General features: G+C 44.3%; 1 protein-coding gene across 2 annotated transcripts; it reads right to left on the bottom strand.

Annotated features, from left to right (window-relative positions):
- Positions 1–41011: 41011 nt before the first annotated feature.
- USP12 (ubiquitin specific peptidase 12) lies at positions 41012–139842 on the bottom strand. Of its 2 annotated transcripts, none has more exons than XM_059720275.1 (9): positions 139643–139837; positions 94685–94765; positions 75394–75607; positions 67734–67963; positions 57822–57898; positions 57473–57556; positions 51272–51469; positions 48706–48784; positions 41012–43783 (listed from the first exon to the last, which is right to left on the bottom strand). In XM_059720275.1, exons 1-9 carry the CDS (start codon positions 139688–139690, stop codon positions 43682–43684), a joined length of 1113 nt encoding a protein of 370 aa, XP_059576258.1. In that variant the 5' UTR covers positions 139691–139837; the 3' UTR covers positions 41012–43681. The 2 variants fall into 2 exon arrangements, with proteins under 2 accessions (XP_059576258.1, XP_059576266.1); XM_059720283.1 differs by lacking the exon at positions 41012–43783 and adding an exon at positions 49823–49874 and having other exon boundaries at positions 139643–139842.
- Positions 139843–144179: the final 4337 nt, after the last annotated feature.

Below are 144179 nucleotides of genomic sequence, written 5' to 3'. Positions count from 1 at the left end.
GAGAATGGTCAGTCCCCAGGCTCTCAAGAGTGTCAAAGTTGATTGGCCAAGCATGGGGATACAGGGGGATGCAGGCACTTGTTGCTGACCTTTAGCCTTAGCAAATATCTCATATCAAATCACTTAGTCAATGAATTTTATTGCCTCTGCTTCACTAATTGTCTGTGATGGTTTATGATTCTCATAAATTTATTATTCTTCCAAAATAGACACCCAGTAATTTCAGGAAAAAGGTCTTGGTGTACATAGCTCCTTTGAGGACACTGTATTGGGAGTATTCACTGTGTGAAATTCAAGCTATGTTGATCAACTTGAAAGGAAGGGACTCCAAGCTCCAATTCATCCTTGCAGTTGGGAGTGGTCTTGCAAGGTAAGGCAAGAATCTCAGTTTCTACTTCACTCTTTGCCACTGACTGGCTGCATTACCTCAGACAAGCCCTTTCACCTTTCTCTGTCCTAGTTGCTCCATTTGTTAAGTTGCAAACAACTATTTTCCTCTATCAACCTTCCAGGGAGCTGTGAAGATCCATTTCAGGGTGCTTGGGCAGCCTTTAGAACATAGATTCATAGATTCATAGATTGTTAGACTGGAAGGGACCTCAGAAGATCACCAGGTCCAGCCCCTGTACCAAGCAGGAAAGATAACTGGGGGTCAGGTAACCCCAGTAAGGTGACTATCTAGTCTCCTCTTGAAGATTGCCAGGGTAGGTGACTGCACCACCTCTGGAGGGAGCTTATTCCACAGTCTGGACACCCTGACTGTGAGGAAGTTTTTCCTAATATTGAGCCTGAATTGATCTTCCAGGAGTTTGTGGCCATTACTCCTCATTTTCCTCTCGGGTGCCCTGGTGAACAGTTGCTCACTGAGCCCTTGATGTACTCCCATAGTGTAGCGGTAAGCTGCTACCAGGTCCCCTCTCAGCCTTCTTTTCCTCAGGCTGAAGAATCCCAGATCCCTCAGCCTTTCCTCATATGGCTTGCCTTTTAAGACTGATCATACAAGTAGCTCTTTTTTGGACTCTCTCAAGCGTGTCCATGTCCTTGTTAAAGAGTGGTGCCCAGAACTGGATGTAGTACTCCAGCTGTGATCTCACTGGTGCAGAGTAGAGTGGAAGAATCACTTCCTTGGTTTTGCTGGAGATGCATCGAATGATGCATGCCAGTGTATTATTTGCCCTACTGGCTACAGCATCGCACTGCTGGCTCATTATGACCATATTACTATGGTCTATTATTACCCCCAGGTCCCTTTCATTCATGGTGCTAGTCAGTTTGGTGCTGCCAAGCCCCTAGATGTGTTGGGGGTTGATCATCCTGAAGTGGAGCACTTTACATTTCTCAATGTTGAACTTCATCAGGTTCCAATCGGCCCAACTTGCTAGCCTGTCTAGATCCACCTGTATCTGTAGCCTATATTCAAGCGTGACCACGCTCACACATAACTTGGTGTCATCTGCAAACCTGGCCAGTGAACTCTTCACCCCCACATCTAAATCATTAATAAAGATGTTGAAAAGTACTGGACCAAGCACTGATCACTGGGATACTGCTGCCCACTTCTCACCAGGATGACATAGATCTGTTCACTACTGTTCTCTGGGTCCTATCCTGCAGCCAGTTTCTCACCCACCTGACTATCTCAGAGTTAAGCCCACACTCCTCCAATTTTCTCACAAGGACATCATGGGATACTAGATCAAAGGCCTTTTGGAAGTCTAAGTATACAATGTCAACTTGGAATAGTCCTCCTTGGGGTCCACCCCGAGCTTCCATTGTTTATAAGACTCTTTCTTCTTTCATAATGGGACTGTGATTTCCCTGTTTAGCCAAGAAGGCTTCCCAGACCTTCTGTTACCTTTTCTCTGAATGGGAATGGACTTCAAGGATCATGTCCTTAAGGAACTACCACTCTTCATGCACCTTTTGCCTTCAGTCCCTGGTCCCGCAGCACTTGCCCTACCAGTGACCTAAGCTTGTTGAAATTTGCACTTCTGAAGTCCAAGACTTCAATCTGGCTATCCAGTTTGTCAGCCTTATGTCAGACGGTGAACCTGATGGTTTCATTGTCACTGTTGCCCAGACTTCCCTCTATATTTAAGTTGGTCATGAAGTCATCTCCTTTGGCTAGGACCAAGTCTAGCAGAGAGACCCATGCACCTCCAGAGTCAGGAAGAGCTCCTTGACACAGGTCAGGAACTAACATGAAAGTTAGTGCACTCATGTGCCATATGACTAGAGGTGAGAAGTTTCTAGAGGGTTTGAACTCTCAACCTTGATGAAGTCATGACCTACTTTTAAGGTTTAGGCATGTGCAGTGTATAATGGTAGTGCAACTGTTTATCAATGTTGATATGTTATGATAATGTTGCTTATATTGAGTTGAAATAGTTTGAATTGATTGGTCCTTTTAAGTATTGCCCATATTTGTATTTGATTGGGTATTGTGAAAAGGGCGATGATTGGACCATTGGGTGAGTGACAGGTGGCATGATTAGAAGGCTATAAATCCTGTCTGGAGCAGCCAGCAGGGGCTCAGGCTCAACTTTGCTCTCACTCTGGCTGGACAGTTCTGACTCTGGGCTCCCAGGGAGTGGGAGTTCATTGACTGCAGGTTCCTTGCTGTGACCTGGTCATTGGGAAGCTACAGCTGGGTAAAGTATCACCCTTTCCCTCTTTGTGGTGCTAAGTACCTAAGCAGGGAAAAGCTAGAAATCCTCAGTGACTGTCAGAGGGTTTCTCCTGCTGACTAGACCTAGGGTGCTTTTGCTGCCATCTGTGGTTTCTGGGTTGTCTGTAAAGTTGTATAGCAGTTAACTGTGTAATGACTGGAGCTCATTGTAATCTGCAGTTGATTGGGTGTTTGACCAGGGACAATGGGTTTGGGATGTGCATCGAGTTATTGTCCCGTCAGGTGTATTTTATTGTGTTATGGCTTGGGTATTACAGGAATATTGCATCAGGTAGTTGTTGTGTGGGTTTTGTTGTGTAATACATCTTATATTGCTCAATCTACCTGTGTTGTAGTATGTAGCTCTTTCTAAGTCTAAGTGGGGTCAGGCAGTAGATCAACGCTCAGGGAAATTAACTTAATTTAATGCCCTGAACCTGACTGCCTGTGGGTCATAGAGAACTAACGACCCTCTGGATTAATTAGTTAATTGGCATCCCCACGGGTGGTCTTTCAACATGACTTAGTTATAAGAAATGAACAGTGCTAAATTAAAACAACCTCCAACCTAGGTAGTTGGACTAGATGATCTCCTGAGGTCCCTTCCAACCCTAATTTTCTATGATTCTATGACATGGCTTCTTCTCTGATTCTGTACTGACCCTGAGCCAGTAATGATTTCCTATCATGATCCCAATCCCTACTGCTGAGGCTTCTGGCATCTCCAGTCATGGGATAGTCCACATGGCAGAGCTGCTCCTAAAAGCTGGACTCCCCATCCTGAGGAAACTGCAAAGGTTTTTGAGAGAACCATATCTGTGGTAAATCAGGCATATGTTAAAACAGGCACTGCCACAAATCATTTCAATTTAACAAAGCAGCATTTTTCAACAAAAGACTTTTGATAGGGAACAGCTGCAAGCAGACCTGGATAGGTTGGACAAGCGGGCAGAAAACAACAGAATACAATTCAACAAGGAGAAATGCAAAGTACTGCACCTAGGGAGGAAAAATGTCCAGCATACCTACTGCCTAGGGAATGACCTGCTGGGTGGCACAGGAGTGGAAAGGGATCTTGGAGTCCTAGTGGACTCCAAGATGAACATGAGCCGGCAGTGTGACGAAGCCATCAGAAAAGCCAATGGCACTTTATCATGCATCAGCAGATGCATGACAAATAGGTCCAGGGAGGTGATACTTCCCCTCTATAGGGCGCTGGTCAGACCGCAGTTGGAGTACTGTGTGCAATTCTGGGTGCCACACTTCAAGAAGGATGCGGATAACCTGGAGAGGGTCCAGAGAAGGGCAACTCGTATGGTCAAGGGCCTGCAGACCAAGCCCTATGAGGAGAGACTAGAGAAACTGGACCTTTTCAGCCTCCGCAAGAGAAGGTTGAGAGGCAACCTTGTGGCTGCCTTTAAGTTCATCACGGGGGCACAGAAGGGAATTGGTGAGTATTTATTCACCAAGGCGCCCCCAGGGGTCACAAGAAACAATGGCCACAAGCTAGCAGAGAGCAGATTTAGATTGGACATTAGGAAGAACTTCTTCACAGTTCGAGTGGCCAAGGTCTGGAATGGGCTCCCAAGGGAGGTGGTGCTCTTCCCTACCCTGGGGGTCTTCAAGAGGAGGTTAGATGAGCATCTAGCTGGGGTCATCTAGACCCAGCACTCTTTCCTGCCTATGCAGGGGGTCGGACTCGATGATCTATTGAGGTCCCTTCCGACCCTAACATCTATGAATCTATGATACTCTCAATCAGCTCTAGCCCCAATTTTAATTGGGGCAAGTAGGTAGAGTGTAATACAAATAAATAACAATAAAAAGAAGTGTTGTCCTCACCCTGTCTTTAGCAATGTTAGAGAGACATAGTTAAACAATGTTAGTACCCTGGTCATTGACAATTCCATCATGTGTCTTACTGCAGGTTCCAGCCAGAGAGAGAAATTAAGGAAGGGTAGGTGCATTGCAACTAGGGCTTTGAAGATCAAGAGCAGTACCTTGGATTGGATCCAGTGCTACAGGAAGCCAGTATGGTGATCAGAGCATTAGGGCGATAGGTTTGCAGTGACTAGCATAGCTTGATAGGTGGCCTGTTACAAGCTGAATTAACTGGAACTTCTTCAAAGCTCCCTCTCACAATCCCACTATTTGCCCATGAAAATTGCTAGATTTAATTTTTGACACCAAAAACCAATGATACATTTCAACAGTATTAGATTCCCCCCTGCCCCAGAGCTTCTTGGAAAGCCCTAGTTTTTGAAGCTTGTAGCCCTTACTCAAACTTAATTATGTTTCTCTTCCATGGGACTCACTCCCCCCCGCCCCCCCCCCCCCCAAAAAAAATCCCTAAAGCAGAACTCACCATTAATGGGATTCTGGATACTGATCAAATATATAGCAAGACATTAATATGCAGTTCTAGGTCACCTTATCTTTCACTTTCTTGTCTTGAAAGACCTGATACAAGTGTAATTACTGGATTTAAATCAGGAGTGTCAAGCAGATGGCCCATAGGCTGGATCTGATTCATGGGTTCCTGTACTGATCCCACATGCAGGCCTAGGTGAATGGGCTGGATCCCCCAACATGAGTGTTGCAGGCAGCACAGGGAGTTGGTCTGGGGCACTGCATGAGGCCCCCAAGGTCCACTGTGCTGTGGGCAGCATGCACGCCATGCTAGTCCTAGGAGACACGTGCAAATAGAGTCCAGGGCCAGTGTGTGTTGCATGCAGTACATGAGGCCAGACCAGCTATATACACTGCACACTGCTTCCAGCGTGTGGACTGGACTTAGAGCTGCACACAGCCCAGGGGTTCCAGGTCACAGACTGCAGGCAGGGCTTCAGATTGGCCCCTGTACTCCCTGTAATGCTGGGTCTAGCCCCTGTATCATGGGCAGTGTGCACCTCATGCCAACCCTAGGGGCTGACATGAGCTTTATTCAGGGCACAGGCTAGGCCTGGTTTGGCAGTCACTTTGCAGGGGGCTGCTCTCAACTCAGGGCACAGATCAACTCAGGGACGTGCATCCGGTCCTGTAGGACCTGATGTGTTTGACACACTTGGCTTAAATTCTATTTGAAATGTGACATAAGTTAAAGGGATCCGGGTTTTCTGTTTCCCTTGGAAAAACAGAGAAAACCATGGATTTCCCCTTTTTATCAGAAAAAATGTGGATTTCTTCTTTTAGCAGAGAAACCCATGGATTCCCTGCTTTTGCAAAGAGCTCTGCAGGCTGGCTGAGCTCCAGCCTGCAAGAGCTGTTTGCAAACAGGGTGGGAAACTCCCAGCCCTGCCAGGAGGGGAAGGGAGTGGGGGAAGGTAGGACCTGAGGCTCTGTCAGCCATGGCTTGTTTCAGTTCAGCTCAGCCTCAATCTTTACTCCTGGAGCCTGTAAGGTAAGTGGGGCTTGCGGAGGGCTGGTGACCCCTCTGGCAGGGCTGGGGGGGTTGTGGATCATGGGTGGGGGAAACAGCAGGGCTGGGGAGGGAGCCAGGAGCTGGTGCCAGCCCCAGCCCTGCCCCACCTAAGCAGGCAGCAGCAGTAGGGGAGCCAGCTCCATGCTGCTTCTGCTGCAGTTTCCTGCTGTTGGGGGCAGGGAGCTGCAGACTTGGGTCCCTGGCTGGGGGAGGCATTGGGGGTAAGTGAGGGGCACCAGCAGGGCTAGGCAGGCTGCAGGGGGCTTTTAATTGTAATAACAGATTTGGGGGGTTTATCAGAGAATTTGTGATTTTTTTATCAGAGAAAACCAGGATCCCTGGACATAACACACAGTGATACTTGGTTATATGCATATACAAATAGATATGCATACCTGAAACTGCCATTTGATTCTTTCATAGAAAATTAGAAAATTAGGGTTGGAAGGGAGCTCAAGTCATCTAGTCCAACCCCTGCTCAGAGCAGGACCATTCCCAACTAGATCATTCTAGCCAGGGCATTGTCAAGATGAGCCTTAAAAACCTCCAAGGACAGAGACTCCACCATTTCTCTAGGTAACCCATTCCAGTGCTTCACCACCCTCTGAGTGAAAAAGTTTTTCCTAATATCCAACCCAAACCTCCCTTGGTGCAACTTGACATCATTGCTCCTTGTTCTGTCATCTGTCACCACTAAAACCAGTCTAATTCCATCCTTTTCAGAACCACCCTTCAGGTAGTTGATGGTTGCTACTATATACCCCCTCAGTCTTTTCTTCTCCAAACTAAATAAGCCTAGTTCCCCTTAGTCTTTCCTTAGAAGCAATGTGCCCCAGCCCCCTAATCATATAATTGCCCTCTGCTGGACTCTCTCCAACTTCATAGATTTCATAGATTTCATAGACCTTAGGGCTGGAAGGGACCTCGGAAGATCATCGAGTCCAGCCCCCTGCCCAAAGGGCAGGAAGTCAGCTGAGGTCATAGGATCCCAGCAAGATAAGCATCCAGTTTGCTCTTGAAGGTGTTCAATGTAGGCGCTTGAACCACCTCCAGTGGCAGGCTTTTCCAGACCTTGGGGGCTCAGACAGTAAAGAAATTCTTCCTTATGTCCAGCCTGAAATGGTCTTGTAGTAGTTTATGACCGTTCGACCTAGTCATCATCCCTTGGGGCGCTCTGGTGAACAAACGCTCCCCCAGATACTGGTGGTCACCCCGATAAACTTATAGGTGGCCATCAGATCACCCCTGAGCCTGCGCTTTTCCAGGCTAAAGAGCCCCATGGCTCTCAGCCTGTCATCAAAGGGTCTGCTTCCCTGACCTCTGATCATGTGTGTGGCTCTTCTCTGGACTCTCTCAAGCTTCTCCACATCCTTTTTGAATTGTGGAGCCCAAAACTGGACGCAGTACTCCAGCTGCGGCCTCACCAAGGCAAAGTACAAGGGGATAATGACGTCCCGGGATTTGCTTGAGAAGCATCTATGGATGCAAGCCAGCTTTTTGGTTGCGTTACTAGCCGCAGCATTGCACTGCAGGCTTGTGTTCATCTTGTGGTCAATGATGAACCCCAAGTCTCTTTCTTCCATAGTGCTAGCCAGAGTAGCACTGCCGAGCCTATAAGGATGCTGTGGGTTTTTCTTCCCAAGGTGGAGAACCTTGCATTTATCGGCGTTGAACACCATCAGATTCTCATCCGCCCACTTGCTGAGCCTGTCCAGGTCAGCCTGGATCACCCACCTGTCTTCTGGTGTGGATGCTTTGCCCCAAAGTTTGGTGGCATCGGCGAACTTGGCCAGTCCGCTTCTGACTCCAGTGTCCACATCATTAATGAAGATGTTGAACAATATGGGTCCAAGGACAGAGCCTTGGGGGACCCCACTGGTCACAGGACACCATGATGAGTGACTTCCATCAATTACTACCCTCTGGGTCTGACCACGGAGCCAATTTTCCAGCCAGTGGATCGTGGAGGACCCAAGGCGACAATTGGCCAGTTTCTCCAAGAGGTGATCATGGGATACCATATCAAAGGCTTTTTTGAAGTCAAGATATATGACATCAATCTCTTCTCCCTTGTCCAGGTGATAGGTCACCTGGTCATAGAAGGCAATGAGATTGGTCAAGCAAGACCTACCTGCGACAAACCCATGCTGGCTATCCCTTAAGATGTTGGCGTTGGCCAGTCCATTAAGGATGGCCTCTTTAATAAACTTTTCTAAGATCTTCCCCGGGATAGAAGTCAGGCTGATGGGCCTATAGTTAGCTGGATCCACTTTCCTCCCTTGTCCACATCCTTTCTGTAGTGGGGGACAAAAATGTACACAGTGCCCCAGATGTGTCTTCACCAGTGCAGAGTAGAGGGAAATAATCACTTCCCTCAATCTGCTGGCAATACTCTGACTAAATGAGCCCAGTTTACTGTTAGCCTTCTTGGCAACAAGTGGACACTGTTAACTCATATCCAGCTTATTGTCCATTTTAACCCCCAGGTCCTTTTCTGCAGAGCTACTGCTTAGCCAGCTGGTCCTAAACCTTTAGCGCGGCATGTGATTGTTACATCCTAAGTATAGGACTTTACACTTGTCCTTCTTGAACCTCATGAAATTTCTTTTGGCTCAATCCTCCAATTCGTCTAGATCACTCTGAATCTTAGCTCTACCTTCCATCACATCTACTACTCCCCCCAACTTGGTGTCATCTGCTTGGGGGAGTAGTAGATACTTTAGTTTCATTTATCTAGAAATATGACCAGCATATACTTAATCTCATCTGGTAAAATGTGCATTGTCTTTACATTAAATTATCATTTTAGATGTCTACGTTTGATCTCAATAACACCTCAGTTAACTTCACTGTTGTGCTGTATGGGCTAGTATTGGTCATTGCTTCACTGAGTATACAACCCTGAGTACATAGCTTGTATAGAGAGGTCTGTGGCCACCTTCACTCTGCCTCTAATTTTGTAACAGATCACCAGATGTGGCTTTATTATTGTGGCTCTCTGCAAATCAGTCTAGGACATATGTTAGGAGGAAGGAAAAATATCTACGTAGTATCCTCAGAGTATTTCACCACAGAAATTCTTCTGTTGGCCAGCCATTTTAAAGTTCAAAGTTAGGCTTGACTGGTGTAACCTGGTTGTACATGGTTGTGTACTCCCTTCTCCAGTTGAAGAAATATGCTAGCTGGGCAGGTGTGCTGTTTAGGAACAACTGCTGGCAGCATGCAGTTTCCTTTTTCCCCTATAGAGATCCAGCTAACACTCTATAACTTAACTATATACATTTATGAATATTATAATATAAATAAGAAAAAGATTAAAAGACTATTTCATATATATATATACAATAAGGATTATAGGCAATATTTACACAGTTCTATACCTCTCTCAGGATACAGTTAACTATTATACTAAAATTTTAAGCTAGTTTCAACAAGTGTTTTATAACCTTAAACTCTATCAAAATTTAAATCTACTTAGATATTAAATATAAATCTACAAATATATATATACTCTATCAAATACGTATCCTCAAAATATCAGATTAAATATTTCAATATAACCCAATAATTTTAGACTTTATCAACTTACACTTATAAAACATTAAATTTAAACCACACAATACCCAGTACCCACTCACAAAATATAAGGCGCAACACCTTTGAATATAATTGGCTCTTCTAAGAACCCCAAAGCCCATGCTATTCTGGAGCCTTGGCTGCTTTCCTGTGGCTGTGGGGGGTGGGAGAGGAGGGGGAATCTCCCCCAGTGACCTTCAGGCTTTCCCCAGCCCAGCCAAAATATCCTTTAACCCAAAATAATACTTCAAACTTGGGGAGTCCTGTACTTCTGGGCTTCCCCTTCAGTGTTTGCCTTCCCCCTCCCCTGTGGGAACTCACAACTCCGGGGAGTCAGGTGGATGGCCCTCGTCTCTCTCCCAGAGAGTTGCTGCCTCTCCTGCTGAGTCTCCAGCTGTCTCTGGATCCCTCTGGGCCCGCTGGCTGGCTGTGGCCCTGTGCACTGTGGTATGCACTGAGGGCTTTACTCTTCTGCTTGGGGTTGGGGCCCTGAGCCACCTTGCAGGGTTCCAGGGTCTCGGTTTTGACCAAGGTCCTCCATGTGAGGCTTCAGCTTTAGATGCCTAGCCTCGTGCCAGAGGTGTGGTAGTCCCCAGCCCCCCCATGCAGCTCCCAGAGCCTGGGTCCACTCCTGGATCCTCCATGCAGTGTCACCTACACTGAGTTTTCCTGGCCTTATGCCAGGGATTGGAGACCCAAGCTGCCTCATACAGCTCCAGGGCCTCTATCACACTTAGACCGCACCATGCATCATCCATGCACCGAGATCCTGGCTTCATGCCAGTGGATGTGGACCTGATCCACCTTGTATGGCTCCCAGGGTCCCTACTCCATGCACCAATTGTTCACCGTGCCCCTGGCCACATGCCAGGGGTGCAGACCTGAGCTGCCTCATACGGTTCCCAAAGTCTGACCCTGGGCACCGAACTGTGCACTGCCATCATGCTTGTTAGATGCGTGGCTGCGGACTGCACCACTCACTGCTTCCATCTGGTGAGGAGGTCTTCAGGCTTTTCAGTGCTACTACTTCCCCCCCCGGGCAGCTCTCCCCAGCTCCTCTTAATCCCACTCTCTTCCTCATCCCGTGACACAGTGTATCCGTGTGCCAGGCACACTGTTCTTTTATACCTTTTGGAGGCTCCACCCCCAGATTGCAAGAGGACCAATCAGGGTGAAGAGAAGTATAGTCCTTACCCAGGTCCAGGCTCTTTGCCTTGCCATGAGCAGGGGTGGGACAGCCTTTCCTCCACCACCACCCGATTGGTGGGAATGTCCCACCAATGGCTTGAAGCCCTTTCAAGCTGGCAAGCCGGGCTGCTACCGGCATGCCCATGACACTAGTAAGCCTCAAAAAATTATTGTATGTTGATATATAAATGCTATACAAACAGAGGAGGAGGCATATGTTCCATTGGTGGAAGAGGCCAGGCCAGGCATCCCAAGGTTTGGAGGACTGAGAACATTGCCAGCAAGAGGAAGTGATGGGTGGTGGTGATGACTGGACTCCCTTTTGCAGGTAATGGAGTCATTCATCTGCTGGCCTGACTTGCTATCTCAGGAGTTCTGCTGCTTGCCCAAAGCCCAGATTTGAGATGTCACAGAAGGATTACCAGGACTCATCTAGCCCTCTCACTGCTATTCCCTGCTGCTCACCCACATGGGCACCAATGATACTGCCAGGGTAGACTCTGAGAAGATCAAAAGTGACTACAGCGCTCTGGGTGTAAGGGTGAAGGGGATGGGGGCTCACATATTGTTCTCCTTGACCCCTCTAGTCAAGGGGAAGGGCCCAGGCAGGATCAGAGTCATGGAGATCAATCCATGACTGTGCAGATGGTGTCACCAGCAGAGCTTTGGCTTCTTTGACCATGGGATGTTGTTCCAAGAAGAAGGATTGCTAGGAAGAAATAGGATTCACCTGATGAAAAGAGGGAAGAACATCCCTGTAAAAAGGCTTATTCAACTAGAGAGAAAGGCTTTAAACTAAGTTTGCTGGGGGATGGAAACCAAAGCCTTGAGGTAAGAGGGGATGCAGGTGACTTGGAGGAAGCACAAGCAGGAGGGAACAGGGTTGGCCTTTTCATTCATCCTGAGAAAGTATGCCAATTGGCTAGTTACCTCAGGTGTCTGTTTATGAATGCACAGAGCCTAGGAAACAAGCAGGAAGAATTGGAAGTTCTTGAACAGTCACAGAACTAAGATGTGATTGGTGGGAGAGACTTGGTGAGATAGCTAGTGTGACTGAAGCACTGTCATGGATGGGTACAAAGTGTTCAGGAAGGACAGGGAAGGGAGAAGAAGAGGAGGAGTTGTGCTTTATGTAAAAGATATACGACTGCTCACAGCTCCAGTATGAAACTGGAGATAGGCATTTTGAAAGTCTCTGGGTTAGGGTCAGAAGGGATAAAGCAACAAAGGTGATGTTGTGATGGGGGTCTTCTATAGACCACCAGACCAGGAGAATAAAGTGGATGAGGCTTTCTTCAAACAGCTAGTGGAAGTTTCCCAATCACAGGCCCTGGTTCTCATGGGGAACTTCAATCACCTGATATCTGCTGGGAGGGCAATACAGCAGTGCACAGGCAATCCAGGAAGTTTTTGGAGAGTGTTGGGAACTACTTCCTGGAGCAAATATTGGAGAGGCCAACTAGAGGCCATGCTCTTCTTGACCTGCTGCTCAGAAACAGGGAAGAATTGGTAGGAGATGTTGTAATGGATGGCAATTTGGGCAGCAGTAACCATGAGATGATTGTGTGACCATGAGATGACCCTTTGGGAGGCCAGTATGAGAGGAAAGGAGTCCAGGATTAATGGCTGTACTTTGAAGGAAACTTACTGGGCATTGCCATCCAAATGTGCGGGAAGATTAGCGAATTGGCTAGCAAATATGGCAGAAGACCAGATTAGTTTAGCAGGGAACTCTTTAGTGAGCTAAAATACAAAAAGGAAGCTTACAAGAAGTTGAAACTTGGACAAATAACTAGGGAAGAGTATAAGAGTACTGTTTGGGCATGCAAGGATGAAATCAGGAAATCCATAGCACAATTGGAGTTGCAGCTAGCAAGCAATGTGAAGGGTAAGAAGAAGGGTTTCTACAAATATGTCAGTAACAAGAGGGAGGTCAGGGAAAGTGTGGGTCGCTACTGAATGGGGGAGGCAACCTACTGACAGATGATGTAGAAAAGGCTGAAGTGTTCAATGCCTTTTTCACCTAAGTCTTCACAAGCAAGGTCAGTTCCCAGACTACTGTACCTGGCAGCACAGTTTGGGAAGGAGGTGAGAAGCCTACATTGGTGAAAGAACAGGTTAGGGACTATTTAGAAAAGCTGGATGTGTACAAATCCATGGGGCCGGACATGTTGCATCCAAGGGTGCTGAATGAGTTGGCTGATGTGATTGCAGACCCACTTTCCATTATCTTTGATAACCTATGGCAATTGGGAGAGGTCCCAGAAGATTGTAAAATGACAAATATAATGTCCATCTTTAAGAAAGGGAAGAAGGAGGATCCAGGGAACTAGAGACTGGTCCCCCTCAACTGGTCCCTGGAAAAATCATCAAGTAGGTCCTCAAGGAATCCATTTCTAAGCACGTGCAGAAGAAGAAGGTGATTAAGAACAGTCAGCATGGATTCACCAAGGGCAAGTCATGCCTGACCAACCTGATTGCCTTCTATGATGAGATGACTGGCTCTGTGGATGTGGCAGGATGAGCGGATATGATATGCCTTGTTAAAGCCAAGGTATGATCTCCCACAACATTCTTGTAAGTAAACTAAGGAAGTAGGGGTTGGATGAATGGACTGTAAGATGGATAGAAAACTGGCTGGATCATCAGGCTCAATGGCTCGATGTCTAGTTGGCAGGTAGTATCAAGTAGAGTACCCCAGACTCAGAAGTCAGTCTTGTGGATAGTTTGGTTCAATCAATATGTTCAGCAGTGACTTGGAGGATGGGATGAAGCGCACCCTCAGCAAGTTTGCAGACAACACCAAGACCAGGAGAGTAGTTGGTACACTGAAGAGTAGGGCTAGGATTCAGAGAGACCTTGACAAATTGGAGGATTGGACCAAAAGAAATCTAATGAGGTTCACTAAGGAAAAGTGAAAAGTCCTGAACTTAGGATGGAACAGTCCCATGCACCAGTACAGGCTGGGGACTGACTGGCTAAGTAGTAGCTCTGCAGAAAGGGACCTAGGGGTTAAAGTGGACAATAAGCTGAATATGAGCCAACAGTGAGCCTTTGTTGCCAAGAAGGCTAACGGCATACTGGGCTGAATTAGTAGAAGCATTGCCAGCAGATCAAGAGAAGTGATTTTCCCCCTCTATTCGGCACTGGTTAGGCCACATCTGGTTTCTAGTTTTGGGGGCCCCCACTACAGAAAGGATGTGAACAAATTGGACGAAGTCCAGCAGAGGGCAAAAAAATGGTTAGGGCGCTGGGGCACATGACTTCTGACAGACTGAGGGAACTGGGCTTATTTAGTCTGAAGAAAAGAAGAATGGATCTAATAGCAGCCTTCAACTACCTGAAGGGTGGTTGTGAAGAATTATAGAAAATGAGGGTTGGAAGGGATCTCAGGAAGTCATCTAATCCTGCTCTCCCCAACACAAAACGTAAGGTGTTTGTTGTGGGAGACTCCCTCCTGAGGGGGACTGAGGGGGCAATCTGCCGCCCCGACCCCTTAGCCCGGGAAGTCTGCTGCTTCCCGGGGGCCCACATCCGGGATATTGTAGAGAGGATCCCAAAGCTCCTCCAGCCCACAGACCACTATCCCATGCTCCTTATTCATGTGGGCACCAATGACACAGCTCGGAGCGCTCCCAGCCGGGTCATGAGGCACTACAGGGATTTGGGAGTGGGGCTAAAGGGTCTGGGGGCACAAGTGGTGTTCTCATCGATCCTCCCAGTGTCAGGCTATGGGCTGAGGAGGGAGAGGAGGATCCATGTGGTCAACCAAAGACTGCAGCTCTGGTGTCATCGGGAAGGCTTTGGCTTCCATGACCACAGCCCGCTCTTTGGCAAGAGAGGCAGTGAGCTGCTGGGAAAAGATGGCCTCCACCTCTCTCCCCTAGGGAGGAGGCTCTTCTCAGCCAGACTGGCTGACCTGCTCCACCAGGCTTTAAACTAAGCCCGCTGGGGGACGGGGGGACTACCACCACTGCTGGCCCGCTGAGCTATCCTTGCAAAGCTAGCGGGTCAAGGCACTTAAGGGAGCCCACCCCTGCCCCAGCCCTGGTAAAATCTGTGGGCAAGGAAGGAGCCCCCCAGGGGACACTTGCCTGCCTGTACACAAATGCCAGGAGCTTGGGGAATAAGCAGGAGGAGCTCATCCTCCTGCTCAATGCAAATAATTATGATGTCATAGGGATAACGGAGACCTGGTAGGACTCCACCCATGACTGGACCACGGGTATAGAGGGTTATACCCTGTACAGGAGGGATCGTGTAGATAAAAGGGGCAGGGCTGTAGCTCTCTATGTTAAGGAAAGCTACACGTCCCTGCAAGCCGATATTGGCGACCAGGGTGGACAACTGGAGACCCTCTGGGTTAAAATCCAACTTTCATCAGTCCCATGGGACGCCCATGCCCGCTACGGGACAGGGAAGTCCGGGAGAGGGTGATCCCCTGCCCTCCATTAATGCTGATCTCGTGAAGGAACATCTTGAGAAGCTGGATACCTTCAAGTCAGCCGGCCCTGACAATCTACACCCTAGGGTACTCAAGGAGCTGGCGAGCATCATAGCCCAGCCTCTAGCATGGATCTTTGAAAACTCTTGGCGCTCTAGTGTAGTGCCCGAAGACTGGAAGAAGGCCAATGTGGTGCCTATCTTCAAGAAAGGGAGGAAAGTGGATCCAGCTAACTATAGGCCCATCAGCCTGACTTCTATCCCGGGGAAGATCTTAGAAAAGTTTATTAAAGAGGCCATCCTTAATGGACTGGCCGACACCAACTTCTTAAGGGATAGCCAGCACGGGTTTGTTGCGGATAGGTCTTGCTTGACCAATCTCATTTCCTTCTACGACCAGGTGACCTATCACCTGGACAAGGGAGAAGAGATTGATGTCATATATCTTGACTTCAAAAAAGCCTTTGATCTGGTATCCCATGATCACCTCTTGGAGAAACTGGCCAATTGTCGCCTTGGGTCCACCACGATCCACTGGCTGGAAAATTGGCTCCGTGGTCGGACCCAGAGGGTAATTGATGGAAGTCACTCATCGTGGTGTCCTGTGACCAGTGGGGTCCCCCAAGGCTCTGTCCTTGGACCCATATTGTTCAACATTTTCATTAATGATGTGGACATTGGAGTCAGAAGCGGACTGGCCAAGTTCGCCGATGCCACCAAACTTTGGGGCAAAGCATCCACACCAGAAGACAGGCGGGTGATCCAGGATGACCTTGACAGGCTCAGCAAGTGGGCAGACAAGAATCTGATGGTGTTCAACGCCGATAAATGCAAGGTTCTCCACCTTGGAAAGAAAAACCCACAGCATCCTTATAGGCTCGGCAGTGCTATGGTGGCTAGCACTATGGAAGAAAGAGACTTGGGGGTCATCATTGACCACAAGATGAACATGAGCCTGCAATGCGATGCTGTGGCTAGTAAAGCGACCAAAACGCTGGCTTGCATCCATAGATGCTTCTCAAGCAAATCCCAGGACGGCATTCTACCCCTTATACTCAGCCTTGGTGAGGCCGCAGCTGGAGTACTGCGTCCAATTTTGGGCTCCACAATTCAAAAAGGATGTGGAGAAGCTTGAGAGTCCAGAGAAGAGCCACGCACATGATCAGAGGTCAGGGAAGCAGACCCTATGATGACAGGCTGAGAGCCCTGGGGCTCTTTAGCCTGGAAAAGCACAGGCTCAGGGGTGATCTGATGGCCACCTATAAGTTTATCAGGGGTGACCACCAGTATCTGGGGGAACGTTTGTTCACCAGAGCGCCCCAAGGGATAACGACTAGGTCGAACGGTCATAAACTACTACAAGACCGTTTCAGGCTGGACATAAAGACGAATTTCTTTACTGTCCGAGCCCCCAAGGTCTGGAACAGCCTGCCACTGGAGGTGGTTCAAGCGCCTACGTTGAACACCTTCAAGAAAAAATTGGATGCTTATTTTGCTGGGATCCTATGACCCCAGCTGACTTCCTGCCCTTTGGGCAGGGGGCTGGACTAGATGATCTTCCGAGGTCCCTTCCAGCCCTAATGTCTATGAAATCTGTGAAATCTATGAAAACCCCTGCTAAAAGCAGGACCAACCCCCAAAATAGATCATCTCAGCCAAGGTTTTGTCTACCTGGGTCTTCAAAACCTCCAAGGATGGTGGACATTCCACATCCTCTCTGGGTAACCTGTTTCAGTGTTTTACTACCCACCTCGTAAGACTGTTCTTCGTTATATCTGACTTAAACTTCCCTTGCTGAAACTTGAGCCTATTGCTCCTTGTTCTGTCATCTGCCACAACTGAAAACAGTCTAGCTCCTTCTTCTTTGGAACCATCCTTCAGGTAGTTAAAGGCTGCTATCAAAATCCCTCTCAGTCTCCTCTTCTGCAGAGAAGACGATGGAGCTAGACTGTTCTTAGTGGTGGCAGATGATAGAACAACAAGCAATGATCTCAAGTTGCAGAAGGGGAAGTTTTGGTTAGATATTAGGAAAAGCTCTCTCACAAGGAGGGTAGTAAAGCACTGCAACAAGCTACCCAGAAAAATGGTGGAGTCTCCCTCCTTGGAGGTTTTTAAAACCTGGCTAGACAAAGCCTTGGCTGGTATGATATATGCGGTCCTGCTTTGAGTAGGGTACTGGACTAGATGACCTCCTGAGGTCCCTTCCAACCTTAATTTTCTAGATTCTGTGGTTCATATTCATGCAGAGATGTAACAAAGTAGCTGGACTCCTTGGGTAGCTGCGATGCATAAAGGCAGCGGCAACTTCTGGTTGTCACCATGACACTGGCACAATTGAATGGCAGCAGCAGCACCTGCTATTTTCCCATCCCCTCTCCCAGGTCAGTGCCTGGGGCAACTACCCTGCTCACCCAACTTTACTGAGCCTGTGTGCATGCTATTTTGCAAGCCTCACCTGGAGCACTGTGTCCAGTTTTGGGCCCCACACTTTAAGGAGGACATTTGGAAAGAATTCTGTGCAAGGGAAAAAATGATCAGGAGCCTCGGAGACCAGGCAGACTAGGAAAGGCTGAAATAATAGGGTTATTTAGCCTGGAAAAGAGAAGACTTGAGCAGGAATTTATAAGTCTTCAAATGCCTGAAGGTTGATTAGAGAAAGGATGGAGATGGATGGGCTTTTTTATGTATCCGTAGGGGACAGGACTAGGATCAATGGCATCAAGCTACAGCAGGCAAAATTTAGGTTGGAGATTAAGAAGAACTTTCTGGCAATGAGAGTGGTCAGGCACTGGAACAGGCTACGTAGAGAAGGTGTGGATTCTCCATCCTTGGAAACTTTTAAAAGCAGGTTAGACAGGCACCCAGCTGGGATGATTTGGTCTGGGATGATCCTGTCTTGAGCAAGGGGCTGGATTAGATTACTTTATTAGATCCCTTCCAGCCCTACTTTCCTATGATCCTATGAGAAGAAAAGGTACTTCCTTTAGGTGAAGTAGGTTATCATTGATAAGAAATGGAAGGTGAGACCCTAAATTCAGGTTATCATTTTACATAGTTATGAAAGCAAAATAAAAAACAGAACTTTTTATCAAAATAAGAACATTCCCTAATACTGTTAATGAAGTCCTAAAAACGTATTACCACAAATTTTATATTATACGATAAGAACATTTCTGTGGTAGTTTGTGTAAGGCTTTAATGGATGTATTAATCACAACTTCAGAGTTTGGCTGCAGTTTTTAAATCAGTCCTAAAATGGAATTTGCTTCCTTCAATTTATAAGGAAAACAAAATGTTTTTCCTAAGCTCCAGAACTCTCATCATTCCTGAAAGCATGTAAAAAGAATTCTCATTGACGATGCTCTCTGATTCCACTGAATATTTAAAAAGTTAATTAAAAACGAAGTTTTTTCTCTCTCTTTTCATGAGAGTGAGTTTGCTCTTGATCTTCTCATTTGTATTTTGGTATCAATGGAATTAGTCATCCTGAAGCCCACGCCAGCACAGATTTGTGTTTGAATCAGCTTTCTGGTTATGGCAAGCTTTGAATTTTCCTCAAGCTTTGGTCACTGCTAGTCTTAGTCTCTAATTAACCCAAGTAGTTTTGGAAACAACCAGAGGAAGGAAAAATGTTATCCTCTTAATCAGGGGTGCTTAACCTCCAGCTCACGGGTCACATATGGCCCAAAGGGCAATCGCATCCGGCCCATGGGCTTACCATGAGTCATGGAATTTGCAGTGGGGAAGCAGTGGCAAAGGCAACCCTGCGGTTTGGCACCAGGCCATGTCCCCTCCCTATAGCAGTGGCAGTGGCAACCCTGTGGTTTGGCACTGGGCCACGTCCCCTCCCTATAGCAGTTGGATCAGGGCTGGACCAACCCTTCTCTCTTCACCAGCCCTGGGCCAAGTCTTCTTCCCCTGTGTGGCTGGATTGGGGCTGAATTGCTCCTGACCCCTCTGCACAGCTAGATGGGGCCTGTTGCACCCACCCCAGGCACCAGATTGGGTCCACTAGCTGCATCCAGCCTGTGGATAGACCAGTCACTGCCCATCTGGCCTACCAGCCAAATAAGGTTGAACACTACTACTCTAAACCAAAAAAAAAGCCCACCTACAAGCTACTGAATGGAATCCCCTTACCTGGATTAACTTCTGTGAATTCTTTGTTCCTGTGAGTTTACTGCATGCTTGCTTGTCTATCTCTATATTGCCCCGCTTTCCTCACTTCCCCTTGTATTTTATGTTCTAATTTCTCTCTCCTTACACTCTGTTTTCTGTACGTCCTTTCACAGTGTCTGATAAAGTGAGCTCCAGCTCACAAAATCTTATGCTATGTATATATCTACTTTGGTTAGTCTATCAGGTGCAAATGTAACCTGCCTTCTATTGAGTGGAAGCCAGGAGTATCCCATGAAAATTTATCCTTCCATTCTCTATTTCATTTGGAATGTAAAACTAACCTGGTACCCTTGTGTTACATCAGCTAAAAGTGGTGTTAGCAGAGCTTCCTCTCGTGCGTGGATGACCTCTACCTGATTCAAGAAGTCTATGGGCCAACGAGAGGCAAAGCGCTGCACGACCTAGTACTGGCTACTGGGGATGACCTAGTCGGCGAACTAGTGATAGATGGGAAGCTGGGTGACAGCGACCACGAGCTGATCACCTTCATCATCCGCCGAAAAGCTGGCAAGTCAGTCAGCAACACGGAAGTCCTTGACTTCAGGAAAGCCGACTTTGACAAGCTCAGGAGGCTTGTCAGTGAGGCCCTAAGGGACTGTGACCACAGGGAGAGGGGAGTTCAAGAAGAGTGGTTGCTCCTTAAGGGAGCGATCCTCAATGCACAAACTAAGTCTATTCCATCTCGGAGGAAAGGCAGCAAGAGGGCACAGCAGCTTCCCTGGCTCTCCAGGGACCTAGCAGACCTCCTGAGGCTAAAAAGAAAGGCCTACAAAGGATGGAGAATGGGAGTTACCTCCAAGGAGGATTATTCTGTACTGGTCCGGTCCTGTAGGGAGCAGACCAGGAAAGCCAAGGCTGCAACTGAACTCCAGCTAGCTTTGAGCATCAAGGACAATAAAAAGTCCTTTCTCAGATATGTGGGGAGCCGGAGGAAAAGCAGGGGCAACATTGGACCCCTGCTGAACCAGATGGGGCAACTGACAACTGACGCCCAGGAAAAAACCAACCTATTAAATAGGTACTTTGCGTCGGTCTTTCATCAGCCCCATGGGACGCCCATGCCTGCTACAGGGCCGGGAAGTCTGGGTGAGGGTGATCCCCTGCCCTCCATTAATGCTGACTTTCTGAAGGAACATCTTGAGAAGCTGGATACCTTCAAGTCAGCCGGCCCTGACAATCTTCACCCCAGGGTACTCAAGGAGCTGGCGAGCATCATAGCCCAGCCTCTAGCGCGGATCTTTGAAAACTCTTGGCGCTCTGGTGTAGTGCCTGAAGACTGGAAGAGGGCCAATGTAGTGCCTATCTTCAAGAAAGGGAGGAAAGTGGATCCGGCTAACTATAGGCCCATCAGCCTGACTTCTATCCCGGGGAAGATCTTAGAAAAGTTTATTAAAGAGGCCATCCTTAATGGACTGGCCGACATCAACATCTTAAGGGATAGCCAGCACAGGTTTGTTGCGGGTAGGTCTTGCTTGACCAATCTCATTTCCTTCTATGACCAGGTGACCTATCACCTGGACAAGGGAGAAGAGATTGATGTCATATATCTTGACTTCAAAAAAGCCTTCGATCTGGTGTCCCATGATCACCTCTTGGAGAAACTGGCCAATTGTCGCCTTGGGTCCTCCACGATCCACTGGCTGGAAAATTGGCTCCGTGGTCAGACCCAGAGGGTAGTAATTGATGGAAGTCACTCATCGTGGTGTCCTGTGACCAGTGGGGTCCCCCAAGGTTCTGTCCTTGGACGCATACTGTTCAACATCTTCATTAATGATGTGGACACTGGAGTCAGAAGTGGGCTGGCCAAGTTCGCTGATGACACCAAACTTTGGGGCAAAGCATCCACACCAGAAGACAGGCGGGTGATCCAGGCTGACCTGGACAGGCTCAGCAAGAGGGTGGACGAGAATCTGATGGTGTTCAACGCCGATAAATGCAAGGTTCTCCACCTTGGGAAGAAAAACCCACAGCATCCTTATAGGCTCGGCAGTGCTATGCTGGCTAGTACTATGGAAGACAGAGACTTGGGGGTCATCATTGACCACAAGATGAACATGAGCCTGCAATGCGATGCTGTGGCTAGTAAAGCGACCAAAACACTGGCTTGCATCCATAGATGCTTCTCAAGCAAATCCCAGGATGTCATTCTCCCCTTGTACTTGGCCTTAGTGAGGCCGCAGCTGGAGTACTGCGTCCAGTTTTGGGCTCCACAATTCAAGAAGGATGTGGAGAGGCTTGAGACTGTCCATAGAAGAGCCACACGCATGATCAAAGGTCAGGGAAGCAGACCCTACGATGACAGGCTGAGAGCCATGGGGCTCTTTAGCCTGGAAAAGCACAGGCTCAGGGGTGATCTGATGGCCACCTATGTTTATCAGGGGTGACCACCAGTATCTGGGGGAACATTTGTTCACCAGAGCGCCCCAAGGGATGACGAGGTCGAATGGTCACAAACTACTACAAGATCGTTTCAGGCTGGACTTAAGGAAGAATTTCTTTACTGTCCGAGCCCCCAAGGTCTGGAACAGCCTGCCACCGGAGGTGGTTCAAGCGCCTTCATTGAACACCTTCAAGATGAAACTGGATGCTTATTTTGCTGGGATCCTATGACCCCAGCTGACTTCCTGCCCTTTGGGCAGGGGGCTGGACTCGATGATCTTCCGAGGTCCCTTCCAGCCCTAATGTCTATGAAATCTATGAAGCTATATGATGTGCTAGCTAAGGCTTAAGCCTCTTTCATGACTCATTTATAGAGACATTTCACATTATAGAGATATCAACACCTGCTACAACAAAACCATCAGAATTTAAGGATCTTATACATGTCTATCATAGAATGTGATATATCTTATCCAACGCACCAGATGTCTTCATAGAAATTATGTTGGTGAAACTAAACAACTATACTCTGGGATGAACTCTCACAGAAAAATGATAACGCACAGAAACATCCAGTTACCTGTGGATCTCAGAACAACCACTCCATTGCTGACCTCACAGTCCTTGTACTCAAGGAAAATCTACAAAACACCTTCAGAAGATGAGCCTGGGAACACACGTTCATAACAGCATGAGCTAAACATAGACAATGACTTCACAATTTAAATAGCAGTTCTTCCAACTTCTGTGGACTCCATAGGTAATAATGCCCCTTTTCCTTTTGAATGGTTTTGCTGTTTTACATAATTAGGGGTGCATCTACATGCTTTACTGTACAGTAGAGCTAATACTGCACAGTAAGAATCCATGTCTACATGTGTAGATACTTACTGCACAGTTATTGGATCTAACTGTGAATAAATTTGCTACCTGCAAATGTAAGTAGCACATTTACTTGAGATTACTTACTGTGCAGTAGTGCACATGTAGACTCCTGAATAGGAGCAAAGGTGCTCCCAGTCAGCCAGGCAGCAAGGGGCAAGAGATTGCTCCCTGTCTCGCAGGAGCTGCCTGCTGCCAGGGTGGGCCCTGCCACTGGAATCCAGGTGCGGACAATGCCCCACTGCCCTGGCAGCACAGAGCTCCCAGCCCCTACTCTGTGATCGTGGGCCGGGGCTGGGAGATTCTTATCTCCCAGTCCCAGCTCTGCCTTAACTTGTAGCCTGAGCCCTGAGGTCATGGGACCTGGGTTGGGAAATTAGCTCCCAGCCTTGTGCCCCATGATTGTGGGGCCAGGGCTGGGAGAAAAGAATCTTCCAGCACCAGCCCTGTGACCACAGTTGGTGCTGGGAGATAAAGATGAGAGAGACTTATCTCTCAACCCTGGCCCTGCCATCATGGAATAGGGGCTGGGAGCTCCCTGCTGCCAGGGCATGGGGACATTGTCCCAGGCCAGGCTCCAGTGACAGAGCCCGCCCCGGGCAGCAGGCAGCTTCTGAGGATAAGGAGACAGCTATGTCCTGGGGGATGTCTAGAGCTCCCCCTGACCATTTCAGGGGCTCATTGCAGGGGTGTAGGGAGTGAGAGCAGTCTGCTGCTAGGAGCAGCAAATCTGCTTCCATGTCTCTGCACGTGTAGACACATGCCCAGGAGAGTTTAGTCCCAGATTATTTGCACATGTAGAAGTGCCATAGTTTATCTGTTTGACAGCACTTCTTTTGTTTTGACGATACTTCTCTTTGCTCTTAGTTTACAGCCTTCATGTATCCTTCTAAGTGTCTGTTTTTATTTACATATGAAGTTAGTCACAGGCCACAGCTTTAGCTGAGGCTGTACCTACTTCTCTTCCAGACCTGAGGAAGGGCATTTTACGCCCAAAAATTTATCTAGCATCTCTCCTAATTACAGTTGACCCAATAGACGATATCACCAAAAAAACTTGGTTCTTGCATATTCTCTGGACTATCTATCACAGCTACAACACTTCAACCTGACTACCATATCTGTGGGTGCGTCTATATGTGTTCCCAACTATGCAGTTGTAATTGTGCAGTCATTTTGGACTTGCTTTAGCAAGACATCCATGTAGATATCCATGTAGACTTGCTTTAGCAAGTACTAAATGACTGTGCAGTAACCGCCGGTATTGTGTAGTCCCGGCACTGCCCGGGTCATATCTGACCCTACTGCGCAGTAGCAGCAAGCTACAGTAGCAGTGGTGTCACAGTTCATACCTGCCAACACTACATCTCCATGGCTCATTGCTATGGTGACATAGCATCTCATGTAGATATGCCCTGTATGTCCTTTTTTAGAAGGAAACTCCGGAGGGCGCTACTTTATTTGTCAACTGCTAATTTCTGAAGATTGTTCAACTAGAAGCAAGGGAAGTAAAGAAATTTAAAAAGAGAGAAAACTGGATTTGCTGTTAGGATGTGTTTAGTCTAATGGCTATAGCCACTCAGTAATGGCTTTCCAGGGTAGCTGACTATTCAAAGACATTTGTTCAATCTTCAATAGAGGTTCAAGAACTTACTGACCATGGTATCAGCCCTTAATTCCTAAGCCAATAGGAGCAGGGAGCACTCAGCACTTCTTGGATAGATTCAATGCTTTGGAGGGTTTCACCATTTTCATTTTTTGGCAGTATCCATTAGTTATGGATGATTCAAAAAGCTGCACAGAGAATCACTGAATATCGATTATTGTTGACTAACTGCATGGGTCCTTAATGTAGCCTAAGAGGTACTGACCCCATGTCTAGGTTAACGTTAGTTTGCAAGTACAGCAGAACCCAAATGATCTGTATGCAGGTGGCTCATAAACAGGTTATATTGCCAAATTAAGGACGAGTCATTCCGCTGATTGTTGCAGCTTTTATTTCAAATTGTGTCATTCTGCCGATGAACTGGAACTGTTTTTGGACCTTCACAGTTGTTTGCTACAGCTCTGACTGCCTCTGGCTATTTCACAAACACTCATTTTCATCGGGGAGTTCAGTTAGGAACCTAACTTGCAAAGTATTTAGGTTCTATCATATAAGCTGTTTCTATGTTTTCATTTCTTGAACAAATGAATTCTAACTTTCCATGCTAGAGCTCCAACGACTCATTGCCAAATGCTAAATCCAAGCATAAGCACATTCTTAATAACCGTATACAGGATGGTATAGTGAGGGATGGTTATGTGCCTAGACACTTTAGTGGTGGCCACATAATTAATGCTTTGTTGCATAACATGATAAATTCATTGGTGGAACAGATTTTTGTTTTTAAGTCAAATTTATGGTGTGAGAGCAGTTGATGATTGTCACTGCAGTATAATGGTAATATATTTCCACAGGGCGGATGATTAGAATTTTTTTTTAAAAGGTTTGGCCAAAATTTCATATATGTACCCAAACTCAGACTTTTCCATCTGTGCTTGGACACCTACTTTAAACTGACATTAATGTTTCCAAAGACACTGGGAACCTCAATCTCTCTTTGCTCTTAAAGGTTTTTTTCTATTCAAGGGTTTAGGTTGTAGCCGTGTTAGTCTAAGGACATAGGCAGACAAGGTTCCTTGGGTGAATTTGATATCTTTTATTAGACCAACCCAAATAGTTGGAGAATAGTTATTAAGCAAGCTTTCGGGTTCAAAAACCCTTCATCAGGCTAAGGAAGTTTCAGCAGTTGGTGTGTGCTCTTCCTGGATGGTTTTTCTATTCAACACATTTTAAAAAATTCCAATGATTTATCTAAGTGCACGAATACAGTTTTAGAAGTTTAACTTTACTGTGCAAAGCTTTTTCTTTTAACTTGAGAGAGATGCTACATATTTACAACATAACTTGCAGGACATGAATGCATCCATGTTTAGAGATAGCTGATAGTTTGCAAATGTTTGGCACATCTGCATTCAACATCTCTTGCTAGAAAATGTCCATGTTTGTGTCACTCTGAGTCACCTTAGAAATGTCTAAGACATTTAACCTTCAACCATTCCCATGGGATAATTTCATACTCCAGACGCATATTTTGTGCAGGAGCTAAAGTTAATTAATTCTAAAAAATTTTTGTTTTAGGACATTGTCACTAGCACTGCAGTGCACAATATCCCCAAAGAACAACCAGCTTACATGAATGGTTTACTCTCTGTGAATGAAAAACTTCCCAGGGTAACATGTTACCCCAGGCGTGAATGTGTTTTTTCTATACTGAGTAACAGCTTTCCCCAAGCCCATGTTAATGATAATGCAATTTCTGTATAAATTAATTGTTATTTCTGTATAAATGAATTGTTATAATGCAGTACTTCTATAAATGCAATTTTAGTGCAATTTCTGTATAAATGACAGGCCTAGATCTGTTTGGCCACTTTGGGTGGATGCATCTGAAAGGTCAGCATTCATTCACACTTCATTCATGTCCACTTCAGATATCTATGGTAACTAATGGATGGCAATCCTCCACTCCGCTTTTGCAGAAGATGTGGTAATCCCTTTTGCTAACTACTTTGTTTGCAAGGTCACCAAAACACCTCTGCCCTTTGCCAAAAAAACCCAACCCTTTTGTCACACCCAAATCCACCTCTCCTCTCTTTTCTCATGACAAAACTCTGCCTCACCTGCCCCTTTCATAACATACAAGATAATTTGCCCTGCATTTGTTGAAAGTGAGGACAAGGAGCAAGGGGACAACAGAGAAGAAATAGAACAACATCATACTGCAATACAGTGTACACTATGGAGTCCCCTTCAATGGTAAGGGCTTGACACCTCCATGCCCCTTTTACCTGCTCTTAATAAGCCCCTGCATGTGTGGTTTCCAAACAGCATCCACCCCCATTTGGCTTGCCTGCAAAGGGTGAATGCTGGTCTCTGGCTTCTGTGCCCAAGAGGAGAGGGTGCTACCTGCACTGCCATAGGCCAGGGTGGAATTGATTTTGTGACAGCATAGGTGGACAGGCTTGTCTTTGCTTGTTATTTATATGCATTCAGCAGTAATCATTTTTTTTCTTTTTTTCTGCAGTTCAGGATGAGAAGGCAGAACATATTCGTGCTGAAGCCTGTCTTGCACAGATAACCGGGGATGAAACAGAGCTGAAAGCCTACATTGGCCTCCTACTGCTGAGTGGTCTATACCACGGTGGTCATGAGGCACTGGAGGAGTTGTGGAAGCAACGTACCAGGCATCCTTGCTTCTGTGCCACCATGAGTTTAAAATGATTCTGTCAAATCACCAACTACCTGAGATTTGACACAAAAGTGACATGTGAGGAAAGGAGAGCTGTGGACAAGCTTGCTGCCTTCAGAGAAATTGGGACGCAATTTGTAGAGCAGCTCAGGAAATGGTATATTCTAGGAATACACCTGATGGTTGATGAGCAGCTCATTGCTTTCAGGGGTTGCTGTCCCCTCAGACAGTATATGCCCAGCAAGCCTGCCAAATATGGCTTGAAAATTTGGTGGTGCTGTGATGCAGCAACATCATTTCTCCTGTCTGGAGACATCTACCTGGGCAAGCAACTAAAAGCTCCACATCAAGGTAATCTTGGTACCCAGGTCATTGAAAAACTGGTTCATTCCTGGTACAAGATGGGAAGGAATACTGTGGGTGACAATTTCTTCACAATTACTGACCTCACAGAAAAACTGCTACAGTAGGACTTGACCTATGTGGGTACGACTTAGAAAAACAAAGGTGATATCCCAAAAGAAATGCAAGAAAATTGAAGAAGGGAAACTTTTTCATCCATTTTTGCTTTTGATGGGGAACTCACCCTAGTTTCCTATATTCCAAAGAAATCCAAAGTCGTGCTGTTGCTGTTAGGCATGCACATGACCTGTCAGTAGGTGGAGAGCAAAGAAAGCCAGACATCATTTATGACTACAATAAAAACAAGGGTGGGGTGGATAATCTTGACCACTTAGTCCATAAAACCACCTTCAGATTGAAAATCAACAGGTGGCCAATGACACTATTTTTCAATATACTGGATGTGGCAGCCTCATCATTTGGCAAGGCCAGAACACAAACTGGAAGCAAAGATCACATTTAAAAAGAGGGTGCTTTTTTTTTTTTTTTGCAGGAGCTTGGAAAACAGTTGATTGACAGACAAATAGAATGAAGAATGATGGATGCACATAATCTGTCTAAGTCTGTCAAATCTCGTCTGACTGCCTTAAATAACAAATTGCCACAACGCACCTCAGTAGAACCTGCTGCAAGCATGAGTGGATGTTGTACTTTTCGTCCAAGGATAGATGACTGCAAAACCTGGAAACGATGCAAAGATAGTAAGCAATTTGCTTGTGTGCACCACAGTACATCACTGCTGCTTTGTGAGGAATGCAACATTTAGTTAAAACAGTTAGGAAATGTTTTAGAAGTAATTGTTAGTTTGAAAACAGTGTGAACTGCAGACTTAGCAAATTTTTTATTCATGTTTTGAAACTCTAAAAAAAGTGTAAACTCTGTTCGTATCTCCATAATTCTCAACTTTACGGCCATTTCCCCTATCCAAACTTTTTTTTTTTTTTTTTTTAACAGAACAGGGAAATATGTCTTTGCCTCATTACTCATCACTTGATTTGAAAGATGAAGTTTGTAAATCTGATGTGCTATCTATTTGCTCTGAATTACCAAGTTCAGTATGAGGCTCAAGGAGAATTCTTGCTTCTTAAAGTAGGAACACTTGACTTTGTTCATCATCTTTGTTCATTTCCAGACTCAAGGAAATTGTATATAGTATAAGTCAAATCACACGATTTTGAGAAATGTGGGCAGCCAATAATATCACACAAATATCACAAGCTTTTCTATTTTAAAGGCACTGCTTAAATTGATTTAAATTAATTGGCTAGTTCCAGCTGGGACAGGGCAGCTTAGCTGTTTGTATCTCATCAAGGCTTGTTACTTTGTTTTCAGAAGTCTTCCAGATTCAGTCAAGCCCATTTTCTATGAACTATAGAGTGGCTCTCAGGCACCCTCTGAAAATTAGCATCTGTTACAGTTTACCTGAGATGCACCTTATGTCATAAAGTAACTAGTTATGTAGGGCAAGAAGAAGCCATATTTCTTCATTTCTCCAGAGAAGCTGCTAGAGAAACCGTCTAAAATGGCACATGTCAAAAGAATATTGCTATTAACTGAAACTAGGAAGTCCTCCTTAGTCTCAGGTACAAAAACAGAATCTTTTTGGCTGCAGAACAAGCAAAGCAACAATGGCTGAGCTAACCCTGTATGGACGTGGGGGAGGGAGGGCAGTAGTGAGTGGAGAATTTAGGGGCTGAATGTTTTTGAACTACAGGTATATTCTTCTTTTGTGTAATGATGAGAGGTTTATTACTGACTGCAGGGGCAGCCTTGAGAGGCCTGATGATTTCCTCCGGCCTCCAGCATGTTGCAGAGCCATGGATTTGACAGCCTGTGGACAAGAATTCCCTAAAAATTAAATTATTGCTGTCCACTGCTTTCCCATAGTAAAATAGTTTTAGTGTACTGTCATGTAGATGTTACCTTGCCTGTGGGGCTCCCTGCAAAGCTGCAACCCAACTCCAGATCCCTGGAGGTGCCCACAGCCTGGAACTGCCCGCCCTCCTGGAGCAAGGGAGGCTCCCCTCACACAAAGGCTCATAGTGCCCCTGGATCTTTGATTAGACACCACACAATTTACAACTATGTACACCTTATTTACAAAGGGTTAAAGAAAGGAAATTAATTAATACACAACTGTTAAACTGTCAGAACTTGTTCACACCCTGAGTCGATAGCGTTGTACATGGCATTAGGAAGAACTTCTTCACAGTTCGAGTGGCCAAGGTCTGGAACGGGCTCCCAAGGGAGGTGGTGCTCTCCTCTACCCTGGGGGTCTTCAAGAGGAGGTTAGAAGAGCATCTAGCTGGGGTCATCTAGACCCAGCACTCTTTCCTGCCTATGCAGGGGGTCGGACTCGATGATCTATTGTGGTCCCTTCCGACCCTAACATCTATGAATCTATGAATCTATGATGATGGCTTCAGATGATGTGTAGATGGGTAGCCTGGACCAAATGCCTGGGAAGGCAGAGCTGCTTCTGTGGCCCTCCTGCAGGAAGTGCGGGCAGGTCCTTGCTGTGAGGGTCTCACAAGGTGTGTCCCAGAGGTTGCTGTGCTGCAGGCAGGTGCTCCTTCACTGAAATTCCTGTAAAATAGGTTACCCTGCCCAGACCCTCATCCCCTAACACACCAGGAGCAGGGTCTAGCAATCTCCCCTGCCAACACCCCCACTTGCCAGACAGTCAACGTTCACCCCCTCCCTCAGGTCTTAACTCTCTCAGGGGCTCTACCCTATGTGAGGGGGGCTCACATCTCCTAGCTCTGCCTCCCACCAAGAGCTTAGGGCGAGCTGGATCAATCTCTCTCCAGTCCCCACTCCTGCCATTGCACCTCACGTCACACAGGGGTTGGAGAAGAGTCCTCCTCGCTGGGGGCTCTCCAGAAGGGCTAGGTGCTCCTCTGAGCAGCTGGGCAAGGCTCCCGGGGGAAAAGGAGCAAGAGAGGCACTGTGACTGGGCTTCCCAACCCTCCAGCTTGCTGCGCAGCCCTGGCTTTCCTCAGGCTCTCACAGCTCTGAGGAAGGGACACTGCGCCCAAGCTCTCCCTCAGCCTCTGAGCTTCTTTCACAGCTCTCCCTTTCCCCAAAATGCCTGCAAAGAGCAGGCTTCGTCTGCCCTTATCACATGATCTCTGGGGAGCCATTTCCCCCTTTCCAAACTGGCTAGCAGGCTGAATTCACCTTGGGACATTGTTCTCTCAGGTAAGGTGATTTTATTGCTCATTACATAGGAATTACCATACAATATGTACCTTTCTCCCAAAATCTGTCCTCCTTCTCTCAACTGAAGTGTGTTTTAAGCAGGGAAGATGTTTTCTTTGCTGAAAAAAGAGAATTCCTGGGGAAGCTGTGCATGCCACGCAGCTGCCAAGATAGCTGCCACTGTGTCCACACAGCAAAGGGAAAGGAGGGAGTCTTGTATTAAAACTCTCACCTATTGGCTGAGCATTGTAACTTGTACCCAAAGCAAAAAGTGAACTGCTGGTACTATATTGATGAGGCTTGGTGATGTGGAAAAAATACTTTATTTACAGGAACTTATGCAAAAAGCTATAGTCAAGCCTCAAATTACACAGTATTTTTTTGCACAGTTTCAGTTATGCACGGTCAGTTGTGACCCTTTATTTTTGTACACGGTATGGATTCACTTGTACACGGTGCAGCATGGTCAGGCAGCCAGAAGCACAGCCCGGCAGCTTGGAGAGCTGCATGCAGCTGGTAAGTCTGGAGAGGTGGAAGGGGAGGGGGGAAGAGAAGGGGCATGGATGGGGCAGATCAACGCCCCCATGATGAGGGAGAAGTGGGGCTGGGGCAGGGGCAGACGCTGCCCAGCCAGGGTGGGGTGGGCATGGGATGGAGCCGTGGCTCATTCGGGAGGTGCAGGGGGGGCAGCTCCCACTGCAGTGTGCACCCCAGGAGGACACAGGGGGGGCAGGGATATGCCCCCAGATCTGTGCAGGGTGGGGTGGGTGGGCTGCAGCTGTGGGCTGGACCCAGGGCTGTGCTGGGCTTTTCTCAGTGGAGGCTGGGCTTGGGGTGGGCAACGGCAGGGCTGGGAAAGGGCTATGGGAGGCGGGGGCTGCAGCCTCCCCAAATATCACTGTAGCCCCCTCCCAGCACCACCGCTGCCCACCCTGTACACAGCCCTGGCTCAGCCCCCATCTCCACCCACACACTAGGAAGAGCCAGGGTGGTGGCAGCACTGGAAGAGGACTACAGTGAAATTTGGGGCGATTGCAGGCCCTCCCCATAGGCCCCTCCCAGTGCTGCCATCACCTGCTCCAAGCCCAGGTCACATTGAGAAAAGCCCAGCACAGCATTTGCTCCAGCCTGCTGCTGCAGTCTGCCTGCTCGGCCCAGTGCAGATCCAGGGGCACATGCCACCTCCCCATGCCCTCCTGGGGTTCACTGGGCAGCATCTGCCCCTGCCCCATTCCTCCCTCACCACAGGTGGCATTAATCTGCACCCCCCTTGCCCCTTCCCTCCCCCCTCCCCTTCTACCACAATGGACTACCCAGCTGCACACAGCTCTCCGAGTTGCCAGGCTCTGCTCGCTGCCTGTGTGCTGTGCTGCATGCATGCATGGGCATTTATCGGCCAAATTATTGGCCATATGTGGAACCTAAGCCCTTGTTTCCCACTGTATTCTTTTACACAATTTCTATTTGCATGGTGTTTTTTCAAGAACATAACAACTGTGTAAATTGAGGTCCGACTGTACTTAATGATAAATGGCTAAGTCTTACTACTACCCTTTGTAAAGGTCTGGGGCCTAATCATGTGTGAGTTAGTGTCCAGGAAGTGTGGCAGGAAACCATCTGCCACACCAGGAAGTTCCTGATACTACACTTCTTGGATACTCTGTGTTCCCATGAGGACTTACTCTATGTCACAAAGTCAGCTGTGAGTCTGGAAAAAAATCTTTTTTCTTATGTTCTGCCTTCCCAACATGAGACACATATTTTACATATTTGCATTGTGTGCAAGAAAATACGGTATCATATGTTTTGCACTGCACTTTTTTTAGGGATCTAGACCAAGATGCACAAAGGTATTTAAACTCCCATTGATTTCAGTGGGTATCAGGCACTTAAATACTCTTCTCCCTTTGCAATATTAATTCAGCAAGTCCAAGCCCTGAGAGAACTAGATAGATAGTGTTGTCAGTTTTAATATTCACCTAAATAATGATGGACAGCAGGAAGTGCCCTCTATTTGCACCTCAGTACATTAGCTTGATGTCTGAATATGTCTGAGAAGTATTTCTGCTTACAGATATTATTCTTCATAGCATATTCTTCTTCCTGGAGTGAAGTTTACATGGCAGATTTTGGGGCTGGTGAACAGCTTACTTATCCAGGTATTATCAAGGCTCTGGTTTATGCATTCTTTCAACGACAGACTCGTGCTTCTGGACAGAAAAATTTTGACACCCATGCAGTGTTGTCATGTGGCAGCATAGACACTGAACCCTATTAGCTTCAGTTCCAGCGTCACGGTCTCACTTTACTTTTTCTCCTTATAGATCATGTACTGTAACGATTTCAAACGGCATTCCTGGGTCTAATGTTGCTTAACATGTTTATTAATGATTTGGATGATAGAATAAATAACATTCTGATAAAGTTTGTAAAGGACAAGAAACTGAGAGAGAGACAACAATTTGGGATAGAACTGAGAAGGATCTTGAAACAGTGGAAAGCTGAGCCAGAGACAAGAAGATGAAGTTGGATGAAGAAAAATGTGAGGTGCTACACCTAAGGAAGAACAGCACTGCTGAGAAGGATCTAGGGGTTTTGGTGGGTCAGACACAAAAACAACAAAAACAAAATAAAAGTTTGGACTCATGATCAGAAGTATAAATTATGAGATGATAGTGCCACTTAACTTGGTGCTGGTTAGGCCTCCTCGAGTACTGCATGTAGTTCAGAAATCCACATTTTAAGAATATGGAGAAGTTAAAGAGGGTTCAGAGTTGGAAACAAAAATGATAAACGGAGTGGAAGGCATCCTGATTTCAATGGAGTTAGTGGCATACCCACATCATCCAAGGATAACTTTTTTTTACCAAATACCTAAAGTGTGCAAGCCATTTTTTTAATGTTATTTATGATTTACAATTCACTTAATGTGAAGGGTCTGGATTATTCAGAACAGGGGAAAGCATTCCTGTCTGTCTGCAAGGCCCAGGATGATTCTTTCAGGGCACACCACAAAGTTAGTTGTTTCCTCTGCAAGGGCAGTATTTCCAAAATGAAGGTTGACTCGGGCAGTTATAATGACCTAAGTATACATACTCTTGTTATACCCTCGTTAGTTGTTTTCTTTTGAAAGTCTTCTGCTAAAAAAAAACCCTACTTAATTACTTCTGATGTAGCTTGGCTTTTACTTTTTTATGAAAGGGCGTAAATATTAGGATAGTCCATTCATGGGACATCTGTATACGTAATACATTAATGCAACAAAACAGACTGCCCACATCAGACAGCACGCGGCTCATTATTTTTGGAATATTGAAACAGTTGTGTCATCTCACTATAATTCACATTAATAAAATTGCAATATCCTAGCTAGTTTTATTTTTAAATATTTACCAAATTTGGCTAAAAACAGTCTTTTGCTAGCTTACATTCTTTATTACTTATGTAAAGCACATTACTCACTGAAGCATAAAATTATCAAGCACTATATTTAAATCTGAATACCCAAGCTCTAGTTAACTACTTGCTGGCCAAAAGCATATTATTTTTCAGAGAAACCTGGAACACTGAAAGGGAAGACAAAAGTCTAGAAGCTGCAGTTGCTTTAGTCTCATTTCTACCGGCTGACTTCACAGGAAGTATGAGACAAGCACATAGGTTTTTCTTGGTTTTCTAAGGTAAAGCAGCTTCCATAGGAGGGTTATTTGGCACTCCTAACTCAATCACAACTCATTAAATCTTGTTGCTGGTAAGGTTATAGTCAAGCACTGAGTACTAGGATAACATGGAGGTAATGTGTGAGAAGAAAAATTTCATTTTGGAACAGATCCTGCAACCCACATTCATAACAAGTAACAGTCATGGGAAGGGTCCTGGTAAGGCTAATGAGACTATAGACACATTGGGTAGCAATAAACCAAACCGACTGTGGAATCAGACTCTCCAGTGTCAAAATGCTTTGAGAAAGCTGATAACAGAGCAAGTATTTTCTTTCTGAAGCTGTCTCACAAAGGTGTTATGTTTGAATTATTTGTCTCATTTGCTAGTGAGCGGGTGACTGGAGTTATTGGGTCAGATTTCATTATTATATTTTTTTAACTAGAAAAGAAAAAAAAAAATCACATGGGACTCAGAGCCCAGATGACTGCAGGGTTCATGGATAAGGAAAGAACATTTTTATTTATTAAGTGAGAACATCTTAGATTATATCACAGACACACAAATAAACCTTTTATGTGAATCCACTTGTTAATCTGCAATATATTTTCTTTTGCCCATGGTTTTATTTCTCCTTAAAGTTTTTCAGGTACAGGACTAGTATGACATTAATCCACCTATAAATCACTGATTAGAACATCTGAAGTGCAATGTTCAGGCATGGTATCTCGGGAGTGCTTAACCTGTTGGAGCTGACCTCCAATAACAGCACCATATGAGAGTTTAATTAAACACCCAGTGGAATAAGGGCAGCATCTAGTGAGATTACAAGGTTTAATAAGATACATCTGTATGCTCAGAATCTCAGAGTAGCTGCCATGCATGTGTATTTTTCCTCAACAGGAGTCAAATATTGAAATGTATATCTGACAGCAAGAACCCTCCCAGGCATCCAAGTAAACTAGGTCACTTCTGGCAGTCTAATGCAAATATGTTGGGTATTAATTGAAACAATGTATTTTTCTCACAGTAACAGGAAAAATTATAAAAATGAAAACTGCGTTTCTAAGTACTGTCAGTTATTTAGGCCTGATTACCTGTAACAGAGTTACTCTTCATTGACCTTAAAATTATGGGGACGTACATCAGAAATATTTTAACTTAACTCATTTGATTGGAATATGGAAAAGGCAGTACTTTTATGCATATACCACTTCATTTTTTTGTTTAAATATCAAACATCAAACCTATATAAATGTTTTAAAATGGAAAATAAAGCCCTAATTGGTGTTGCCCAGTTTCTTTAGACCATGAAATCCTAATATGACAAGCTATTTTGAGCAAACCCTTAAATACATCTGCAAAATACCTGTTTTAATATGTCTAGTTTGTTGTCATATAATTGAAAATTACTTCACTGTAATTATTCTCTGAAGTTAGCATGCTACACAGATCCCATCTGTTGGACTGCATGACATATGAATCAAGAATGCCACTAGTAAGCCCTTTTCTTGGTCCCATTGATATCAATAGTTCTGTACAAAGAACAAGGAAAAAATGCCCTTAGTTTCTTCAGAGCTTTTGGAATCCCTTATGTAGGCAGCAGCCACAAGCTATTAGAGGGAAAGGAAGGCTATGTTGTACTGGCGCATAGGGGAAGGTTCTCCAGTAGAACAAGACAAGCCACCTCTGCAGTTTGTTTCAAAGTCATGCAATAATAGCTCCAAACAAGCCTGATCAAATGGTAGTTTATTTAGATGTAAATCGTAAAACAAGGATTTGGGATGTGCTGTGGAGGAATCATGGGCTTAGGCTGACAAAAAAACCCAAATAAAACTTTATTTGAAGAAGTGTATTTTATGGCCTACTTGCTCCAGATTCAAGCAAAAATTCTAACCCCATCACTTTTTTTTTTTCATAAAGAGGGAAATCTTCATTATCTTTGAAAACGGTGATGGGGTCTCTCAGGTATCACACAGAAAAAAGAAGCAGTTTATGTTTATCTGTTTGTATTTTATTGGTTGATTTAGCTCTCGTGTGTCTGCATCACTACTAAATGGGCTGTAGAATGAAGACTGTGGATTATGCAAAATCCTAATGGGAAAGGACAATTAAAAATACATAATCTGGTCTCTTTCTACTGAGAAGTTTCCTATATATAAAAAGTCTTTAACCTTGGAGACTATGGCCATTATATGCATTTAAAAAAAGCAACTTATCCAAAAGCCCAAAAGAGGAGAAGAGCAAAGCATAGACAAGGGAAAATATTATAAGACAATTTATAAAAATATAGATAAAAGTTAAGAACTCAAGTCAGATAACCACTGGGGGCATAGTGGGATATCCAAGCCTAGGAAGCCAATCTTGCCAAATAGGTAAACTGTATTTAGATTAAGCATGTATACTGTGCTCACAACATATATGTTTGTACCGTACTATGATTGTACTATACTGCCATTTTAGCATTGTAGAGAGGATGGATATAAATCTTCTTTGCAATTCATTTTTTTCCTTACAGATCTAATGAAGTAGAGGGGACCTGAGTATAGTAGGTGTATCATTGTTAACCTCTTTAATGGAATAAAAGAGGTGACAGTCAAGTGACAGTCCCAAAGTATGATCAATGAAGACATTTTGGCTTGATTTTCTGGCTCAGATTGGTGAAAATGTCAGCATCTGGAGATATTTGAACCTGTCTGAACTACATGGATAATTGAAAAACTAACACTAACAGGGCACCTCTACCCATTCAATTAATGTGAAGCAATAAACTCTGTAGCTATTTGCTCTGGAGTTTATTGCTCCTGGGCACACCATTTGAACGTGCACCTGGGACGCACCACGTTGAGCTGGGTTGGAACAGCCCTGGCTGGTAGGAGGCCCCAGCAGTCAACCTGTTAACCTGACACTGCTCCCCCCTACACCAGTATGATGTGGAGAAGCTGGCTGAGGCATGAGGTTGCTCCAGTGTGGGGCTAGCTGGCAGGCAGCCTTTGCACTGAAGCACCCTCATGCCCCAGTCAGCTGCATCAGTGTCTACATGTGTGCTTCTGTGAAATAAACTCTGCAACAGGATAGTGCTTGTATTTACAAGTACTTATATATACAAGAACTATCGGGCTGCAAAGTTAATTATTTTACTCCAGCCTAATTGCCCTGCATGTATAGATGCCAAGACATTTACTGCCAAGCTAATAAGTCAACTTCCAAGTAAATGTCTCATGTAGACGTACCCACAAAGATGCAGTTTATTTCCTTTAGCCAGATTTTAGCAAGTCAAGGTGTAGCCTAGCAGGACCTAGATACTGGAGCTCATATATTCTTTTAGGCTAATTATTACTACTACAAGGAACATCACATAATCTTGTTAATTTATGTAAATAATCTTGTACTACATACTGGTTAGATTTATTCTGATATTGTGCTCTAGGCTGCATCAAATTAACACACTGAAGTATGCATGAAAAAGTGTTAGACGTTAAATAGGTGACACCTCTTTTCTATTTAAAGTGTATTCCCTTCCAATTAACTGCTTGACTGCACAGAGATTTTTAAGTACACAACTCAACTCTTTAATAACGATGTGCAGAAAGCAAAGGCAAGGTGCCACCTTAGAAATAAACCTTTCAACTAGTACAGAGAGGCATAAGTTCCATAGGCAACAGACAATTGATGAAGTAGGCTATTGCCCATGAAAGCTTATGCCTGAACCAGTTGGTCTCTAAGGGCATTTATACATGTGCTCTGGAAGGCGGGGGTGGGGTGTGCTTTAATTAGAGCTGCTCCGTGAGCCACTCTACTGAAAGCGCCTGAAGCATCACATATATCAGCATCCCCATGCTGAAGAATGGCGGCGAGGGCTATTTAACTAAAGCTCATCGAATTAGCTTTAGTTAAAGCACCCCCATTGCCATTCTTCAGAGTGGGGACACTGATGCACATGACGCTGGAGTCTGCTGGAGTGCAGTAACTACCACACTCCAACAAACGTGACTGAGTCTACACCAACGTGTTGTAATTACAGCACATTGGAGCAGCCTCAATGTATATGCGTAGATGCCCTAACATGCTACCCTGCCCTGCCTGACTCTAGACTAAATGACTAGCCACCTCTCTCTAATGATGCTGTAAGGAAGATGCTGCAGTGAATGAAATGCATTGATTTTGAATGATCACTTAGTGGAAAGTTACTAATGCTTCACAAAACTGAACAGTTAAAAATCAGATTTTCTTTGTGTGGTGCAGTAAGTAGCGTTGATAATACAGTAGTTTTAAATTGCAGTATGAGGCAGTGGATCTGTTTTAGGTAGATTCTGTTGGGTTTTAAGTTCTATGCTTCTCAATATTTATGTGAAACTAGCCAATTGCCCATCAAGAATGAGGGGGGGAGTGGGCAGGGACAGAGACCTGTGTCCACCCCACTCTGTCTAGGTCCACTCCCCCTTCTCTCCTGCCACTTGGGGTCCAGGCCCACTCCCCCCTTCCCTGATGCAGCAGTGGGGGGAGGGGAAGAGCGGGCTCAGGCCTGACGTGGGGGCGTGTGGGAACAGGTGTGCTCCCCCTCCCCTCCCCACCTGCCACTTCAGGGCCAGCCTGCTCTCTCCAGCCTCCTGTCACCTGGTGGGGCGGAAGGGGGGTGAGACCAGCTGTGATGACCTCGTCGTCCCCCCCCCCCCCAGTCTCTGCTGTCATGGTGACGCTCCACCGTCCTGTCTCCTGTCCCAACGCTCTTGGAGTACTCCGATTGGCTGTTTCAGTCAGCCACTCGGACTGCGAATACAGCGTTATGGACAGACAGACAGACAAAAGCTTTTATAATATTAGAATTATTTTCCATTCTAGTAATGAAGATAATTTTGATAACTAACCAACAGCTATGAAAATGCAGTAAGTGTACAAGTATGCGTCTGATGCTCTTCCATGAATTCTGATGAGAGATTAACAATTTTGGTTATCATATAAGAAGATTCAGTTGTCTTTTTAAAATACCAGATATTACAAAGAATACCCGGAACGAAACTATATGCAGATGATCTACTTTGTGTTTAAGGACTGCTGCACAAACAGAATTTAACCACCTCTTACACATATGCAAACTTCTAAATGTCCCAGTCCAATGGGAGGTGGTCTTTTCCAGACTTTGACATGATTTTCAGAAGCAGAGGCTCTATATTGGGTTTAAACTTAGGAGCAAGTGTGTATAATTCAAAACACTTAAACACTGTGCTATATCATTTCTGAGTCCACATGACTCATATCCATGAAAGCATTCAGTGAATTGCTGCATATTAAGTGTTAGATTTCAATTCTATATTTGGTTGCCCACCCAAGTACAAACTTCACTTTTCCCCTTGGGTTAAAAAAAACCTTCTTGGGTAATTCAGGTCTGTATTCTACATCAAGATGCCTCATTATTTGAGTCCACAAAGGACAGTCAAGTTGCATGAAATCTTTTTTTTTTTCTTGCCTTTGCTTTCTTGAACATTCTAATGAATTTGGCAATTAGTTTATTGACAATACAAAGACTTTTTGTTTTATTTTCTAGTGGCCATGCATGCTCTTCTTTGTGGACTTTTCTTACACTTAAAAATTATGTTGTGGTGGAAGACATGTTGGTTAATATCGATATGTTAAAATCAGTATTGACATTTTTGCTTAACAATTATATCAATTGATCATCGTAACTCTTCATGTCCTCTGGGATGACAGCGAACAATGAATGCAGCATCCTGAGTTTTTTTTTCCTGGTAAAAAAAACTTACCTGGAGACCCCTGAACAGACATTCAAATACTGAGCCACTATACAGTCAGGGGGCCTCTGAGCACACATCTCAATGTTCTCTGTAGGGTGTGCTGCCCTGCAGTACAATGTGAGGATTGTGAAGGGGCTCTCTGCTCAGCTGGACCAATGAAGTCCAGCCCCAGTGACTCTCTTTCTCTCTAGACCTGTCGGAAAAAGGGGACCTGTCTGTACTAGGGGAAAGGGTAGAGAAGAGTTGGGCTGAAGCAAAGTATGCTAGGAAGCCAGAGCACTATGCTGTAGTTTCTCTCAGAAGGTAAGTCTACAGAAGTTCAGTCGCATGGGAGCCATTTAACCCTGGCTGTCCCTGGGTTATTTTCCTCTTGGAGCGGCCATTTTTGCTCTGGAAGAAAAAAAACCTGAATGCCTCTACACTTGTGGTTTCCATTCAGAAAGCAGCAACTTTCCCAGTGGAAAGTGAATGTCTGTTCATGTCCATGATGTCATTTTCCAGCATAATTAATCTACCCCTTACGTATCTTGCAAGCTCTCAAACATTTAGGTCTTGACAGCTCAACTACATGCTAAAACAGATCTTTCTTTTAGAGGTACAGTTCACCTTAAAGGTAGAACACTGAACCAGAAAACAGCTGTTAAAATAAAATGTCAGGTTTTTTTCTTGGTTTTCATCAGTTCCAATAATCTTTTCCTCTATTTCAGAAAAACAAGAGAACCATCTATGTCACAACCAATTAAGTGTAGTACCAATGCAAAGTAAAAAATCCTTTCCTTTTATAAAAGTACAGTTGAAAGTACAATTTTTAAGTGTTCCTTCTAAAAAAATCCTTCTCCTCCTCCTCTGTGGCTCCTAGCTGTTGCCTTAAAGCAGGAAATTCCAAACAAATATAGTTTAGAGAACAAGATAAATGACACCACAGGCCATGTAATTCAGCAGTAGGGATCTACACAGGATACAGTACTTACCTTTAGAGAACATACTTTATTTAATAGAAGTTTTTGCTCCAATATACAAAATAGGGGACCGCGGTCCCAATTAACATTTACATAGTTACACAGCAGTTATTTCCATGATTTACAACTGAAGAGTTTCCCCACACTTCGCAATGTAATTACAACCAAGACATAATCCTATAATGTTTTATATATATTTATCAGTTATTATTTGTACTTTCCTGTCTTTTATTTTCAAGTAAGCTGCAGTTTCTGATATGGATTTTATCAAGCAGTTACTTCTATTTTCAGCTGCACTAGAAGAAAAATGAAATATAACATTTGGAATACTCTCTCAAAAACCCTATACAAAATTAAAGTTAACATTTTATAAAAATAAGGTTGGCAGAGTAAAACAAAATACCTTGTGGTTATCAGCGAAACAAGAAAAATGCTTTAACTTTAGTCACTGTATAAAATATATAGCAACTAATCTTGGCTTTTAATTACAGACAGTTTTAAAAGTGTAAAATGACTAAACAAATATTTGTCAGTTAAAAAAAACAATGCAACATTTGTTTTACAATGCTTGTACCTTTATGCAAGGGACTTCATCTTCCTAGCACGCTATGGTCCAACTGATTTTCCCTCACCCTTTTTTCCACTGGAAAAACAACTGTAGATTTGAAAATAATTTGGTATAAGCCCTTAAGAAAGTAAAATCCATTACATTTCCCCCCCTCAGTATTTGTTAAGTTTTTCACTGCAATGCTGGTAGTTTTGTCAAGCTACATAATTTATATAAAAAATTCTAGCCAAGCCAAGGCTTTACAAACTTCATATTTTATAAAAACAATGTTTAACAATATGCCAAGATTTTTCTTCCACAATTGTTATAATATCCCAATTTACTTAGTGATCCTGTTAAAGATGAGTTCAACTGAATGAAAAGGTGAAGTCATTTCCTGAGCTAAAAGATACAGGTAAGTAAAAATGTTAGGTATAGCAGCAGACAAGAGACATTCTTTTAAAAGTTTTAACAGTATCAATAGAATAACAATAAAAATGCAATAAAGTAAAAATTAGCATCTGAATAGGGGTGAGACAGACAACCAAGGCCTGATTGCCATAAACTGGAATATGTGTTCCACCATTCTCCAGAAATTACATTCAGCCACTGTCAGACAACATACTAATGCATGGAAAAAGTGTCAAGTCACAATAGTCTACATATTTCTTACTACACAAAGTATTTTGTGGTGCCAAATTTAAATCTTAATGCTGATTTATAACCCTAAAGTAAGGTACATTTTTTAATTTGATAAAATGTTACTTCAAACAACTTTCAAAACCTTAAAATAATGAACTTATCTTTTTTTTTATATAATCAAGTCATTTATTACTCAAAAACATGTCATTTTTAGAGAATTTTCTGAGACAGGCACCCAGGTTTCTGGGAGTCAAAGTGGCTCAATTTTTTGAGGAGGGAAAGCTATTTTTAAAATGATTTACTTTCATCCACGTTTTCCTAACATTGTTTAGAAGTATGTACCATTAACATTATTATTAAAGAACTGTAAATACTGGTACACCGTCATTGCACCAACATTGTTGTGATAAGCAGCCCTGTAATCAGCATTCATTCAAACAACTACACAAAAGTTTGTTTTATCACTTGACTTTTTAAGAACGAAAATAAAGAACTTAATATTAGCAAATAATATTAAATATTTAGATACTAGGTCCTCCTGAAAGGTCCTCCTCTTGTCTTTATTCAAACTTTGAAGACATTTTAGGCATCATTTTTAGAATTTAAAATCATCTCTCAAATACACAAACACTTAAAAAAAAAATCAATCTAATTCAAAGTAATATATAAAATTATTTTCAAGACTTGTTAGAACCAAGGACAATACACGAGATCCTAGAAGTAACAGTAATTCATAAATAAAAATAAACTATTATTATAAAACCAATCTTTTCCCATAGGGAGATTCAGAACCATACATTTTGATTGATTGTTCCCGCCTTTATAAGTATATATTACTATATAGGAGCTTCTCAGGAGAAGCAAAACATTCTTGCCTCCCTGACACTAGTTTATGTTTTCAGCATATTGATTACGTTCAAGAAGGCAATTGTGTTAGGCCCAAATATCTCTCGTATTCATAAGAAAACCCAGTGGGAGGATAGGTGAGAAAGGGAAGGGGGTACCAGACATGCATTCTTTCAAAATTGAACACAAGCAAATTAATGTACAAAGATTCCTCCCCCTTTCACTGTAAGTCAGTATAAAATACTATACTTGTATTGCTCTTATTGCATTGCCAGATTTAGAGCCTGATCCAAATTCCAGAGAAGTCTTTCCAATGACTGTAACAGACCTTGAAGTAGGACCTTAAGAGAGAAATTCTGTTGTGATCTATCCGAAGGCTGCTCCTGCAAGAATGGCTGGTATCTCTCTTTTCATCTAATAGCTGTGGTAGATTGTGTAGTCAGCATGATACCTGAGCAAATAAAATTAATGTGATATGGAGGGTTTAAAAAGAAATCCAAACTCTTTGCTTCGTTGTGTGCAAACTGCGCTACTGCCCCTGGAGCTCCCTGCATTCCATTTTTAAAAATCAGTGCTTGCTCCATTCCACGATAGCCAGAGAAGAAATGAGGCATAACACCTTTCTCTCCACCACACGTTCCATTCAATCGCGAGACTGATAGAAGAGGATATAACCAGATTCAGAGTTCTTTGAGATGTCTGATGTCAACCCATAGAATTCTTCAATAGCTTGTGCATCAATTTTCTATATATAAACAAAACACAGATACTGTAATTTTTTTTAAAAGGAAGAGAAGCTACACCAAAATCTTTATATTCTATTAAGGCACATTCGGGAAAGCAGTGGGAAAAATGACTATTTGGTTTCATCTGCTAAATTCCTTCTGCACGTTACATAGATACAAGCACTAACATTCAAAAGATTGTGAGGTTTTTCTATTCCCAGATCTTTCCTCCACAGCAATCTCCTTCCTGCCCAGTTTAGGCTTCTATTTGTTTAATAGTAAGAAATGGAATGTGAATGTAATGTCTTTCTGAACACTGACTGGTAGGTGACTCATGCAGAAAGCCAATCTTTAAAAGGTAACACCAAGGCTAAGTGCAGGCATCCAGGGGGACTAGGGGGAGGTTAGATCACTTTAAAAACTGCCACCTGATATAAGGTCAGTCAGGATGGGGGCAGGGCTAGGGGTAGTTGGGAGGATGGGAAGGCAAATAGGCTTGGTAGGAGGGAATGAGGGATCCATGGGAGGTTGAGGGGGGAGCAAGAGGGAACTATAGGGGGACTGAAGGTACAGGTGGGACCCACAGGAGTGATGGGGGGCAGGCAGTGTCTGCGGGGAGATTGGGGGGGGGCAGGCACAATCTGCAGGAGTGATTAGAAGGGTAGGAGTGATCAGCAGTGGGGATGGCGGGGGGGCAGCACGATCTGCTGGGAGATGTGGCAGGCAGGCATGATCTGCGCGAGTGATAAGGGGGATGGGGGAGCAGATGATATCTGTGAAGGGTTGGGGGGGCAGGTGTAATCCATGGGAGCAATCATGGGGGTGGGCATGATCCACAGGGGGATGGGGGTGGGGCAGGCAGAGTCTGGAGGAGCTGGGGGGACAGGTGAGATCTGTCAGGGTGATCAGGGAGGCAGGTGCAAAATGCAGGGAATGTGGGGGGCTAGCTGGTCTGCAAGGGGAAAATAGTGAGGGTTTAAGGGGGGCTCTAAAAATAGCCCAGTGCCACAGGGAGGGGCAGGTAGGAAACATGCAACCTTGAGACTGGGGCCAGCGGCTGGGCTTTCTTAGTCCCTGGGGTGTGCATACAACTACTGAAGTTCAATGCACCAGTAACCTACATAGATTATATCTGTGTGTACATCAATCCAGATCTAGCCTAGACTGGGTTCTGCCATTTTTAGATTAGTCTGTGTGTGCAGACCTTCTGTACAGTTGCGGGTTTAGATTGACTTCTGATCGCTGAAACTGGGTGTAAGTGTAAGGTCTCAGTCTGGGCGAACTAAGACTGGGTGGCTATTTTTAATGCAATCTAACCTCCTCTTAACTCCTGGTGAATGTCTGCACTTAGCCCAAAATTTTCTTTTCTTTAGATACCTCAAACAGAACATGAATTTAGCATGTGCAGACATTCATTATCAGCAATAACCAGAATGCATGGAAGTGAACCAGGTTCCCAGCAGAACAAGGAGTGAGGAGAAAGTCAAACATGACCTGTTCATTAGTTAACAGGATCAGACTCCTAAGTATTGTATGAAGAGCCTCAAGATTACAATGAGTCTTGGAAGAGCCTCCTGGTGATATAGAGCAGGATGTGAAACAGCTTTTACTGGTAAACAACTGCCAGGTATTACTGTCTTTATGATTCTTTGCAAACATAGGATAAAACATAAGCAGAGTAAAAGCAATAGGGCAAGAGCGCTCTGAATTAGAACAAGTTACAGATACATTTTATAGAACAGAGCTGTGAAAAACAAATATCCTTTCCCGCAGATAGGTAGTTTTAAATCTAATCTTGGTCTCTGATGCAATAATGACTAACTGGACTATTTCCATTTTAACACATCCATAGGCTTTAAAAGCGTTATGCTACTTCAGGTCTAATATCAAACTCCTTGCTACTGCTTTGGCACTGTAAACTGCAGAAGAAACTCTGAAAAACACTCTTGCTCTGGTACTAGTGACAAGACCCCCGATGCTTAAGAAGTGCCACAAAACATGTCCGCATCATCTACCTTTTTCAGGGGGAAAGCAAACAACAAACCATATAGTGGTGTCTCAAAATTCACTGAGTATTTTGAGAGGGTACAGAGACCACTCATCTACATTCCTGACCTCCTATATAACTGGGAATCATCTTGTGCATCCAAGTTCCCTGAAGTGATTTTAATATCCTGAGGAAGACTTCAGTATTCTGACTGGTCTTAGAAACTGAAGGGGAAGACCAACCCCTGTACAGCGCTTTTAAGGGAGAAAGTGTTCTTCTCACAGGCCTTATAAGTACTCTGTGAACTATACAAATTCAGAAAAAGGATTTAGGCATAACTGTGGACTGAGCTCAAGAAAGACTTCTGTTCAGCATGAATACCAATTTGACATTGATTCCAGAAAGACATGCAAGCCTGTGGCAGATCACTTTAACCTCCCTGGACCTTCCATCACTGATCTCAGAGTAGCTGCCCTTAGATAGTAAAAATTTAAAAACCAACTTCAACAGGAAATTGTGGAACAAGAAATAATCCACATCTTGTATTATGTTAACTATGGTCTAAACCAAGACTATGGAATTTTATTCTGGATTATTTTGTATAACCCCTATGTTCCTTAATGGGCTAACTGCTTGTTTTTCTCTCTCCTACCCACCTTGCCTGTCCCAGCAATGTCCCCTCCTTTTTTCTTCCTCTTCCTTACCCTTTGTAATCTAATCACTAATTTCTATTTTAGAAACTCTGCATCCTGAAGTCCCTTTATCTGATGAAGTAAACTGTTGCTTAAGAAAGGTCATGCATCTCTTATTTAGTTAAGACTGTAAGATTCAAATCTACCCTTCCTTCTGCCCGATTTCAGATTAACACAGCTAGCTACCTCTCTCTGCTCTGTTCAATATGCAATTGCGGTGAAATAAAAACGATGAAGCAAGATGACAAGAATATAAAACACTGGAAGTTAATGGTATTATATAATCGCAATTACCTATCATCTGAACCCTATGTGTAGTACTAGTTTACTCAATCTTAACAAGGATACTGTAGAATCAAGAGAAGTTTTGGAAATTAGATGAGAATGATTAGGAACATAGGAAACCTGCCATAAAGGAGAAATACTGAAAAGACTGGACTTGTTTACTATAGAAGCAGACAAGTAAGATGGGACAAAGAACAATATGTTGAAGCTGGATGAAGAACTTCTATTGCTTGTGTCTCATAACACAAGAATAAAGGGATATCCAATATAACTGAAAAGTAGGAAAGTAAACAATAACAAAAGGAAATAAGTTTTCTGTACAACATCTAATTAGACTGAAGCATATGAGACCAGATGTCCTTGAGATCAAGAACTTAGCAGGATTCAAAGTGCTTGTGTGAACAGTATCTGGAATGTTAGTTAAATCTTAACAAGATTATTAGAAAGGGAAAAAAATCCCACCTTTGAGGAATTAAACCAACCTTCAACAATTATAGTTTAGGATACAACCTTCCTGAGGGGCAGATTATAACACACATTTGCCTACTGTGACATTCCTCATCCCTTTCGCTGAAGCTACTGGTCTTAGCAATGGTCAGTGACAAGATATTTGATTAGATAGGAATCCACAGTGTGTCAGCTATGCCTATAGTTGCACCAGCTTAAGATAATGCTAAACATGAGTGACAATAAACCTTTTTATATACATTTCTGTCTTTCATGTCCAATGGCCACAGGAGCCTCCTTTGAGATTGTTAGTAAACAGAAGGCAAAGTTAAGACAACCATATCCCAAAGAGACATTAAATAAGAGACATAAAAACAAATGAAAATGTAACAGGCCATTTTATCTGCCTGGAACATCCTGATACTGTAGAAGAAAGAGCTTGATAACAAGTGTTCAGTATTTAGATCAGAAGAGAATGGTAGACTCTGCTGATGGCATACTCCTGCTTTCCAAGTCTTGGATGCATCTGAAGTTGGCTCCAATTTTCTTTTTGCTCACCACTGGAAGGCCTTGCCTTTTCATAACCTGCTGTTTAAATGTCTTTCTAAGATAGGCAGCTTGCCAGTGCATCACTTTGGAGAACACAGGTTGAGTTTAGCTTTTCCCATAGCTTATTTGCAAGGCCTTGAGTAGTGTGACAGTAAACACGGGCCCAAAAGTTTCACAAGCTGTTTTCACATGGGCTTGGGAAAGGAGAGGTCTGAATCCTATGAAGAGCCCTTGGTAACTAAAGATTAGAATTAGGGAAGATAAAGTGAATTCCTCCTTAGAAAAAGCCTTGGACAAGTAAGGTCGTATTACTCCTTGACCTGGTATTGATGGTGTTGGAAGAAAAAGAAATGATAGAAGGATTAGCTATCCTATTTTCCCCTCTTTAAAAGTTGAATTAAACAGACACTGCAGATGCATTCACTTATGCATGTGGAGTAGCCACAACCTCAGAGAGGTGATTTAGTTTTGGAGGGTCTTCTCCCCCATTCTCTGGGAAAACTAAAGTTTACAGGTGACAGGATCACAAAAAGGCATCATGCTCAATCCGGATTAGAAAAAACTCAGGTTCTTTTTTGCATACATCTCATCTACCTTAGAGATTGAGAAATGCTGGGAAGAAGGCAGGCTGCCACAGAGATAAGTACAGTAATTTTTTGAATCTTCGGATCACACTTATCTGTATCTAGTCTGACTGCCTGTAACTTTCTGAGTTTTTTCTTTCTTTTTACCAAGAAAATCATGATTCTTATGGAAGGTAATCCAGAAATATATGCATCATGAAAAAACAGCATTACCTCCTCTGTGATACAAAATATTTTATCTACTGCCACATTTCCCTTCTCTTCTTGATCTAAAGTTCAATTCCCTGAATGTGGTAGCATTTAGAATTGTATTTGCATGATCAATGCACCATTATTTTTAATTCTTAAGAAATCACACATACAGAAAGAGAGAGATACAAGAATTACTCAATACTTACCTCTACAATATCATCATCAAAGAGCAGCCAAAAATCATGACTCTTCACTATTGCAATATAATGTCCCCTGTTAGGACCGCTGTGAAGGGAAAAAAATACATGCATAATATTAATAGCTCTTTCATTACATTTCTGCTTTTTCACAAAAAAAAATATAGCAATTATATTCCTCAATTTTTATTTACTTATTCCTGCCCCCCTGTTTGTTGTTACTAAGATCATTTACATGGAAACAAGATTTTGGACATCAGTACACCAAATACTGTACTAAACAAAGGATTATGACTTCAAGTGAGAAATGAATTGTACACATATAAATATAAATGTGAGTCTGTTTCCAGGTTAACATCTTCAGAAATATAAATAGAGACAAGAAATAAAGAAAATACTTTTGATTCTGAAAGGGGCAGAATAAATTTCTTACAAAATCAACTCTCCAAAACCAAATCTGATTCTGGTCTGAGGCTGGTACTTAGAAATTTCATTTCCAACAATATGGTAGTCAACGCCTTTATGTTCAAGGCAATTTACAGAAGACAGGTCTGGAAAAAAAATACACTAGTTCACTGGACACTAAAAAGCAGGGATTTACCACAGAAAGGCTACTTACAGACATTAAAAAAAACACAAAAAAACCCTCACTTCATTGGAAGCAGCAGCACATTAGTTTGACCTGGCTCCGCAGAGTCTGTATAGATCAGGCACTTCATTTCGGGCTTTTTGGTGCTTTTATCTAATAGCTGATCAATCAGCTATTAGATAAAAACACCAAAAAAGGCCCACTAAAGCGCCCAGTTTATACAGACACTGTGGAGCTGGGTCTAACTAATGCGCTACCTGTTTTGGGCATGTGCTGGGCTGGGTAAGGAAACATGCTGAGTTTAAAGCGCCATTTTATTTTATTTTTTTAACATCTGCAAGCAGCCACATTGACTACATTATAATCTACCAGATCCCCACTGATCTGTTTGCATTTCAAAGGTGATAATGACCTTCTTGAATGGTTTTTCTCTTCTGGTTATCATGTTATCCTTTCTACTGCATTTCTTCTGTCTGTTAACTATCTGCTACTATTTCTTATATCCTGTTTTTATTTACATTGGAGTTGTGTACAGACCTTTGTTCCATCTGTTATATAGCTCACGATGTGTCTGCTTTTTCTCAGAGACCTGAAAAAGGATACTTCATAACCGAAAGCTGGTTTATACCCCTCTCAACTATCACCCACCCGCAAAAATTCATCCTCAAGAATATAATTGTGAATATTTTTTTTAAATCCATAAAGATGGTGAGATTTAGAACAGAAGTTCCACCACTGATTTGCCGATCTGTGTCTAAAGAGAATGCTCTCCAAAATATTATCTGCATTAGCAGTGGCTTTGGACCATCCCAAATGAATGAGGTCTCACTTCAAAATCCATAACCTGAAAAGCCCCAACACAGTCAGACTCATAATGAGACACAACCTTAAGCATAAAAGTTTGTGTATGTGTTCTCAAGAAAATGTACTCCTCTGAAAACAGCTGAATTCAATTTTTGAGTATTTTTCCACATAAAAAAATATGAGAACTTTTCACAGCAACAAGCTGACTATGCAAACAAAAAGAGAAGCCACCTACAATAGTTCTACTCCAATATTTTGGACTGTGGTAGACATAGAAAACTTGAAAAATATCTTATATTTCAGTCAATTTGGCTTTGAGCTGAACTAAACCACTAGCACTTTGGCACAGTGCTCTCCCATTTGTCTTCTAGCAGCCATTTGTAAATCACAGTAACTTATGACAGGAAAGCTATGGGGCAGAGGACATTTAGAGAACTCTGCTGATTGTCCAACCAGGACAATAGTATTTTTTTTCTATTAGCAAAACAGCACAACCTAAGAACCAGATGGAACCTAGCAGGTGCCATTAAATACTTGAGTTGACTATTAAAATGGGTCTAGTATTGGCTGAATAATGGCACCCCAACCTGCAACCACAAGGTCTTACTATGTCAGGTGCATAAAATCGTCGTATTTTTCTTAGGGCCTCTCTGCTTCAAAAATAAAATAAATACCTCTCTCTTTATTTTAGGGATTGAATAAACTTAATAAATATTCATCAATTCACATTAAAAATGACACTCCTAGGTTAGACACAAAATGGGGGGTGACAAACCAGTCTATTTAGAAACAACTTTGTAAAATGTTTCAAGGGAAATTTGGTTATTCTCAGAGTCAAAAAGAGATACTAAGGAACTGCATACATTCTGCCACTCTTTTCTGTGCCACATACGATCATACGGAAGTAGGTTTAGAAAGGACCTCATAAAGTCAGCTAATTCACCCCTCTACTCAAGGCCAGATCATCCCAGCCAAGTATGTGTCCAATTCTGCTCTTGACAATATCTAGGGATGGCAATTCCAAAACATCTCTAGGTAGCCTGTTCCAATGCTTGGCCACCCTCACACTCACCCACATACTTTTTGAAATTTCACAGACCATTAACATTTAGTGATATTAGATTTGTTAACAAGGTTGAAAGTTTCATGCAAGAATACTGGTATCACAAACATCACTGTTACCTTCCACAATGAACAACCACAGCAACCAGGTCATACATCCTATCAGGATTGGTGGCATCTCCTGAGGTGTTAAATAGTCGAAGCTCTAATGGAAACACTACTCTATACGAGAGTTTTGTATATCGATGTAGTTGATCCATATATTTAAATCTTTTCAGATGGAGAGCTAGAATCATAGGCAGTTTTTTTACTTTCATCCTGAAACAAAACAAAATACATTAACTTAAGATTTCCGACCTGTCAACCTTTTAAATTAACGCTGACATAGAAAACCAGACTTCTGAAAATTGTTAACATATGTTCAAGCATTAAAGTCAGCTTCCCAAATGTTTACGTGACAGGTAGTTTGATATTTATCATGTCTGATAAAAACTGCAATGCTTAAGCAATAAAAACAAGCTGCTCTAAGTTAGAATTTAACTCTTAAAGTAAGAACTGCAAATGTGGGTTTGAAAGTAAGCTAGATGAAAGGCTGTGGAATCAATGCCTTCAGTTACAGATGCTGCAAGAGATGTGCAGCAGAGAAGTCAATCTTAAAATATATCTCTCCATATTTTTCCTAGATGGGATCCTAAATGCAATATCCAACTCTCGCTCTTTAGTGACACCTCTAAACACACCAAGTTGTTTTAGAGCTAACAAGGAATCCAACTGGAACAGGGACTTGTCCTCCAGATAAGTGGAGTCAACATGCTAATTTTCAAGTAAATGGCATTGTTTTACAAGCTATAATAATAGCACTGTTTTACAAGCTATAATTTTATACTTCCTAGGGACAAAAATGTCAATATATCTGTGTTTATCTGACCTCACCCCTTCCAAATAGGTTAACACTATGCTCTAGCAGAGTTAATTAGGAGGGAGTTACACAAGCCATAAATAGAAAATGTGAATCTAGATTCACTAAGTGCACAGTGCTCCTTTATCTTGTTTGAGACATTCAGAACATGAACATACACGATCTAAAGTTCACATCGACACTGTCTTCTACGATCTAAAGTGACTACAAAACTCCATCTACTAACTACAATTAGTCTCTTGGTGAGCAGAAACTTCCATTTACTATATGATGCAAAAAATTAAGTGGGCAAATTATCCTTTCCCTTCATCCAAACATCCATTTGTTTGTCTCATCCATTTTTTACATCTCGCCATAACCTTGGCTGTAAAGTTGGTTCAGCAATCATCTTTTTACTACTTGTTGGTAGAGTGCCTAACATAATGGAGTTCCTAGGCCAGGGACAGAAGTAACACAAACTGGTTTAAACCTTTGACAGTACAGAAGTTCAGTGCACATAAACCAGTTTCAGAATGACTAAAAGCTGGTTTACAATAAGCCTGGTTGAATGTCGTATCAGACTTAACTGATTTGGGTCAAACCAGTTTATGAAACTTCTGTCCCAGGTCCCTTCCTTGTTCAAGTTAAATCACAGTCCCCCAGCATGCTTTCCAGCCCTGGGCTGGGCTATGCTGCCTGCTCCAACAGAGAAGGGTTGTGGGGGAGGGGGCAGAAACTGCTCACCCCCCAAGCAAACCTTGGCTGGGGTCTGGGGCCAGGGAAGAGGGTTAAGCCCTCCTTCCCCTGGTTAAGCCCCACTTCCCACAAGTACAGAGCTGACCTGCTGCTAAACTTACAGAAAGTTACTGCTGGTTGCGACTGTGGACTACAAATCCCAGAGGCACCTGGAAGCAGGAAGAGGAAGTGATGAGCAACCCCACAGAGACCTGCTGTTGTGATTCTGGACTGAAAATCCCAGAGACCTTAGGGGCAGCAGAAAGAGGAAATGCCAGAGAGCTCTGCTCTAGCACCCTCTGACTTCTGAACTGACCTACTGCAGGCATGTGGCTGCATTTCCTGAATCAAAATGTAAATGTCTGTGCAGTTGTTCCTCAGTTTAATTTTTGAAGCTTAGACTAACCTGCAAAGACTGAATCGATTCAGCCTCGGGCTTCTGACTGTCTGTACTTAGCCCTAAATGTCATTGTAACTACAAATGAGATGGAAAAAACATACCCTGCACTACATCTTTGGAAGAAAGATGCTTTGCTCCCCATAATATTATTCTACACAGGCATAAATACAGGGTAGCACATACAGATCGCTACACAAGATCTTCACTGAAGTTTTTTTCAAAGACATTGTTGTCCTAAGCATTTTATTCCTATACTTTCATAAGAAATTAGAATAGTTCTGTGGAATGAAGGCCAAATAAATTATTCTCACTGGCAATCTTCCGGCTAGTGAATTGGTCAGAGGACCTACACAAAGAGACAGACAAGGTATCTACAAACTACCTGGTTTATCATAGCTTTTTCTTATTGTAATCATCTCTTCACATAGAGATTTAACTCAATAAACATCTTTTGAAACGTAACTGTGTTGACAATCTGATATGCCCGCTTTTCTGTCCCCACACTAATCTTGACACCTTTTTAGGCTTTTTAGCATAGTTTCTCATCTATAATAGGTAGCTGTATAACTGAACCCCGATAAAAGGGGATGACACCAATTGGTCAAGAGAAACAATGGGAAGATAAGGCAAGGTTCTTACTGATCCACTTAAATGAATACTTGTACCTCCTATTTAAACTAGGTTTGCAAATGTAGTTGGGTATCCAGCTGCTATCAGAAACATCAGAGCAGGTTGGTTCCATTAAGAACAAAGGGGATTACAGTTTTCTTCAAGATGCAGGTTGTTCAACAGTCATTCATGTCTAACACACGTGGAATTTGGTAATCTCTCAGTTTAAATGTATTTCCGTTTGGAAGAACATGAAAACAGTGCTTTATTATCGGGACTTTAATGTGAGATTACATATTTGTAGTCAATAGATGAACCTGAGCTATATGCCTGAGGATGTATTTGTCATAGGGAAAAATTGCAGGGGGAGATGAGTTGTTAATAAACTCAGGCTGTCATAGATCATTAGGGCATGCTGCAAGACTTACTTTCTCCCGACTTGTACAGGATTAGGTAATGGGCCTAACTGGCGAAACACAGAAAGATGACTCAGGTTATGAAAGGGACTTGCTGCATTTTTGTTATTGATATTCCTGTTGAGATTTGGGCATAATTGCTGGAGTCTATTTTAAAACTGCATAATAAGAGACTGTAAAAAGGTACTTTGGGGCTCAGAATATGTACTCTTATCAAATGCAACTAGCCTAAAAATTATGGCTGAACCCAGTCTCACAAATGTATTGCTTCTAGGATAACTAAAAATGTATAGAAGGTTTGGAAAAGCAAATTTATGCCATCATTTTATTTATTATGTATCAGTGGCTTCATATTTATGCTCCCAATCCCAAAAGGAGCTACTTCAAAAAAGGCTGTCATTAAAATGGCATTATTTTCCTTTTTGTTCTTCATTTAAGTTAATTACAAACGTTTAGCTTCCGTGATGAGTACAATATCATTAGAAGAGATTAAATATTTTATTTTATTTTTTTTTTTTTTAAAGATAGTCACCTCAAAAGTCTCAAAGGATATGCCTGATACTAGGAGCTCTTTGTTAGCACAACCTCATTATGTTCTACCAACAAAGTATTTCTAGCTCTGTAGACATAAAAATTCTAGCAAGGCAGTACTTATATATTTCTACTAACCCTCCCTTCCTCTCCAGAGAATTAAAATATAACCCATAAAAGCATAATCTGGCTAGTACAACTGAATCTACAACAGCTGGTGCTGCTCCTGATGGTCAGGGGCATAGAGAGGTGTAATCCCCGATTGATACATGTATGCTAGCAGAAGTCACACTCATCAATAACTATTAGCAAACTTCAGCTATGAGGCCAGATGACAGCTACACATTGGAACTATGATACAGCCAGAAACATCATCAAGAATCATCTCTACAACTATGCTCTAAGCCTCAGACAATACTTCTGATGAGAAAGATGAGCAGATAAGAAATCAATCCAAAACATGTTCTTAACAAGTAGAAGTATGAGAATGAAAATACTTTTTTGACAGAGAGTAACACTGTACTTACCCAAATTCAAGACCCCTCCCCCACAATAAGTAGATACTATACGTGGAAAATTATCAATTTATTGTAATTTTATCTTCCACATATATCATCCAGTTATTAGAGGGTTGTCTTAAATACTTCCCTGCCTCTGCTGTGGCCAGCCCACTGCCCCTTCACCCCTTGCCCTCCCTGCCTGCCTGCCCTGCCATGCCTGTGGCTAGCCAGAAGCAGTGGCAGCAGTTCTGGTCCTGGGTGGGTTGCGGCTGTAGCCAGAACTAAAGGCAAGAGGCTAGAGCAGGGGTGGGCAAAATACAGACCACGAGCCGAATCCAGCCCGCAAAAGGGTTTTCTCCAGCCCACGGTGGGTCCCTAGGTCCCGCCTGGCTCAGGTGCTGCCCAGTCCTGGCGCATCCTGCTACCCCATGGGCATGCAGTGGGGCTGGGGTGGTTCTGCGGCTGGACAGCCTTTCTAGACAGCCTGGGCTGGCCCTAGCACCTCAGTAGCAGCAGGGACCAGCATGCGCACAGCCCCGACCCCACGTGCCCTGTGCCTGCTCTGGGCTCGCCCACCCAGGCCCAGCAGCAGCAGCGTGGGAGAGAAACTGCTACTCAATGTGGGGTAAAAGCAGCCCCTCTTCCTCCAGTCGCTTCTTGGTACAGCTGCCCAGAGCCCATGCAGGGCTGCCCTGCATCTATGCCGTCTCACTGCTGCCTCTGGACTGCCCAGTGGGGCAGTGGTGGCAGTGCAGAGCAGACGCAGGGCAGCCCCGCATACGATCCTACACCAGGAAACACCATCAGTGGGAGGGGGGAGCAGCAACTTTTACCCCACGCTGAGCAGCAGTTTCTCACCTGCACCACTGATGCAGAGCCTGGGCCCCAATGCTTGCTCTGGGCTGCTATGGGATAGAGATGGGTAGTGACCAGCTCGGGGGGGGGGGGGGGGAGGGGGAGCTCCCATGCACAGCCCACCATACCCACAAATCCCACAATCACACCTTCCCCCACACACAATCACACAACCCACAAACACCGCACCCACCCACACCCTCCCTGACACCCCTCACACACACAAACCCCTGCACGCCTCTGGGGGGGAACCCTTCTCACTGCTACATGCACACACACCCAGCCACCCTCCCCCTCCACACATCCCATAGCCCCCCAGAAACCCCATACCCACCCACCCACACAACCCCCCATACCCACCCACATCCACACATACCCCCATAGCCTCCCCCACATCCCACATACACCCTTCCCATACCCCCACCCTTCCACAATATACAAGAGTAAGACTTCATTTTGAGCTATTATGGAATCACTTCTATATATACAGCATAAACGAACAAGTCAGGACAAAATATTTTTTTAAATAAAATTAAAATATGTTATTATGGATGTTTGATTTTTAGTATAGAATTTGGGTTTTTTGGTTCAAAGATGGCAACCCCGCCCTCCCAAAAGGAGTACTTCCAGGGGCAAGGGGAAGGATTTCTGGTGGCAAAAGTCAGAGGTTAGGAGCGGAACTTCTGGTCCCAAGATGGCAACCAGGGGGCAGGACACTTGTCAAGGGGCGAGGCCACCTTTGTGGCCCTCGACAGCTCACTAAACTCGTTAAGTGGCTTTCCAGGCAAAATATAATAGCCCGACCCTAGGCTAGAGGGAGGGAAAGGCAAGTGGAAAAACTGTTACATGGCTATTTAATACATGAGCTTTGCATTTCTAAGAAAGAACACAGTACTAACTTATTTTTGTAAAGCTGTAGCAAGTTGGATCATAGGAAAAGGGAGGTTTTTTTTACCTACGGTTGCTATGAAACTGCCTTGTAACTATGGTTAAGCACTATAAAATTAATCTGAATTATTCTATTTACACTACTTACAACAATACATTTTTTCTGATAACATGAAATGTATATAGCTCTATTGTTTTAGATGTATGCTCTCATTATTATGTCTTAAATATTTAATCTTTTCTGTTTTTTGGGTGGTTTTTATACCTTGAAGCTGTATTCCTTCTTGGACTAAATCAAAATCAAAACCCCAAAACCTATATTATGTGGGTAATATTATTCATACAAGGAATCCCACTGAACTCTAAGTGGAATACAACTGAATAAAAATTAATCTTGGTAAGTGTCCTGAATGTTGCACTCCCAGACTGTGAACCTTAAAAAAAAATCATAGCATATTCAGAAAATAGAAATGCTCATTTCTCAAGTACCTTTTATGTGCTTCCTGCTTACTGCGACATTCTTCACAGTAATATTTGTATTCACTGCACAGAGTTTCTGTATTGCTGAAACCCCTGAATATAAAAACAGAAATAAAAATGTAAGATGTGGAATTCATTCTTTGATTTTGAAATAAACTGATCTAAAGAAAAACATTAAAACCCACACAATTAATTTTAATAACAATCAAGGACAATATGCAGGCACGTTAAGCATCTGACTTATCAATTTAACTGCAGCTATTAGTTTCTCACATTTTCATCTTGATGAATTCAGTAGTTAACATATGAAATAAGGTCATAAATAAAAGAAGGCGGTATCAGATACTTTTGCATGTACCTTAAACAGTGAGTAATTGATGTATTCTGTTCCACATCAACAGAAAGGTCTAAAAAATCTTCATCTTTGCTGCTTACCTGCAGAGAAAGACCAACTCTTCAATAAACTATAGTCAAGTTTAGTTGTAATGACTAATCTCACAATTACTGAGCAATACTTTTGACTCAGACTACATTTTTCAGGTTCACCTAATACAAACAAGTTCAGAATGATGGCACTTATAGTTTAAGAAGCTTTCTCTGGAGTCAGGAGGAAAGGGAAAAGGACATTACAGTGCCACTTGCCAATTTGCTTTGTGAATGTTTTCTTACAGATAGCATTGATGCTGGGTTCCTCTATTCTTCGCTACACTTACAAGCAGAATGATGATCAGCCACAAACTATGACTGTCTTTCCAGTGCTCCCACTACTACTCTTCCACTAAGATTCTTTCCTGTTTGAAAGAAACATGCTAACCTGCTACACATCTCAAATTAGGAAGGTAAATTCCTGAAAACTTGGCTTAGAAAGGCTGGCAGGGCTGGACTTTGTAATGTCTCAAATGATCAAGAGAAAGCAAGTTATTTGATAAATGGGAATATGACTTCCTTCTCTGCGACTCAGTCTATAGACAATCTATGAATCCACAGCAAATCTTTGTGAGAAAATACAACACAATACAAAGTACTCAAAAACCAAATGAGAAAAGGAGACCTGAGGACAAAGCAGGTCTTCCTATGAAAGCCCTCTCAGTGGTCAAGAGTCATTTCCACAAACGTTTGTAAATTTAGCCAACTGTGCCTAGTAAAAGAGTGTAGGTATACAAAGGTATAGTTGACAGGTTTGTCTACTGATATCTCCAGTGGAGATCATTTATTGTCACTGGAAAAGAAACTTATGCCTTGTAAAACTCCTGGATTCATAGTTGGACAAAACACCTGGCTTTTTCCCTTGTAAGATGAGGGAAGATGATACGTGTTCCTGAAAACTTTAAGCACATCTTTAAAGGCCAGGAGAGTTCTAGTGTGACATTATCCCAGTCTTGAACCAGAAAGGGAACAGAAACTTGAAAAATGGCATCATGGTTCTTCCTGCCAAGAGAAAGAAATTTTGACAAAAGGAAAGTCAATGGCAGAAGATTATCCTGTTGTTAGAAAACAGCAAAGAAAACTAAGGAAAGTGAAGAGTTCCAATTCTCCTGGCTAAGGTAGTTGCTGCCCAGAACTACCTTCAGAAGCACAGTCCTAAACTTATCAAATGCAGAACACTGAGGAGAGGACTGCACTCAGTGGGTTATCTGCAGAGTTAAAATCTAACACTTTGCTGGAACTGCACCAACAGGCAATAAAATCTTAACTCTACAGCACTTCTACAAGACCATTTAAGAAGCTGAAATGCAAAGGCTTTAATGCTAAAGGGGTCTTAAGAGTTTCTGTTTAAAAGAGAAGTTTGTCTATCATATAAAGATATGATGCCCTCTCCAATACCCACTCCTGGACCCTACCTCCCTCTCCCCACTCTCCCTCACCTCCCAGAGAATTCCTTCACTTTCACCTTTTTCTGAGTGTGGCATGTTATGGGACACCCGGAAATGAACAAGTCCTTCAGGGTTGCCTTGTTGCAAATCACTTTAAGAGTTGATATATTTGAGTCTGGGGCTTTACTAGGCCCATTGGCAATGTGTTGGGGGGCTGCACTGATTTGTGTGCTGACAGTAGGGCACGGGGCTGCAGCCTAGCCAATGCCAGGGCCTGGCAGCAACAGAAACAGTGGCAATGATGTGATTTTTGCACTAACAATAGGGTGCAGGGCTGCAGCCAGAAATCAGCAGTAGTGGGGGCAGCAGTGGTGCAGTTGTGGCTCCCTACTGTCAACACTTAAATGTGGTCAATGGCTAGGCCTGGCTGAAGATGTTCTCAGCATAAAATCAGAGTCATGTACAACACCTCGGGAAGCCTCAGCAGATCTGAGCAACTCCTTGCCTTTGCCAGTGTGGAGTAATTAGGAATAAAAAACTGTGATGATGACTGTTTTTCAGGCACTCCATGAAACCAGCAAAGGAAGAAAGATGTATGAGCCAAGGAAAATTCCACAGAGTAGTAAACATGCCCTAAGAAAAGTTTGCTGGGGCCAGAAAATTGTTATAAAACAACAATGGAAGCTGGAAGCAAAATTTATTGGCAAAAGTTCATAACAGGGATTCTTCAGCTCCTGGGAATCTTCTGGTAGATTTCTTTCTGTAAGGACATCATCCCCCAGTAAAGCAGGTTCACTGCCTATTTAAGGTGACCAAAAATACATAAATAAAAGCAGACCTTATTAAAAGGAGTACTGCAAGAGCAGAGTGGGGTTTTTCATTCCATGCTGGCAGTTCAAGTACATAAAGTAAGGCACAGCAATAGTTAAGAGGATATACCTTCTCAGAGTAAGCTTTATGAACACCAAAAATGGTAATTCAATTGCCTGCATCTTAAGGAGGTTTTTATGAAGCTTTCTTTCTGTTGGAGGCCACATTTTCTGTGCTGAGCAGATACACATATTCTGGCCTGAACCTAAGGAGAAGAGGATGGATAAAATCAGGGAAGCTCATCTCTTGCAAAAGCAAATATTGAAGTGTATGGAAAGTTAGGTGAGCATTACGACTCACTATAAGACATCTGTGAATAATAGTGAAGGCAAGGAGGATGGGAAAAGACTTTCCCAACAGATATCCACAAGATCTTGACTGTCTTATACCAGATGTGGCCAAATTTCATAGTTCAGGAAACCAAAGAGAACATTCATTAAAATTAAGTGTCAGCACAGAGATTTCCTCATCACTGTAGGTTACCTTTTCCACTTTTTAGGGAAGTTGAATGGCTGGTTTTAGTAATTATGGGTTTTACTGAAATAAACCAGTAAGGCACAAAAGCACTCCTGAAAGACATAGTTCAGTAGGACTTTTTAAAGCCTTCCCCCAAAGACAAATGGTAGCCAGACAGTCAAGGAAAAAACACAGCCACGGAAGTTGTTTCTCTGCATGTTACTCTCAATCAAGCAGAAATCAAATGAGACGCACACACAGGATGCAACAACAAACCACAGGAAAATGCTGGATGGGAATCCTACCTGTTAGAGCAAGTAAGGAGGAGGAACCCTGTCTTGCTACTGTTAAGTTAGTTATGTAATGAGGATATCAGGATAAGATCTGCAGTATAAAGGTGCACACATGATTTGCCTATCAGGCCAAGTTGGCCACTACTTCGGTGCTAGAGGAAGTCATACTACACTATAGGGAATTGAATCTAGGGGTCTTGCAGTCCTAGCTCACAACCCCACCTATTGGACCCTCTTTCTTTTCACCATAGTTAGCCTTTCAACACATCCCGCAAAAGAGGGAAGTATTATCCTTTGTGCCACTTTACAGAAGTGGAACTAGGGTGTAGAATAATTACACATCTTGCACAAAATTACACACACAAGCAGTGGCAATGCTATGAATTGATGTCTTGGCTCCTGAAGTGTATGGAAAGCTAGGTGAGCATCCAAATTCACTGTAGGATGTCTGTGCCTCAGCCTAATACCTTAGGTCACAAGATCATACTTTTTTAAACTGCTCACTTGGCTACACATATGTAGTTGAGACCATATGATGCTTTTGTTGCTGCTCATCCTTTAAGATTTGAGGAAAGATCCAGGAGACAATTAGTATGACTTTTATTTTCAAACAGCTACAAATTCACAACCTGTACACAACCTCCCTGCCTTCCTAGTCTCTCTCAAAAAGAAAAGAAAAAAGCAGAACTTGAAAAAGAAAATAATGCTAACTACCAACTCTGGAGTTCTTTATATTCTGTTCTATGAGTGATAAAATTTTATGCTACAGTGTAGCTTAGTGGTTGCTCATAGTTTTAGCCTCACCAGCCAAATGAATAGGCCTGCCTGGGTCCCTGCATGCCAGGCTCATGCCCCGCACACCACCCTGTATGCCTGAACTAACATGCAGGGACATCACCTGTGCAGCTCTCCACAGAGCTGATCTGGGGGTCAGATCTTGCCTGCGGGCCAGGGGTTGACCACCTAGGTGTAGCTTGTTCCAGAAAAAAAAAGAGGAGTCACTCTACTGCCTTACACTCCCCTCACAAAATTATCATTTTCTAACCTGAGGAAGAGATGTAGGAGGTTAAGACTTCATCTGATCTTCTAGACCAGAGGTTTCAAATATTTTTGGGTTGTCTACCCCTTTCTATATTACACTACTTTGGAATTACATGTTAATATTATTTTTTTTATTAGCAATCTATTTCTAAAACCACATTGTAACCTCTCCAGCAGCCTAAGAGACACTGTAAAACCACTGGGCATTTATACACATGCTCTGGGAGTGGTGGTGCGGAGGCGGCTCTCTTGACGAGCTGCTCTAATTAAAGCACCCCGAGCATCTCGTGTATTAGTGTCCCCATACTTCAAAACAGCGGCAGGAGTACCTATCTGAAGCTTGTCAAATGAGCTTCAGATAAAGTGCCCCTGCCACCATTTTAAAGTGTGGGGATGCTGACACACGGGATGCCGGAGGGTGCAGAAGTGCAGACTCGATTAACGGAGTCTGCTCCAGTGTGCTGGAATTACAGTGTTGGAGCAGCCTCCTTGCTTCTGTATAGGCACCCATTGTTCCTCCCCCCACACTTCCTCTTCCTTTTCTTTCTCTTATATTTCCCCTTTCCCTTTTTCTGTTTTCACATTCCTCCCTATCCATACCCCCTTAGAAATTCAATTCATGTCCCCAGGGATACCAGTACCCCAGTTTGAAAACCACCATTTTAGACCAAACATGAAATAGTAACTTTCTGAAAATACAGTGGGTGGAAGCATTTATGTAACAAGACTTGATTATTAAAATAATTCAGATAATGGGCCAGATTCTGACAATGAAAGGCATTCTTGAATCCCACCATGTTGGTTTTAATACTGTTTGCAATTCTGGCAAATTAAAATGTTGATCAATCTCACTTGGGAAAAATGTACATAATTAAGTGTATACTAAAATACAGTAATATCTTAAATAAAAATAAGTTATATACAATAGCTAACCATTACAGAAAAGAGGTTTAGGTATGCAAATAACAAAAGGTAAATTATATATGTTTGTATAACCAAGCACTTCCAAGATTTTACATTTTATTTTAAGCATATTCCAGAAGTTTTAAATGCTAGCATCTTCTATTAATTAAACTGCATGTGCTCAGCATCTCTTCTAATCAGGTCACATAATCTACATGAGTATCTTTAGAGCAACCATGTATAAAAATTTTGTTTTTCTTTTTTTTCAATACAAAGCAGCTGACATTAGTGGTTTCCAAATTATCAGGATTCAAAAGACAAAGCTCCTAAATTTTATTTTTTTATGTTAAAAGAGCATATTTTGGTCTGAGCTATTTCTTCTGCAGGCAGAACTGACTAAGTAATTGATATTGCTGAACAGGACATGTCATGTAACTGACTTAGACATGAAGTATTATAAAAAAAGATCTATATAGATGAAGCTACGGACATTATGGTTGGCCTGTTAGATAACTGGAAATTCTGGCCAGGATCACACTATAAAAGATTTATTAAATGGCATTGAAGACTGAGCACTGATCAAAAACCTGACAAAATGGCATTATTCATTTCTCCAAAGTAAGTGAACATAATCAGGTAAGTCATGTTGGGAGAATCATATGGCATCAGTTGACTTATACTTACGATATTTAAGTTAAAAGGAATTAAATCAAGAATTAGAAAAAGCAGGTATTAGGAAATAAGTATTATATTAAAATGCTACCCCAAGAGAGAAAATCTGGTAATTGGAAGACATCACACATCTATCTCAATATATTATGAACAAATTAAGGAAGTCTAATGTCATACTGGTGACAAGATGCTTTGATATCTGCAAGAGGCTGGCTCACGTATGTTACTCTTGCAAACCTGGAAAACAGGAGGGAAACATAGTGGAAGATCAAGGGGTTCAAGCTGATATCAACCATCCTTTCCCTCATTGTTTCATCTGGCTGTGATACCTCAATGCATTACACTTTAAAATGTAATGTTTCACAAAGAGAGCAAGCTCTCAAAAGATAATTGCAGCAATCAGAAATAAAATTTTCTAAATCAATAGGATGCTACAAATGAAAGGTAAGATGATGAATGCATAGAAAAGATGATGATACAAGAAAAAGTGTCATAACTAAGATCAAAAAAAGGTGGGAAAAGAATTTGTCACTATACAACAGACAGCAGTTGGTGACCTACAAATGTAACAAATCTCAACAAATAGTGATCAAGAGTACAAAATTATGGTACCATGATTTAGTATCTTGGTTTCAAAAGATGACTCATAGAGGTCACTGCTGGTCTAATTTAATATTTCTCTTACCTCCACATATGTACTCAGGGGTGTCAAATGTATGTCCCTCAGGCTGGATACAGCCTGCAGAGCCCTGTCACCCAGCCCTGGTGCTGCCCCTAGATCTAAGCCAGGGGTGGGACAAATACAGCCCATGGGCCAGATTCAGCTCACCAGGCCATTCTATCCAACCCACAGGGCCCCTAAAAAATTTAGAAAATTAATATTTATCTGCCCCTGGCTGCCTGTCAATGATGACAGGGGAAGCCAGCAGCAGAACCCAGCAGCTGCAGCAGCAAGGCCCACCCAGCCCCACCCTACTCCCAGCCTGTCCCCATTCCCAGCTGGAAGCCTCTGCCTAACAGAGGCTTCTGGCCTGGGACCCTGGGGCTGTTCCTGCTTCCCTCTGCCATTAAGGGAAATTCAGCGCTGCAGTTGGGAACCATGTGGTGCTCGAGCAGTGGGCAGGAGGGTGGAAGGGAGTGGTAGCAGCAGCAGGCAGGGAAGTCAGGAAATGGTTGTGGTAGGCAGCGGGGGAGTGGCAGCAAGCAGGCGCACGGAGCACAGAAACAGCTTGAGAGAAGCACCAGTGTGGCGGAGCCAAGGCCAGCGAGGACCCAGGGTGGGGCAGCAGGACTGCGGGGCCCAGGTCGGCAGGAGCTCTGGAGCTGGGCAGGCTCCCTCCTCTTCCTGGTGGTGCAGCCCAGCCCGACTCCACAGAGCCCCTGCCAGAGCCCTGTGCTTCTGCTGCCCAGCTCTGGGTCCCCGATGGCCCTGGCCCCAGTGCACTGTTGTGGCCCCATGCTCCCACCCAGCTGTCGCTGTGCTCCACACACCCGCTCGCTGCCACTCCTCCTCCGCCTGCCACAGACATTTCCCTGCTTTCCTGTCTGCTGCTGCTGCCACTCCCCTCCATCCCCCAGCCCACCACTCCGGTACCACGTGGTTCCTGGCTGCAGCACCAGGGTGCAGGACTCAGCAGGAGCTGGTCTGGCTCCTGCAATTCTTGGCTGACTCCATGAGGAGCCAGCCAGGCTGGTTTGGCTCCTGCTGCATCCTACATTCTTCACTATGCAGCTGGGACATGGTGCCGGAGCAGCAAGCTGGGGGTGGGGGTGGGGGTGGGAGGAGAGGGGAAGAAGAATGGGGAAGCAGCAGGAGAAGGGCAGCGGTGACAGGTGGAGGGAGAAGTGGTGGCAAGCAGGAACACAGGCCTGCACTGGTGCCCTGGGGCCAGGAGCAGCAGGCTTAGACAAGCACTGGCAGGGCTCTGCCTCCTGAGGGGGGCTGTGGGCAAACCCTCCTCCTCCACACATGCCACAACTCTCCCCAGCCACCCTGCCCCCCACATACCACACACCCATCCACACCCCACATCCCCACATATCCACATCCCCCCACACCCCTCCACAATATATAAGAGTAAGATTTCATTTTAAGCTATTATACAATCACCTCTATGTACACTACACAAGCACATGTAAATCTGGACAAAAATATTTTTTTGAAATCAAATGAATGTTATAGTAGATTTTTGATTTTTAGAATATAATTTGGTATTTTTCTGATTCTGAGGTGGCAAACCCCCTTGTTGAAAGGAGTACTTCCAGGGTGCAAGGGGAGGAACTTCTGGTGGCAAATGTCAGGGGCTAGGGGGTGGGACTTCTGGTCCCAAGATGGCAACCAGGGAGTGGGGCACCTGTCAAGGGGTGAGGCTAAACTTGCGGCCCTCAACAGCTTGCCAAAACTCAGTAAGCAGTCCTCCCTTCACTGCCCACCCCTGGTCTAAGGAGACCCACACCTCGGGTATCACTTGCCCTGAAATCACTCTTTACCGCAGGAATTAGTAAGATGTTATTATATAGGAGAAAAAAATAATAATACAAGCAAAACTGACCATACGTTTGAAGACAAAACAAAAAAAGAAATCAAGTTTCTTACCCTTTCATCTGACCACCAACTCCTTCAGAGAGATCTGCCGGTATCATCAGAGATCAGCCTTCCTGCTGAACCTGCCAGCCCCAACCTTCAGGGACTTGGACTCTTCTCCAAAGTCCCCCACACTTTCCAAGATAGTTCCCTAAATACCTACAATCTAATCCCTCCCTCTCCCCACCCCAATCAGCATTGTCCAAGTCCACATGGGTCTCAGAATGGTTTAGAAAGGTCTCATCTCCCCAAGGCACCTGAAATTCCTCTGGCTAGTGAACTATTTCTCTCAGATGATTCTGCCATCATGGGGTATTTTTTCCCCCCCTGCATTACAAGCAGACAATACCTTGGATACCTATCCCACCAGTGGCCCCTTCTGTCCATGATCAGGAGTGTCAACTGTCCTTGGTCTAACAGCACAATGTCCCGAGATACTTAGCAGTTATGCCACTCTCTTTTCCTTAAGTACAGGTTTCCCTCAATTTATGCTGTATGTGCATTCCCCGAGAATGATGCATAAACTGAATTCGCGTAAAGCAAACCCACTTTACAATGTTCAAATAGGGATAGGTTCCCATGGCAGTGAGGGAGGGAGGGAGTGAGGCTGGGACTAGGGAAGGGGTGCCATCCTTGGGGCTGCACAAGGCAGCAAAGCAGAAGGAACAGAGCAGTACACACCCCAGCCCCAGCTGCAGCAGCCCTGGGAGCAGCCGGTGCCAGCTGTCTGCAGCCACTGGGCTGCACCGTGCTCTGCCAGTCCCCACCCACCTCTGCTCCTGGGGTACGCCGTGCCCTGGTGCAGGCAGCTGGTGTCGGCTGCTCCTGGGGCTGCTGCAGCCAGGACTGGGGTGAGTGTGTCCACGGCCCTTTCCCCTTCCCCCACAGACTTACCTGCTTGGGTGGAGGGGCATCTATGCTGATCGCATAAGAGCAAATTTACCTCGTATATGATAAATTATGGGTCTAAATATGCTCTTTGCATAAGAGTGAATTCGCATATAAAGAACCCACATAAATGGAGAGAAATCTGTATGCATCCCTCAGTTCCTTTAATCAAAACACGACTAAAATAATAAAGATACGTATAGACAGCATAACATATTTTTACAATGATAAAGTGACATAAATGGATACAGCATAACACTGAATTTCTAGCAAGACCACACACGCAATATCAGAGAAATAAACACAAGAAGATATTCATGGCAATCCACAAACACCCACAATTTGGTGGGGTCATGACAAGGTTATACTGATATAAATTCTGAATCCATTTATGAGACTATGGCTCAAAAATATAAATGCACATTTTCCATTCCAGAGTTTGTTCGGTTCTTTCACTGGTCAATAACAGTTTTCCTCCTAAAGTTAAATAATGACTTCTTATTTAAAGAAACTGTTTATTTATTTAAAGATATTCTTATTATTATAAAAGTGAGAAATATAAGTAGGCCTTGGTCACATTCAAGCTTACATTAAAAAAAACAAATTATCCTTACATGTTAATCATGTGTACAAATCCAAAAAAATTAAGGGAATATAAATTACAATTTTAAAATCATTTTAACTGCATATTAAAGAAATGGGTTTTGAAGGTGTGAAATACGAATTTGTCTTATAAAACACAAACTTACAGTTTCACAAGTAAGACATCTTGTTTCATTAGTTAATGTTCCCTGAAAGATCTCATGAACCCAGGTTGGGTCTGGTGTGCTGTTGTTGTTTTCGTTGTCAATACTGCCATTAGGTAGGCGGCCATTTTGTTTTTCCTGTTTTCTTTCCTCTTGCAAAATATCAGCAATTGTGTTTAGTAGATAGTTTAAAAACTCATGTGCATCCTGCTGCATGTAATTGTCAAAGAGCTCTATAAAAATATAAACAGATTAAACAAGTAGCTAAAATCTATGATGAAAATTCCAATGAGTTTTCAAAATAGTAGATAAAACATGGAACCAGAAAAAATACAGACCTTCTTGGATATTTTTGTAGACATACACCATCAATTTTAACTTTTCAAATACTGGTAAAACAATGACATTAGAACGTTTCAAAAGAATGAGATATTCTACATATGTTTGACAGAGCTACATATTATATTAACAGAAGGATTGTTAGCAAAAGTTTCCTAATACCAAATGTGCTTATGGAAATGGCATGAAGTATAAATGCCTTGAAATACCAATATTATTAGGATGTTTCACAATCACTTGTATTAAGAAACTGTAACATCTTATTGCTCCTTCTGTTTTATGAGTCTTTAAGACTTGACTAAAATATTGAGAACACTTTTTCATTTATACTCCACTCATACATACTTGTTATAAAACACAAATAAGATAAACTATTAAAATGATTACACAGTACTATCTTTAAAATGAATGGTTAAGAATACTACAAAATACAGGACAATTTCACAGATTAGTCAGGCAAATAACAGGTCCTTAGATTTAGACAAAAATCAACATTAGTCTATGTGTTGAACCATGCATGACTAAGCGCTTGAAACATGACTGTTTCACTAAGGAAGTCTTAAAATGAGAGGTCAGTGTCCATAAGAAAAATCTTACTGCAAGTGCAAGAAAATATCTGTAGAATGGATAGTACACAAAGGGCACCTTAAAGTATAGGGTTTTTAGACAGTGTTGAACAGAAATAAAGTACCACAGCCATTTTGGCCTCAGAGGCCAAGTTTACATCAGCTTTTAAAAATAAAAGCAACCTGCCATTACACTATCATAAGTGCAACCTTACAGATTCCAACATGTAGTTCTGATAGGTGCTAATAGAACTATTATAGACAAAGCACCTACACATGCAGGTACTTAGAATGAGTGTTCTCCAACTTTGAGAGCAGTTTTAAAAAAGGTGGTGCAGAAGCAGCATTACCAGATTAGCATAAAAATTGAGCTAAGACTTACAACTAATGAGATAACGGCAGATGATCATCACCAAAACAGGTTTTGACACTGCAGACTCAATCTTTTAATGTTTACAATACTGTACCTTGGTTTGTGACTGTAGTAGTCTACTTCCACCCTGGGGGAGGGTGTAATTCTATTAATGCTGGACAGGTAGGTAAATTAAGTGGATAACATTATGTATTACTATCCATGAACTAAACAATTTTCCTGTTTCTGGATCTCTCCAGATTCATTTACCTAAGCAGATGATGGCTTCAAGGGCACATGCTTGTAATTTGCCCTTATCTGCAGAAGAAGTAGGGTTGCTACATACACTTGGGTTTACTCCTTCACAAACCTCTATTTTTTCATACTGCATTCGGAGTACATTCTGATTTCAGGAGGGCAGTACTTTGATCACTGCTTTAACAGTCCTTCAGGATACCACCTCAAGAATGTCTTTGTCTCTATCAGATTTCACTATAGGAAATGAATTAGCAATTTCATGAAGAAATAAATGCTTATGTAGCAGACTCACCTTTTGAGCTCCAGATGAGTCCTGGGCTCAAGAATCTGCAATTCCAATTGGTGGAGCCCATCCACCAATCAGAAGCAAGCCAGGGTAAGCAAGGCCATGTCCTTTCCCTGAAGGGAGGGGTCAAGGAACAGTCCAGACCTGGCTTGAGACTTCACCCTGCCAGGTCCAGAGAACTTTGGGGATGGAGCCCCTGAAGTGTATAAAAGGAGCAGCATGCCTGGCACATGAGCAGACGTGACAGGGGAGCTGAAGGAAGATCGGAATGAGAAAAGATGGGGATGAGCTGCCCCAGCAGGGAATAGCCCTGAGCTCCTAAAGAACCCTAGGAGGGTGTGAGACCCTCGGGCTCGTCACTCTGCAGGGACCCGCTGCACAGAGCAGCTCTGGGAGGGTGAGACACCTTTGCGCTCGTCATGGTGCACAGTTTGATGCACAGAGTCCAGGCCCTAGGAGCACAGCAAGGCGGCTCGAGCTTGCAGACCCCAGCAAGTGGCCAGCAACCACTGTGCACAGGACCTGAGCAAGGTTCAGGAGTGGTAAGCAGTGAAAGGCTGCTCAGGTTAGCCACCCGGTATGAAACTGGAAGGCCACAGCCCTGCATAGGACCCTGGTGAGCTGAAAGAGCTCCAGTGACAAGCAGGGCACGGAGAATGGGGAAAGCTGTGCCGGGTTGAGGCAGGCGCTTGGGAGCCCAGCAAACTTGCTGGGTGAAGCAGCTAGCCCTCAGTGCTCAGAGCGGGGCATAGAGCGGTGCAAGCAAATCTGCAGAGGGCAGAAAGGACCGAAGCAGGCAACATTGCAAGGCTTGGGGGCCCAGGCCAGGGGCACCAAGCCACAAGGGGAGTCCACAGGCAGCATGGGAGAAGAGACCCCAGAGCGGAGCATCATGCTGGGACAAGCCAGGCCATCAGAAGGGCTGTGAGTTATTGGAGCTCTGGGGCCTTGAAAAAGAAGGGAGGAGTGGCCTCACTAGAGCTGGGTGGAAGACCTCTCCCAGAGGGTGGGTCCTGAGGCCCTGTTGAAAGGGGGTGGGGGGACCCCTGTTCTCCAGGCTTGGGAAACGAATTCATAATTAGACTCCTATGTGGTTGAGGTTCTGAGTTTATGTTGCGCTTTATATTTTATAAATAATATTGTTCTTATTGTTTTAGTGTTGTTAACCATGATGTTGATGGGTTTGAGAGCTTGAAGAAATCTTTGGGTCAGTTGTGTACATATTTTTAAGTACTGGGTTTTACCCACTGGGGTGAATATTATTGGATTCATTGGTTTGGGTAACTCATTTCTTGACTTGGAGATTATGAAAGTTATTTTGTAATATCAGGTATTCAATTAGTTCTGCCATGTAAATATTTTAATTATATTTGTAATAATAAAACTGTATATAGTTAAGTGTACACTTGTGGGGTTGTCTCTATAGGGAAACGGAGGGATCCGCAAGTAGGTGGTGACATCCCTCTCTCAATACCCTAGCCTGTCACCTCCTCTATATTTGGCTGGGAGGGCATACTGTCCCGGAGGAGAGCAGTGGAAAGGACCCCAAAATATAAATGGGGACACCCGGGGACAAGAACCGCACGAAAAAAAGAAAGTAAACACAAAAATAACACAAGGAAAACACTTACCCGCAACAGGACCCATGCCGCAGCTGGAACGAGGGAAGAAACCCGCACGGGTTGTGAGCCTGAAGCCAGCCGGTGATGTCATCGGCAAACACTGGCTGGCAGGGATAAAGCGAACCCCCGGGGAAGGTGGAGCAGGAGGGAGAGCGGAACCAGGGAAGGCACCAACACCGGACGCCACCCGGGATTCTCTCGGAGAAAGAGAGCCAGCAGGGGCTCTCTGCTCCGGCGGAGGACAGCTTGCTGGTAGGACTGAAGAGTCAGAAGAGGCTCCTGACGCCGGCAAAGGCAGCAGTGCTGGAGGGACAGGAGAGCTGGACAAGGCTCTCTACTCTATTGCAGGTAGGCTTGTCGGAGGCACCTGGGAGGCAGAGGAGACTCTCTCTCCGGGAGGTACCATACGGGAGCAGCGAGAGGGGCTGTGAAGCAAGGCAGCAAGAGGCTGGGTGCCGACCCTTAATGTAAGAAGCAGCCAGGCTTCCGTGGAGGTGCTGCAAGACACCAGAAGAGAGACTTCCCTAACAGGGGAGAAGAGAAGAGGTGCCACAACCCTCAGAGGGCCGAGTAAAGGGGGAGACAACCTGGGTGAGAGGCCACAGGCTACCCTGGCCACACACAAGGTCTAACCCCTTGCAGGTTCATAGGGAGTAAGCTGTCCTGTAACCCTGGCGGAAGGACCAGGGAGGGGACTGCACGGGTTCCTTGCAACATAGTAGTATTTTTTGTTTTGTGGGTTCCTTGTGTTTCTTCCTTTTGGAGGGGCTGAAGAGTAGGACAAGGCAATACTGGCTAGGTAGCTGCACTGGAGCTCTTTTCGTGCTCCACCTTTGTTTGGGGCTACGAGTCAGGCGTTGTGACCTGGGCGGAGTTGGTCTCAGGACCAGAGTTAGAGATTGCAGACAACTCAAGGCTAACTAAGCGAGCCACCCTTAGGGAGCTAGTACTTAGGACGGGAGAGGGCTACTAAAGCTACCGTAACCAGGAGTACAACAGTATCAGGAGTACAGCCGAGAAGACTCTGTGATCCACCGAGGGTCGGCATGAGGCTGGGGTGTAGGGGAGATGGGGCCCCGCAGACGACCGCCGGACAGACTCCACGCTGCAGAGGGACCCCAAGTGGTCAGCCCCCCCACTGGTATAACATTCAAAGTTGTGGCAGGAGAGACTGGGGGAGGCCGCTCCAGGAATAAACATCCACTCAACGGCCTACAGGAGACCATAGGGCGAACACCATCGGCCACTCGGGCCAAGGCCACATGTGACCAGATGTTCGAGACCAGGCGGTCACACACACCCTCGGTATACCTGGGTTACACTTATTAACCAACAACTTGTTCATTTGTACTGAGTAGTATGTTGCACAAGGGAAGAGAACAGTTCTCCTTTGCTGCCAATACAAAAAACATTTATGGCCACAGAGTAAGCATGTCATTCTTCCAGGGGACTTCTGTAGATGTGTCATGTAAGAGAAATCATGTTTGTACCTCAGTTAATTATAGTGGGCAATTTGTGCTTAGTTCAAGAATATACATAGTTAAAGTCAGCCCACAGTGAAAGGATGGCTGCCACAGTTAGGAAGATGAATAAAAGAAAATACTCAATGAAGCCTGCTTCTTAGGAAAGTATTTTTGAGGCTGTGCATATGGAAATAACTGAATTTTAGATGGTCTGAGAGAATAATATTTCTTTACATAAAGAAAAAAAATACTGAGAGCTGCCGGCAGAACAGGGAAAGCAATGATAGTTTCAGATTACTTGGAGACATTAAACAAAGAGTGCCACAGATCATGAGAACCTATGAACCAAGCAGCTAACATGCCAAGCCACTTGTCTCTTGACAGCCAAGCAAATATTAGCTGCCAAAACAAACCAGGCATAAACCCTCTATTTAATTAAAGAAGTTCAGGTGGCACAAATGCTACAAGTCTCATAAGGTTCTTAGCAGCATTGCATTACACATGTCATTGGGCTGCATGCCCAATGCATAGTTTGGCATTAAAGCACAGTGAATCAAACCCCATAGATGTCCTTGCTATTATTCATCCTATAATTAAAAGTGGTTTGAACAACAGAAACAGAACTCTTCAGTCACTCCTTAGGTGACTATAAATGTACAGAATGACATGCTATAAGATCATTATCGTATATTCTTAATTAAAAGTCCAGAGATGATACAGACAGAAGATCATACGGGAGATTCAAAGGCCATAAATTCTTTATGATTGGTCCTATGTGCCTAGAGACTTGTAAAAGCAGAATACAGTTTGGATATATGGTATATAAATACAAGTCTATACATTTGACTTGTACATTTTTCTGCAAAACTATTATGAACATGTCTACATCTCTGAAGTCATTCATCTTAAAGTTTAATATTATTAAACAGTGTACAGAACCACCAAGTAACAGCCACCTGGCAAGTCAGACATTGGCTCTTTAAGTCTATACTAAAAAGAATACAAATCATTCTTATGATTAAGTCTTTCTAGTTTGTACTTAGCTCTGAAGGTTATCCAACTCCATTTCTGTCCCCCTGGAATTCCTGTTCAGTGAAATGATGCACAAACAATTTATTCTAGAAACAAAAGGACTGTATGGCTTAAGGGACCAAATGTTCACCTTCTAGATCCTCATTTCAATAGATTCCAAGGTCAGTTGTAATTAGAAGTTGCTATTCAACGATGTAACAAGAGGCCCTAACCTCTGTTACTTGTAAGAGTGAGAAAACAGTATTCTAGGGATGAGATCTGTTACAGGCAGCTGAGCTACAGCCAGCTGCGACCAAGCAAACAAGCAGTCCAGAAAAGACAGTGACAGGAGTGATAAACCTGAAAGTAACTATTTGGGATGAAGCTGCCCTACAACCAGCAGCAAAGAGAAGAGCTCCAGATATAAAGTAGAGACTGAAGAGCAGCTGGGTAGGCTGCAACAGAGGGATGAAGAGTTATTAATGGGCAAAGGTGAAAGCCCTGTGCCTGGTTTGGGGAATCAGAGATCAGATGACTGAAAGGAGTGGAGCCCATGGGAATATATGCCCAACTCCTGAGCCAGAGGAGTCAGTCTGGCTCTGAACTTTGCAGGGAAAGAAACTTCTAGGAGTAAGGCTGGAAGAGAGGGATCCACAGGCAACACAAAATGTAGCTTAGAGAGCTGGAAGGAGACAGATCAAAGTGGGGTAGGAGTTACCATACTGCAAAAACCCAGAGGAAGGTTTAAATTCAGTTTGGCTGATTTTTTTGTTAGCCGCTTTGCTTGTGAGGCACGAGTGTGGCTGAAGGGAAAGCAGGAAGCCATGGTGCGGGTGTCTAGGAAGGCGCTCTGCACTCAAATTAGTAAGCTTACAGCTTGTTGGGGGATGGGCTAGCACAGGAAAGCCCTAGCAGGACTTTAGTTTATAGGGTTTTTTTTATAAAGAATTCTTACAAAAAATGTTCTGAACAGCAAGTATGACAATGACATCTCTATAAATCTCAGAAAATTATAAGTATTCATAACACTAAAAGGACTGGTTATTAAGCACATTACTGAGTTTTAGAGAACATATTAATCCTAATAAATAAAAAAGTGTTAAAGATGCACTAATTGAACTGAAATTGAAGTCAAGACCTTCCAGAGTTAAAGCCTTTACATGGAAAGATAACTTTTTTGTACTTTTGTACTTCAGTTGCTACATTCAAATATTCTCTCCTCAGAGCTAAAGAAAAATGTCTTGCATTTGAAAACTTGTGTGACTATCTGAAGCATGCAGCCGGTCCAATAAGAGATATAACCTAAAGAAAGCATTGCCTCCCCCTTACATTTAATTAATAATCTTCTTGCAAGTAAGATTAAATTTTGGAACAAAAAAATTTCAAATATTTCATTTAGATATGAACCAAGACAATACATGAGAGACAAATAATATAGTGGAAAAACTTTAAAAATGTGTTTTTGTCCAAATCTACAATTATTAAACAGCCAAAACCACCTCTATTACTTCCCACTGTGCTTAAGTCTATACAAGACAAAAGTGGAAATAGATCCTGCACCAAAAAGATTTCAACTTTGTTCTATATTTTGATTTTGTCCTGCACAGCATCAGTTGTATTCTTGTGTTTAGTAAATGATACACACACACACACACACTACAGGAATAATTCACTACTTTTAAGAATGAGAAAACAGTTCAATTTCAGTTCTAATACACAGCTGATTCAATTGCTACACAAGGAAAAAAAAGGAAAAATGAAGTTACCATTTTCTTTTCGTAATCTTGTTATAAATTTCTTTGGAGGTATTACTCCAACTTTTTTCTTCTGGGTGGCTATGCTGTGGAAGAGGTCAGCTAAGCATGTAAGAAGGTTCTCTTTTTTCCTTGGTTGACTCTTGTATGCTAGAACCTTTTCTCGAAATGGGCGACAAAAATAAAGCGCCTGAAGAACTGAATTGCAGTAGCATGTGTTCCCAAACTATAAAATAAGAAAAAGATATATTAGCTTCTGCTGTATTTTTTACAGAGATGCAAAGTAAAGATGCTAGATGTTTAAAAAATGCAGTCAGGGACAATTTTTTCTAAATATCATTTTTCTTGCTGATTTTTCAGTTGGCAAAAGTATATCTTACTAGTTTTAACAATGAGTGATACATGTATTGTACACCAATAGTAGATTACTTATTTTCTTTTTTTGGAATTATGCATCTTTTACAATAGTATGGAACCATAAAATGTTCAGTAAGTACTAGGTATCTCACCGTGCCAAAAAACACATAGCAACACATAGCGGGTAAATTTGGGTGGGCAGGGCAGTCTATCATCTGCCCAGCCATCAATCAAAAACACCAATACAATCAATACAATAAAAATCAGTATTGTATGACTTTCTTATCATAAAGAAATTCAACAACATTGGGCACGCCTTCAGATATATTTTACAAACTGGATTCTCCCATGAACTTTATTTGTGGTCCAAGTCAGTAGCAACTAGCTCATTTGGTTGTATGTACTGCTCTCAAGCAGTATAGAGAAGTCACTCAAGAATAAACTGGGGGAAAATCATTGCAATGCTGGGCTGAAAATCATGGTGAATGTGATGCTTTCATTTTTAGGACAGAGTTATGGAAGAAGGAAGAGAGCAAGTTTTAGCTGTACACATTGTGAAGGAGGCATACCAGTGAATTGATCTTCAGGCTCAGAGTCAGTGACCTCATACAGACATCCTGTTTCTTCTGGGAGAGTCGCTGCTCTCCCAGGAAAAAAACATAAGCATACATACTTACGTACATTTTTCTCCCAGAGTGAAAATGACTGCTGGAAACTCATTCCCAGGAAATCACTCCCAGAAAGTTTCTCCTGGGAGAACAAACATCTGTACATGCTGTGGTTCCTCTCAGAAGAGAACACAGTCCTTTGGCATTCCCCCTCCCTCCACCCCTGGGAGACTGTGTTGCTGCTAGACTCTGCTGCTCCTGGAGGACTGTGTTGTAGCTTCTCTCAGAAATGAAGGTGTACAGAGTATGTCTACAAAAACTCTTTTGTGAGTGATTTAACCCTTGCTGCTCCTAGGTTATTTCTCTCCTAGAGCAGACATTTTTGCTCTGGGAGGAAAATCCTAAACATCTGTACATTCATTGTTTCTCCTGGGAGAGCAGAGATTCATCCAGGGGAAACTGAACGTCTATACACGGCCTCAGCTACCTGTACCGCTACAGAAGCATGCAGAGGTAGGAATTACACCAAAACAGCTGATGTGTACTCCCCAGCATCAGATTTTTCCCCTTTAAAGCAGTTAAAAACTACATTTGTTGAACATCAACATGTGGCAAGTCATCCAGCTTATCTGCCTTGGCCTCCCCATCTGTAAAATATATAGCTACCATAGATATTTTGTAAAATGTTGCCAAGATCCGTGCAGCAGCTAAAGTAAAATTCTAATTTTACCATTGTATAAGTGCTATCTATGTATCTGCGTATACCTGCAGCAGCCCAAATGATAATGATACACTGTATACTGCTATCTAGTCAGATGGGAGCGGGCTAAGTGGGCCAAGGAGGGTCACGCCCCCGCCCACCCCCCCCCCGGCTCCTACTTGGCCCAGCCCCCCAGGGAGCGCACGACTCCCCTGCAGGCGTGCATGCCAGGTTAGGGGGAATTCACCCACCTATTCCTTCCCTTGGTGGAGGGGAGGGCCCCCCCCCTTAACCCCCAAAAAGCACTGAGGCACCAGCCAGCCCTTCTGCGCATCAGCGCAGTTTAAAAAGGGCCTGACAATGGCATAAGCCTCATTAGAGTTCTGGCTCCATTGCAAGACACGCGGGTGTAAGCCCGCTGCACCCCCGAGAGCCCAGGGACCCCAGCATCGACCCGAGGACCCCTGACGAGCCCCGGCCAGCTGGCAGGTAAGCAGGGGCCCGTGGAGGGAGGGATCTAGTCAGGTGGGAGCGGGCTAAGTAGGCTGAGGAGGGTCACGCCCCCCCCCCCAGCTCCTACTTCGCCGAACCCCCCCAGGGAGCCGCGTGACCAGAACTTCGTGAACAGGCCGCGCAAACAGGTGCGTTCCTGGTCCCAGCGTGCGAGTTAGCGTGGGAATTTGTGCAGGAGGGCAAGTGGGAGGGCCTGTGGCCCTGCCTGTGAGCCCCCCAGAGTAGACAGTCCCAGTCATAGCCAGCCCACCAGCAGCATGACACGGATGGGCATGCACCGCACCCCAAGGATCCCCTTGGGGTCTGTTGCGCCCCCCTCTGGCACCTCAGAGACCACCACCCAGACAGAGCCCATGGTTCCAGGCTTCCTGCAGACAGAGACTTTGGCTCTCGGCTGCAGGGGCTGCCTGTCCCTTTTTCAGGCTCTGGGGTACAGAAGCATGGCCACCTCCCCTTGTGGGGTCTGCTCCCTACTGGGGTCTCTGGCATGCCAGCTGAAGGAGCTCCAGGCCACAGTCCAGAGACTGCATGTCATCAGGGACTATGAGCAGGAGATAGACTCTTACTGCCAGGCCCTTCCCCCCCAGGAGGAAGAGGGTAGACCATGGTCTCCCTCCAGGACAGGGAGGACCCGGGAACCTCCCCTTCTGTCCAGCCACGGGGTTGGACCAAGGTGGTCAAGGGCCCGAGGGCCCGCCTCACCAAGGCCCCTGCCCCACTGGAGCTTTGCAACAGGTACGAACCTCTTGCAGCCCCAGCAGAGCCTGCTGAGTTGCCAGCTCCCGCAGGCAACACAGAGGACGCTGTAGCTACCGTCCCCGCTCTCCCCAAGACCAAATGCAAAGTGTTAGTTGTAGGAGACTCCATCCTGAGGGGGACTGAGGGGGTAATCTGCATCATAGTTCAGCCCCTGGCACGGATCTTTGAGAGCTCTTGGCGCTCTGGTGAAGTGCTCGATGATCGGCACTCAATGAGGGAGTCGGACTCGATGAGGGGGTCGGACTCGATGATCTATTGAGGTCCCTTCTGACCCTAACATCTATGAATCTATGACTGGAAGAGGGCCAATGTTGTGCCTATCTTCAAGAAAGGGAGGAAAGTAGATCCGGCAAACTACAGGCCCATCAGCCTGACCTCTAGCCTGGGGATGGTCTTGGAAAAGATTATCAAGGAGGCCATCCTTAACAGACTAGCTGAAGGCAATATCCTGAGGGATACCCAGAACGGGTTTCTTGCGGGTAGGTCTTGCTTGACCAATCTCATCTTCTTTTATGACCAGATGACTTATCACCTGGACAAGGGGGAAGAGATCAACGTTGTATACCTTGACTTTAAAAAAGCCTTCGATCTGGTATCCCACGATCACCTCTTGGCTAAACTGGCTAACTGCAGCCTTGACGTCACCATGATCCGCTGGCTGGGGAACTGGTAGGACCCAGAGGGTGGTGGTCAACGGGAGCCAATCGTCTTGGTGCACTGTGACCAGTGGGGTCCCTCAAAGCTCTGTCCTAGGGCCTATACTATTTAACATCTTCATCAACGATGTGGACATTGGTGTCAGAAGTGGACTGGCCAAGTTCGCCAACGACACCAAACTCTGGGGTAAAGCATCCACACCTGAGGACAGGAGGGTGATCCAGGCAGATCTGGACAGACTCATGAAATGGGCGAATGAGAACCTGATGGTGTTCAACACCGAAAAATGCAAGGTTCTATACCTTGGGAGGAAAAACCTGCAGCATGTTTATAGGCTCGGTAGTGCTATGCTGGTTAGCACTACAGATGAAAGGGACTTGGGGGTCATGGTTGACCACAAGATGAACATGAGCCTTCAGTGTGATGCTGCGGCTAGTAAAGCAAGCAAAATGCTGGCTTGCATCCATAGATCCTTCTCAAGCAAATCCCAGGACATCATTCTCCCGCTGTACTTGGCCTTGGTGAGGCCACAGCTGGAGTACTGCATCCAGTTTTGGGCTCCACAATTCAAAAAGGATGTGGAGAAGCTTGACAGGGTTCAGAGAAGAGCCACACGCATGATCAAAGGTCAGGAAAACAGACCTTATGATGAGAGGCTGAGAGCCATGGGGCTATTCAGCCTGGAAAAGTGCAGGCTCAGGGGTGATCTGGTGGCCACCTATAAATTTATCAGGGGTGCTCATCAGGATCTGGGGGAATGTCTGTTCACCAGAGCCCACCCAAGGGATGACAAGATCGAACGGTCACAGACTCCACTGTGACCGATTCAGGCTGGACATAAGAAAGAACTTCTTCACTGTCCGAGGCCCCAAGGTTTGGAATAGACTGCCGCCGGAGGCGGTTCAAGCACCCACTCTGAACGCCTTCAAGACACATTTGGATGTTTATCTTACTGGGCTCCTATGATCCCTGCTGACTTCCTGCCCATGGGGCAGGGGGCTGGACTCGATGATCCTCCAGGGTCCCTTCCAGCCCAAATGTCTATGAAATCTATGAAATCGCTAGGAAAAACAGTCCCATTATATAGGGAAAGGTCAGAGCATGTACTTGCTTCCAAATGACTGAACTGAAAACATAGGAAGAAATGACTGCCTTTAACATTTCCCATCTGGAAGTCCATGACCATCAAAAATATGCTATGCAGTGTAGCTAGGAAATGACAAGAGTCATCAAGACAAGAAATTACAAGTTAATACATTCTGCAGAACATTCTGTAGTTACTGAAATTTATTCTATATTAAATAATGTATCTTTTTCAAATTTGCTACAGGGGCACAAAGTTAAAGATCTGGTAATATCTGGATTCAAAAAAAAAGAAAGCAGTGAAACATTGATTAGAAATGCAGCCAACATATGCAAGCCTGCAGAACAAAACATGGAGTTACCAGGAGAAACTGGAGCACTGGCCAAAAGTTAAAGAGAGGAGATGCAGCATGCATAAAGATTATAAATCCACGAACTGGAAATAAGAGCAGATTCTGAAAAGCTGAATGTCGTATCTCCAGCCAATTTCAAGAGAAAATGAGGCAGCAATGGATGAATTTGACAGCACCAAGGCTGATTGATGACTATAGAAGCATTTGAAACATGAACTAAATGTAAGCTATTTTCACAACCCAAGAGCTAGCAATTATGTTTCTTTCAAAATTTTAGGTTCAGTTCTTCAGAAGCTGATTATATAGCTGCCCTCATTAGTAATAGCTGATTTTTCCCAAGAAAACCAGTTATTCTCCATCTTCATTGCCTTCTTCCCCCACCTTTGAATCCAATCCAAAATTTGTTCTCATTTTCTTAATTTTTCCCACGAAGTCTCTCTCTCTCCAACCTAGGATTTTGTATTCTTCTACAAATTATATATTTCTTTCTTCCAATAAAGGAATCCTATTCTTATTCAGAGAGATTTTTTCCACTCATACTGCCTCCATCCTTAATCTTCCTACTCATTTTGAACCACAAGTATATAAACAAACAACCCCGCCATCCCAAACACTTTTTCTAAACTTGTCTGGAACTTCCTTTTGACACTATTGTGATACACTGTAATAAAAGTGAAATATGCATTGTAGAAGGCTACAGTTTACAATCATAAATTGTAAACAATCTGTAGTGATGTTACACGCTTGCATAATATTCTGCATTATGAAAATGCATAACACCAACAGCCCAAGAGACTGTCATAAGTAAATGGAATTTAGCTAGACTGACTCCAAAAAGAGAAGCTGTTGAAGGAGAAGAGGAAGCATTTCCATGTATACATAAATGTAGGACTAAATGAAAAAGCCCATTGCTTTACAAGTTTCTTAATGCATGCAATTAAAATAGTACAAGGATTTCACTTCCTGCACATGGTCTCCATTACCTACCCCAAAGAAGTTGTTCAGATGCTAGACAAAAAAAAACTTTACTTTTGTCTGCCTTAATTTAATTGAAGAAAACTGACTGCCATAAGTTGTGCCTTTTGAAAAAAAATGGGTGTCTGTGCTCCGGGGGAGGGTTAAGTTAGAGTAGCTCCCAGAGAGCCACTCTAATTAAAACACCACAGCATCATGTGTATTTAGCATCCCGTGTTTCAAAATGGCCACAGGGGCGCTTTAACTAAAGTTTATTTGACAAGTTTTAGTTAAAGCACCCCTGCGGCCATTTTGAAACGCAGGATGCTGAATACACACTGCAGCACAGTCAAGCGTTTAACTAGCAAACAACTAATGGAGTCTGCTCAGACGTGTTCTAATTAGAATTCAGGAAGAAACCCAATGGTGTGGCTTGTTCCTGCAGCAGCAGCCAAGCACCGGAGATGCTGGCCATCTTCCTGCCAGGTCCTGGACCAGAAGCGGGTGGGAGTAGGGGCACAGTCTGTGGGCCTGATCGAGCTCACAGGGCTGGCCCCACACCATTCATCCAGGCCATGAACCAACCCCATATAGAATTATACACCCCTGATTTATCATATTTATTAAACCTATAGCAATTTCAGCTTGTTTAAATGAAAGTGAAGTAGAAATTATTTAATATAAAGTAACTTCCCAAGATGGACTGTAAAGAAACAGACATTTTCTTCATAAAGCAGTGCTATTTTAACATATACAAAATGCTTGGGATTCCAGTTGAACTATGCAAAACTATAAATGGAGCAGTTAATTCCTATGGGGGCTTGTATTATGCATATCAGAATCTGGCCTTAAGCAATTATTATAAAGTTTAGGTAATCATTAAGTGTCCAGGTCAAATTTAAGAATCAGCATCATTTATGGAACTGAGGGAATGTTTTGGTACTCGCATGTTCTATGAAGAAACAGTTTCTTACTCTATAGTAACTGTGATACTTTGAAATACTGTAGTCAGCATGAATCCTACCCTACTTAGGCAATGTGCCCCACGTACGTTAAATTAAACATTTTTGAATAGCAGAATCTGCTGGAGCCATGCCTAAACCCTCAGACTTCTGAGCAAATATTTCCTTCAAAACTGAAAGCTCACAGTGGCACCAAACACGCAAAACTGGAGAATGAAGGCAGGTTGTAGAATCATGCTGACTACTTTAAAGAACTACAGCCTCGGGTTGGCACCTCTAGCACTGACAACATAATTACAGAGATCATTGGTGCTCCAACACAAGAGTAAGAACTAGAAGCAGGATTCAGCAAAGCCTAAATACTGCTCCAGGCACAGATATTCCTTTCCATACGAAGCAAAAGAGAAATCACTCTTCCAAAGATAGGGTGCCCAAATCTCCACTAACATGAGAGTCTTGCCAGCATTTAAAGGGCCACAATACACCCTCACAGAAGAGCACATAGTCCATTCTGGGACACTAACATCAAGATGCCTGGCCCTGAGATTAGACCTGAGACACCCCATCATACTACTTTTCAATATATCATCACTGTACCATTATGCCTTTTTATTAGCATCAAGCAGGCACATGGCTCTCCTCTCACAGCTACCAGAAATCCCTTTTATAGAGCTCCATTATAAAAAGAGGTATCTGTGACGTTGGGCTGACTAGCTTCAGCTGGGCTGAGAGACATATAACACAGTTGCTTCCCTTACTGGGGACAATTACTTCAAGAGCCCTTGGGGTGAATCACACTCATCAAACATTGGGTATTCCCATTGACTAGGGGATTAGTCTAGCACAAATTGGACTAGGTTTAAACTCAAACAGGTTCAGAATCTGCAACTGCTTTAAGCATCAAGTGCATCATCCCTCTGGGCCGAGAATGTCTTTTTTGGAACATGTAGATTGAGATAATTTGTAAGGTGAGGTAGTATCTTCACTAAACTAGTCAAAAAGAACAAATATAAAGCTCACATAAGTAGCAGGTTGAACACTGACTGTGAGTTCTGTTTTAACTTTATGAAAAGCAAAAAGGTCATGACTACTCCATCCCTTACACCCTTGCAGAGGAGCACAATGAAGCACATGCACAGCTCCCACAAACACTACTGTTAAAAAATACTTGATTTTATGCCTCACATACACATTCAGCTACATTGAGATTCATTCTGGCACATACTTAAATGAGCATGAACTTAGTTGTAAATAATCACTGGTGCTCAAAAATCTTTCAAACTTCAGACATTTTGCAGATGAATCAAAAATGAAAAGAAAATGGAAAAAGTTCATCATCACTTATTATGCTAAAACTTCTATGAGATTTCTAAATAAAAGGATGAAATATTTCTTGCTGGTGTACTGGTGAAAAAAAATGAGAGAGGTAGTATCTGGTACTTCTACTACATCTTAAAGTAGAAGTCCTAGTAGATCCTCTGCCACTTTTGGATGGCAAGTTAGCCATGGTTTGCTTGACAAGGAAATTGTGACCTGTCCTTTCCTATTCAAAACTTGTTACAGTTAGACAGGTCTTTCGCATCCATGTGCCATAACACTGCTAAAGAAACACACAACTGCACTGCCCATAATCTAAGACAATACCATCAAAGCAATTCTACAACACCCCATTAAGGACTACCCTGCAGATCCACTAATTTATCAAGAGGCCTTGAAAGCTATTAGGTACATGAAAGACGACACAGCATTTGGTGTTGATGGAATACCAGATGAAATTTATAAACTGGGTGGAAAAAAACTCTCCTACTAACTACACATCATTGTTATGAAAATCTGGAAACATGAACAGATTCCCAGTCATTTTAGAGATTCCAAAATCATTACTATACTCAAGAAAGGAGATAGGTTGGATGGCAGCAGTTATTCTAGTATTGTACTCCTGCCCATAGCTGGAAAGATCCTTGCCCACATTCTCCTCAATAAACTCACTTTCTCACTGAGAAGATTCCACCCAAGTCATAGTTTCATAGTCACTAGGGTCAGGAGGGACCTGAACAGATCATCTAGCCTGACCCCCTGCCACAGGCAGGAATGAGTGCTGGGTTCACAAGACCCCAGACAGGTGATTGTCCAACCTCCTCTTGAATTTGCCCAAGGTAGGGGCGAGGACCACTTTCCTGGGAAGTTGGTTCCAGATTTTGGCCACCCTAACTGTAAAATATTGCCTTCTGATCTCTAACCTAAACCTATTCTCCATCAGCTTATGACCATTGTTCCTTGTCACCCCAGGTGGTGCTGAGGAGAAAAGAGCTCTGCCTGTTTGCTGTTGATGTCCACTGATGAGCTTGTAGGCAGCCACCAGGTCCCCCCTTCAGCCTCCTCTTGCTAAGGCTGAACAGGTTCAGGTCCCTCAGTCTCTCCTCATAGGGCCTGTCCTGCTGCCCTCTCACTAAGCGGGTGGCCCTACTCTGAACCCTCTCCAAGCTGGCCACATCCCTTTTGAAGTGCAGCACCCAGTACTGGACACAGTACTCCAACTGCGGCCTGACCAAAGTCGCACAGAAGGGGAGTATCACCTCTCTGGATTGGCTTGAGATGCACCTTTGGATGCATGACAAGGTATCGCTGGCCTTGCTGGCTGTGGTCTGGTATTGGCGGCTCATGTTCATCTTGGAATCAATGATGACTCCAAGATCCCTTTCTGCCTCTGTGCTTTCAAGAAGGGAACTCCCCAGCCTGTATGTATGCTGTGGATTCCTTCTCTCAAGGTGCAGCACCCTGCATTTGTCTACGTTGAACCCCATCCTATTCTCGTCTGCCCACTTTTGTAGTCTGTCTAAATCTAGTTGCAGCCTCTCTCTCCCTTCAAGTGTGTCCACCTCGCCCCACATCTTAGTGTCATCAGCAAACTTGGACAACGTGCTTTCCACCTCCTCATCCAAGTCGCTGATGAAGATGTTAAACAGTGCGGGCCCAAAGACCGAGCCCTGGGGTACCCCACTGCTCACATCTCGCCAGGTTGAGTACAACCTGTCCACCACCACTCTCTGGGTGAGAGTCCTAACTGGCAGTCCTAACTGTTTCAGAACATTCAGAGCTACAATGGATATGATCTTTCTTTCTAGACAGTTGCAGAAGTGCCACATGCAACCTAGCCTTCATTAAGGCCTTTGATTCAATCAATCTAGAGGCCCTATGGAAGATCCTGATGAGATTAAACTGCCTGATAAAATTTGTTACCATTATCAGACTCATTCACAGTGTCATGAAGGCTAAACAATGGCTAGGGAATGGACCCCTTCACTTTTAGAACTGGAGTCAAGCAGGATGTGAGATTTTACCAACACTCTTTTCACACTTGTATCACAGTTGTTCCACATCTTATTGCAATAAACTTCCATCTAGAGTCAGCATCCAGTACTGCATGGGCAGGAATCTCTTTAACATCAACCAGTTACATTCCAAATCCAAGACAACCAACACCTCCATTACTAATCTTCACTATGCTGATGACTGCATCATGTGTGCCCATTCAATTGAAGGGCTCAAGGTCAATCTTGATTGATCTATGAAGTGTATGAAATACCTGGACTCACCATCAACCTCACAAAAAACAAGATACTTTACTAATCCAGCCCAAACCAACCAGCTGAATCATCCACACATTTCTCCAAGGATTGTCCTCTAACTGTATGTTGAACATTTTCCCTACCTGGATAGCCACATTTCCCAAAAAATAAAACACAGGTGACTATACTCAACATGAGATAAAATCTGCTAGGGCTGCTTTCAGACATCACCAAAATCATGTCTTCAATGATTACAACATAAGGGCCCAAACCAAATTTCTTATATACCAGGCTCTTGTGATCCCTGCCCTGTTGTATAGCTGTGAAACTTGGAAAACGTATTGGGAACACTTGAAAGCTTTAGAATATTACCATCAGCAATTTCTTTGGAAAATCTTCCATATCAATTCGAAGGACAGAAGAAAAATACCTACATTCTGTCTCAAACACCACTAGCATTGAAGCTATGTTCATATAGCACCAGCTCTGCTGGGTAGGACATAACAGATCCCTGACAACCAGGTCCCAAAATAATCCTATAGTACCAATTTAGTGATGCTCACCACTCTAGAGGTGAGCAAAAGAAAAGATTCAAGGACAACTTGAAGGCCCATCTGAAGAAATAAGATATTAACTTCAATACCTGGGAGAAACAAGCACTGAATCATCCCCAATGGCCTCGTGACGTATGACAAAGCATTAATCACATCAAGCAAACTTGTCTCACTATGGAGACAGATAGATGAGAGAGACAAATATAAGACCTGACATCATCAGGATCTTCACCTCCCTTATGGAATTATTTGCCATGTCTGCTGTTGAACATGTGGATTTCATATTGGCCTCCTCAGTAATTTATGGGCTCACTGGTGACTTCCCTATTTACTGGAAGACTGTTCTCCTTGTATGGAAAGACTGCCTATGACAATGACAACTCTGCTCCACATGAATGAACGAATTCCAGATTAATTTCCAATAAGAATTCATCGTAGCTTGGTCCATAAAAGCCATTGCCTTAAAAACAGCTTCTGATTTTCTTGTTCTTCTAGGAAACATGAACTGATAGACCTTTAAGACATATTAGGAAGTTTATCTTTCATCAGCTTCTGCTGAGACTGTGGACTGAATGAAGATGGTCCAAATCTTTAAGGGCCCTTAATTACATTAAAATGGATCGACTGATTTAATATTGCATATTGTATATACATCTACATTTATAATATTTAGAGGTGCACCAATATATCGGTACCATATCAGATTCACACCAATAAAAGGAATATTAACATTACTGGCTACTGGCTTTTTTGGGCCAGTGTTGTCGATTATATTTATTGGTACATTATGTGCATTCTGGCTGGGACCTCCCAGACGCCACATGCACGCGCACAGCCGCACACGTGCACACGGCCAGGAATGCAGCCGGGCAGCATGGAGAGCCACACCCTGCAGGGAAGTCTGTGGAGGGGAAGGGGCGTGGGGGAAGAAAGGAGTGGGGGGGGGGGGGGAGCAGATCAAGGCCCCCAGGGTGAGGGAGGGAGTAGGGCAGGGAGCAGGACAGAGCTACAGGCAGCTCGTCCAAGGGATCAGCATGCCAGCACTTAAAAATGGCAACGGGGGCACTTGAACTAAAGCTCATCAAATGACCTTTAGTTCAAGTACCACCACCACCATTTTTAAATGCCGGGACACTTTTAACCAGACCGGAGTCGAGCAGGGCGAGGATAGAGGCAGGCTGCACACTGTGGGCTCAGGGCTCTCTGCCCTGCTGGCTTTTCTCTGGGAGCTGCATGCTGGCCACACGCCCCTGCCCATCTAGCAGCAGGAGGCACAGCTCACCGCTGCCACTGCCACCAGATGGGCAGGGCACATGGCATAGCCAGTGCACAGCTCCCAGGGCAAAGGCAGCAAAGCAGAGAGCCCTGAGCCCACAGTGGGCAGCCCGCCTTTGTCCTCCCCGCACTTGGCTCCGCTCCGGTTAAAAGCTTCCCAGAGCTTAAAAATGGTGGCAGTGATGTTTGAACTAATGCTCATTCATTGAGTTTTAGTTCAAGCACCCCCACTGCCATTTTTAAGCACCAAGTTGATCCCCCAGACAAGCCACCCATGGCTCCATCCTGCTTCCCGCCCCGGATCTTGGATCCCAATCATTGCCCTGCTCCAGCCCCAGCCCCACTCCCGCTCTTACCGTGGGGGCCTCGATCTGCCCCCATACTCCCCTTCACCTCCACAGACTTACCTGCAGGGTGCTGCTCTCCACACTGCCCAGCTACATTCCTGTAAATCGATTATCAGATTGGTATTGGCCAATATGCCTGGTGAATAAATTGGCTATTGGTATCAACCAAGAAAATCTCTACCAATGCACCCCTAATAATATTAGATGCACTATATTAACTGGGAAAAATTAATGTCTTAAATTAAATGAAGCAATCAGAAGGAGGTAAAACGATATTTTAAAATAAAAAATAAGTATCAACAGTGGTAAGCAAAAAATTTAACAAAACTACCCAAAAACAGAATGTTAATAGTAAATCCTATAATATACCAACCAAGAGAAATACTAATAGACAAAAATCTGCATCTACATCCAATCAAATTTAATTACAGATAAAAAATAAATTTGTGTATTCAGGATTTTTTTTTGGTAGAAAGCATAAAGAGGCATCCTGGTTTCCTTTCCCCACCTCCTCTTTTTTCAGTGGGTGAAAGAAAGGAAAAATATTTGATTTCACAGTGAACTGATTTAAAACAAAGTAATTTACTAACCATTTTAAATTATTTAAAACAGCAAGAAGTGATCCTTGATTTTAATTTGTTATGCTTTTGAGTTTTAGTTATTTTTCAAAACACACATGTGCACTGATTTACAATTAAATTTATATAGCTCTTGCATGAAGTTGAGACTTCTTTCTGATGATCATTCATTGAATGTTTATTTGAGCAATATAATTATTTATCTATATTTATTCAGATTCCTAATCTTTTACTCTTTTTATCATGTTGAAAAATGATGCATCATTTATTTTTGTTTTAGTTGGTGTTTTTTCTACACATTTTGGCCAGGTACAGACATTACACATAAAGCAGTTTAAGTGATTGCAAATCAATCTAAACCCATAACTGTAGAGATGTTCAATGGACACAGACCAGTCCAAAAATGGCAGAACCTGGGCTAAGATAGACCTGGTTCAATGTGCAGTCAAATCTAATTGATTTAGGTTAGACCAGTGAATCAAACTTTTGTATCTGATCCTCTACCACAGGGGTGGGCAAAATATGGCCTGCCAGGCCATTCTATCCAGACCACGGAGCCCCTAAAAATTTTAGCAAATTAATATTTATTTGCCCCCAGCTCCCTGTCAAAGCTGGCTGGAGCAAGGGGCAGTAGGACCCAGAGGGAGATCTCAGCAGGCTTGCAGGCTTGAGCAGCCCAGCCCCACCCACCCCAGCCAGTTCCCTGATTTCCCGCCCCCACCCTGCTTCAGTACCACATGCCTGTGGCTCCCAGCTGCATCCCCGGACTGCAGAGCATGGGACCATGCTGGGAGGGGTGTGTATGTGTGCGCACACGTGTCGGCAGGCATAGGGGCAAAGTGTGTGTGTGTGTGTGTGTGTGCAGGCACAGGGCCAGTGTGTGTGTCTGCGTGTGTTCACAGGGTGATTCCTACACACACATCCCTCCATACACATGCACCTATGCCTCCCCTCACGCTGCCACGCACAAACCCCAGCCACCCTTCCCTCACACTCTCTCTCCACAAGAGAAGGCTGAGAGGTGATCTTGTGGCTGCCTACAAATTCATTAGGGGGACACAGCAAGGGATTGGAGATGCTCTGTTCACCAGGACACCTCTTGGGGTAACAAGAAACAATGGTCACAAACTGACAGAGAGCAGATTTAGGTTAGATGTCAGGAAAAACTTCTTCATGGTAAGGATGGCCAAAATTTGGAATGGGCTTCCAAGGGAGGTAGTGCTTTCCCCTACCTTGGGGGTCTTTAAGAGAAGGCTGGATAGGCATCTGGCTGGGGTCATCTGACCCCAGCACTTTTTCCTGCCTAGGCAGGGGGTTGGACTCTATGATCTCTTGAGGTCCCTTCCAAACCTAGCATCTATGAATCTATGAGTACCCACCCACACTCCACATACCCACACACTCACAGCCCACACAAACCTATACCCACCCCCCACAATGTACAAGAATAAGACTTTGTTTTAAGCTATTGTGCAGTCACCTCTGTGTACACTACACAAATGCATGTAAATCATGACAAAAATATTTTTTGAAATCAAATTAATGAATGTTGTAGATGATCACTTTTTAGAATATAATTTGGTATTTTTCTGGTTGAGATGGCAAAACCCCTTGCTGAAAGGAGTACTTCCAGGGGCAAGGGGAGAGACTTCTGGTGGCAAAGGTCAGGGGATAGGGGGTGGGACTTCTGGTCACAAGATGGCGACCAAGGGGCAGGGTACCTGTCAAGGGGCAGGGCTATCCATGTGGCCCTTGACAGCTTGCCAAAACTCGCTAAGTGGCCCTTCGCCCTAAAATAATTGCCGGCCCCTGCTCTACCAGTTCAAGTTAGATCACTGGCCTTCAGCATCCCTGCCTCCTTTGTAGTCCCCCGCAACTCTCTCCTTGCAGGCAGGCATGCTAGCACTAGGCTTGCACTCAGCTGCTCTAGTCAAGCTCCCAGTGGGCCCTGAACCAGAGCTCTCCCAGAGCTGAGCCAGCACAGACCCTTTCCCCAGCCCCACTTCCTGCCTCCAGACATCTATCAGCTGCAGGTAGGCAGTGCAGGGTGGGAAGGGAGGCATCTATGTCCCCTACATGAGCCCCGAGATCTAGGAACCGAAGTCATGCCCCTGCACCCTCTTATGAAGCACCTTACAATGTACACACACATATGACACTGAGCCCAGGAGAACCTCCACACTTTGGCACAGTCCCACAGAACCCAACAGACCCTGGCTCCTGCACAACCAGCCAGGGACTCTCATGCCCCTGTGCTCAGGCACAGCCCCACGGAGCCCAACCCTGGTTTCTGCACACATCTTGGTGGCCAGAGCCAGGTACCCTGCCACCCAGACCCCAACATGGACCACTCCCAGAGCTAGTGTGGGCAGCTTGCCTCTGGAGGGTCAAGGCGGCAGGGAGCAGAACATAAGGACTGGGCCTGCAAGGAGGCAACCCTGTGACCTCTGCCATTGCCAACAGGTACCCAAGCCATAGGCACCTGGAGTGCTGCAAGGCTTTTCTGGCCCACAACTACAGGGTCCCAGAGTACTAGAGTCAGAAGAGGTATGAGGGTGTGCCTGCCCATACCCAGCAGCCAATCAGTGATGACCTGGGTGCGTGGCTGTATTTGACAGTCTCTGGCAGTCCAGGAGTTTGCGGGGCACTCTGGGAGGTGTGCAGGAGCACCCCCAACCTGCAGACCTCAGCCAGTGCAGGCAGCCTATGTGCCCCACTTCACCCCCACCCACCAAAGACTGTTTACAAACGTGTATACTGTTTGCTACCCATCTACACTAGGCCACTTACAGAAAACTGCATAACTTAGATTGATTTCGCCTCAGGCTTTTTGATTGTCTGTACTTAGCCTCTGTGTGCACCTGCATTTACCATAAAATATTGCAACCAGAGTTTTTTGTAGTTTTGTAACTATACAAAAAAGGCATTTTAAATTATCTGTTACACAAGTCTACCTTAGATGTGTTGGATGTATAAAGTAATAATGTAGGTGAATTTAGGAAAGCAAACCTTTGCCTGATCTATACCTCAGAAAAATGTAATAAAGAAAATAACTGTACAAAATTTCATTATTAAATAGGGAATTACTTTCTCCAAATTTCATGTAGAAATGGGACCAACAAAGAAAAAGCTCCTTTGCTTAGACACTTTTCTTTCAGCTCCTCTCTCAATTCCCTGAGGCTGTGTTATCCGTATTTTTCTTCATGTATTACTCCCTACTTAATCTGGAACTCTTGCTAGCGGTAGGCTTCTGTTGCTGTTAGATGCAATCTTCTCAGACAATTCCTATACGGGAGACAAAGGAAGGAAAAAGTCTGGAAGTGAACAGCTAGTAAGTAGCAGGAGGTAGAGCGTGAGGCTTTGAATCCATCTTTTATTGGGATTGTGGGCTGTACAGTGTGAATAACCAAACTCAGTGAAAGGAAGACAATCTTTTAGAGGAGAATATTAAGCAAATAAGCGAAAGGGTCAGTAAAACACAGAACATGTGAATAGTAATTTAGCACAAAATCATCATATTGAAAGTTAAATTAAGCAAATAAACTAAACTAGTAGAGATTTGTATTTATATATTTATCTTAATTTCTACATGTCATTTGTAGGAGCCCAAGTATACAGGAAATTTGCAGCAGTTTTTATAACTATAACTTACTATCACTGTAACTGGATGGGATGATTCTAGGTTCTATCACGATCTACCTGTGGTAAGCTTATGTTGCATTTTATCCCATTTTTTTAATCTTTGTCTTTAGTTATTCTTTTGTTCACAATCTGTTGTTCAACACCTTGCATACTACAGAGGTCAGTCTTATAGCCCTGCAGTAAGTCAGATTTGATTTTTTAAGTATAGAAACTACATTTACTATTTTCCAATCATATTGTGTCAACCTGACTAGCAATTCCAAGTAGCATTTCCACCATTCCATTCTGAAACGGAAACTGTACACTGCACTAAGCTCTGAATTTGCTTCATGTAACCTGGTAATTTCCTTCTTCATTTTCTCAATTCCATTATAATTTTGCTTTTGCCCCCATGGCCAGCATCACTACCCTTCTAAAACACCGAGAAAAAGTACTTCGTTTTTGGCCACACCAAGCTTTTCTTTCTACCTCAATGTCACTGCATAGTTGCCCAACTTCTTTCCTCAGTCTCTTACATACATAACTGAAGAACTTTTACTGTTTAATATCCTTTGCAAGATCTAAATCAGTCTGCCTTTGCAAGTCTTACTTTAGGCTGATGCTTCTTGATCTGACACATACCGTTCTCTGCTGAAAGCTCTTTCCCTATTTTTAATAAGGAAATCTTGAGGTGGCCATTCATCCACTTAGTTCTGGAGCCCCTTCCAGCAAGTTTTCCTGCCCCTCTCTCTCTTTCAAGTTCCTGATAGTTTCAGCATCTTTGGAAGAATTGACAAGAGAGGTAGAATTTTCAAGTCCCTGAGCTCCCCAGTCCAGTTGATTTTAGTTTATCTTTGAAATCCCCTGTGAAGATGTAGTTTGCAAAACTAGCCAGGGGTATATATAATCACAGTAAACAGCTGTGAGCTGCTTCAGATGCCTGATGTGGTTTGTATTTCTAATGGGTGGTACTTCTCCACTCAGTTTTTCAGGACCATTGCTGTGCTCCAGCTGAGTAGAGAACCACCACTCTTGAAAGTAAAAGTCACAGCAGTTAGCTGATCAGCTAGTCCTTAATTCAGCAAAGTGCAGTGAATTATTAAGCAAGTTATAAACCAGCCCAATTCACAAAATCCAGGTTCTACTATACAAACATTTTGCTTGTTTTTTACTGACCATGATCTGTACCTTAAACAAGCTGAACATAATCCTGTACTGCCTGACTACTTGTTCATACTTATAACACACACAATCTGCATCCAGTCAGTCTCTGCATTCATTACTGGTATAGTTGCCATTTCTTTCCTTGTCCCTGTCAAAGCAAACACTACAAACTCTCCATAAAAACTTCATGGTTGTGGTCTCATTTGCAGACTCCTAGTATCTGATGAATGCTTGGCTTTTAAAAGTCATTTGCCAAAGTCAACCCTACACCCTTAACCAGAGATCAGGTCCTCAACCCCTAAGCAGTGAGGTCTATCACTCGCACAGCACACAAAAGCAACAAACCATTTAAAGTCTCCTATGCTACCTCAAATAGTTATGCAAGAATTCTTAACAGGAAACATTTTTCACCCAAAAGCATTAATGGTTTATTATACCAGACACTAAATTTTCAGATATATTAAAATGTAATCATTACATTGAATAAAAGTGAAACTTTTCATACCTGTTCTCTTCTTGGATTTAATATTTTTCAAAGTTTCAACAAAAATGTAGCCTTTGCCTCTTAAACCTTTATTCCAGCATTCAGGGCACTGACAGACATGGAAAAAAACCAGCGCTTTCCCAGAAAAGGAAGTGCATTAGCTCAACCCAGCTCTCCAACATCTGTGCATATCAGGCGCTTCAGTGGGGCTTTTTCACACTTTGAATCAGCTATTAGATAAAACTGCCAAAAAGCCCTGTTGAAGTGTCCAATCTACACAGATGTTGGGCAAGCTGCATGCAACTAATACGATGCCTCTTCTGGGCATGCACTGCGCTCAACGTGGGGGTACGCTGAGCTTAAAATAAAGTGCTGGTTTGGTTTTTTTTGTCTGTAACCAGCCTCAGTTACTGAGTGCTTCAACTTGAATAGGGCAGTGACCTTTTAAGTTTTTGCATGTAATTCTTCATTTAGACTGTGATAATAAATACTTCCCTGCTTTAACATATAGTAGTCTGAAAAAATAGTGTTAAAAGTGAAAAAAACATGAGAAATAGTTCTACATTTATTCTAATATACATATTGTACCTTTATGTAATGTGATACTTAACTTTCAAATGTTAAATACACAACAAGTAGGATTTCAGTAATTTCTTTCCATAAAGTTGAATTAGTTTTGTAAACTATTCACTCCACCTCAACACTGTCACTTATCAAACCCACACTTGGCATTTCAAAGCAATCAAATTATCCAGTAAAACTTACATTAACTAGACCAAAATAGTGCTCGTTGACTGGAAACTGTTCTGGACCAATCTCTTTCTCTAAAGCCGAGGCATTGGCGCCCTAAAAAAAATAAACAAAAGATAACATTATAGTAGTTGCCCAGTTTTTTCCTATGTCCACAATGTGGTTTTACCACTTTACCAAAGTATTTGAACATGAAAGACACATTTTAAACAACAGTTTCTTCAAGGACTCGTGATCACCTATGAATAACTGCACACACAAATGGCTGATTATCTAACTGTAGTTTGTATTCATATTAGGCACGTAAACACAAACCCACAGTTCTGAAATTCTGGCACAAAATGTCTAATATGAATCAGCTACTTGTTTAAAACAAAAAAAAAAAACAGGTACTTAATTGCTTTTGAAATAACATTCATCAATGTGGAACATTGCCAATCCATATGCTCAGCATTAACAGGTTATATTCCACACTATATTCTACCAAGATTAAATAACTGATTTCTAATTGTCTCAGTCCAATATGCTCCTACCTACCCTTTCTCCTGATACATTCATTTTTTTACTCAAGTTAACTTTTTGATCAATGAGGGACAGAAAGAGAAGTTTGGTCATGTTTATACCTGTTTTAAGGCACACCTAAAATTGGGCTAATGCAGTCAACACACACATGTACAACCCTCTGGTATTAAATACTGTGGATGCCCTGGGCTCTATTACAATAAATGGTACTCTCTTCCTAGATGAAAGGAAAGCAAAAAAATTATTCTGACCACAGGCACCAACTTTTATTTTTGTCAGGGGGGCCTAAACTGATGCCCCTCCCCCCCACCTCTCCTGGTGGCACAACCAGAGCAGATCCAAGTGGAGCCCGTGGGGGGTGGGGAGAGGAGGGGAGTGAGGGCAGATGCAGGCTGCCCACTGTGGGCTCAGGGCTCCCCACCCTGCTGCCCTCCCCCAGGAGCCCCACGCCAACCATGCCATCATGGCATGGTGCTCCCTGCCTGCCCAGCAGCAGTATAGGGGGCATAACTCTGAGATGCAATCACTGCCACTGCTCCCACTGGTGTCAGGAGGCACCTCACCATGGTGGCACGGCCGGTGCACAGCTCCTGGGGTGAGGGCAGCAGGACAGGGAGCCCCGAGCCCGCAACAGGCAGCCCACACATACCGCACACACAAATCTGGGGGGCACATGTCCCCCCCCATACACCCCTCCCTGAGAATGTACACAGTGGCAGGGAGCACCCCCATCCCCACCTCCTGGACAAGCCACCTGTGGCTCTGTCCCACTCCCTGTCCTGGCCCCAGACCCCATGCACCACCCTGGCTGGACAGTGCCCCCAGGCCCAGGCCCTGCCCCACTCTCTCCCTCACCATGGGGGCCTCAATCTGCCCCCCATCCCGCCTCCACAGACTTACCTGCCAGCAGCTGGGGGAGCTGCTTTCCACTGCCTGGGGCTGTATTGCTGGTCCCGTACATATGTGTGCATGCACACGTGCATGTGGCACCCCCTGCATCCCACTCCCCGCAGCCCCTTATAGACTGGAACTCTGCCAGCCTACAAGGGGAAACCCGCCGTTTCCTACATTTTTTCATGGTGAATGGAAAACCCAGATCCCTGCGTGATACTGGAAAACTGGGACAAATGCTGTCCTGGAGTCATGCAGGCCAGGACCGGGACTTGATGGTCCCATTTTGGGACTGTCCCACCAATTAAGGAGGCATGGTCACCCTACACTCTACCAAAGGGAGGTCAGGGCCCTTGGGCCCCCACGTACTCAGTGCCTATGATTCTGAAATTAAACCTACACAACAATGGATTAAGCATCTATTTTGCCCGTTTCCCAAAGGGTGTTTTTTTGTAACCAACTCAGCCATCATACGTTATGATTATTACAGAGAGGGCCAGCACAATTTGCTTAGCTAGTCCTAGTCACTTATCCCTAGTAGAAAGGCCGGTTCTTTGGCTGAATTGTATTAACCAGCTATATAGGAAAAAATGGCACTTAGTCCCTTACTTGCTGACTGCTCCATTCTGGGAGAAGTCAGTCAGGGACAAGAATTCAATGGCCATGAAATCTTTTAACCCAGTGAAAGGAGACAGGCCCATTTAGCAAGTTTTCTTCAACACGGAACCCACTGCTATTTGGAAAATGTCTAAAACTGGAGTGCTCAAACCCCAGCCTAGAGGCCAGATCCAACCTGCTGCCTCATGTCATCTGGCCTACAGATAGGTCTGGAAATTTGGCAGTGTGGCAGCAGTGGCACCACTCCCATGCTACCAGATTTCCAGATCCATGGGGGGCCCCAAGCCCTGTGTGTTGGACCAGATACTCAATCCCAGGGCACAGGGCTGGGTGGGGGCCATGTCAGGTCCCAGGGCACAATCCTGGCACATGGGAGCAGCACTGGACCCTAGGGCCCAATCCTGGTGTAAGGGGCAGGGAGGGGGTGGTGCCAAGCTCCTCGGGCCCAATCCCAGTATACATGGGCAGTAGGGGAAGATTCTGGGCCCATGGTCCTGATCCTGGAAGTGCGGGGCTCAACTGGGCCCACAGATTGGCCCCATTCCACTCTTCTGGCCCCAGTACCAAAATACTGAGGACCACAGGTCTATAAGCATCTAATCTTCTGATGCCATGAGAGATAGAATAGCATTAAAACAATTTATAAGTCCCTAAAAACATTGTTCCCGAGTATGTTCTGGTTATTTCACTTTTCAATACTTGCTGAAGAGCAACATGACTTGCATCTTTTTCTGGGTAACTGTTGCGTGCTTATAAAACTGCAGAGAAGGGGACCTGAGGCCAGGTGTTTTATCTGAAAATTTTACATTAAGATTATATTGCTATAGAAATTAAGAAATGCAGAATCTTTGCAAGGACCAGAGACTTGGTTTTTTGTTGCACGAGGCAAGAATTCTTGTAGTTGGTAGCTTTTATTGGACCAGTTGCATGATTTTTTAAATTGATATTTTGCCATTTTTAAAGTGATAAGTTCAGTGAGTTCATTTGCTGTAAAGTGATGCAACACTGGCTTAATGATGGCACGTCCAGCACTAGTATGTTAAAGAAATGCTTGTTGGCATATACTAAACATCACTTTTAGCCAGTACGCCTAATAGGATATGGCCTTAATACTAAGTTATATAGTTAATCAAGTTCCCATTAGACATTGTTAGTTATGCCAAAGTCCTAGCTAAACACTGCATGACTTAGAGTATTCTAAGCATTCTTCTGTAACGGTATTTTTCTCTGTCCTGTACCTAATAAACTGAGCATCTTGCACTTTGTTTCCATTTTTAAGAATGCCAAATGGTTACCAGGGCAAATAATTCAAGAGCAAACAGAGAACTATACGCTGTATTCCAGCTGATGGCTCTAGATATCCTGCCCGCAGAGCCACTTGATCCAGCCCACGGATGTGGGGCTTTGGCGGCAGTTGCTCTTCCCATGATGCTGCAGGGAGAAGTGGAGGCTAAGGGAGCTGTCCTCATGCCACCACAGTGAGAAGCAGTACTGGTAACAGCCAGGTCCTAGTACCTGCCCCTCACCCAAGCTGAGACATTCCAGCTTGCAACCTGAAAAGGATGGCCATCACTGCTCTAGAGGGTCTCATATATGCCTCCTGATGCATCAAGATTATACAGTGGAGTTGCATCATACGCGCATTTAACTTACGCGAATTCAACTATAAGCACTAAGCAAAAAAAAAAAAAAAAAAGAGAGAGAAAAATAACAATTTAAACAGCGCAGGTGATTCCGCCCACCATTCCACTCAATGAGATTTGACTATATGTGATTTTTGCCATACGCGCTGACTTTAGAACCTAACCCCCACGTAAGATGCGACTCCACTGTATTTGCATTTTTCACAACCAAATAACATCACACGGTAGTCATACTGTGACAGATAATAAACACAGGTTGACTTGATCTTTAAATACCTGGCAGGTGGTTATAAAGAGGATAGTGATAGACCAGGGATAGGCAGCCCCCAGCATGCATGATAAACAGTGGCACATGGAGATATTTTCCTTGGCATGTGCCAAATAAATTGTTTTTTAAAAAAAAAGTTATTTTAAATTGCTGCCCTGGGCTCTGTCAAGAGACTCAGGAGGAGGTGCTACCTGAAAACCCCTCAGGAGGAGCTATTAAGGGCGGGGGAGAAGCCACTTCTGCAGTTTTTGCTGTACTATCACCAGCAGGGCAGGCTCCCCTCCACCTTCCTCCCTGCCCAGCAGCAGCAACTGCAGCTCTGCCCGGTCTGCCTTGACGCATCCTCCTGCAGGCTGCCGGGGGGGGACACCTGCATGTGGGAGACTGAAGGGCATGGAGCGGAGGAGGGTGCTAGGGAAGTGGGGGCTGCTAGACTCATTGTGCCAAGAACAGTTGCAGCTGGGGGGCAGGGAGCAGCAGCAGCAGCATTGCCCTGGTTCATGGCTGCTGCAGCTGTATCAGAGCTGCTTACCCAAGTAGACCCCAAGGTGAAAGCAGCAGGACTGGGACTGTGCTGCCCCCCCTCCCCTCTACTCCAGCTTGTTGTGCTGTGTCCTTCCTGTTGCAGTGAGACCACAGCCCGGGGTAGGGGGCCCCACCTAACCCAGCGTGATATCCCTCCCAGAGGAGGCAAGCACAGTGTGTGTGTGTGTGTGTGTGTGTGTGTGTGTGTTCATAGGGTGAGTCCCACAAGCACACCTTACCATACACATGCACCCACACCCTCCCTCACACTGCCATACACTCAGACCCCCACACCCATACTCCCTCACTCAGCCCAAACACCCCCCCACACCCCATACCCCCCATATCCACACTCCCACATGCTCCCTCACCCCACACCCATCCCCCCCAAATACCCACAGCCCCCCCACAAACCTATACCCACCTCTCATGGGTCCCACAGTTTACAAAAGTAAGACTTCATTTTAAGCTATTGTGTGATCACCTCTATGTACACTACACAAATGCACGTAAATCAGGACAACCATTTTTTTTTAAATCAAATTAATTAATGCTGTAGATGTTTGATTTTTAGAATATAATTTGGTATTTTTCTGGTTCTGAGATAGCAAAACTCCTTGCTGAAAGGAGTACTTCTGGGGGCAACAGGAGAGATTTCTGGTGGCAAAGGTCGGAGAGTTAGGGGGCGGGACTTCCGGTCTGTGGAGTCACTAGAAACAACAGCCACAAACTGACAGAGAGTAGATTTAGACTAGACATTAGGAAGAACGTCTTTATAGTAAGGGTTACCAGAGTCGAATGGGCTTCCAAGGAAAGTGGTACTCTCCCCCACCTTGGAGGTCTTTAAGAGAAGACTCGGCAAACACCTGGCTGCGTCATCTGACCCCAGTGCTCTTTCCTGCCTGGGGCAGGGGGTCACACTCGAGAGTAAATTGGACGCTTTCAAGAGTAAATTGGATGCTTATCTTGCTGGGATCTTCCCCGGCTGACTTCCTGCCCTTCGGGTGGGGGGGCTGGACTCGATGATCTTCCGAGGTCCCTTCCAGCCCTAATGTCTATGAAATCTACTGAGGTGCCTTTCAACCCTAAAAATCTATGAAATCTATGAAATACCTGCCTCTTGTTAAGTCTTTTATTGCTACAGTCCCCACTTGAAACTTCTCTGGTAGAAGGAGATCATATCTCTAGTATGTACTGCACTTCATTTATTTATACTTTTGGGTGAAAATTCTTTATTCTTTTTTCCTGCCACATAATTACACATCTATTAACCATGCAGACATTTTCATCACACCCAGCCTCCAATTTCTACAGAAGTCTTGAGACCTACTAGAGCAACGCAATGGTGTCTAAGAAGAAAAGAGTTCCACCCAAGCTCATGCTTACCCAATTTTTGGAGCACTGGAGGAGGTGTCTTGACTAGATTAAAATCATGGATGAGAGAAGCCTAGCTGAAGCTGCATTCCAGCAAGACATAGGAAAACCATTTCAACAAGTAAGCAGTATGACAAACTTCTCTTCCTGACTTCACAATGGAGGTGTTAATCAACAGTTAACAGTTAACAGTGTTAATCAACAGTTTACAAGCTCTTCTAAACAAGTTACAAACACTGAGCAAAAAAAAATCCCTCCTATCTGGGTTACAGCAATGCTGTTGATTCATATTTGAAAAGCATCACCCTCGAGACTACAAATGGCACAGAATGCACCTCGTGTTACACATTCTCTGCAGAATTGGCAGAGGACCTCATATCAAATTTAAAGATTCTACTTTAAATATCAGGTATTCACTGCAGCTCCATACTTCATGATTAGTTTTGCACTTAAGCACGGATTCATCCTCTCTTGTCATCAATACATCTTCCCCACATTGTATGGTTATTCCAAAATAACTTAGGAAAATTCATTCTATACAAGTACAGGTTTCCCTTGTTTTATGCTGTACATGCGTTTCTGGAAAACAGCACATAACTGGAATTCGCATAAAGGGAACCCACTTTACAATGTAACAAATAGGGACACGTTCTGAGACCTTGAGTGTACTGACCCCCAGACCCATTTCTACCACTTTTACAAGACAATTTTGGTACTCACCAACAGCAGACAGGGGTAGGAGATAAGCTAGCAGGATGCTTGGAAGCCATAATGAGGATGGCAGCTACAGAAACACGTGTCGCAGACAACGAGCGAGAAGCACAGATCAACACAGGAAACTATATTTTGGTGCGCGTCTCTCCCACAATGCACCGCACAAAGCAGCTTCCACCACATTGATTACATAAGAGTGAATTTACCTCACATATAACGAATTTTTGGTATAAAAAGGTTCATGGCATAAGAGTGAATTTGCACATACAGAACCTGCATAAAGTGAGGGAAATCTGTAACACTATTAATTTAGAAATTATAATTGGTGATACAAGAGGGAAAAGATGTAATGTGTCTTTAAGAGTCAGTATAATACAGTCTGGGACAAAAACATAAAAATGTCCTCCTCCTAATCATCAGATTATATGGTGCCATTACAGGCCACTTACAGTTTATGGAGTCCCTTACATACTTCCGTATCTTAACATCTGCACTTATTTTCAGAGCCAAGTTTCCTGGGTTTAAGATATTTGGTTTTGAGATTATTCTAGCATCCCTATAATGTAATTTTATCTTATGTTACTGGTAAAATGGATTTTAGGTTGTGTATACTTAACAATGTATATATCTGGATTTCAAAATCCAGAAAAACCCAGTAGCTACCTCAAGCTCTGGAACCACAATTGCTCTAGATAGCTCTGCTCCACAGGAATCCCAAGATCCTTTATTACAAGGGCGAAGGCTCTTGTGTGTGGGAGGTGAGGCCTTCACAACAGCCAACTCCAAAATATGTATCTTCACCCAGTTAAAACCAAGAAATACAAACAGCACCACAATCTAGTCAAAACACAAAGCAGATTTAATTGACCAAGTATTTCTTAAAAGTGCACACAGCATATTATCATACTCACTTATCAGACAGTTTTCCAAATCCACTAATTAAAAAAATAATTTTCCTCTCCCACGGGTCTCTACATGCCCATTCACCTTTCTTAAATTCCTTTATTAGCTTCTTCCTTCTTATTGCATCTAATTTAGTCATTCTATCATCTTCAAAGCCCCTTATACATGTCTTCTCTCATTCTTTATTTCATGACAGTAAGCTCTGGTTAATTTACCTAGGAGACGCTTAACTACTATGGTTTTATTTATGATCATCCCAATAGCCCCCTCCACTTGCCTGTGAAATTACCAACTCCTGATACTGGCCACCACTGGGCAATTTACCATTATTTGCTTTCTCCTTGGAGTGGTGAATTAACAAAACTTTATTGTCTCTACATGGCTGTTGACTTATTGCTTACTTAAACATTCATGCCTTCCCACTGAAACTTTACTCCTTTTCTTTACAATTAAAATCTACCCTAGTTCCACCTTTCAGGAACTGTATTTCCCTATCTGCTTCCTCAGACTGCAAATTTTTCAAGACAAGAACTGAGTCTTAATCTCAAATCCTGTTTAAATATAGAGCACTTTATAAACTCAGGTTTACTGGTTATTTTGAAGTGTTATTGGTCTCCCCACCACACATTTTTCTATAGAAGTCTATCCCTAGATAGATAAACAGGAACCCTGCCTTTACCATCCTGTGTTAAATCCTGTGCTCCACTCCTCCTCTGCTGGTGTTTTGTGTTCAGCCGAGTAAGCCAGCAGCATGACTCCCCTAGCTCCTGTGCATGCCCTTGTGTGATTTGTTTTTGTTTTAGCCTCCAGCCTCTCACACCCCTACAACCTCAAACCCCGTCACCCAGTACAGCTGGAGGAGGCACCCCATAGCAAGTCGCACACTCTCTTCCAGGTGGAGCAGGAGCCCATGGCTCCCCCTCTCCCATCCCACCTGACCCCTTCCCACCTAGCCTTCCATGGAAGGGCAAGGGCCCTCAACCAGGGGGTAGCCAATGAGGTAGGAGAGACCAGGGGCTCCCCCTGGTCACTCTCTCCTGGAGGGAGGCACATGGCAAGGGCTCCTCCTGCTCCATAGAGGGTGGGAAAGATAAAAGGGCCTGCAAACAAGAACAAACAATCAACACTTGTAGGGACCAGTGGCACCTTGCTTAGCAGGCACCCTGCCCACTCAGCCTTCCCCTAGCTTTGCAAGCCCAACTGCTCAGTCCAGCACCTAGGGCTACACCCTGGTAGCCTGGGCCCTCCACTGGCTCTATCCACACCACCTCGGGCAATCGGGGCCCCCTCCCCATCATCAGCAAGCGCCACAGTGTGTGCAGTGATATGCCCAAGATACATGCCCTCTCTCCCCACCTTTGAAACATACATGTGGGCTCTTGCTCGGTCAGTGGGGATGACCTCCACGCATTGCAGCAAGGAAGTATTTTTCCTTGCCATGGAGACCAGTGCAGGAGGTGGTGGAGAAGGATCTTGCAATGGCATAGTGCGGGGCAAGCACATCCCCCTTGAGCCCCTAGAAGAGCTGGGGACCCAGGTGGTCCTTATCCCCAACCCCTGCTACCTCCCTAACTGGGCCCTCATGCCCTTCTCTCAAGGCCTGGGGAGAGTCCTGTCCCTGGTCACCACTTTCCCATTGGGGTACTGGGACCCCACCCTCTGTCACATTCAATCCTTTCATCGTTAGGTCACCATCCAGCTGTCAGCATGGGTGGAGGCAGGAGGTGCCTTTATGGTCCCCTTCCAGGGGCTCCCCAGGAAAGCATTTTCCAAGGTGGGGGAGGTGAGGTGTTTCCAGTGCTGGGTACTGGGGCACCTTTGCCAAGGGTGCCCCCCCAACTAGCAACAGGGGGTATCACAGGCCCCTGCTGAGGAGCGGGGTGCCACCGCCACCCTTGGCACCCTGGCTCCAGCATCCAGCCCTCATGCTCAGGGGACCCAGTGCCATAGCCACTGGCAGAATCCCAGCATGGGGAATCACAGGCAGGGGAGGGTGGTGAGGGCCTGCCCCCACCACCAATCCTGCCACCCTCTTCTAGCCCCACATCACTCCCAGCAGGATGATCCCTTCTCAGGCCATCCCAAGGCTGCATGGGTGCTGGTCCTTTATGGGCACCAGTCTGCCACCCAAAGCAAGATCAAATGCAAGGCCCAAATGCAGCTCGGGACCTCCAACATGGAGGAGCCCCCCTTCTCATCACTTAACAGGAGAGCTGACACTAAGGTCATACCTACCACCTCCCAAGCTACACCAGAAATCCCCGCCCCACAGCTCCCCCCCAAAAAGTTAGCCTGCACCACCACAGCAGAGGGCTCAGGATGGCTATCCTGCAGTAGAGGAGCCCATGTAGGAGACTCCCAGTTCCACTGGCCAGAACCTACCGCAACCCCCACTGCAGATGCTGAGATCCAGCCTCAGCCAACTCTGGGGCAGGTCCAATGCCAGAGTCCTCCCCCTCCAACCCCCTGCACAAGGTGGGAGTTCTGGGACTCATTCTGGTGGGATCCCAATGGGGAAGAATCCCTTCCCCAGGGCTCCAGAGAGGACACCAGTACCTGAATGATCTCCTCCAAACCCCACTGAAGCTACCACTGCCACAGACTCCAGTGTGTCTTGTGGCCCCTGCACAGAGGGGGGGAAGAAGCAGGGTTCCCCACTGAGGAGGACCCTGTATTCCAACCCCAAGGGGGACCCTGCACAGCTTCCGCTGCCGTTTGCCCTGCCACTTTCTGTGCTGCCACCTTCCCAACCAAGGGGCTGCAGCTCTCCCTCCCCCCAGTACTGAGGGATGTAGCAGACCAGGTGGTTCAGGCAGTGCTCCGCTGGTCCTCTGCCCTCATGGTGCAGAGAAGGGGGAAAACACTCACCCACACCAGTAGCCAGGAGAAGCCCACAAACCACAGGACCAGGAGGAGGATGATCAGAAGGAAGTCTGTGGGCTTCACAGAACATGCAGATCTCTCAACCCCAGCAGTACCCAGGAAGAAGCTGCAGCTCCAAGAAGATACAGCTTGCTCTGGATTGCTGAGAGGATTTCCACTGAGTCCTCAACTCAGTGACAGCTCTGGTGGGGGAAGGCAACAAGCATAAGCTGGGCAATACTAGGAACCAGCAGAGGGCCCTCAGCTTCCATGATGCCCTCTACATCTATGGGAGGGTATCAGAATTGCTAAGGGGCCCTGTGGCTGGCACGGTCTCCTGCAAAAGCCCCACCAAGCCTAACAACAGGATGGGTCTCTGCAGGTGCCAGGTACTCTCCTTTCTCCAGAAGGGGAGAAGGGTACTCTGTGTTTTTCCTGCAGAAAACCCACAAAACTCCAGCCGCTGAAGCCAAGTGGCGGCTGGAGTCAGGAAACACCATCTGCTTCAGCCACCTCATGGACACAGCCTGTGTGGTGATGATGCTGTTCTCCCTGACCCTGCAGCCAAAGGACATTCCTGCCATTGAGGTGGTGCAAATTTCCAGGTCCAAATACAGGGGCTCACTTCAATCTGGTGAACATCTATGCCCCCGTGCATGACCCAGAGATGTCCTGTTTCTATCAGCAGGCAGCCACCTACCTCAGGACCCTAAGCCCTCACAAGTGGCTGTACCTTGGCAGGAACTTTAACATCATCCTCGAAGCACAAGACTGCACTGGCAGGGAGTGGAGCCAGTCCACCAGACATCCTCCAGGGGGGTCATTGCTGACCACTCCCTGGTGGACATCTGCCTTCAAGCCATGCAGAGTCTCCTGTACAGTGCCAGTAGCCGGGTAATGTGGAACCTGATGAGCTGCACCTTCCCCGCTGCCTCCAAGGGTTCCAGCAGCTCTTCTACCTGTGAGATCTCTCCAGGCAGGACCTGGAGGAGCTGCTGGATTTCTACTACAACCTCCTCAGGAAGTTGGTCTCTACCTCCTGGTCCCCAGAGACAGTCAGTTGCCCAGTGTGCCAACCTCCTTGCTGAGCTCTTGCTAAAAAACCTACAGCTAATGGTGCTGGCAACAGAGGTGCCCTGGGTGCACCAGAAGGTGGTCCTGGCCAACATCACTCGTATCGGTGACCTCCTGGATTATGCCAGGCAGAGGTGGGCAGATCCCTCTGCCCTGGCCCAAGCCACAGAGCTGTCCACACTGCATGCTCCCTGTTGCTTACTCCAAGAGGCAAAGGCTGCCCTGCTGCCCACTGTCCTCATCTATATCAACCAATCCATTGCCTCCAGGATTTTTTCCACTGTTCCTCTCTCACTTGCAGCCTCCAGCATTTAAGGTCAAAGAAATTCTAATTCAGAGGCTGTATCCATAACTCAGTAGCTACTGATGTCCATTCCCTCCAAGAATTTATCCAATACCTTTTTCAATCTTGCTAACCTGTCAGTTTCCAAAACATCTGGGGGCAATGAGTTCCACACTTCAGTGACATGCTGTGTGAAAAAAACTTCCTGCTTGAAAATTAGTAGTTTCAGTGGTGATGCGTAGGGGGTGCACGTGCACCCATGAGCGCTGGTGCATCCTCTGACAGGCCGCACTCCCTGCTTAGGCGACAGGCAGGGGGAGCAGGTGAGAGTACCAGTGCCTGCCGGGGAGTAGGGGTGCCAGATGAAGCGCCACTGGCACTTCCAGGAGTGCTGTGGTCAGTTCCTGGTTGGTGCAATCAACAGGACTGGCCACAGGAGGACACCCCCCCTCCCCCCACCGCAGTTGCTGACTGGTCACTTCGGGAGGCACGTGCCCCTCCTGACTCAGGTAGCATCAGTTGCCCATGGCTAGTTTAAATTCCAAAACCCAGAATCCAAATCATGAAACAACCTTGAATCAGAAATTTTTAAAAGGACTTTGTAGCTGTATCGTTTCTCTTGAGAGGACAACAACACGGACAGTAGAAAGATGGTACCAAGATATTCTTTATATCATTTTGAACCCATCAGTCTCAAGTCATTTGCTCTACCTATCAAAAACATGGGGCAATCTGCCATAGATTGAAAGAGTGACTTTGTGGGCATCAGGGGAAAGTGTGTTACGTTTGCTTAGTTTGTGGATTATAAAGAGGCTCATCATTACTCTTCATTTGGTGATTTCGTTTACAAGGAACATTTCCTCCTAGAAAAGTTCACAAAGTCAGAAACAGATTAAACAATATGTAGTCCACTGAGAGATATTTTTCCCCCTTTGTCTTTTAATATTGTGAAACATCTTTCAAAGAAAATTGTGCTCCCTCAATGAGGAGCTTACCATACAGCTCACAAGATTAACTTTCCAATGTATGAATTAGAAAACATACTGAAAACTTAGAAGATTTTCTTTTAAAAAAGGATCAATATTTGACTTCTCTATTTTATTACTCAGTGAAATGACTTCTGATATTAACTGAGGTATCCAGGTTGTAGCTGTATGGGTCTAGAGGAAAAAGCAATCAGTGATATCTTTTATTAGACCAACAAGATGTTTGCAAAAAAACCCCATTTTTTCTTTAATTCTTTTCTCTTTAATAGCAATTAAAGATTTTTTTTGCAAACATCTTGTTAGTCTAATAAAAGATATCATCTCTGTCCATGAGCCCTGATTGCTTCTGACGTTAACCACATTCAGACAAGTTTCCTATCCTTGCTGTTGTAAACTCTTGTTGAATTCTAATACACATACCAAGTATTAACATACTTTTGTTACCATAGCTACTGTGTACCAAAGCCCACACACTGCAACCTTAGCTTAACCCTTATTTTCAGCTTTCTACATATACTTCTTTACCATTATATTCCTTCTCCCGATACTAGCAGCTATAGATGGTCTGACATAATGGTTATTTGGGTTAGCAGAGGGTAGTCCGGCCAAAAAAGGTTTTGTTTAGAAAGTTGGAAAGAGGAGCATCCTCTGGTTGGGGCATATACCATATTTACTCAAATATAAAACAAGGTCGCCTCCCCCACCGAAATCAGCACAAAGGAAAAAAGCACCTCATTTTACTTTTGCATTCAAAGAAACTTCATTAAAATACACTGTCATTAAACTTCTGCCAAAAGCAGTATGTCATCAGTAATAGAAATCAACTATAATGTTGATTAAATGTAGCCAACACTAATCATGATTGTAAAACACATGGCCCATATTGGGAAAACATGCTGATGGGATCCTTTTGTGTATGTGGCCCTTAAAAAAAGGGGCAGTTGCTCCCCCAGGATGGAACAAGGGCCTGGAGGTATTGCAATACCAGGCCAGCCCTACCAGGCCAGGACAGAACAAGCTCCAAAACCCTCTCCTGGTTCCAAAAATGCAGATGGGAAACATTCCCCCCACCCAAATTTTATTGAACATACACTCACACTTACCAACCAACACTTACAAAGCTTCACATATTGAGCATCCTTGTTTTATCAGAATTGCATATCATAAAAACAACTACACATCAAAAAATATACAACTGCATATTAAAGAACATTACAGAACTCCATTTCTTCATATTGAAATGCATGAAAAACTATAACTTCACTAACCACCTGAAACTCTCATAGATTTATAGACGTAGGGTTGGAAGAGACCTTGTAGATCTTCTAGTCCGACCCCCTGCCCTAGGCAGGAGAGAAAATTGGGCTCAAATGACCCCGGCTAGGTAAACGTCAAGCCTTCTCTTAAAGACCCCCAAGGTAGGACCAGCACCACTTCCCTTGGAAGTTGGTTCCAGATCCTAGCTGCCCTAACTGTGAAGCAGTGCCTTCTAATGCCTAGTCTAAACCTACTCTCTAACAACTTACGGTCATTTTTCCTTGTTACTCTGGGAGGTGCTCCACCCCTCTCATCAGCCCTCTCTGTTGATTTAGTGAAACAAGTGTGTCAAGTCCTTTCCTCCACTTCTCTCCCTCTTCTTCTCCAATCTCTTCTTTATTAATGTTAGCATTTCAGTTCATTCAGCCCCAGCTTCAGGCACTCTTTTTCACTGAAAGCCAATGTCTTAAAAAAAACCCGGAGGTTTCTTACTTTCCATAAACTAGTTTTAAAAGACGCTAATAAAGTCCTTAATAACGTTTCCTTCGGTCCCTTTGGTATGAGTCCATATAGTACCATGTTCTGCACTAACAACAGGCTTATTTGGGTGACACTCAAGTGGTGGACCCTTTCCCACACCCACTTTGCTTACGTACACTCCCCACATCCGTTTGTGCTTCCTTGCATCTCTCCCTTGGGCACCTTGATGAGTTTGTCAAACCCCATCTGTGTTCCACCTCTCTCACCAGTAAGATATTTCTTACAACCATCCATGCTAGGTCAACATATTACCCTTTCTGTTGTTTAACCACCACCTCTCCCCACAACTTCACTTGCCCTTCTATGAAGTTTCCTACCAGCGCCTTCTTGTCTCTCTCCCTTACCGCTTTCAGCAATTTTTTATGATCTAGGACCTCCAACCCTACATCCTTTTTATACCTCTGCATGAAACCTTCCATCATGTAATGAATTAGTGGTTGCCATGCCCATGGACTTTTTAAAGAGGTCCAATATACTCCCCATTTTCTCAAAATTTTAGCTGCATGAAATTGGATGACATGCGTGCTGCTTTCCCTTCTCCCTCTGTTACTGCCTTGTATACCACATATACATATTTCACGTACACAATCCCAAGTCCAGCAGCCCCTATCCCCCATTCTCTCTTGCTTTGTACAGTTTAGATCTAGCCAGCCTTTCTCTTTTGGCATTCTAGAAGAACACACACATTTCCCTCTACGCTTTTGCTATCTGCCACCATGTTGGTGGATATACAATTCCCAAATATGGAATAATTGGCAGTAGCACAGCCTTAAACACAGCCACTTTTCTGGCAAAGGACAGCATCTTTTAGACCATAACCAAAGTATTTGCCATATCCTTGCCATGGCCACCTTTACCCATGGTGTACTGCCTTTCTCCTCAGCATCCATTGGGATCCCAAGTTCTCTAACTTCACTCTCTCTTATTTTAAGACCCAATTTCTCCAAATCCATCCAGTTCCCCACTCCCATTTATGGTGCTTTTCAATATATTTAGTTTATCTAACTTCTCCATACTCTGATGTATGCTTTAGCTCCCTTTCCATCAAAAGTTTATCTCTAACTACTACATTTATATCATCCATATATAATATGCATTCTACCTCTCCCCTCCTGGTATCTTTACTCCACTTACGACCTTGTCTTTTCTTATTCTTTGTGCCAATGGTGCCATGCCACATAGAAATAGTGGTGACAGGGATCACCCTTGCCTCACTCCTGTATGGATTTTAAATGCCCCGCTTAAATGCCTATTAATTTGGACTTGATTTTCCACTTCTCTATACAATAACCTTATCCAGCATATACATTTCTCTGGGAAACCCATTTTTTCTAGCACCTCAAATATGTAATCATGATCCACTCTGTCACACACTTTTTCTAAATCTGGGTTTGCTATAACTGTGTTCGTTTTCCTCTCTCGTATGTGGGATGGTGTATCTTTGATCACTCTTCAGAAATCCTTCTACATGGTACTATGCATACTTGGTCTTCCTGTATTATCTTCTGGATGTTTTTCCTCAAACTCAAAGCCAGCATCTTAGTCATTAACCTGTAGTCTATATTAAGGGGTGTAATCTGTCTCTTGTTTTTCAGAAGTTCCTTCTCCCCTTTCTTGAATAGTAAGATCACAGGACCTCTTGTAAAATCTTTCCCTGCCTCTCTTCCCCCCTCCCCCCCCCCCCGGCTATTTCCTCAAAAGCTTCTACTATATCCCTCCCTACCCATGCCCAAAACTGCTCATAAAATTCCATAGGTAGTCCATCTGCTGATTCCCCTCTTTTACAGGTTTTTAAGCAGTCCTCCATCTCCTTTAAGCTTAACCTTTCCTTCCACCTTTTTTGCTTCCTCCTCTATCTTCTCTTCAATCTCTTCCAGCAAATCCGTCATCTTCTTCCTGTCTATTTCCTTCTTCTGATATACCTCTTCATAAAATCTTCTCATTGCCTCTAGCACCTCCTCCTGCTTTTCCACCCAGGTACCACCTTCTTCCTGCACCATTTTTAATTCTCCTTTTGCCACCGTTACTCTAGCTGAAAAGTATCAGGACCCCTCTTTGTTTTCTCACACCCGGGGTGCTTGTGCTAGAAACATTTTCTCTCATCTTTCTTTTAAACCAGCTTTGTGTCTCTTGTTTTGTAGCTCTTCTGCAGCTTGCTTTAGCAGCTCCTGCATCTTTCTTTGTAGCTCTCTCAGCAATTTCGTTCTTTTCCTCACGGTTCTTCAACCTTCCTTCCTGAAGAATTCTCCTGTCCTCTTCTTCACCATCATCCACCATTCTCTGGTACTCTTAAAATATTTCTTCAGTGTTCACCACACCTCATACTGTCTCATGTACACTTGATATATTTCATCTTGTAACAGTTGCATATTTAACTTCCACACTCCCCTTTCCCTTATGGGGCTCTTACCAAGACTCAGTTCTGCCTTCAGCATCCACTGATCACTAAAGGCGCAAACAGAAGTGACAATTTTCACCTGATCCAGCCACAGCAAGCAGTCTATAGCCATGACCAAACACAAGAGCACAGCTGAAGACAGCTTAAAAAATGGCTGATCAGGTGAAAAATCTGAACCCTTATTGCATGAGGGGTCTGATGAAGGGGTCGGACTCAATGATCTATTGAGGTCCCTTCCAACCCTAGCATCTATGAATCTATGAAGATGTTTCAAAACAGAGTATCTTCCATAACTTTCATCTGCCTGCTTGACAACCTGTTGCTACATTCAGAATGGGAGGGAGGAAAAGGGAATGGAGGAGTGCAGTCTGGGGGGTTTCTAGAGAGTGAGGCCCACCTGCCTCCCACTCCCCCCAAGGTGGAAGGGGGCTCCAATTCACCCATTCCACACTCCAGCACCAGCTGGGGAACCCCTAAAACAAGATCCCTCTCCTCCTTTTCCTCTAGCATGCCTAGAAGAGGAAGTACGTATGTTTGACCTGGCTCGCCCAATGTCTGTATAGACTGTGTGCTTCAGTGGGGCGTTTTGGCGCTTTTATCTAACAGCTGATTGAATCAGCTGGTAGATAAAAGTGCCAAAATGCCCCACTGAAGTACACCATCTATATAGATGCTGGGGAGCCAGATTGAACTAAAGCGCTCTCTTCTGGCAAAACACTTTTTTTCGCATCTGTCAGCAACGCAAGTGCTACACATAGGTTTTCTTTCTTTCTTATCCCTTTATTTTTCCTGATAAAAACACAAATTCAGTTCTCGACTGTTTCTTTCCTCTGGGGTCTGCTCTAGTGAAAACTTTCTCTCCTGCCCACACATCTCTTTGCAACGCTTCTTTAATTATATTTGTTAACAATCTGGATGAACTGTCTAAACTTCTGTCTCCTCCTTCCCCTGTTGTGTCACCTGCTTCTATTATGCAATTGAAGTCCCCTGCTATTATCCACAGTCTCCCTCCGAGGATATAAACTGCTAGTTTTTTAAGCAGAGCCTTCTTCCCCTCCCGTTCTGGTGCTGCATATATAGTGAAACTTCTAATTCTGCTCCCCCAACTGATATTATCATTCGCTGCCACTGATGATGTCTACCACCTACTGTGCTTTCAGCTCTGGATACTTGAACAGTACTTCCACTCGAGCCACTTTGTTCTTATTGGTCCTTGACCTCCAAGATGGTCCCCATCTCTACCTCTTCTCAAAATGGTGGTATACCCGCTCCCCAGTATACCACATTCTTGTAGACAGATTATGATTGTCCATGCTTGTTTTAACACTGATTCAATCTTTTCTCTTCTTGTCCTTGTTAAGACACTCCTGACATTAACTGAAGCTATAATCTGTGCACTTGTGCTTGTATTAAACTGAGTGCACCTGTCCCTTTAAGGATAGTCTGTGCCATTGCTTGTTGTAGTTGACTCTGCCCTCCCACCTTGGCATGCCTGTTGCTCTTGCAAGCTTCCTGATCACTTCTGCAACTATTAAGGTTTCTGTTTTCCTTCCTCAGTGCAACTTCCCACCCCTGATCTCCACTCGAGGCTGGAGCCCAGGGAAGTTAATGGCAGGAAGCTGCTCTCCAGCTCTGAGACTGACTCACCTCCCTCTTTATCAGGTTTCTTTTTCCTGACTTTCTGTCCCTGCACTTTCTTCCTTTTTCCTACCTGTCTCTGTGGCTCTTTTCCTTGCTCCATCTCCACTTCTGTTGTCTGCCAGGTTTCTTCCTTCTTCCCCACCCCTACTTCCATGTCTTTTGATCCACTGTTTGTTGCTCCCTCCTCCCCTTCCATAGTCTCCAGTTCTCTCTTGTGCAGCCTCTATTACAGATTCTACCTCCTTCCATCTCTGTTTCTCCCCCCATGGAGCCTGCTCTACCATTTCTATCTCAGTCTCCCGCCCCTCTTCTTCCTCACTGTCTCTTTCCAATTCTTGTGGTTCCTTGGGGGGTCTGACCTTGATTGCAAAAGCTGTTGTACCTACGGTACAAATGTCTCTCCTCCCTACAGTAGATTTTTTGAACTCCTGGCACTCTGCTGCTCTGTGCCCCATCCCTTCGCACCTGTAACACTATGAGGGGACAGTGTCCTTCCTGCCCACAACTGCTACATTGCTTCAGTTGCCTGTGGTATATTATAAAACCCCCAAAACTGGCCCTATCTAGACAACAACAGGAGGTGCCACACACCACTTCTGCTCCACTCATTTGTTTATAACACTACTCAAGCTCTCCAAGACCTGGTTCAAATATCATATTTGTCCCACATTTTCTCAACCCACAAAACTCTTTGTACATATTTTCCCAGATACCTTTCTGTGTTTTATGCTTCTAATATATGTTTACACTTGGACAATAATCACTCTTTTCCTTGACTGTTTTGCTGCTACAAACTTTAACCCTTTTAATTCTTCCCTCCCCACCTCCTCTGCATATTTCTCCCAAAATTTGTCATACTCTTCTTTGTTCCAGTAAGTCAGCTGCCACATCTTTCGGTTGGAGAAAGCAATAATGCTGGTCAGGTGTTCCACGTACACCCCCAATATCTCAAACAGTAACTTCTCCACAAAATCCTCTGCTCATTGTCAATCCCTCCTGCACCCCGTTGCCAGTTAAAGTTGCCCTTATCTGTAGTCTGCACTCTGGACCAGCATCCTGCAATGTCTCTTTCATACCTTCCTGTCATGCTGCTCTTGCTCGGCCCATTTCATTGCGCTCCCAACAATCCTTCTCCAGCTGCCCCTGCTCTGTCTCCCACTCTCCTCTTCTCCTGTCATCCCTCTGGCCTTGTCTGTCTTTCTCACCACCACTTTCTTTGATGCTGCCTCTGTTGTTGTCTCTGCTGTTGCTCCTGCTTTCATTTTTGCTGTTTTGTTTTCTCTCTGCTTTTCCACCTTTATCCACTTTCCTTCCATCTCCAGACTTCCTTTCTGCTCTTTATTGCTCATTCCACATCCTGGTTATCAGCCACCACTGCCACTGTTTTGGATTTCGGGTTTTCCTCCTCCACTCCTGCCATCTGATGTTCCATCAGTCTCTTTCTCTGCCCTTAAGGCATGATCAAGGTCTCAGCTGATCACCTGATCTTAGTAAAATGATCAAGACGCCTATGGGCATCCCTACTACGAGGATAGGGTAATACAGCCCATCTGAATAAAATATACAGTATTGCTCATTAAGTACAGTCTCCCTTAACATTGACTCTTTTTCAAGCCATGATGAGCCACTACACAGCATACATTTCAACTTCCTCTTCACTTGCACAGCTGAGCTGTGCCTTTCTTTCCCATTTCCAATGGTTCCTGTTTCTTCACCAGCCTTGAATGTCCAGCAAACATCACCAAATATGAGCTCAAAAGTTTCACCAAGAATCCCTCTGTCACCCCCTCTCTCATCCTGTCACTTATGATCAGAGATCCTGGTTTTCCCTGAAAAAAAATCATAAATTATCTAATAAAAACGCCAAAATCCACAATTAAAATGAAATGTCACCACAGATAGATAGATAGATAGATAGATAGATAGATAGATAGATAGATAGATAGATAGATAGATATCAACTGAAAACATCTGAAAGCCTACTAGTGCCTCAATCACTATAATTCTATAATTATAAAAGCCTAAGTCTATCTGTCTGTCTGTAACTCTATTCGCGCTCTGATTGGCTGACAGTCAATGAGAGCATGAAGAAGCGTTCTGACAAAAGGCAGCTCACCGCCACGATGGTAGGGACACGGGGAGATGGGGGGTGGGAGGGGGAAGAGGAAGGGGAAACAGCAGGCTCAGCCCAACACGGCTGCAGCAGCCCACTCCACGCCCGCTCCTCCTGTCTCGCTCAGGCCCGCACAATCTGAATCAGAATTTTGGAACAGATGCTGAAATGGTACTGAATATCAACATTTTACCACACAATGTGCATATGTTTGAAGTATACTAAAGGACCAAAACACTTATTCTAGCCTATGTTAAGGAGATCTTTTGCTTACTCATCTAAAATATTTCAGTACAGAAAAATGTCTTTTTTTATTCTAGTTCTTTGGAGAACAGAAATCCCACTGTGCCTAGAAACAAACTCAAATGATCTTCATAGTTATTTAACACTGTTAATTTGCATGTAATTTGCAATTATAGTCTTCTCACAGATATAGTCTAGCTCTTTGACATATCAGATTTTATAAGGAACACTTCCATCTCTGCTTATCACTATTTCCAGTCAAATGCAGCATGCTGAAGCTGTATTTATAGTTTTGGAATGGCTAGACAGCCTAACCAGTCACACAGCAATTTTTTTTAGTTCTTAATATATTAATGCTTAACAAATCTTCCTTTACTATGCCCGCCTTTTTCCATTCAATACATTCCTTGAAATATAGTTTCAATAAGATGGTATTCTTGAATATAACATGGTATTATTCACAAACATAAAGGAAATTAAGTGTAAATCTGAGCTATTTTTTAAATTTATTCTGTGGTAAAACACTACATTGATATAAGTGAAATTATAGGTTATCCAAAATTTCTTTTTTCAAAAGTTATGATACAGTTTGTCTCTTCCCTTATTTTCTTAAGCTAACTCAGAGGATCTCTCTATGGTTTGTCTACTATATAACAACTAACAAATTCAATAATGGCAAGTGGATTCCCCCTTGAAAGACAAAAATCCTGGGCCAGTAATTTCTGTAGCATCTAAGCTTTAAAAAAACCTATTATATTTGAATTTGTCATCTTTATCTCAGAGATGTTCTCAATGTTAACCAACAGTGTTGTCTTGTTTCTTAGTTTAATAGACTCCAAGGCCAGGAGGGACCATTAGATAAGCTTGTCTGAGCCCTAAAGGCCCTACTTAAACTAAACCATCTTAGTACTCAGGAGACTAAATTACTGTGTGCCACTGGCAAAGAACAGAAAAAACCAAGGTGTCAGCAATGCCTACAGCTCTAGCAATGTCAGAAAATTGATTAAGCAAGAGCAGTATTTTAGAGGAAGGGTACCTGTGAGCACAGGCCCCTGCCAAATGGACCTGGGGGAATATTATCAGATCTGGAGGATGGAAGCAATCAGGCGAGTACTGAAGAGGATCATATGAACCACTTACAAATACTGATCTACTCCATTTTATGAAATATCACTGATGCTCCAGAGGAAGATGGGGAAAAAATCCCAAAGTATGCACAGTGCATTGGGGAAAAGTTTTCTTCTGGACTTCTGCAAACGACTGACTGAAGAATAAGATTAAATTATAATGGCTGTTTTAACAGAGTGCTGCAACATTAGGAGTGTGGCAAGTGCATTGCAAGCAACCTGTTTTCTACAGGGCCATAAAGACAGTGGGTGAAACAGAGGGAATCTAAAACAGAGTCCAAAAACAGACTACCAAGAGCAACCAGCTTAACCCCTTCCCCAGGCACACACAGACCACAGAATTCCTCCCACAGCGGGAGTAAGGCGTACTTTAAAAAAGATATGCAATCTTATCTTAAAGTCTCTAAACATCAGTGGGCCCACCACCATTCCCAATAAGTAATTCTTACATTTAAATTATGGAGAAACATGTCTTTTCAAATTGAATTTGAAGCATGGGTGCTAGATCATAGGTAGTTTTTACTGAAGATAACCCAGAATGACATAAAACTGATTGATGAAAGCCGCCAAAGAAGCTGCAGGCGCTGAAGCTTTCAATGGGTAGTACAGCTCAAAAATGGAGGCCAGGAAGGGAGTCCTGATGCAAGAACAAGCAAGAGACTCTGAGTAATTAAGAGAATGACAGATTCCTTTTTTCCAGCAGCTTGTTATATAGTCTGAAAAGCAGGTGAACATTGTATGATGTGTCCATGCCTCTGGACACCTGAATGCATTTATATAATGTACATATTTGTGTGTGTGTGTGTGTGTGTGGGGAGGTGTACATAAAACAGAAGTAGCGTACATTTATGTTTATTCAACATTTAAATGCAATCATCTTGCATTTAAATGTAAGTTGCTGATTTTTACAATTAAACTGATCAAAAGTAAACCTATTTCTATTCTTCAAATAGATGGGTCTAAGCTTTTAAAAATAAATGCATTTTTCAACCAACACTGAATGTTATGATCCATAAAGGGTCTTAGTTTTAAACCCACATGTGCATTGACATTTTGGATCCTTATATGCACTATTTCTTATTTATGATTTGTTTAAGGAGTACTTAAAATGCTTGCCTATTCAATGTTAAAATAATAATTTTATTTACCCTACAGTATTGCAGGTCTGAAAACCTAGTCCCCTTCCTCCTACTTCTTATACAAGCAAAGGAAGCCTCACTTTCAAAGTGTGAATTTGACTAAACTGCTACGTTAGCAATCTTGCATTCTCATTCTCTCTTAAGGTCAAAAATTTAACTCATATCCAATCTTACAATGTCAAGTGAAGATAATGATAAACTGGGGATGAATATCTAGTTCGGGGATTTAACTGTAAAAATGTTATTGACTGACTTCCTGACCAATTTAAGTGGTAAAATCTACCACATTTTCCTAAATAAGTTAGCCACACATTTCGTTTTTTGTAGAGGTTACACTGTATTTTGGTGATGTATGTAGAAACAATACTTACAGAGAATCTGTATAGAGCAGGAAAAAAGCTGCCATACACAGAAATAGCTAGAATGTTTTAAATATCTTCCGGGGGGGGGAACTAGCACCAACTGTAGTAAAATAGCATTTAGCTCTTAAAAACCCATTTTAGCCAGCCAGAAACAGACATGTAGACAGCATTTCTCTCTCCCATAGAGTTGATCATGATGACCAACTTAATATTCTTTTAACAGTGACTGCCTAAAATGGTCACCCTTTTAGTAGCTGCACTTCTAACTTCTCAGTGTAATTTAGTTAACGTTCTTTTCTTTCAAGCCCCCTTTTTCTTAGGCCAAATAAGTCTAGATAAAGTGACTGACAGATAAAGTTCTCTATTCACCAATTTAGGGACTAAAGCAGTAATATTAAACACATATAAAGCCAAGAGAATAGCCTGGTTCTGGAGAAAATTCCAGATTTCAGACCAATATATATTTACAGACTAAATTCTAAGAACCTCGCTGCTTCACTGGATTCTAGCCTCATGGCCCTTTCTACTTCCTCCAAATTAGGAGAGCAAGTGATACATCTGACCACCAGCATAGTGTTTCCAAAATATGGTTTATTCATGTAAATACAATACAAGCAGATTGTTTCCTAATCTGCCCCCAGTCTGAACTGAGGAAAAAGTAAAACAGAACCGTGATTCAAACATTAAATGTTACTGCTTTTTGCAAGGTCCTAAAGAGAGAAGAAAAAAAAATTCTCAAGCAATAATCTTGCATTTCAATGCATGTTGCCTTTGGCAACTAATGTTTTTAAAGGATTGTTGTTTCTTAAATGCTTCTCACTTGTGTTACTGTGGAAAGGAAATACAATAAAAATATGTGCCAACTACTTGAAAGGATGAATCATGAAGGCTTGTAAGATTCTGAAAAGATCCCAGATGGGTCAGAAAGCAAAAGTATTGGTTTGGATAGATGTGTTTCCCTGAAGGCCCCTGATAGTTGGGGTCTAATGCCACTGTGACCAAGTCTGAATTTATGTTAGTAACAAAAAATTATTGTGGCATTTAAATAGTTAAAAAAAAAAAAGGACAGAACATTTTGACTGACTGACCTCTATTTAATATTGTGGGCTCAGAACAAGCGTTGCACCTGCAATGCTACTGCAGCCAATGACAAAGAACGATTAACAAAATATTCATGCAACATGTTCTTTCTGAGCTAAAACATAATTACAAAATTGCAAGGCACTGTACACTGTAACCGTATTTTCTTTTTCAGGGAAAACTAGATGCAGATTGGATTCGAGATCTTTATTTATTTTATGTAATGCTAAGTTAGCCTCATCAGGATACAAATGTTGAAAAGATTGGCTTAATAATGGCCATAGCAGAAGTGTTCACGTTGCAACCCTGGTCAGATTCCAATGAATCTGCTATATTCTCTTAAATACCTTGTTATCAGCAATCTCAGACATTTATAATGCAAACCTCTAACTTGCAACAGGTTCACCTGCTGTGTGCTAGCACTGATAGTCATCTCTGTAAACACTGAGGGACTCACAGGAGTCAAAAAGGACATTCTTTTCAGGATTTACAATGGTCCTGTGCTCTGTCTCTAGAAGACACACAGAAAGCCCAACAGCAATATGCCATTGATCTCTGGGATAAGGTTTGCCATTAAAAGGCACCACGAGAAATACGGCAGCGTTATCTTCATACAACCAGAGCTCATCATCAACACATCGATGACAGAACAAAATGACACTGAAATCTTTATTATCAATATGTACAACATTTCAATAACATCCATTTATAAGCCTCCAGCGAAGCGCTTTACCTTTGAGAGCCCAGGAAACTAAGACCACAAAAAAAACAGCACATGATCATCAGTGAGTTTAACAGCCATAGTGTCACTTAAGGTTAGAGCAAAAACAATGAGAATGGCAACTTTGTTGAGATGTGGACCAAGGCATACCACCTAATCCTGATCCATGACTCAAACCTACCTGGGTCTTTGATTAGCTCCAGACAGAGACAAAGCTATAATCCAGGCATCACCTTTGTTAACAGCAACATAGAAGTTATGTGCAAAAAAAAATGTTGGAACCCATTCCCCACACACAGTGCAGACTTATCGCTACCCATGTCACCAAAGCCATAACTACAAATACGGTACCAATGCATAGACACTTCAATTTTAAGAGCAATTTTAAGAAAGCAGACCAGTAAGACTTTTTTGAAGACCTTGACAAAAAATAACACAAATCAAGCCAGCCTCAGATAACTATAACCTCTTCATGAATGCACTAAGTAAAACCTCCAAGAAGTATACAACTTGAGGATGCAGACCTGAGTATATACCAGGGTTTACTATTAGCAGCCAAATACAAGAAAATACCAGTAAATGTTTTAAAGAGATCCTCTCTCAAAACACACTATTGAGGCAGGGACAGCCCTAACTAACAAGCTTCAAGAAGAAAGGCAATAGAAATGGAAAGCATTGATCGAAGGAACAGATATGACCCATACTAGCTTGAAAATACGGTTGACCATTTGCAAGCTGTGTAACAATCTGAAGAAAGCACAGCAATACCACAACTTCATAGCCAACCAGGTGGCTCACTAGTTCTACTCAATAGTAACACTTCAAATGAACAGCCTAATATATATATATAGATTAGACAGCAAACTGATCTGGAGGAAAATCAGTTCAGCACACTATACACAATGGATGAACTTAACACCAGAATAAGTCACCTGAAGAAGGGTAAAGCAGCTTGACTCCATGACACATGCATGGAGCAGATCAAGCACTTTGGTCCCACAACTAAGTTATGGGTATCACACCTTTTAAAACAATTGCTTATCAACCCTTACAATACCTAAACTATGGTAAGAAGCCTATGTAATAGCTCTATTACGGCCAGGGAAGGATGCCTCTGGTCCAGAGAACTTTAGGCCAGTGTCCCTTCTATACCATCTTTATCAACTTTACAAATGCCTTATTCTTATTTGCTTTTCACTTCATATTGAACAGCATCTAATACTAGAACAAGCTGGATTTAGACCAGACAAGTCCTGCACTGGCCAACTACTAAATATCACCCAGCATACAGAAGATGGATTCAAGAAAGGCATAACAGGTACTGTGTTTGTAGACCTATCAGAATATGACACAATCAATTACTTAAACCCGCCTGCCAAAGTCTATGATACGATGCACGACTACCACCTAGTGCAGCTCATCTGATCTCTTTTGGAAAATAGACATTTTTATGTAGAACTGTGCAAGAAACAGAGCTGTTGGAGACAACAATGAAATGGGCTCCCAAAGGGTAGCATGCTAACACCAATCCTTTTTTTAACATATATACCAATGACCAACCTATATATGAGCAGCTTCATATATGCTGATGATCTATGCATCACACCGCAAGAGAGGAACTTCACCATTGTCGAGAACAGACTAATATGTGCACTGAGCAACCTCTCAGATAACTACAATAAGAATCAGTTTCACGCCAACCTAACCAAGACACAGATCACAGCTTTTCACCTGTGAAGAAGCAACCAAGTAGAAATTAACCATCACTTAGGATGGAATTCCACTGACTAATCACACAAACACTGGGTAGTAGGGGGTTACATTGGACCAAACACTTACCTTTAAAGCATGTGTAGAGAAGACTAAACAGAAAGTCAGAGCCTGCAACAACATGCTTCGAGAGCTGGTCAACTCACAGCGAGAAGAAAACCCAGCTACATTACAAACCTCTGCTATTGCCTTGTGTTACTCTGTTGCAGAGCATGCGTGTCCAGTATAGGAACAATCAGTCCATGCCAAGAAACTAGACCCAATCTTAAATGACAGCTGTCATGAAATAAAAAGATGTCTAAAACCAGCACTAAAGGATAGCCTGTACTTCCTGGCTGGCATTGCATCACCTGAAGAAAGGTAACATGCTAAAAGGAGATCAACACAGATGGAAGATCCCAGACATCCAACTCTATGGTCACACAGAAGTAACTAAATGGCTTAAAGCACAAAAGAGTTTTCTGATCAGTGCTGAGCACTTGGACATGACAGCAGACAGGGAACAACTGAGATTATGGAAGGGAAGATTATTACATGCAGTCAGGTACACTGAAATGGACCTAGAACCTCTGGAAGACCTTCCCAGAGAGGCTGATCTAAACTGGCCAACATGACAATGCCTGAATCGCCTGCACATGAAAACTGAAAGATCAAAAACAAACGTGATCAAATGGAGCTATTCTAATGACACAAATATATGCGAGTGCATCTGCTCATTTGACGACTCCTTGGTCAGACCTGTACAAAGGCAGACCTCAGTGCAGCAGTGGAAAGAGCCATCACTTGTGCATGATTTTGGGAAAAAAAATCTGATTTATGACAAGGACACAAGGACAAAACAATGGCACTATATCATTCTTAGACTAAAACTACAATGCCTTTATGTAAAATATAAACATTATTAACAATTAGCCGTAGTGCAATAACTAGTCCAAACTCCATAGAAGGCAATAAGAGTAAAGATATTACTCAAAAATATTTTTTTCTGTGTGGCAGGGGGGTATTTGTGAAGGTGTGGGGGGCTGTGTGTGTGAAGGGTTTGGAACCTGGGGAGAAGGGGTCCCCATACACCCTGGCAGGATGTGGGGGGTACTGTGGGTCAGGAGTGAGAGGCAGCAGCAGGGCTGGGGGGGAGGAGGCTGTGGCTTGGAAGTGAGGGGCAGACACACAGACAGGCTGGGGCACAGGTCATGCAACAGAGGCACAGGCAGCTCATCCAGAGGTGAGGGGCGGGGAGCAGTTCCCCACCACTGCATGCACCTCCAGAGGAGTAATGGGGGGCATGTGCCCCTTGGATTTGTGTGCAGAGCAGAGCCAGGCTGCCCGCTGACGGCTGGGGCTCTGTGCCCTGCTGCCTTTGCCCAAGGAGCCACACGATGCCTAACGGGCCTCCTGCCGCCCGCTGGGAAGGCAGGGGACGCACAGCGGAGCCAGTGTCTGGCTCCCAGGGCAAAGGCAGCAGGGTTCAGAGCCTATATTTAGCCCCCTGACTCCCTCCCTTGAACATACCCCACCCTGATCACACCCACCACTCACCCCCACCCTGACTTACTTCAACAGGCTCCTGGCACCACAAGTGGCTTGTGGGATAGGGGGTTGGGAGGATTCAGGGGGGACGGACAGATGACTGCTTGGTCCACAGAGCAGGGTTGCCTATCTGAGGGAGAGCTGAAGGGCTGGGGGCTAAAAATAGCTCAGTGATGGGGGGCAGCAGGAAAAGCACAAGCCCAGGGCTGGGGCCAGCATCTGGGCTTTCCCAGCCCCAGGGCTACACTGGGAACTGTATAGAAGTTCAAATAGATCAGTCTTATTGGACCTAATCTAAGGCAGACTACCTTGGAGGTACAGTCACTTTGGCTAAGTACAGACAGTCAAAAAGCCCAAGGCTGAATCAATTCAGTCTTTGTAGATTAGTCCAAGCTACAAAGGTTAAACTGAGAAACAACTGGACATACATTTACCTTTGATTCAGAAAATGCAGCCACATGCCTGCAGTGACTCAGTTCAGGCGCTGGGGGGTGCTAGAGTACATCTCTCTGGCACTTCCTCTTCCTGCTGCCCCCAAGGTATCTGGGATTTGTAGTCCAGCATCACAAGCAAGACTGCAGGGTTGTTCATCATGTCTTCTTCCTGTTTCCAAGTGCCTCTGGGATTTGTTGTCCACAGTGACCGCCAGCAGTAGCCGTCAGTAAGTTTAGCAGGGTAGGGCAGCTCTGTACACTGAGGAAGAGGGGTTTAACCAGGGGAAGTGAGGTTCAACCCCCACTCCCTGGCCCCAGACCCCAGCTGGGGTTTGCCTGCGGGGGACAGTCCTTGCCTCTCTCTCTCTACCCCTCCAACCCTTCTCTGTTGGAGCAGACAGCACAGCACAGCACAGCACATGGCTGGAAAGCATGCTGGGATGCTGGGGGAATCTGATTTAACTTGAGTGAGGAAGGGGTCTGGGACAGAAGTTTCATAAACCGGTTTGACCCATATCAGTTAAGTCTGATACTACGCTCAATCAGATTTATCTTAAACCAGTTTTAGCCATTTTGAAACTGGTTCATGTGTACTGAACTTCTGTTCTGTAACAGGTTTAAAGCAGTTTCTGATCACTTAAACTGGTTTGTGTGTAACTTCTGTCCCTAGCCTTCTAGACTAATCTAAACTTCCTGAACTTCTGTACAGTTTGCACTTAGATTCCTGGTTAGGTCAATCTAAGTGTAAGGTCCTTACCTAAGTGAACTAAGTTAGATTGACTGGACATTTTAAATATGATCTAACCACCCCCTAACCTTCCTGAACATCTGTACCTAGCCTTGGAGACTAAACGGTTCAGAGAGGCATAAGCTTTCATGGGCATGTCACAGGGCTCTTGCCCCATTCCTTAGAGAGGGAGGGAGCCCAGAGCCTGCTGGCCAGCCCGGCCCCTTAAACAAACCTAATGGCAAAAAGGTACCTTAAATAAGATGGCTGTCTGCCCCAGCGTGGGTGGTGATTGTCTGTCCTGGAGCAGAAGTAGAGGGTCAGGTGACCCAGGCAGAGGCACAAAAGCCCAGGGCTTAGACCACAAGTGGCATCCTGGCTGTAGACGCTACATGAGGTAGAGCTCCAGGGATAAGCCAGTCCAGATTGCCTGGGAGAAAGAATTTTGTGCCACAGAAGGGCAAAAGAAATCCCATACTGTAAGCAACAAAAGCCAAGTACCTTGAGACTTTCACGTTGGTGCTACCACAAGGTAAGATTAACCCCGATAGGGAAGATTGTGTTTTGTGATCCTTATGTTTTGGGAGCAACTACTCATACTTTTGGCTGTAAAAGGTGGATTGGAGGCCACTGGATTGTGGTGAGGGCAACTAGCTCAAAATGCTCCTGGGGGCCAGAACCCTGGAGTATTGAGTACAGAGTCCAAATCAATTCAGAGGGAAGATTGTGGTGTGTCAGAGGACTGCATATCTGACAGCAAAAACTGGGGAGTGTAACTCCCATGCCTGCAAGGGGCACGCCTAGGGGCCTAGTAGCCCAGACCCAATAAGGGGCTAGAGCTGGAACCCAAGAACCTAGGGTCCTGATGCAGTGCACCCCAGGCAGTGGGACCCAGCCAAATTAAAAATGAGCCAAAGCCAGGTAGGGCCTGTGTTCAGACAAAGACCTACCCCAAAACCCACATCTGCCTCTTGGGGGCAGTCTCCCTACCAAACTATACCATCAAGTCATGATAGGTGAGATAACCATGAGGGGAAAGGACCCAAAGAGTCTAGAAGCAAGGCTGAGAAGGTCGGAGCCCAGCAGCAAGCCAAGCCACGAACCTTGTCATGCCAGTACCAAACATTCTGGTTAAAGGCGACAGCCTACTTTGTCAGATGTTTCTACAAGTCCATTCATGAAATAAGCTGTGACCCATGAATGCCTATGCCTCTCTAAACCAGTTAGTCTCTAAAGGCACTTTTTACATGTGCTCTGGGGTGGGGGCACTTTAATTATTGCGACTCAGAGAGCTTCTCTAATTAAAATGCCACAGTGTCTCATGTATCAGCATCCCCATGCTTCAAAAAGGTGGCGGGGGTGCTTGAACTAAAATTTGTTCTGCGAGCTTTAGTTCAAGTGCCCCCACCATGATTTTGAAGTTCAGGGACGCTGATACACGAGATGCGAGAGGCTGCTAGTAAGTGCGGTGATTGCCAAACTCCAGCAGACTCAATTAATCAAATCTGCTTGGATGCACAATAACTACAGCCTGCCAAAGCAGCTTCCCAGCACATCTACAGTCACTGTAAGGTACTGCCCTGCCCTGTCTTCAGTCTGAATTCATATTAACAGGGGATAAAAACAGACACTGAAGTTGAGTTTGATTCTGACTGATTTCAGCTGCACAGCCCTTTGCACACACAGGACATTTTTACACATGCAGGCACCACAGTGCTGGGTGCTTTGAAAAGAATGAAATGGATGACAATTAACTCTAATTAGCCAGGCTTGTCCCAGGAAAATGTATTATTTTGGATACTTCTTAGCTGTGGGTAAAAACAGGCAACTACCACTATCTACCCATCTACTAAGATAACAAAGTATACATTCCTGCAACGGCAACAGGGATACCAAACCTTCTATACTCCTTTATGCCAATCTTCTCGATGGCACCAGTGGGAAAGAATCTGCATCATTTTGTGTGCAGACTTAGACATGCTACCTTGACAATTTTATGTATACCAAGTTGTGTCCTAATTAATTGGACATGCTTTTTCAAGGCCAGAAGAACAACTTTAATTGCTTTCCTCTCTAGAAAACCTGAAGCTCTACAGCTTCTCACCTTGAACCAATTCCTCATACACTGCAACAGTTCTTAGGAATTCAAAATGAAATCTGCAGTGTCCTAGAAAGCTGTAGTGAAGAACCTACACATACATTAGATTAGTTCAGAATTCTGTTTCAAAGCTACAGCACGAGCTTTGAAAATACCTTAGAAGTCTGAGTTTGTTTGTTCTGAACAAAGCAAAAACACTGCTAGCATTTGTAAACTGTCCTGATTTGTCAAAGTAACAAAAACAAAATAGAGCAAGATTCCTGCTTGTCAAAAATATCATTGCATACACATCTGAGGCCTAAAGCTTCATACTGATCAAGCATGCTCAGAAATTATCAAAAGGAAGCTTTAAGAGCAGTTAGTTAAGTAGGTCTGCCCCAAAGCATCATTCTCTCCTTTACAAAACAAGCTTTACATGATAAAAACAAAACACCATCTGTCTGAAATGAAATGCATAGTTGGGTATGCATAAGCTATCACTTTCCCCGACATCTGTGACAAATACTTTCATCATGCAAAGGGAACTTTGTTGGTTATCACTGAAGGCAACAGCTACTAATTTATTTTTTAAGAATGGGAATTCAGTTTCAGGGTAATGTTCAGTTTTGAAATAAATATTTAAGCCAGTCAACATTGAGGCCAGCTACCAAGTTACTCTTTTAGCTTGAATTGCTATTATCTTGTAAAGTATCTAACACAGTAAGGGTTGGGCCTCAAAGCATTACCAAGGGATTAATAAATGTTTGTAACCAGGGTGAAAAATACCTGAAATACCCCATCAGCCACCCTTTTCCAACAATTTTCAAAGAATAAACTTTTGAAAACTTAATTTAATACTTTTTAACTTTCTTTAAAAGGTTCCTTGCTGCATTTAGCTTTTCCCTCCTTTTGGGTTTCATTTACTTCCCCTCATTTCCTATAGATTGCCATATACGCTCTCAGCTACTATGTCCTTAGACCAACACGGCTACAACCCAAACCTCAGCTACTATCAGCATGTATTTCCCTCAGTGCCTTTTCTCTTGTTCTATCTACCTCTCCCCATGGCTTCATAGTTTCATAGTAGCTAGGGTCAGGAGGGACCTGAACAGATCATCTAGCCTGACCCCCTGCCACAGGCAGGAATGAATGCTGGGTTCACAAGACCCCAGACAGAAGATCATCCAACCTCCTCTTGAATTTGCCCAAGGTAGGGGCGAGGACCACTTACCTGGGAAGTTGGTTCCAGATTTTGGCCACCCTAACTAAAATATTGCCTTCTGATCTCTAACCTAAATCTATTCTCCATCAACTTATTATCATTGTTCCTTGTCACCCCAGGTGATGCTAGGGAGAAAAGGGCTCTACCTATTTGCTGTTGATCTCCCCTGATGCGTTTGTAGGCAGCCACCAGGTCCCCCCTCAGCCTCCTCTTGCTGAGGCTGAACAGGTTCAGGTCCTTCAGTCTCTCCTTGTAGGGCCTGTCCTGCTGCCCTCTCACCAAGTGGGTGGCCCTCCTCTGAACCCTCTCCAGGCTGGCTACATTCCTTTTGAAGTGCAGCGCCCAGTACTGGACGCAGTACTCCAACTGCGGCCTGACCAAAGTCACATAGAGGGGGAGTATCACCTCTCCAGACTAGCTTGAGATGCATCTTAGGATGCATGACAAGGTATGGCTGGCCTTGCTGGCTGTGGTCTAGCATTGGCAGTTCATGTTCATCTTGGAGTCAATAATGACTCCAAGATCCCGTTAGGGTTGTTAGGGCTGCACAAGGCTTCAGACCGTGCTTCGGATCTGGAGAAGCTTCAGACGATTCAGCGTCCGAACCAGCACATCTGGATCAAAGTGCTGGCTTCATTAGGCTTTCCAAAGCAGTTCGGAGCTTCCGAAGCACTTCAGAAAACCTTCAGAGCTGCCTCAGAGATCTGGCCATAGGGTATAATGGAGAATCAATGAAATAACTATAACTTAGTTGTGTTTTGTCTGATTTGGATGGAATTTGCAAGGGTGGTAGCCTCTGCTGAGAGCATGACGCCTGCCAAGTTTTTCAAGAAGATTAGTGCAGAGGTTCAGGGGGAACTGCATCCCAAATTCTTGAAAGCAAAACTTGTGTCATGTCTATGTGTTACAGCACAGGGGGGTGAAAACTGCAGGGGTGGTGGCCCCTGGTGAGGCCACAAAGCCTGCCAAGTTTCAAGAAGATCAGTGCAGGGGTTTGGGGGCAACTGCACCTCAAACTGCTGACAGGCAAAACTCGTGACATAGATGACCCTGTGTGTGTTAAGGTGCAGTGGGCTGAAAACTGCAGGGGTAGCGGCCCCTGCTCAGGCCTCGAAGCCTGCTAAATTTCAAGGGGATAAGTGAAGGGGTTTGGGGGAAACTGTACCTCAAGCTGCGGACAAGCAAAATTCCTGACATGGGTGACACTGTGTGTCTTAAGGGGCAGCAGGGTGAAAGCTGCAGGCATGGTGGCCCCTGCTGTGGCCACGAAGCCTGCCAGCTGTCAAGGTGATAGGTGCAGGGCTTCTGAGTTCTGGGGCCCTACACCTCTAGCTGCTGACAGGCGAAACTTGTGACATGGGTGCTTGTGCCACTGCGTCTGTCGTGGGGTGGGGTGGGGTGGGGAGGGGAGGGAACTACTGCAGGCCTGGCTGCTAAGCTACTGTGTTACCAGTTACCAATCAATCGTGATTCACTCAGGGACCAGCTCAATACACAGTTGCTAGCTAATGTAACCCGTTAATTAGCAACAATTAACACCTACAAAACCACTAAGGAGAGGAAAGACTAAGGAGAAGAAAGAATCAATACAGACAATCAACTGCCCCAAGACAGACAGTCAGTTGCACAAGCACCTTTGTCATGAGTTTTGCCTGTCAGCAGCTAGAGGTGCAGGGCCCCAGAAGCCCTGCACCAATCTCCTAGACAGCTGGCAGACTTCGTGGTCGCAGCAGGGACCACCATGCCTGCAGCTTTCACTTTGCTGCGCCTTAACACACACAGTGTCACCCATGTCACGAGTTTTGCTTGTCCTCAGCTTGAGGTGCAGTTGCCTCCAAACCCCTGCACTGATCTTCTTGAAACTTGGCAGGCTTTGTGACTTCACCAGGGGCTGTCACCCCTGCAGTTTTCACCCCCCCCCCCATGGTATAACACATACACGTGACATGAGTTTTGCTTTTGGGAATTTGGGGTACAGTCCCCCCCAAAACCCCTGCACCGATCTTCTTGAAATTTGCCAGGCTTCATGCTCTCAACACAGGCTACCACCCCTGCAAATTTCATCCAAATCAGACAAAAAACAACAAAGTTATAGATATTTAATTGATTTCCCCATTACACCCTATGGCCGGATCTCCAAGGCAGTGCTGAAGCTCTGGAGCCACTCTGGCCAGATCAAAGTGGGAACCCAGTCCAGAGTTCCAGATTAGATCCCTGGCATCTGAAGTGGCTGGATCCGAAGCCAGATCGAATAGCTGCCTACTCGCAAAGGCCTAATGGTTGTGTCACTTTTATTTTCTTATTATCCTTCTACATACCTAGTTCTCTTATAAAGTATCTCTCTCACCTACTGTCTCCCTTGGATACCATCATCAACCTACCCACACAGATTTTGGAAGTCTTACAGGACTTATAAGACTCTTACAGACTCTCCCTGTACCTGAAGAAGGGTGATTGTTCTTTGCAAGCTTTCAGGAACAATTTTTCCAACTATTTAGTTGGTCTAATAAAAGATATTACACATCTACCCAAAGAACCTTGTCTGCCTATGTCCTTGGACCAACACAGCTACAACCAACAATGCTAAGACTCCTAACAGGCAGAAGACTGAATTTTACCAGCCTAATATATAAGGTTAATAGTGCCAGTCAGTATCAACAAGCAATTTGTAAAGTCACCTCATCCTCCTCTAATTCTCCCTTTCTCTGTTTCCTTCTGATTCCTTAGGATCTTCTAGCTCCTGCAAGGGAGAAGCATTTCCACTACTCTAGCCTCTCCCACTTCAGGATTTCTGCTATTCTATTCCTCCTCAATACGATGGCAAGTGCCCAACTCAGTTTCTACTCACAGCTTTCAAGCAGTACAAAGCTGACAAGAGGCTTCTGAATAGCAGTAGTCTAAAGTGACAAGTTTTTGGTTAGTTTTCACTCTGCTGTATCTCGGCAAGCTGCAGCAGAGAAACTGGAGCCATCCATCAGCAGGCTAGGATAAAAAACACTCCATTAATTATAATCTCTTCAAATTTGGAATGTTTTCCTTGCAATCACAGAGGCTAAAAACCTTTTCCTAAAAGGACGTTTAGATTCTACAGATGCTGATGGCACTCAACCAAGCCATCTACTCCCCTGTGTGATGGATTTCTAAACCTCCGATTAAGATGCAATGTAGTTATTCCAGCATTTTCCCCTCACAGAGCCTTATTCCCTGCAAAGACATCACTTCTTTTTGCAATGGTAAAATCATACATGAGTTATTTCCCAATTAGAAGCAAAAAACTCCACTTCAACCTTCAGCATAGAATGGGAAGAAGGTTCAGTCCCTGAAATCTGCAGGGACCTTATGCATCATTAATTCTTCCTGGGCAACTACAATATGCTGCTGTGGAGACAGCCAAGTTGCCATGGACTTTCTTACTGGCTATTACCCTCAAAGCAAGAGAAGCTTCCATTGCCAGAAATAAAGATACCAGTAAGTCTGTTGTGGTGGAAGGAGAGGGAGAAAGGAAGGGGCGTGGGGTCAGACCGAGGCCCCTGCCATGCGGTATGAGAGGCAGTGGAGCTGGGGCAGGTGCTGCCCAGCCAGGCCAGGGCAGGACAGGGCTCAGGATGGCATGGTGGGTGGCTCCCTCCACCATATGCACCCCAGGAGGCATGGGGGGCATGTGCACCCAGATCTGCACAGGGCAGGGTGAGGTGGGCTGGAGCTGGGGCTGCGCTGGGCTCTTCCTGGTGGGGGCTGGGTCAGGCTGTACTTGGGGTGAGCGGCAGCGGTGGTGCTGGGAGGGAGCTACGGGGGGGCTGCAGCCACCCCAAAATTTGCCATAGCCCCCTCAATCCCTCCTCCCAGCGCTGCCACTACCTGCCCCAAGTGCAGCCCAGCCCAGCCCAGCCCCCGCTGCTGGGAAAAGCCCCACGCAGCCCCAGCCCGCCCTGCCCTGTACAGATCCAGGGGATGCCCTCCCAAGGTGCATGCAGTGTTGGAAGCCGCCCCCCCTCCCCATATCCCCTGAACAAGCCATGGCTGTCCTGCACCACACCCCACCCTGGCTGGGCAGTGCCACCTATGTGCTGCGCTGCAGCTGTATATATGGAGGGGGCATTTACTAGCCACATTATCTACTGCATCAGGCCGATTTCTGATACAGTCAATTTTCTTTATATCAGTGCCAATCTGACATGGGACCAATGTATCAGTGCACCTCTACTACAGATCTAAAACTGGCAATCTGTGAGGAGTATTTAATGGCAGTGTTTCCCGGTGAAAATCTAAATGCAGCTTTCACTGTGTAACAACATTTGAAAACACGCTTTTATCAGGTATCATATAGCATTCAGAAATCAAACTGATATCACATGAAGTGAACAGAACAGCTTGGCCAGATGCCAGCAAGCAGAGTATGTTATCCTAAAACTTTGTGTAAGAGCTATTTATTTTACATCATGTTGCACACAGTTTAGCAGATGAGTGAACCACCTGGGTGAAAACAATGACTTCATGAGCAGTGCAAACAGAGCTTCTATCACAAGGTTTCAGGGGTGCTGGTTATAGCCATGTCAGTCTAAGAACATAGGCAGACAAGGTTATTTGTGTAAATGTGACATCTTTTATTAGACCAACTAAATAGTTGGAAAAACTTCTTGCAACTTTGTGGCACAAACACCTTTCTTCACATATAGGGAGAGTCTGCTGGTGTTTTGTGTGCTCTCCTGGGTGGAACAGAAGCCAATATGCAAAATGCAAGTCTGTGAAAACGCAAATGTGTGGCAATGAAGATCAGAGGCAATGGGGGACAATAAGTGTGAGACAGGTAGATGAAGGGGAAGTGGGGAATGTTGACCTGATAATAAAACGTAGCTGGTAAAATATATAGAGAGGTTACCTGGGGTTATCAGATGGCAGATGGGTTATAATGTGCCATAAATCCAATGCCTATATTTAATCCATGATTATTTTTGTATCCAGTAGTGAAGTTCATAGGCTCATCTGCAAAGGGTATTTTGTAAATTCCCTTTGAGGATTAAAACTGAGAGACTGGAGAGAGAGTGGCTGTCTTGTGAGAAGTGTGCACCCACAGGTAATTGGGTATTTTTGTCTTTGAATGCAAACTAAAAATCTATCATTCTGGTATACAGTTGTTTGGTTTCTCCTACATATTTTCCACTAGGGTATTTAGTGCACTAGATGAGATGTATTACATTTCTGGAGGTGCAGGTGTGAGATCCAGGAATGGTGATGTTTTTGTTGTGGGGTGTAGTTATTATAGGAGTGGTGGAGATGTGTTGGCAGGTTTTAATCATTAAAATACGATGGTGGGGGTTGCTATTGCTTTGGTTTGAGTTGGGTTTTTTCGGTGGCTGTTTTTTCTTTGGTTTTGCAAAATGAGAAACAGGAAATTAACACATTCTGAAATTTGTCAGTCTGATAGGAAAAGTTGTGGAAATTTTGTCAAAATGAGAAACTCTCCCTGAAACATATCTGAATGGTGGCATTTTCACTGGAAATAAATATCAATAGTTTAATGAAAGTACCTGACTCAGAAGGCCTAACTCGCCCTACCATATCTAGACAGTGTGCTGCAGCATCTCATTCCCTCTAAGATGAACAACTCCCCCTCCAAAGCAATTCTCCAGGTAACTCAATAACTATAATTTATCTTCTCTAATTCAAATGGAAGTTTCATATCCACCTTTGATAAATGTGGTAAACCAAACTAAAACCAAAGCTTTACTACATATTTTTCTTATGGCCTAATCCAGTGAAACCTCAGTCTTTACCCAAGTAAAAGTCTCCCCTCAACTAAATAACTAGTGCTAAATACAGATAGTCAAAAAACCTGAGGCTAAATTTAATTCAATCATTGCAGGTTAGTCTAAACTGTATACACTGAACCAATAAGCAAGAGAACAGACACATTCACCTTTGATTCCAGAAATGCAGCTATATGCCTTGAGTGGTCCAGAGGGCACTAGAATATGCCTCCCTGCCAGGCTGGAGCAAACAGCTTGGGCCAAGGCTAGCCTGCCCACCCTGTGAGGGAAGAGGTTTGCAGAGGAGATGCAAAGCATCCTGGGATGCCGAGGGATAATGAGTTAACTTGAATCTGGAGGGGATCTGGGACAAAGTTCCATAAACCGATTTAAGTTAAATCAGTTAAGCCTGGATGGATGTAGTATCAGACTTATCTTAAAATGGTTTCAGCCATTTTAAAAGTGGTTTCCGTGTACTGCACTTCTGTTGTGTTACAGATTTTAAATGGTTTCCGATCACTTGTAACAGTGTGTGTGTAATTTCTGCCCTTAGCCTATATGTCTAAATAAAGACTATACAAATGACTAGGAGTTTTCAACCCCTGAACCTGCAATAACTTTGCAGTCTCACTGAAGTACTGAAGGCTGATTATTGTTGAAGATTTAAGGCCTAAATTTGTTTTACAGGAATCATTCATATTTAAGAACTCTGCATAATACTTGAACTAAAAAAATTACTAAACCAAAACAGTTATATAAATAAGTTACTCTACTAAAATACTAGAAACATTATTCTTTCATTGATTTCCTGTATAAAGGTTGACATCTCTAATCAATTTCAAACAATTAATGAAATTTTTCTATAAACAGGACAATTTTATTTTCCAGTTTCATAGTGTTCAATACACTGTTACTCATTTCACAACTGGGACATCCCTATTCACATTTTCATGCAAGTTTGTGTTGTTGTTTTTTGTTTTTAATTAAAGCTAGCACTTGCAGACTTAAATCAATGGGCTTAGTTTTCACACTGTAATATAAGCGCCATCGCCTATATACACAAATGATGACTGCAAATGTTACCAGACCTAGAATTATCCTAACTCTTTCCTTAAACAACAATGTTAAGTGCATCTTATAAACCTGTCCTGTCTCCCTGCATGACCCCTTTTTGTGTTCAACCTCACTTGGGTGCATGCATTCCCCTTGCAAAGCCCTACTTGCATTAAGATGTCCTTACTGGTTCTACATCTGCCCATTTGTTTTGAAGGGGTTGGGAGTCTGGTCTGTTTTGTGAATGATGTATTTTATGTATCAACACTACTCCCCTAATTCACAGGATGATATTTTTTGTTAGCATCATGGTACAACTAGATCTCCAGGAGTACTTTAAAATGAAAGAGCAATAATAAAATGTGTATGATACAGGAACAAAATTAAGAGGGAGTAAGTAAGAAGGACTCTCTCTATTCTAGTGATTTAGGGCACTAACTGTTTCATATAAAATACATGAACAGTCCTTATAGCGGGTTCTGGAATACAGGCACCTCTTTTTCCAGGTGAGTGGAGTCCTTAGACCATAGCAAGTCAGGGTCTCTCTCACTCTGTCCTACTAAATCTAATTGTTTTCTGCAAAGTAAAACCACTTCAAAATGAGGGTATGAGTATGTCCTCACCCCAGAATGCCATATAGCTTGGATGTTAGGACCCTCCCCTGAGATGAGGGAGATGTGGGTTTGAACACCCTTAGAATGAAAAGAAACTAAAATCTGGGTTTCCCTGGGGAGCGCTCCATCAACAGAGCTATTGGATAGGGTAGGGGAAAAACTTCAATGCCTCTTTCGATGGCTGTGTTTTAAAACCAACTTCTGTATTTTGTGCAAAGCTTCATCTATTAAGCAGGACCTGAGAAGCTCTGCAGGGAAAATATTTAGAGAAGTGCCTAGTTTATGAACCCCAGTTGGGGCTTGGAGTGAGCTAGATGATAAGCTACTTAGCCCTGTCGAGCACTTCTGCATATATGCAGAACATTGGGCATCTGATTAACCTCAATATTAAGAAAAAATGAGGTATCTGTGGAGTCTAGGCACCTCCAGAGCTAGACAACATCTGAGAAAAGGGATTTCAGAGTTCTGAGTATCAGCACATTTTCTTCCTTGATCTAGCAAAAAACTTTGTCCGGTTAGTACTGAATAGTCATGTTTAATGACAAATATACTCCCTCTTCGGCTCTGGTTATTTGTGTTGTTTTTCTTCCTTTCCCATTTTTTTCCACTATTGCTCTCTTCTGTCTTTCCCATTGCTTTTTTCCCCTCCTGAGCAACTCCCAATTTTGACTTTGCAAGAGCTTTACTACTTGACCCTTTCCTATTCTAGCTACTAAACTGATCAGCAATTATTTAATGTTGATGCTAAGTGTCATCATTGGGCTTCAGAGCTGATGCTCCAATTAGATGAATAAGGGACAGAGGTTCACACCAGTCTAAGTTTCTGGCTGCCTACCAATATAAGCAAACATCAGCTTACATTCAGTTCTGGTTGGAAGATTCTCTCTGCAGGGAGATGGGCTAGAAACATTTTTTAAAGGAAATTTAAGACTCCACACATTCTGAGCCTGTTGTAAATGGCATATTAATACAAGCCATATCTATCTCTTGCTGTCTGATGTAAAGGCTAAAACATCAGTTTTAAGGTCTAGGGTTTATAGAGTATAAGATTAAAACAAATTTCCTTTAGTGATATTTAACTTCATGTGATTTCTTTTTTTAAATACTGGAGTTGTGTACTTGCAGTGCTAATAAGCTGGTAGAAGAAAGGAGGACAAATAGTTGACACACAAAGCACATGCACTTTGGAGCACCAAATCATAGTTTACAGATTGCACAGGTTCTTATATTCTATTTAAAATATTTTTGTTATACAAATGTAATGAACGAGATAAAAAAAATTAAACACAAGCATCACAACTATAACATCATCTCCATGTGCTTGCATATATATTAGATTTTCTTTGCTTTAGCCTCAAGACAGAACTTGGTACTTGCCAGGTGCTGACTGAACTGTTTGCTGGACAACAGACTGAAACTCAGGAATATTGGGCTTCTCCAATCCTAGAAGAAGGTAGCTTGAGGCATGTCTTCACTACAGAAGAAGTCTGCAAAAAGTACTTCTAGAGAAGTGATACTAGTGACCTATCAGCCTCTCACACAAGGGTTTCATTGGGCTTTCACCATAAGCTGTAAAATGCGGGCCCATTGCTTTCTAAGGATCAAAGGCTTAGTCAAGAAAGGTAAAATACATGGAAAGATCACTAGTCAGAATAGAGATCTGAATTCCCTCTTTCCCAGAAAAAGGAAAGGGATAGAGGTAGAAGAGCTTCTATGACAGTGGGGGCCAACCCCTTTGGCAGGGGTGCCACAAATTGACCCTGCACCCTCCTCAACTGCCACTGATGCTCTTCCCCTGCCTGATTTGCTGCTCTGCTCCCTGCCTCTGCTGCTCTCCTTTCTGCTCCTGTGCTGCCTGTCTCCTCCATGTGCAACAGGTTGGCCACCCCTGTCCTATGACGCATCACTTCCCCAAGCAGCTATTTTAATTGATCATCACTGTCAAATACAGCAAATATGTCTTACAAGTTCTCTTTACAGTTACAGAAAAGTAGTGCCAAAGCATGACATGAATGCACATAAGCTATGTATAACTGATCTGCTATAATAAGTACAGAAGAAACACAGCACAGATCCCAGTTCTTGAGAGGTGTGGGACAAAAGGTTAACAAGTATTTGCTGAAAAACTCCAAAGAGGGGTTTGAAAACTTGTTCTCTCAAAATTGTATTGCTAAGCCTGCCATGAAATGTCAGTGGTGCTCAAAGATGACACTCAATTTCAGACACCTACCTATGTTGTTATGACCAATTACAGCACAATATAAAGTACATCTTAACTTATCAGTCTCTAAATAGTTTTACAATCCTAGATTACCTATTAATCTTGAACACACAGCTTTAAAACAGTATCTAAATTGAGCAGTCCCATCACAAGATCCTAATAAAAGCTCAGACATTATAAAATTAATTGTGTATTTTAGAGACTTTCATCCCAAAGTATCGTGGGTTAGGTATTATTTACGGTCTGATTTTAAAATCTCAGTTACATGTATCCGTATATGTTATTCCATCATAAAAGAGGATTAAGTGAAATAAAATGACTTCAGAGACTACTGTTTCATTCCTATATCACTAGTTCAGTTCAATCCCATATCCGTATCTATAAAGTATGTAGTGGCTGTTAGTCTGCAAAAAGCCTAGTGTTTTCACAATACTGTAAAAATCCATAACCAGAGTCTACTAGCAACCTTGCTGACAACCTCAGGACACAGATATTCAGTGTACTCCATTTATATGTAAACAATGAAGAAGACAGTGTAGATTTATACTTTACAGACTACATCAGAGATGCATAAACTTTGTAAGTGGCAGTTTACTTCATCAGAGGCTAAATGAGTGGAAGAAGCAGAACAAAACTATATTGCCAGTCCCAGTTTTTTGCCTATTGCTTATGCTGTAATAACCATCAGTTATTCACTCACTAGTTAAACTGCACTCACTAGTTAATCTTTCAGCTGCACTGTCTCCTTGTAACATAACTAGACTCTGTTTAACTGCATCAGAGACAGAAACTGTGAAGGGGAAGCAGCTGTCAAAGCGGTGCTACTAGAAACACTGAAATCCACAGAAGCTTCTCCGTTTGTCAGCTGCGTTCTTTCTTTTTCAAAGTTTCAAACGGCAGCCACAAAACTGACTACTGGAGACCAGTAAAATGACCACCACTAGTTAAATGTGGAGCTCCATATTATATAATTGCACTGCCAGGGCTGTGTACTTCATGAGCACCACTTATGCGACGTTTGGATAAGTGTGTTGTATGGGTAAATGCACTGCCTTTTTCCAGTCCCGAGGCATTTCAAAGGAATTGACTGCAGGGAATTAATCGTTTAACGAGAGCTGAGCCTCCTTGGAAGCTTTTGCTTGACACAGTATGATAATAACAATAAAAAAAAGCTTCCTTAAAGAGAGATTTAAGACATTTGCACAGAAAGTTTCCCATGGGAAGTGTGGAGAGGCCCATTGCTTGAGGTCCATTAATAGCTACAGAGAAAAAGAAAAAACTAGAGAACGCCTTGTAGGAAACAGTTTAAACTGGGAAATGAATAGAAGGATCCAGGAGATCAGGGATGCACAACTCAAACTTCAGAGAGCAACATACGGTCTGCCACTGGATCTGGTCCATGGACCTGGAAGGCTTTGCCTCTGCCTGCACCAGTGCTGGGGCTGGGCAGTGAGGAGCTGTGCTAAGACCAGGCCAGGCCCCCCCTTCCCTGCAAGGGCAGCTTCTGACTACACCCAGGAGGCAGGGGGAAGCGAGGGGTGGGGCAGATGGGAAAGGGAAAAGCAGCAGTGCAGGCCAGCGTTGCCAGGTGTATGATAATTATCATATCCCTACGATAATTTAAACCCCTGTACAATGTACAATCAACAACAGCACAAGTGTTCAAAAACGTAGGATCGTTTTAGAGGCAACTAATTGCTGCAGCAGATGCAAATCCCAAGTCACTCTCAGGGGGTCTTCACTGACTTTTTCGGTTTGCTGTCAGCACTTTCTTAAGACCGCTTGCCTTGAAAAAAACAAACAAAAAAAAAATGCTTCAACTCTACAGACCCCCTGCTTGCTTGCTGGAGACCTTTAGGTTGCCGTAATGAAGACAACTTATTAGCACGCTTTTTTTTTTTTTTTTTTTTTTTTTTTTTTTTTTTTTTTTACACGTGCAATAATTTTGCAACAAACACGATCCTTTGAAGCCTCCAATACAGAGGTTCACGTTTAGACCCGGCAGCGCGGGTGCAGCATCCAGCTGCCAGGCCCCAGGTGCTCCCCACAAGCCCGGGGGGGGGAGGGGGCTCCCCGCCCGCCGGCCGGCCGGGACCTGGGATCGCGCCGCAGCCGAAACAGAGCGGGGCCCCCCGGCCGGGCCCCGGCGCAGCAACCCAACTAGCTGTGGCCAGGGCCGGGGCCGGCGGCGGCCAGCGGCCCCAGCCCGCACGTGCTGAGGGGCCGCCCGGGCGCTCCCGGCTCCTCCCGCTCCCCCGGGGGCCGGCCCGGGGCGCGGGGCCAGGGCAGGAGCTCACCATGATACAGGCGGAGGCGATCCTGGACACCGTCATGAGGATTTCCATCCGCCCCGCGCCATCTTCCGCCCGCCGCGCCGCGCCGGGGCCGCCCCCAGCACCTGGTGCCGCGCGCACGGCGGCGGCGGGAGAGCGAGACAGCCCCGCGCCGCCCCCCCGCTCCCCTGCCTGGCCCGGCTCCGCTCGGCTCGGCTCGGCGTGCGGGCCACAACTACACGCGGGCCCGCCCGGCTCCCCCCGGGTCCTGGCGCCGCCGCAACGGGGCCCTAGCGCCGCCGGCTTCCTCGGTCTGCCGCGCGCGGGTGCCGCCACCGCCCTGAAGCGACCCCGGCGTCTGCCGCCGCGCACAGACGTGCACGTCCCGGTCCCCTCGCCCCGCTGCTTCTCGGGCAAGGGGAGGCAGAAGAGGTGCAGCCAGTGCACAACAAGCCCTGGGGCCTTTTCTGCCACAGACTGGGCAACAACAACACGCTTTTCAAAGGAAACGAGGATCAAACCGCTCGGTCCCTTTAGTCCAGGGTTACTGACCATTGGGCGCTGTCTGGTGTGCGCTGCCCCCCGCCCCCCCTTGGCACTCCTGTTATGAGTCTTTGGCCTCCACTCCTGTCCCTGCTTTTGTTATTATCTGTCCCAAGTAAGGAACTGTCACCTATTGGCTTCCTCTCTGGCCAAGGGAGGCTAATAAGCAGGGAACCTGGTTTGCTCTGATAAAACATCACAAATTCTCTGACAAGAAAATCATAACGTCTGTGATAAAACCCCCAAAATCCATTATTAAAATTAAAAGCTCCCTCCCTCCGTGTCCTGCTGGTGCCACTCACTGCCCCAAAACAGCCCCCCCCCCACTCGTGCCTCTTGTCCCCACCCCCAGCCCCCACCCCATCCCTGCTGGAGGGGCCCCCAGCTGCCAGGGCTATGGGGCCAGGGACCCAAGTCTGCAGCCCCCTGCCCCAACAACAGGCAACTGCAACTGAAGCAGCATGGAGCTGGCTCCCCCAATGCTGCTGCCTGCTCAGGTGGGGGCAGGGCCGGCTCTTGACTCCCCCCAGCCCTGCCAGTGCCTCCCCAGCCATGACCTGCAACCCCCCAGCCCCCTGCAAGCCCCACTGACCTCAGGCTCCAGGAGCCAAGAGTGAGACTGAACTAAGCGGAGCCCTGGTCTCAGGCCCCACCCTTCCCCCTCTTGGCAGGGCTGGGGGTTTCCTGCCCTGAAAGCAGGGAATCCACAGGTTTCTCTGCTAAAAAGAGGGAATCTGAGGTTTTCTCTGTTTTTCTGTGGGAAACAGAAAACCAGGATCCCTGATAATAAGTTATTTGGTGGGTCTAAGCCCACCATGCTCAAGGTGACAAATAGCCTGTAGAGCTGCACTGATACATCGGTCCCATACCAGACTGGCACTGATCTGAGGAAAATTGAGAGTATCAGCAATTGCCTTTTTTTGTCTGATGTGGCCAGTAATGTGGCCAATAAATGCCCCATGCATGTGCACAGCTGCAGCATGCACATGGCCAGAAGCACAGCCCAGCAGCTTGGAGAGCAGCTAGGTTCATCTGGTAAATCTGTTGTGGGAGAAGGGGTGGGGGGGGGAGGGGGCAGATTGAGGTCCTTGTGGAAAGGGAGGGAGTGGGAGTGAGGCAGGGGAGGGAGTGGCTCCCCCCGCAGTGCACACCCCAGGAAGGCATGCAGGGGCATGTGCCCCCAGATCCATGTGCAGGACAAGGCAGGCTGCTACTGCAGGCTGGGGCCAGGGGCTGCACCAGGCTCTTCCTGGCAGGGGGATGGGCTGGGCTACAGCCACCCCAGAATTCATCATAGCCCCCTCCCAGTGTTGCTGTTGTGCACCCTGAGCACAGCCTGGCCCAGCCCCCTGCCGGGAAGAGCCCAGTGCAGCACCCAGCAGTAGCCTGCCCTCACCCCTCAAGATCCAAAGGCACACGCCCTCCCAGGATGTGTGCAGCAGTGGGAGTTGCCCCCCCCCTCCCTGCACCCATTGGGCAAGCCGTGACTCTGTCCCATGCCCCGCCCCACCCCACCCCATCTGGGCAGCACATGCCCTGGCCCAGCCCCAGTCCCACTTCTTCCCCCACTGCAGGGGCCTCAATCTGCTCTCCCCTCTATGCCCCTTCTCTCCCCCACCCCTTCCCCCACAGCAGACTTACCAGCCAGACACTGCTCTCCACACTGAGGGACTGCGTATTTGGAATTGGATTGGCATTAGCTGATATGGCTCATTAAATATCAGCCATCGGTATCAGCCAAAAAAAACAAATCTATCAGTGCACCCCTAACAGCCTGTTATTCACCATGTTGAGTTGAGTATCAGATGCTTCAAGAGGAGATGAAAGAAATCCTAGGGATTTAAACAGCTAGGAATACATTATGGCCAGGGAAGAATATCTGCTAAGAACCAAAGAGCTAAAAACTGGCTGAAGCCCTGAAGGAGGAGCTTGCTTCTCGGGGAAGCCTGAGATCATGATCCTGAGCTCCCCTAGATGCATCAGATCCCATTGCACCTTTACTTGTACATGAGCTTTATATTCCTTCCTAAACTCTTAGGTATTTTATGATATCTACTACAATACTTTTGGATAGCTGTATAAGAGTCTATTCATTTTTTGCCAGATCTGGAGTTTCTATATCTTTTACCAAAAAGATACACAATATCAGTAGTGTAGCTAGCTGGGGAGGAGGGGGGGGGGGGGATGAATGAATGGGACACCAGCCTCAGAGGAATAACTGAGAAGGGAATGGTGCCTCCCTAACCCCCAGTAATCTTTAGCATGGCAGCCCTGCTATGGCAGCTCCTCCAGCCTCCTGGAGGAGCCAGACTGGAACAAATCTGTACCATCTAGCCAAAGGAGCCATGTGCTGGGATACCCCAGGGAGGTAAGACCATTCTCCTTCCTTTCCCCCCACTTCCCTGTGCTCAGCACCTCCAAAACCCTTCCCCCGCAGGACAGAAGAGGTTTTTCCCCCCCAGGTGCAAAAATAATTATTTACATTTATGTCCAGTATAACTATATTTATGTGAAAAAATATTTTATATCAGTTTCATATTTGACATCAGTGATGAGGTATGGGTTGACTGTTGAGAAAATATGAAGGCAACAGGATGAACGAAGGGAAGAGTATGAATGTGAATATATTTAAGTGACCAGAGATTTCCACAGCTCACCGACAGATCTGTTTCTCAGAGGAGAAAGGCTTATTCTCAGCTACTAATGAAGTGGGGATGATAACTGGAGATACAATATAATATATTCAAACGACAAATATGACCAAAAAAAACCCAGATCTAACAGAACCTGTGTTTTCACTTTGTAAAATGAACCTCTTTCCTTCATTTATTGTATTTATCTCTTTATAATACCTACTCCTTAGTGAAGTGTCTGTCTTTTTCTATTCATTTAGAAAGTACAGATTTAAAAGGTTTATTGAGCAATGTTAACATTATAGTTTTGACATGAGTTGGTAGATTCTTCAACAAAGCAAGCTATTGTCATCAATAATTCTATGTGAAGATGAGGAGACACAGAATTCAACTAAGGACACAAGGATAATGGGGCAGTGTGCTGAAGCAAAAATACAAGGTGTAACTGCAAAACTAGACAGATGATGAAATTATCTGGCAAATCTCCACTGGTGTCAGTTCACCTTGGAAACAATTATATGGTGTTAAATGGAACTACACAAGTAACAGAAGACAGGGAAGAGAACTGAAAAGCAAAGTCCAAGTGACTGTCTTCCAGTCTCATAAACAAAAAAAAGGAAAAGAGAATTTACTAGAAGTGAACAAATGGCTGTGTGATTAGAGCATGGTTCTCAACCTTTTTAGACACAGGACACCTCTCTTCAGACTTAAGCTGTGCCTTGGAAAATGCCAGCCAACGCCAGCATTATGTAAAATTGCACCCTGGGTGAACCTGTAATGTTGTACTCCCTTCCGCCCCCAGTCAGTGGTGCTGCTGCAGGCAGAAACAGGAGCAGACAGGCAGGGACATGGGGCACAGTCAGGTAGGGAGGCATGATGCGCTAGGCAGGTGAGCAGGAAGGCACCACTGCTGCTGTGCTGGGGCAAAGTGGGTGGACTGGAGAAGGTGCCACTCTGCCCACATGTGCCCGGCACAACTCTTCCTAGATAGCAGCTGGAGGCAGGGAGCAGGCTGGGCTGGACACTGCTCATCCTTCCTGGGGAAGTGATCAGCCAGGGCAGGGTGGGGTGGGGAGAGATTGCTGCTATGAGTACTGGCTGCTTACACATGTGTGTGCATGTGTGTTTGGTACCACCCTGACCGTGGCTTCCTGAACAGTCACCCATATTGCCAACCTGTAAGGCTGGCTCTGATGTCTGTTCTTAGCTTTCACTCATTTCTTGACTATAGAAAAATAATAGAGTAATTATTCTGTTGCAAATAACTCAGAAAGACCAAAATTGATCAGAATATTTTTGACACTATGGATTCCTATTTGAAATCTGAGTTCATTTTATGAATCCTGTTTATACATCTAACACATTAATATTGCACAGCACTCGAT

This window comes from Alligator mississippiensis, chromosome 1, assembly GCF_030867095.1.
Source record: "Alligator mississippiensis isolate rAllMis1 chromosome 1, rAllMis1, whole genome shotgun sequence".
NCBI lineage: Eukaryota > Metazoa > Chordata > Crocodylia > Alligatoridae > Alligator > Alligator mississippiensis.
The sequence above is the reverse complement of the archived record's forward strand: the minus strand, read 5'-3'. Positions and strand labels throughout refer to the sequence as shown.

What these genes read in the sequence shown, in the direction of transcription:
- USP12 (XM_059720275.1), bottom strand. Translation starts at nt 139,690, where the DNA reads ATGGAAATCCTCATGACGGTGTCCAGGATCGCCTCCGCCTGTATCATG. An exon ending in AAGATTACGAAAAGAAAATG is followed by an intron (nt 67,964 to 75,393) that starts GTAACTTCATTT and finishes ATATTTTTATAG; the next exon opens with AGCTCTTTGACAATTACATG. An exon ending in TTGATGATGATATTGTAGAG is followed by an intron (nt 43,784 to 48,705) that starts GTAAGTATTGAG and finishes GTTTATATATAG; the next exon opens with AAAATTGATGCACAAGCTAT.